This window comes from Epinephelus fuscoguttatus, linkage group LG3, assembly GCF_011397635.1.
Source record: "Epinephelus fuscoguttatus linkage group LG3, E.fuscoguttatus.final_Chr_v1".
NCBI lineage: Eukaryota > Metazoa > Chordata > Actinopteri > Perciformes > Serranidae > Epinephelus > Epinephelus fuscoguttatus.
In genome coordinates, this window is record NC_064754.1 from 42,627,394 (window position 1) to 42,766,884 (window position 139,491).

At 40.7% G+C, this 139,491-nt stretch overlaps 5 protein-coding genes and 4 non-coding genes across 11 annotated transcripts; 2 read left to right on the top strand and 7 right to left on the bottom strand.

The window, feature by feature from the left end:
• Window positions 1-5,939: 5,939 nt before the first annotated feature.
• LOC125886239 (C-type mannose receptor 2-like) lies at window positions 5,940-20,107 on the bottom strand. The gene is made up of 10 exons (XM_049572272.1): window positions 20,045-20,107; window positions 19,865-19,947; window positions 17,301-17,725; window positions 16,722-16,847; window positions 14,056-14,155; window positions 13,307-13,375; window positions 12,652-12,743; window positions 9,710-9,826; window positions 6,410-6,509; window positions 5,940-6,155 (listed from the first exon to the last, which is right to left on the bottom strand). The coding sequence occupies exons 2-10, from the start codon at window positions 19,926-19,928 to the stop codon at window positions 6,088-6,090; spliced, it is 1,161 nt and encodes a 386-aa protein (XP_049428229.1). The 5' UTR covers window positions 19,929-19,947; window positions 20,045-20,107; the 3' UTR covers window positions 5,940-6,087.
• A 1,748-nt stretch (window positions 20,108-21,855) lies between these two features.
• Window positions 21,856-42,387, bottom strand: LOC125886237 (ribosomal protein S6 kinase beta-2-like). The gene is made up of 16 exons (XM_049572269.1): window positions 42,070-42,387; window positions 40,718-40,772; window positions 37,562-37,599; window positions 37,349-37,463; window positions 36,912-36,980; window positions 36,518-36,665; window positions 35,797-35,854; window positions 33,955-34,055; window positions 33,287-33,377; window positions 32,897-32,987; window positions 32,020-32,127; window positions 27,276-27,338; window positions 26,572-26,649; window positions 26,174-26,281; window positions 25,577-25,689; window positions 21,856-24,647 (listed from the first exon to the last, which is right to left on the bottom strand). The coding sequence occupies exons 2-16, from the start codon at window positions 40,769-40,771 to the stop codon at window positions 24,470-24,472; spliced, it is 1,413 nt and encodes a 470-aa protein (XP_049428226.1). The 5' UTR covers window position 40,772; window positions 42,070-42,387; the 3' UTR covers window positions 21,856-24,469.
• Window positions 42,388-44,465: 2,078 nt separating this feature from the next.
• LOC125885555 (E3 ubiquitin-protein ligase DTX4-like) lies at window positions 44,466-87,632 on the top strand. Of its 3 annotated transcripts, XM_049571199.1 has the most exons (13): window positions 44,466-44,710; window positions 45,740-45,892; window positions 51,724-51,950; window positions 68,624-68,835; window positions 69,012-69,913; window positions 83,119-83,180; window positions 83,334-83,495; window positions 83,904-83,965; window positions 84,096-84,262; window positions 84,350-84,503; window positions 84,618-84,707; window positions 84,828-84,926; window positions 85,080-87,632. In XM_049571199.1, the coding sequence occupies exons 3-13, from the start codon at window positions 51,740-51,742 to the stop codon at window positions 85,209-85,211; spliced, it is 2,253 nt and encodes a 750-aa protein (XP_049427156.1). In that variant the 5' UTR covers window positions 44,466-44,710; window positions 45,740-45,892; window positions 51,724-51,739; the 3' UTR covers window positions 85,212-87,632. The 3 variants fall into 3 exon arrangements, with proteins under 3 accessions (XP_049427156.1, XP_049427155.1, XP_049427154.1); XM_049571198.1 differs by lacking the exons at window positions 44,466-44,710; window positions 45,740-45,892 and adding an exon at window positions 50,189-50,559; XM_049571197.1 differs by lacking the exons at window positions 44,466-44,710; window positions 45,740-45,892 and adding an exon at window positions 50,926-51,428.
• trnak-uuu (transfer RNA lysine (anticodon UUU)) lies at window positions 48,114-48,186 on the bottom strand. Its single transcript has one exon. It is a non-coding gene; the product is annotated as a tRNA-Lys (tRNA).
• Window positions 49,399-49,471, bottom strand: trnat-ugu (transfer RNA threonine (anticodon UGU)). Its single transcript has one exon. It is a non-coding gene; the product is annotated as a tRNA-Thr (tRNA).
• A 1,457-nt stretch (window positions 87,633-89,089) lies between the features above and the next one.
• On the top strand, window positions 89,090-89,177 carry trnay-gua (transfer RNA tyrosine (anticodon GUA)). Its single transcript is given in 2 exon segments — window positions 89,090-89,126; window positions 89,142-89,177. It is a non-coding gene; the product is annotated as a tRNA-Tyr (tRNA).
• A 358-nt stretch (window positions 89,178-89,535) lies between these two features.
• Window positions 89,536-89,607, bottom strand: trnae-cuc (transfer RNA glutamic acid (anticodon CUC)). The gene has a single exon. It is a non-coding gene; the product is annotated as a tRNA-Glu (tRNA).
• Window positions 89,608-90,514: 907 nt separating this feature from the next.
• si:ch211-89o9.6 (myoneurin) lies at window positions 90,515-116,142 on the bottom strand. Its single transcript, XM_049572933.1, has 8 exons — window positions 115,533-116,142; window positions 109,477-109,580; window positions 109,187-109,298; window positions 106,735-106,895; window positions 101,912-102,005; window positions 101,525-101,640; window positions 95,314-95,722; window positions 90,515-94,469 (listed from the first exon to the last, which is right to left on the bottom strand). Exons 1-8 carry the CDS (start codon window positions 115,825-115,827, stop codon window positions 93,802-93,804), a joined length of 1,959 nt encoding a protein of 652 aa, XP_049428890.1. The 5' UTR covers window positions 115,828-116,142; the 3' UTR covers window positions 90,515-93,801.
• A 10,099-nt stretch (window positions 116,143-126,241) lies between these two features.
• On the bottom strand, window positions 126,242-136,801 carry LOC125886611 (zinc finger protein 316-like). Its single transcript, XM_049572941.1, has 4 exons — window positions 136,336-136,801; window positions 132,095-132,171; window positions 131,510-131,624; window positions 126,242-130,604 (listed from the first exon to the last, which is right to left on the bottom strand). Exons 1-4 carry the CDS (start codon window positions 136,610-136,612, stop codon window positions 129,556-129,558), a joined length of 1,518 nt encoding a protein of 505 aa, XP_049428898.1. The 5' UTR covers window positions 136,613-136,801; the 3' UTR covers window positions 126,242-129,555.
• Between the last annotated feature and the right edge of the window lie 2,690 nt (window positions 136,802-139,491).

Below are 139,491 nucleotides of genomic sequence, written 5' to 3' on the forward strand. Positions count from 1 at the left end.
AGTCTGCATGTTGTACCAATGACATTTTCATTTATTGGAACTAAGGGGCCTCGTCCATGAAAAAGAGACCCAACCAAAAGTACATCTAAGTACATTGGCAGGGGTGTCCACACCTATACTTGGCCTTGTAGAATATGCCCCTCTCTCTTGTTTATTGAATACACTCAATTGAATACACTTCAATGGTATGAATGTCAATTAAACAGTACTGTGAGTGATTAAATTACAATGTTGGACATAATAGAGTATTATAATAATAATCTCCCTCTCCCTCGCCTCATCTGTCTGCTTCCATCATGATGTAAGCAGAGAGGTACCAAAGAGAGAGAGAGAGAGACTCAGGTGTGTCTAAATCTTTAATTGGATTTCTTGTAATCTCTGTTCTTCAGTGAAATGAAACAATTGGGTTTTGTTTCACCGCAGCTCTAGTAAGTGTTTCATGCCATTTAGGCAAAATGGAAACAACCATGTTTTGTGTGATTTTGGTCAGAGCTTAGTACGTGTGGGTGTGTACACATTATGTAGGCGTATGTGAGTGTTTTGAACATGTTAATGTGTGTGTGTTTGAGAGAAAGAGAGAGATGGTGTGTGGGGGGTGAGTGTGTTATCTTGCAAAGCAGACGTTTTGGAGCAGAGCTGAGACTATAAGGTCAGTGTGTGTGCTGTGTTTTAGCCCCAGGATGAAAAGCTAATAGCAGAGTAATGACAGAGAGGGAAACTGCAAACAGGAGATAAGGCAGACAGAAACAAAATGGCCAACGCTGAGAGGGCTGATTACAGAGCCAGCGAGCGAGCATAAGAGAGGAGAAGAAGCTAAAGAGAGAGAGAGAAATAGATGGAGAGGGAGGTGGGAGACAGAGGAGGATAAGCAGTGTAAATGGATGGATCTTCTGACCCCTGGACTCTTGTAAGTTAGCTACATTTAAAATATTTCCAGTGAAAAGGTGACCCTGTCTTTCCTGTGACCCGAAAAGCACAAAAATCACTTTTATGATGATGTAAAACTCCAAAGAAAGAGAAATATACCTGCCTTTCTGAAGCAGCATAGATGATTACCTGAATGACTTTGCTTTGGTGCTATCTTCATGCATCCAGCTGTACTTTTCCATTTCAGTTACCATTCAAATATTATGGCATCTGTCTTCCCACAATCGGAAAGGTATCTAGTCCCAAGTTTCCCAAGTCAGGGGGCATAACAGGATGCCTTTGATCTGTAGATGGGAGAGTCAGAGTCACATGAAACATATTAAAGGTTGTGCGTACACAGAGAGCCTTTGTATTGATGTTCAGGGATTAAAAATAAATGCAATTAAGACTAACAGGAAGACTGCTGACAAGAATTTTATCATGTGGAATATTATGAATCAACTGATGGCAACAGACCTCTGATTTTTTTTGTTTATGGTGTTTGTTCTCCCCCTTGTGGTGATTACATTACACTTAACAGGAATACGTTGGGACGAAGAAGCACACTTTTATTATTCAGCTGCAACAAGACTTGTGAAGTGCATATCCAAACTGGAGCTCCAAACTGAATTCATGTAAAGAAAATGAAAACACTTAGCAAAAGAGCTTTTAAATACACTGCCCATTCTGTCTTTTACAGAAGGACCTGATTACTAAGGGGAATTTAAGTCACATTTAAAGAATCGAGAACCGTGGTCAATGTGATTGCTTCTAAAATTTTACAGAAACCATTTAAGAAGATGCATGTTAATGCATCTTAAAATAAAACAAAATTGGATAATGTGTTCACTTGTAGTGTATGACAGTTGTATTTGTCTGTATTTGTTTTTTATTTATTATTATAATAATGTGTTTGCTGCCCTCTTGGCCAGGTCCCTCTTGAAATAGAGACTTTCTCTCAGTCTCAATGAGACTTTTTACTTTTAAATACAGGATCTATCTTCAGTTAAATTAAAATCATTTTCTCTCACGACTGTTTTTATGTTTTTGCACTTGTTTTAAATTGTTCTGTTATCACCATATTGCATAATTTTAGTGATAGAAATGGAAGCAAGTGTATGGGGATGGAGGCTGATGTAGGCCAAGAATACACAATCTCTATAGTATTTAGTATATTGTACAATTAAGAAGTTGGAAACAATTATTACAATGTTATACATACATACATACATACATACATACATTTTATGCTTGTCCTTATTTTCTGCCATCTCTCTCTCTCTCTCTCTCTCTCTCTCTCTATATATATATATATATATGTATATATGTGTGTGTGTGTGTGTGTGTCTGTAATTTTCTTTTTTCAGACCTCATTTTTGACAAGCGTGTGTTTTCATCGCACTGATGCTTGGCTTTTGTTCTAAAGGGATAGCACACCCAAAATTCAGCCATTATCGACTCACCCATAGGCTCTGGTGAAGTTTTAGAGTGCTCGCAACACTTGCGGAGATCCGAGGGGAAAACAGAGTTCAAATGACATTTTTCCAAACAACTTTGGAACTATGTCGGGCTTCAGGACACTTGGATCACTACGGGGCGAGCAGTATGGAGATATTTTGTGGTTTCAATTATGTGTTCTTGGATGTTTTAATCTGGGGTGCTGTCAGCCTGCATTTGGTGGAGTTGTGCTGCTATCCACTTCCCCCTGGGATCTCCGCAAGTGTTGTGAGGACTCTAAAACTTCACCAGAGCCTCCCTCGGCATATGGGTGAGTAGATATTGGCTGAATTTTCATTTTTGGGTGCACTATCCCTTTAAGTCTTCACTACGCTCTTACTCTGTGAGATTTCACTGAAGTCAATATCCTGAATAATATCCCAAACTAGAAAATAAGAGAAAATAGTTCCCTTTAAAGAAATTAATCAAATACTGACATATAGGCCTACTACATGTTTTTTGTTAAGTTTCTCACACCTCTAACAATCACAAAGGCCTTGCAACTCCCCATGAAGTTCTGGCGACCCCTGGTGGGGGTCAGGCTGGGAACTAGTGGCTTCGAGTCATGTACAATACTAAAAGAAATGTCTCAGAGGGTGAATATAATGTAGGTGTTCCAAAAGTGGTGCTTTTGAACATTAAAGCATGTAAAAATGTTAAAGTAGGAACCTAATATACAAGAATGAATCTGACAATGAGAATAATGGGTTCTCTTTGAGTATTTCTATTTTCTGCTGACTTCTACTCCACTCCATCTCAGAGGTGTACTTTTTACTCCACTACATTTATCTGATAGCTATACTAGTTACTCTGCAGATTCAGATTACCAATACATTACATAATCAAGACTTGACCGGTCCATGTGAGGAAATTTACAAGTTACATAGTAGTATGTAAAAAATATATATATAAAATATACAGTCAGGCAAATTAGTATTTAACACGGCAACATTTTTGTTCACTGAACATATTTCCAATGCAGGTATTCATATGGAATTTATACCAGGCTATTAACTCTATAAAACTACACAGATTTAGAAATCATAACAGTTCAATGCATTAAAAGTTTGTACAAGTAAGTGGAATAAGACACACAAAAAAGTATTGAACATGCTAACTGAAATGTATTCAATAACTGGTGGAGATACTTTTGTTTGCACTGCCAGCTTTTAAGATGCCTCCTGTATGAAGAAATTAATTTCTCACAGTGTTCAGATGGGATTTTGGTCCATTCTTGCACAGAGACAGTCTTTAAATCTAGACGATTACAGGGCCAGCTGGTGAATCCTGATCTTCAGCTTCTTCCACAAATGTTCTATTAGGTTTAAGTCTGCTCATTGACTGGGTCAGGGGGGTATATTTTGGATAGTTTTCATTCATTCATTTTTCTTTTGATAATTTAGATTCTGCTGGTACCATGAACACAGCTCCATACCATGATAAATCCACCTCCATACTACACTGTATGTGTGCTATTTTTAGGGTCAGATGCAGATCCATTTCTCGTCCAAACATGACAAGTCATACTATTTGGACCTTGCATTCTGGTGCTAAGAACAATAGTATTATAACCAGTTACATAATAAAACTCCTACATTATAAAACCTAAAACATTCCAGAAGCTGGGACACTCTAGGAGTAGTGACATGCCAGAAACATTCCAAGATTATTTTAAATGAGCAGGAACAACAGAGGATGCGTCTTTGTACTGAAACAGACAGTTTGGAAATGATACTGGATCAACTAAGAAGAGTCTGTGTGTATTAATGCAGAGCAGACTGGGAAGCAGATAAGAATCTTTTGATTAGTGTGTAAAAAAATTGATGTATAAAACTACATGATATATATATACAGTACAGGCCAAAAGTTTGGACACACCTTCTCATTCAATGCATTTTCTTTATTTTCATGACTATTTACATTGTAGATTCTCACTGAAGGCATCAAAACTATGAATGAACACATGTGGAGTTATGTACTTAACAAAAAAAGGTGAAATAACTGAAAACATGTTTTATATTCTAGTTTCTTCAAAATAGCCACCCTTTGCTCTGATTACTGCTTTGCACACTCTTGGCATTCTCTCCATGAGCTTCAAGAGGTAGTCACCTGAAATGGTTTCCACTTCACAGGTGTGCCTTATCAGGGTTAATTAGTGGAATTTCTTGCTTTATCAATGGGGTTGGGACCATCAGTTGTGTTGTGCAGAAGTCAGGTTAATACACAGCCGACAGCCCTATTGGACAACTGTTAAAATTCATATTATGGCAAGAACCAATCAGCTAACTAAAAAAAAACGAGTGGCCATCATTACTTTAAGAAATGAAGGTCAGTCAGTCCGGAAAATTGCAAAAACTTTAAATGTGTCCCCAAGTGGAGTCACAAAAACCATCAAGCGCTACAACCAAACTGGCACACATGAGGACCGACCCAGGAAAGGAAGACCAAGAGTCACCTCTGCTTCTGAGGATAAGTTCATCCAGTCACCAGCCTCAGAAATGGCAAGTTAACAGCAGCTCAGATCAGAGACCAGATGAATGCCACACAGAGTTCTAGCAGCAGACCCATCTCTAGAACAACTGTTAAGAGGAGACTGCGCGAATCAGGCCTTCATGGTCAAATAGCTGCTAGGAAACCACTGCTAAGGAGAGGCAACAAGCAGAAGAGATTTGTTTGGGCCAAGAAACACAAGGAATGGACATTAGACCAGTGGAAATCTGTGCTTTGGTCTGATGAGTCCAAATTTGAGATCTTTGGTTCCAACCGCCGTGTCTTTGTGAGACGCAGAAAAGGTGAACGGATGGATTCCACATGCCTGGTTCCCACTGTGAAGCATGGAGGAGGAGGTGTGATGGTGTGGGGGTGTTTTGCTGGTGACACTGTTGGGGATTTATTCAAAATTGAAGGCACACTGAACCAGCATGGCTACCACAGCATCCTGCAGCGACATGCCATCCCATCCGGTTTGCGTTTAGTTGGACGATCATTTCATTTTCAACAGGACAATGACCCCAAACACACCTCCAGGCTGTGTAAGGGCTATTTGACCAAGAAGGAGAGTGATGGAGTGCTGCGGCAGATGACCTGGCCTCCACAGTCACCGGACCTGAACCCAATCCAGATGGTTTGGGGTGAGCTGGACCGCAGAGTGAAGGCAAAGGGGCCAACAAGTGCTAAACACCTCTGGGAACTCCTTCAAGACTGTTGGAAAACCATTTCAGGTGACTACCTCTTGAAGCTCATGGAGAGAATGCCAAGAGTGTGCAAAGCAGTAATCAGAGCAAAGGGTGGCTATTTTGAAGAAACTAGAATATAAAACATGTTTTCAGTTATTTCACCTTTTTTGTTAAGTACATAACTCCACATGTGTTCATTCATAGTTTTGATGCCTTCAGTGAGAATCTACAATGTAAATAGTCATGAAAATAAAGAAAACGCATTGAATGAGAAGGTGTGTCCAAACTTTTGGCCTGTACTGTATATATATATATATATATATATGCATAATGAAAAATAACCAGCCTGGAACTCTGAGATGATAAATGACTGTTTAATTTGTTTGGAAAATTTGTACAAGAAAGATGCTTTTCAATTTTGGTAAGAATGCATTTTAAATGTGCACCTGACTGAAATGTTCCTTTAATTTGTCTGTCTTGTGCAGGATGCAGGTTTAAGTTGCATCTTTCAAACAACCTCATTCTTCACACAAAACGAAGGGAACGTTTGATCACAGTCGTAATTGCTCCAACCCTCTGTAAAGATAGAAAGAGAGGAATTTGCATACTGTAGTTACAAAATCTTAACATGTTGTCATGTTCTATACAAAAGTATACAAGGTTTTTTTTTTTTTTTTGCAAAAGTTACGCAGAAATGGCTCAGGTCATACTGCATTGGTTGAAAAGTATATGCATAATTCATAGATCTACTTCATGGTGGTGAAAATTGACTGAGAGCATATGTTTTGGTTGGTTCAAGAAACCATTAAGTATATAAGTGTGTTTCTTACCATTGTTCAGCGTTGAAAGGCATGGGTTGGAACTGTCTGTTGACATCTCAGTAAAAAATCCTGGATAAAACCAGGAGCCATCGAGCCACATCCATTGGTCCTGGAGTGATACGTATTACTATTATTAATGACAAGGCATGATGGATTTATCTTATTTCTAAGTGTGTTCGTGACACTATCACTAGAATATTTGTATTTTTTCACATTTGTTTTTGACTATGGAAAAATAAGATGATTCAGCTAAAAATCAGTGCAGTTGGGTGTTATGCTTGATACTACCAACAAATGGCACCAAAGTAAGGACTTCTACAATTCTAAACATGTTGGGTGCTGATTAAATCATTTTCATATATTAGGTGAAATAATGATGCTTTTTTGTCTTTTTGCTGAGAGTTAGATAAAAAGACTGATGCCCATCTCATGTCTGTGCCTCCATTACAGGGCTTGCACCAGGAGGCAATAAGCAATGCGGAGAACACAACCAAATGTTTCCAGGGGACAGCATAAAGTGATGCATAAGATAAGATTCTGTATTTTTATATTCTGTGTTTTGGTTTCTGTTTGAAGTAGTACTGACCAATCACGTTTGAACAGCAGGTAAGCAGTCCACGTGGAGAGGTGGAACGCATTGGCTGAAATGCAGTCTCAGCTTTTGTGTAACAAGGGGTTCTATATAAGCTAAAAAATGTATCTGCGTTCATATGCAGATATGTCGGTGCACAGTGGAGGAAGTCTTGGCTTGGATATCCTCTAGCTACACTAGATCAGCCTGAAATATTGATCCTCACCCCAGAGACTATTATATACTGTATATATATATATATCGTCATCAGACCAATAGCCGATGGGCCCAAGGTTGCTGCTCAATGGGCTGCCTGACCCCATATGTCAGGTCAAAGCCTAATCCCAACCATCCTTGCACATGCATTAAACAAATCAGGTTCCCTGTACAGATCAGGCAGCAACACTGCCAATTCAAAGGAATTGACTAAATACACACAATGAATTGGAAAACAGGTATGTTAGCTGGTTACTTTCAGAACTCATAATAGGGGACAGGGGAAAGTTAAACTAAAGGTAGGTTTTGAACAATGTAACATTGCTGGCTTTGTCTGTCTGTTAAAGTGATGTTTTGGGGGGTTTTTTTTACACAGGCATACTGTAGTTGCCTGTTTCGCACATGATCTGTAATGGCTGTATTCAGACATGAAAGGACCTTTAAAGAAAGATGATCACAATGATCCCACGATAAACGTACACCTAGTGAGTATTTTTGTTATAAAACTAAACTAAGAACTAAAACTACCGTAGGTGGAAAAAAAGATATTAGTTAGGTAAAATAAAAATTAAAAAACAGACTTAAGAGAAAACAAAAAACTGACTGAAACAATATTATGTACTTATAAAACTACAAAAAATTACAGGCAATGCTTTTAGCTTAAGTTTTAATCAATTTTGTCATATTTGTCAACAAAACAAGCACGAGGAGGCACTGGTACATGTTTATGAGTACTGGGATGTCTGCGTGACTGTGAGTCAATTGCCTTCACAGTGTTGTGTTTATATTGTAATACCTATTCTGAAATGTTTAAGTCTTGCCCCTGACGAATACTCCCCATAATATAATTAAAATCTAAAACTAATACTGAAGCTAATAGCAACTAAACAACAACTAAACATTTTTAACATTAAACTGAAACGAGGAGACACACTCTGGAAACGAACTGAAACTACAACGAACTTCTAACAAACATTAAAAACGAAGTAAATATAAAAAGAAATGAAAAATACAAAAATATAATAATCCTGCAATGTATAAGAGTGGAGGTACTGCTGGAAAGTTGAATAGTAGTAATGATATAAAGGAGAAGAGTATGTTCTATTCTCTTGCAGGCTGCAGGGTTTGGCTAGTTTGCCCTGCTTAGTGAGGTAATGTTGCCTTTTTCTTTTAGGGCATAGCATGCAAGGTCACAGATTTCTCACAGAAAACACTTGTTGGTCTGATGTAAAGATTTATTGAATTTTCTCTGGAAAAGGGCAAAAAACTACCAATGTTAAGAAATACACTCCAACTGATAGTATAATAATGTGACTCTTTACATAATTCATTCACTTAAAGGAGGGGATTTAGTATATTGAAACATTATGGATTGAATTATTAAAGGCACATAAGTGCTTCCCTTCTGTACAATGTTTCAGCAATGTTACAGTAATGTTAGCAGCAAAAGCCAATAAAAACACCAAACTGAGGAATAAAATGACAATAAACTCTTTATACTCTATAAACTGTTTTTACAGAGTATATTAAAGATATAACATGTTTCCATATTAAAATGTCTAAAAAAAAAAACACACAAAAAACTACATATAACAAAAATACAAACGCAGCACTTTTGTTTTGCCTCCTAATTCGCACAGGCTTAAATTAAAGCTCTAAGACATTTTCTATGCACATAAGAGACTTATTTTTCCCAACTTTTGATTGAAATTCTAAAAATCTGGACCCAGGCAAATAGACTTCATTTAAAAAATTTTAAATCTGTGTTAGTGAGCACTTCTCCTTATCCAAGATAATCCATCCACCTGACAGGTGTGGCATACCAAGATGCTGATTAAACAGCATCATTACTACACAGGTGTGCCTTAGGATGGTCACAGTAAGAGGCCACTCTATAATGTGCAGTTTGATCGCACAACACAATGACACAGATGTCATCCTGAGAGAGTGTGCCATTGGCATGCTGACTGCATGTCAACTGAATTTCATTTCACTACCATAAGCCATCTACAGTGTTGTTTCTTTTAATTTAGAAGTACATCCAACCGTCCTCACAACTGCAGACCACATGTGACCACACCAGCCCAATACCACTACATCAGTGTCTTCACCTGCAAGAACATCTGAGACCAGCCACCCGCACAGCTGATGCAACAATTGGTTTGCACAGCCGCAGAATTTCTGCGCCAACTGTCAGAAACTGTCTCAAGGAAGCTTATCTGCATGCTCATCATCCTCACCAGGGTCTTGTGTAAAGTTATTTTAAGCTTAGATTATTTATTACGACAGACAACAGGACTAGGCTACCCAACAAAGGAATTCGCCAAATAACATTAGCTACAGGGGCAGTATGGGTAGCCAGCTCATCTACCATGATCCCACACTACTTCACGTCATTAAAAGTCCTTCAGTTACTGTTTTGATTGAAACACCCCTAGCAGCAGAATTACATTCTGTGTGTTTAAACTCTGTAAATCAACAGCACAACACAAAAAAATGTATAATGTGCTTAGTTATCTCACCTCAAGGTAGAATCCACCTAGCCAGGATGGATTACCAGAAGTCTGCTGATAGAGGAAGGAGTACTCCTGAGGGCTGTGGACGGAAACCAGGCTGGCTTGGACACCAGCACAGTAAGCCTGGTGGAGAGAAAGAAGACAGAGAAGGATGAAGCATGGAAAGAGCAGGAGATGGAGACAAAGGAGGGAAACAAATGCCAAGGAAGAGGTAGTAACAATTATAGAGGGATAGAGGTTACAAATAGAATACAAAATAGACAAAAATGAATGAAGGAGAGTGAGAGATGCAAGAGGATAAGGAAAGAAAGTCTTTGTGGGAGGAAAACAGTGATACAGTGAGATAGTAAATTCAGTTTGACTGTGTGAGGTGTGTCTGTTGTTAGACTTAGAGATCCCTTCTCCAAATGTGTGATGACTTTAAACCTTCAATAATGAAATTTTTTAAACACTTAGGAGCAAAGGAAGCAAAAGGGGCTACAAATCCTGATCAGCTCATTTGAGGTGGATGAATATTAAAATTAAAGTAACACAATGGAGGATTGCGCTTTTTACCTCACGGGGTCCCCCTACAGACGAAAAACAGTATTGTCTGTTACAACTGTCGCAAAAATCTTTCTGGGCGTGCATTTGTTGACAAGCCAGCAATACCAGTGAACTTCCTGAAGCTGGCCGTGTAATGCGCGATCATCATGTCTTCAGAACAGGTAATGTAGCCTTATAGCATTTTGTACATACATGATTAGGCCAATTGCTTTATTTATTTATTCATTTTAGAAACTCAGAAATGAGTTGCTCTCTGCATGTCAGGGCTGACCTCCTCACAGCACGTGCGCACACACAAACACACAAACTCAACAGAGTGAAGTCAGACAACAGCAGAGAGGCCGCGGTGCACATGAAGGGAATATAACTTAAACATTACTCTAGTTGACAACAGTTTTGCTTGTTACTGTGAGTAAGTGCGATAAAACCTCTGCCAGCCAAGCCAATACTTTATCAATACATGTGATCAGCATGTAAAAAGCTATATTTCAATCTGCTCTGTCCGCAGTCTCTCATTCACCGCTATTATGATTTACGATCACGGTCGACACAAGCACATTGCGCTCGCGGTGCTAACAGCAAAGTGTTAAAGACAAACTAAAATGAAAGCTGTCTGTATGTAGGCTAACACTTTATCTTAAAATGTACCTGAGGCAGCCGACCTGCACACAATGAGTCTCCTCAGTAGAGGGTAACAGCCGTAACAGCGCCAGGTCACCATTGGTTGGGCATCCCTCCTCCTCTTTCATCTCTCGCCAGCGTGTGAAAGTCGGGCCAATATTAATCTTTGTTCGAGCTCTTGTTTTATCGCTCTCCCGTTTTTTTTTTCTTTGTCTCCTCAGACAACACCTTCACCTTCTTCCTTTTCTTTGTCGCTTCAGCCATGACAACCACGTCTAACTTTGGTTACCTTAGTTCGGTTACACTACTCTAAAGAGAGGAGGGGGATATGACGTATGCCGTAAAGCAGCCAAATTTTGTAGTCTTTTTTGTGTCCGGGTTCCTACCCAAAACTGCATAGTGCCAGTGCAAGTGAAACAGACGCTCTCAAGCAATGACAGAGGTGTCATCCAACCTATTGTGAGTTGATGTACCATCACAAGGATCTTGGATATATATTTTGAGGGCTCAAAAACTCCATTGTGTTGCTTTAAAGCTGAATGTCAGCACTTAAAATACAGCAAGGACTATGAGGGTTAAGTACAAAGTGTCAGATTCCACTTTTCAAAAGTGGCTTAAGTAATCCAGAATACCATGAATTGAGTCACCTAAAATCTTCCCTCATCTGTGGTGATCATCTGTGGTGTTCCCCAGGGATCAATTCTTGGTCCTCTGTTTCCTATTTACATGTTTCCTCTGGGTCAGAAAATTTGTAGATAAACTATTAACTTTCACAGTTATGTGGATGATACTGAATTTTATGTTCCAAGAAAGAAATTTCAAGAGACTAGACCATATCACTCCCTTGTAACACTACACTGGCTACCTGTTAGGTGTACAATTGATTTTCAACTTAAATTACTTTTAAAGTCCTACATGGCTTTGCTCCTACATACATTATAGATTTACTTACACCCTAAGAGCCTAGGTAGGACCTTCTTAACTGTTCCCACAGCCTGCCTCATTACAAAAGGAAACTGGACATTTTTCCTTAGAGGCCCCACAGCTGTGTAACTCCCTCATGAGTAACTTAGGCTAGCAAACTCAGGTTCTTCTTTTAATTTACTCCTAAAAACATACTTTTACAGGTAGGCTTTTCTTTAGTCAATCTGTTGTTTGTCTACTTTCTATCCCTCTTTTATCAATTTTATCATTTTTTTATTACACACCCTGTTTTATCTGTTCATAGCCTAGCCTAATATTTTATTTATGTTATTGCTATTTTTATCCTTGACCGTGTAAACTATTTTAACTTGTTCTGTAAAGCAGTTTGCAACTGTCCTTTGAAAAGTGCTATACGAATAAAGTTTATAATTATTTTCCAGTTATCTCAGTTCTTTAAAAAGAACAGAATGCTTGTGGTTACACTTGTAAAGTGTTTGTGATTATCCAGCTAAGGAAGCCTGTACCTTTGCAGGTTTAGGCCTAAGAATTTGTTACTCTGACAACAGTTCTACATAAAGTAAAGCCTTAAGCCTTCTGTGAAAAACTGAAAAGTCCAGGTCTGTATCATATCAAAAATGTAATCACGGTACAATAACTTCGGACTAAAAAGCCAAAACAACAAAACATGTCACTGTCCTACTTGTCATTGTGAATATCACAACAGCAAATAATGAGAAAATGTCCTTGCTCATGAGGTTGATTAAATTTGTATTTCTCTAACCTGTGACTGCATGTATATCTCTTTAAAAATAGATAATATAGACACACTGTAATGGCAGTTAAAATTGTATATTTACATCAGCGTCAGGCCAGGTCAGACTATTATAGTTGTAGTAGTAACAGCGGCCCTGGAACTCTGTCCAACCTTGAGGACACACCATGTCTGATGCTGTGAATGCCAAACAAAAAGAAAATTATTCATCTCATGTAATTTACAACAATCCTGTGGGTTCACATCCATATCATGACCTTTTCAGAAAATATACTGTCTTTCTTTTGCTTTTCTACTGCTGGTTACTACTTCCAGGTACATATGTTACACAGCAGTAACACAAAAATGTTCTCAAAGCAGAGAGAACTCGCATACTTCATTCATCGTTTGTGAATGAGAAAAATTCTCCATTAAAGCCAAAGACCAAAGACATGAAGTGATCACTTCTGTTGATCAGACACATATGAGTGGAGTGTCAAACCAAACACTTTCAGGCTGTTCTGATAACTACATAATTTTTAGAGCCTTCAATCATGTCAGTGCCATGATTCAGATAAAATGCCAAAAGAGATGGCAAAGTCCTTGTCAGAGTAATGACAAACAATGTGATCATAAAAAGCAATGTAGCATTAAGGATCATTTTAGCCTTTGTCTCATTTTGAACAGATATTTACGTTGTAACGTCATCATGAACCACCCTTAAATATTTTTCTGTGATGCAAAGAAATAAACTGACTTACGGACATTGGAGTTCTTCACACAGATGGAGGAGAGGCTACTATCGTAGCACTGAGAATTGCTCCATCCCGCTGTGGAAAGAGAAGATTAGAAAAATGCCATGAGAATAATGGAGCAGAGCGTTACAACTGTGCACATAAAAAACGCCTGCACTCACACAAGTGTCGCAAAACTTTGATTATTCAGTTTGAAAATGAAGTCTATTTGCCTGGGTCCAGACTTTAGAATCTGCCCACTTCACTGAGTTGGAGTTGGCTGCTTTGTCTGACATCATGACATGAAACAGCAGGTTCTTGGTTGAAATAAAAAAGCGACCAATGAGTGCCGCAGGGGCACAAATGATTTGCCTATCAGCGCCATGGATGGGACTAACGCCATTGTCAAGCAGTGCGCCAGAACCACTGAGTAGCAACAAGTATGTTGGCATGGCTGTGTGAACTTAAAATGATGATTAAGACAGGTCTCTAGTGATTGGTTAAGGAAAATCAAATCCCCCTCCCCAACAGAAATTGGTTAGAGTGGACACAATATCAGACTGAAGATGGAAATGGAGTGTAAGTTAACAATTTTGTCTGATATCAGGAAAGTAGTCCATGTATGTTTTGTGCTAAATCATTTTTAGAGAGTCACTATTTTTTTCTGCTTTCTACTGGCCATGGGTCATCAGGCAACTCACTGCTCTTGTCTGTAAAATCCACTTATACACACCTATATTAGGGGTCCCTGGACCTTCATGAGTGTGTTTTCTTACCATAAGTGTTGAGCACTAGGCAGGGGTTGCTGCTGTCTGGGGCTTCGCTGCTCCAGCTGTTATTGTAGAACCAGGAGCCATCAATCCACAACCACTGTTCCTGGAGGGAAATGATGAGTTCATCACCAGTGCTCTGTTGTACAGTGGTAGCTAATTTAAAATAACAATCAAAAATATGAAGGAACAAAAATCAAATAGTAACAACTTTCTGGTGTTAAAGTTCCAGTGTGTAGGATTTAGGGGGGTGTATTGGCAGAAATGGAGTATATGATATATCATCAATCATTAATCAATCATCATTTATTTGTCACATGGAAATTATACATAGTACAACTCCAGTGAAATGTGAACCCATCAGTTCCTTTAAGTTGTGTACTATTTTTCATTGTAACTTTCATTGTTGGCTGATGCTTCAAAATTGTCCCTGTTTCTGGATGGTTCTGGTAATCCATGGTTCCTGGCTGTGTAACGGTTAACTGCCCACAGATCCCAACCACAATATGACAGACAAGGGGACGCTTCTTCCTGAATACAGCAGTGTCACACCACAGTCATGTCTGCATGGTGAAATCTTATAGCAGTTATCCACATCTAGACTGGGAGCACCTCACATTCCCACCAACACACCAATCCTTTTGCACCGTGAAGCACACTTCTTCTCTCCCTCTCTAACCAGAGTCCTCTGCTCCATTGGATCAGCAATAGAAAAGGAGCCGCCTGGTTGAATGACACTGTGCAGGATTTAGCCAACTTTCAGTGGATCAAAGGATATTACACTTCCTGATAAACGCCTGTACAATGGCAAGCAGGATGCTAGATCAGCTGGTGCCCATTTGTCTTCATCTTTCCTTGATGTTTACTGATGTTTACATTTGAAAACATCTACCTGGCTAGCCAGCTAGCTAAAAGTCAGCAGAAAGAGTTCACAGTCCATGAGTGCATTTCCTTATCCTGATGATGACCTGCAGCCAGGCGCCACTATTGCCCAACACCAACCACAGAAAGCACCATGAAGGCTTGCAAAACAGACATAAAAGCTTGAATTTAGTACAATTTCAGCAGAGCTGACAGAGAGGCAGCTGGAAGAGTCCATGCCTCTGTCAATTTATAAGTATGTTTTCTAAAGTGTATAATCATCTGAAAATAAGAATTGTTGTGTTTTTGTTACCTTACAATGAGCCATTTATATCCACATGAGGAGCAGGATGCAAATTTGTGTTTCACAGGATAACAAAGGCCTGCCATACTCTGCTTTACTCCACCTCTGAGTGGCTCACACTGTCATTTTTACAGTAATACTAACCAATCTCACCCCTCTTGTCTAAGCCTAACCAATCCAACCAAGGTAGGCTATGAGTAGCCAGTCAGAGAAAGAGTAGGGGAAGTCATGCCTATCCTAGGAAACACAAATGCACAAGCAGGTCCTCGTCCACGGAGTCTGCCGTGTTAACTGCCATGTTTCTACAGTAGTCCAGAACAAACAAACACTGGCTCCAGATAGGGCCATTCACATTTTTGCATTGGCGACTCTTGTTAGTAGCCCCTCTGTGACAAGAGCTTTGGAAAAAACATCAATTTTTTTTTTTAACTCGAAACTGCTTTATTCAGTGTTTTTACCGGTTTAAATCACCTGGTCCCTTTGTTTCAGAGAGGAGGAGACCTCTGCAGATAATTCAGCCCCAGTAAAAACCCTCTTTATGCCTGGATTGGAAATTATCAGAGAAAAAGGTGAGCACATAATAGAAGGTGCTGGGCTATAACAGCCCGCCTGTAATGTGCCAAACAGGATAGGAGAACCCATGATTTGTAATGTAAAACTGAGACCTCTGCGGATAAATCTCACGGTAAAACTCTCCTAAACAATGAACACCAAAGAAATCCTACCTCCCAACCAGTACTACAAATGCACATAGGAAAAGGTTCTGCTGGTTGCTATTTGCAATCCTCACCACTCCACGCCACTAAATCCTACACGCAATTCCTTTAAGCCTCTCTTTGTTTCAAAACATCCTCACTTATCAAATGTCATTACCTCAGTCTGGAAAACACATCTCAAAACATGACGTTATTCTACACATTCCTTTGACCATTCAGGTTCCTCTCTTGTCTCTAATGCCTTTGTTTCTTTGTGGTGCCGCAGATCACTACCACCATTAGTCTGTGGGCCAGGCCAGAATTTGCTACGACCTAATATGGCAAAACGTCTTTGGTACCAGTTTGTTTGTAGGGTCCATATAAGAAACGTGACAACTGTTTTAAATGCACAGCTTTACTTATTTGTTGTCATCATTGTTTTTGACATTGTAACACTACAGTATCTGCACAGCAGGTTTGTGTGCAGTGTATTATCTTATTATACCAATACCTGCAAAAATTAACTCTCATACAAAATGACACATGTAAGACTATAAGATATAAAAGAATCTGGACAGGTTCTATGAATTCGTCCATTCTTGGCTATTATAGAATCATGACATGCTCCCATCAACGGTTGGTGTCATTAAAGGTTGACAATTTTGACTAAGCTTATCATGTTGAAATATCATCTACAGATACAGACTTTTTTTTAAATATCAAACTAGAATTTGCCACTATGGGTAGTAACAATTCTGGCCTACAAAACTAATAATTTTACATTATAAACATTATTATGATATGTTTCGTACCGGTAGATAGAAACCACCAAGCCAGGCCTCCTGATTTCCATTATTGTTGGTGAGTTGTTGGAGGAAACCATACTCCTGAGCACTGTGGACAGAGACCAGCATGGACTCAAGTATGGCACAGTTGGACTGGTGGAGGGGAAGAGGACAGAGGGATAAAAAGAGACACATTAAAGTCTTCCTGAAGTGCACACTGTCCTGCTTTATTAAGACACAGCATTTCCTGCATAGAAATTAAATGGTAAATGTAAGGGTACAACAGGCTATACACCTCTATAAAATTTAACAATCATGATCACATCATGCTGCTGAACACAGCCACATGTCTACCTGTATTGTTATTTAACAGAGGAGCTAATTGTTGTTTGACAGTGCATATTGCTCCACTTAGAGACTGCAGCCTGCTGCCTTCAGATGGTTGTAAAGGAAGTCTCCCAATTGAACAAAAGGCTAACATTGTAATGCAAAATACATAGTATTTGTCATAGAAGAAATGAATGCAGGGAATCAAACAAAGAGATCATTAACCTTGCGTTTTCTATCGCGAGTGTGTTTGGTGCTGTAGTGTCACTGAGTGTTTACCAGAGCCTGAGGCCAGGTCATCATCTCACTCTCAAAGTAGTAGCAACGTCCCTGGAACACCGTCCATCCCTCAGGACACATAATCTGGCTCAGTGTGTGAGAAGCCCCTGTAGTGGTGAATTCGGTAGTTTGTGTTGTTGGATATGGAGAAGTGAAACAACAAGGAGTTGATGTAATTGTAGTGAATGGTGTAGTTGATGTAGTGGTCCATTCGACAGTGGTAACAGGGCCATAAAGCCCCGTCACTGTATGTGTGGGTGGGTATGTAGTAGTGGTCCATTCGACAGTGGTAGTAGTGTCATAAAGCCCCGTCACTGTATGTGTGGGTGGGTATGTAGTAGTGGTGGTCCATTCGACAGTGGTAGATTCGTTCTGGGTTACTGGGACTGGAGATGTAGCAGTGACAGCCTCTACAGTGAGAGGCACTGTGAAGGAAAAAAAAAAAAAGCGTGTATTAATTTTAAAAAGACTATAATGTAAATCCCTCACACAAGATGTTTACATTCACATCAGCCACATATCAACATGTCTTTTGCCAATGTAAATGATATTAGCACAAAGCTAACATTAAGCAAACCTGAGGGAATAAAAGAAGTTTAGATTTCACAATGTACAAGTACAACAAGACAAGACATTAAGTTGGGACAACTGAGTTGCTGGATATTCATAATTTCATCAATGCAAAGTGGGGCTGGGGTGGTGAGGGGTAATTTCTGATAGTGATCTGATACTGACTGATCTGATATGAATAGGATCTCCTCAGTTACCTAAACTGACTCATCCACAGTGTTTTGTGGTTTACTACTTGATTTCATTTTCTTTGTGCATTAGATATGACAAGAGATAATTTGCTCATGCGCTCTTATGAAGGTGAGGCCATGTGACATCGTCGTCCATCAAATTTCTAGATACATGTCTAGAGGCTTAAATTGTACTGATCGCAGCTTGAGTACAGATCTTAAATCACTGCAGTGAGGTCACAACAAAAAAAAAATCAGCAAAACCACATCAGAATCAGTTTTCAGTCTGTTGAATGAAGGGCAAAACCAAACTAGAATTACTGCCTTACAGTTGTATGCCTCCAGGAACCAGCCAAGTTGCACTTACAGTTGATATCCATGTCTGTGAAAACATGGATGCTTCACACGCATCTTCTCCCAGCAGCACAGAAGATCTATACAATCAGCACAGTGTCAAGTTGGGTACCCAAGATTAGAGTTACCACTTTAATATTTGACTAAATGTCTCTCCTTCTGTTCCTGAGATATGACGCTGAGTAATGGCCAGAAAGACGTTTCTACAAGACACTGTGTTGTCACAGTGAAGTTGACCTTTGACCTTTTGGATATAAAATATTATCACTTCATTATTTAATCCAATCAGACATTTGTGTGAAATTTTGTAATAATTAGCCAATGAATTCTTGAGCTATTGCCAAAAAGCATGTTTTCTGTGGTCACATTGACTGTGACCTTTGACCTTCAACCATCAAATTCTATCACTTCACTGTTGAGTCCAAGCAAATGTTTGTGTCAAATTTGAAGAAATTCCCTGAGAGCCTTCTCAAGATATTGTGTTCACAAGAATGGGACAGATGGACGGACAACCCGGAAACATAATGCTTCGGATCACGACTATCGCTGGCGACACAAAAATCGGACTCACTTGTATATTATGTTTATATCAGTAAAAGAAATCAATAACTTGATGAATTGATATATATTAAAAAATTAAATAGAAATAAAACTTTAACCTAATCTTCTGTGGTAGCATTTTTTTGTTATCATCTTTTGGCTTTTCACTCTGATGTTTACAAGCTGCTTAGGTTTTGTAGTTTCGTAGGCGATGTTAACGTCTGTATGACAATGAGCCTATAAATGTTTATCTTAGATTGAGCAGTTTACATTTTTAAGGGTAGTCGCGGAACTTTCTTGTACAGAACGTCTTCCACCAACACAATACTGCATTGCACGTGGTCAGTAAGTCATTTGAGGGGTGGTTGCTATGGTTCCACCAAGAAGGGTGACCATCCTCAGTTCAGGACACCATTACTTCACTATATCTTCAGATAGCAAATAGTGGTTTGCTGTTTTATTAATGCTGTGAACACTGCAAAAACACACTTAAGAGCACCCTCTGCTGAACCACAAATCAAACTACTCAGGCTTTAAATATTCCATCAGGTCAAGAAGGGTCATTAGAGTTCAAATATTTTCACATTGAAACAAAAACCTAAATTTGGAATAAACAGTCCTGCTGCAGAGTTGGTTGAAAAGTATGTGTATTCATTACTACAGACTACATCTTTTACAGTACACACAGTGATTTGATGCATGTCAGTATAATAAATATTGATCAGTGCAGGTTTGAAATTACTGAACTGTAAATACTGCTGTGTGGAGATGTGAATTTGCAGGGGAAAATAAACCCTAATGTTCATTCAAATTCAAATGTTCTTGATAAGAATACTTTTGCCTCAGAATGCACTAGTTTACAGACCGAACTGTGTCAAACAAAGCAAGGGAAGTTTATGTGATGGGCAAATGTGAATTATTATTAGTTACCTGACGCAGCCCTGACAGAGATGACAACACCAAGAAGAACACAGAGGACAAGAGATGACTTCATGGTGGTGAAAGACGTGTTCCTGCCCGTGAAGAAAAATGTAATTACTCAGCAGTTAAAATTCACCTTTACTCTTATTATGATTATGATTTGGTGAAGGAGGCAGCAAAAAAGCTTACCTGGTTCTGGTGAATGAGAAGTGGTCTTCAACACTGAGATCCCAAACACTTCTGGGCTTTATAGCCCCGCATCACGTCAATGCATTTCAGTCTGACCTTTACTAAGCATGCGATAAACTAATCAGCAGGTCCATTTTCTGATCTCAATCTATCTGATCTCAATCTATCTGTGTTTGTTCAAGTGTTTCCAAGAAGCTGATGGAAACAAAGTGTATTACTGTTACCATGCTGTTTAAATGTTGTATTTTTCCTAGGAAGTTAGAGAGCCCAGGATGAAATCCTAACCCTGTGAAGCTTAGTGTACACTATGTTTGTGAATATAAGCAGAAATTACCAGGTGAGCACCATTGACTAAAAATGAGAGGTTTGCATGTAGTGTTTTAGGTGGATTTTTAGTTTCAAGACAATGGCATGTGACCTGGAGTAGTGCAGGTTGAGTCTGGTTGCTGGGAAATAAAAATAAATGGGTTGCTAATCAGTCAGTGAAGGTCACAAGTGAAATCAGGCAGCTTATCCTTGGAGGTTCACCTCATGGTATTTACTACATTTACTGTATTTACTGTAGATATGCCAGTAATTCACGTGTCTTGGAAAATACGTCATCAAATGTATCTTAACATGCCCCTGCCCATTTAAAGCCAAAATTGACATAATAACCTTGCTTTGAATTTAATTGTCAGAATAAAACCTTGAAAGGTGTCACTCTTCGTGAAGACCCCACGTACAGTTATGTGACTCTGCAGTTCCTTTTGACCAAGGAGCATTTCAGCATCCTTCAGTTCATCATTTTGGTTTTTCTGGCCTATGACATAACTGTTTTTGTTCAGTGTTACCATGCTCATCAGTGTTTAAATCTGCAAGCTGGTGTCTAGGCCATATTGGGCAGTGAAAACAAGCTGTAAATAAAGCACTGACATTTTAAATTTATATTTTGAACATGCAGCAGACAGTAAGCTATCCATTTCTTCAAGCCGTATCTGGTTCTTTAGCATCTAAATGGTTCACTCCAGCTAATCACTAACTTTGTTGTTAGGTCTGGTGCTGGGAATGTAAAATGAATGGGGCGGCTGTGGCTAATGAGGTAGAACAGGTCATCTAATCAGAAGATCGGTGGCTCAATCCCCAGCTCCTCCAGTCTTCATGTCAAAGTATTCTTCTAAACCACTGGATGGCCTTGCCCCATCTTATCTAACATGGTCAACATATATTTGCCTCCTAGGCACCTATGATCCTCTGATTCAAACCTCTTGCTGCTCGCCTAGGGCACCAAATGTGCTAGGACTGCCACTGTTAATAAGCAATGACATGCTAACATATTACACTTGATTACAGTGGCTGGTTTTAAATAGACATTTGCAGTTCTTCTGTTTGGTCAAATGAAAAAGGCAACAGGTAGGCCGATTTATCATTTCACCCACCCAATGGTGAATGTGTTAAATACAAAAATGTATTACTTCCATGTTGTGAGCTGAATTAAAAGCTGTATTAAAAGTAAATATGCTCAGATGGAGATCATAATTACAATGGTAGACTTTAACAAAGCAGTGGACAGATGATGCAGCTTTGCCCCACGTCATATTAAATTGACGTTGCTTTAAAATGACAGCTCCGAGACGAGGATGTCTCATTTTGTTAAATGCATGTGGCCTCAACTCCTCTCAACTCACACTCTTCCTGGACTCTTCTGCCCGCATCTCCTGTGGGTGGGACTAAGACGTGAGGAGAGGAGCCAAGGATGGGAATTGAGGAGGTACAAACTGGGAAATGGAAAAGACCTTTGGTCTCTTTGAAAACAAATAATAGTTTAGTCATAAAATACAGAATATTCTTTATTCTTCAGTGAAGACCATGACAGACAGGCAACATGTTGAAGTGTTGAAGCAAATGGATGATTTAGCCAACAAATATAAGCACATGTTAACGTCTTCAGCCATGTTAATCACAGGAACTCTTTTTACTCCAAACAATACTTGAACACTTCCATTACCACAAATTATATATACATCAATGGATTGAGAGCAATGATTGAAAGCTGTACAGTTCATATATTGTCTAAAGGGGAACAACGGCCAATTAAAAAATGTATTATTGTTCTGGAGGCTATATAACATGATGGATAAAATACTACAATCTGCTCTTGTACGTGCATATTGTGAGGGTGCGCCAGTAAACCAAGTAGTCATCGCAGTAAACAGTGACTGTCTGCCAGTGATGATATGAATGGAGTATAGAATTTCAACATCTGCAATTTAAATAAACGTGCAGTCACTTCAAATCTATTTTATGTTAACAAAAACAGTTAAAAGACAGGAAACTGTGTGACACCTTTCTGACTTCTTTCGTCTTCCAGTAGTTACCAAGTGCTGTCCACTGGAACACAGAAATCGCAGCTATCCTGTAGTTTCCAAGGTCAAGAATGACACACCAGTAAGGCCAAGTACCGACAAAGACCAAGTACCGTAATTCTGAAACTTTTTATAGCTTAATATGCTGTGCCTGGTGCTAGCCAGAATTCTCTGGTGAGTTGAATGTCCATCACAAAGTGCGCTAAAACCTGTCATGGCTTTCTCTGTTCTAGTGGACAGCACTTGCATATTTGCTTCACAAACAGTTTAAATGGCAAAAAAATAAACAATAAGGAAGAATGAGAACAGAAACATTAGGGCTTCAGCAGTGAAGCTGCTTGGATCCCTAAAATTGGCTGTTGTTTCCTTTTAACCACTAATATACTTTGTTAACCTAAAATAATTTGTAATATTTTGAATTGAAATCCCTGCTCAAGATAATTTCATCTCTGTGCCTTGAAGAGCTGCCTGTGTTTAAGACTCATGCATGCTTAATGCTTTATTTTTTATTGTACTGTATTGTAGAGAAATGCAGTGAGATGGGCCATAATTTGGTTGAATTTACCTCAATCTATGAATGATTTATTCTAAGCCAAAAAAAAAAAAAGCTAAAAGAATCTTGGCATCAAATGAACCTCATAACCTTCATGTGATCTAAGTGCTGAATTAGTGTTTGACTAAGCAGACCTGCAGTGACAGCATCACCCCCCGAAAGTTTGTCAGGCAATGACAATTACTCTGAAATATTTAGGACTTTTTTTTTTCAAATACTACTTGACTTAGATTTTATGTGTAAAAATACGTTTGTTCAGTAACCCAAAATACTTTTTATACATTATCATCTGTTTTTAGAGAGCAAAGCTTTTAACAGCCTGCTCTGACTGTACAGTATACTAATTATACGAATCTATGCACTTATGTGAACACATGGTAATATGTGGATTACTATACAGGGGCTATTTTGATGAACTGATGAAATACATTACAACCTTCTTATTTACCTAAATAAATAAATACATTATATCCCTCTTTTTAAGTGCACTCTGTTATAATGAGATTGGTCCATTTGTACAATATGAGGATAGGATGTGTTAAAAGCTTTGGCAGTAGTCATGAATATTCTCTGCAAAGAAAGCTGAGAGAAGTGAAAAACACTGATGAATGTCACCATATTTTACACAGAAATGTTCACTTAAGATCCAGTATGACATTAGTGAAAACATTATCTTCCATGTGCGATGCAGCATTTAATTCAGTAGATTTCTATATGGTATAGTTCCACCCCAAACACGATGGCTGAGGGTCAGTTTCACAGTTCGACCATGATGGAAAAGAATCAGGACTTCAGTCAAATGATCCTTCATCAGTTTTCTGATGAAAACGTAAGCCTGTGATAGCCGACCTCGTTGCACAAACTGAACTAATTAAAAGTTGACAAACTAATTAAATGAAAACAAAAAACAAAAAAACAACCTGATATCACAGCTTCCTTTTGCTGTAATTTTACTAGCATCTACAAACAAAATCAAACTGTTACCAATCAATCCATCAATGACCTGATCTTGACTCCTCACAGTAGATTCAGTGAAGCTGGTAAAGAATCATTGGTTCTGTTGCCCTCTTTCCAGTGATTTTCATATAAAATATTGATATTACGGCATTGTTTCTCATATCGGTGCCACAGTGTGAACTATTAGTGCAGAGATATGGAAGCTAGAAATCAAAGCTTTATGCACTTAAGTGACCATCTGAGATAGTTAAAAATAAAAGCATGAAATTCCATGTTGATCCAGTGAATCTGTGTAGATAGATATATGACAAACAGGAAGTCCTGAACCCTAAGCCCCAATACTACTGGATTTGTTTTCAAAGATGACTGTGGAAAGAGAAGTGCAAATGGAGAGCTTTCCATTTTTCATGGACCTCTAATATGTTCCACTTCAAGAAAGCATGATACAGGCAAAAACACTTCAGCTCTGTGCCCCAACACTCACTATATACTACGAAACTGAGTTCCAATAAACACAAGAATCTGACCAAAGGTCTTGCAGCCCAGGCTGGCTCTTTGAAGATTTCCTCCTCATCTCCGATGTCCCTTCTGCTTCTTGTTCCTTGCAGGCGTCCTGATCGGCTGACTGGCAGTTCCGTTTTCCAGAGGCACAGAAACTGGAGCTGCCGGTGGAGAGGTGGGAGAGAAAAGGTCCGGCTCTCTGTCAATACTGGACTTGAAAGGTCCAGCTGGGGAAAATTTGAGGGGACTGAAAGAAATCGACAAAGAAAAAGACTGAGAAGTTATAAGAAATATAAGACGGCTGGGAAGAAAGAAGAATAATAAAACTAGAATTACCACCTTGTGGAGGCGTACAAACACAAGGTGATAATTCTAGTTTTGTTTATATTCTTTCACCAGTCACGTTGCAATTATGGTTTACATCCATGTCTGTCCAGACTTACATGTAGGCATGACAGCTGACAATGCTTTAAATATGGATGTTTCAGAAGAGAACCTACATATTCAAAAATGTGGGTACTTGACACACATCTTCAACCCAGCAGTACAGAAGATCTATACAATCAGCACAGTCTCAAGTAGGAATGCACAATAATATCAGTATGTCATCGGTATCTGCCAATATCGGCTTTAAAATGAACAATTAGAGGGGCGTTAGTAGCGTAGTGGATAGAGCAGGCGCCCCATGTACAAGGCTGTTGCCGCAGCGGCCCGGGTTCGAGTCCAGCCTGTGGCCCTTTGCTGCATGTCATCCCCTCTCTCTCTGTCCCCCTTTCACACTTGGCTGTCCTATCCATTAAAGGGAAAAAAATGCCCAAAAACATATCTTTAAAAAAAAAAAAAGAACAATTAGAATCAGCCAGCATGTTTTTACTTATTTTGCACAATGAATGAATATTACATACTCTGAAAAACATTCTATTTCATGTCTCCATCTGCTGGTGGGCCATCATGATAAAAGTATGCATGTATAATATGATGTTAATTCCACTACAGAAGAGACTTGATGATCACTAAAATTAGGTGGGGAAAAGTAGATATTGATACTGGTATCAGTTATCGACTAAATAAGTTGTTACATATCGGCATATCTGATATTGGCAGCTGTTGCCAATGCAGAGGCATAAGGATTTATAATTTTTACTTATCTTATCAATGAGAACAGAAGTAAGTTACCTGATGGGTGTGCGTGGGCTGCTGTTGTGTCGGCGTACAGGTCGTGTTCGTGGTTCAAATGAGAAGCCTTCCTTTAGACTCTCTAAGACCGATGGAGCCACGTAGGTGAAACCCTGATGGAAAATGATCATTCCTTCTCAACTGTCACTTATATAGATGAATCATGTTACCATGTTACTGCCTTCCTCATAAAAACAGGTGTTCTTTTTTTAATACCATATTAAAATAGAGGACTGCAGTGCAGTTAAAGGGAAACACTTCCAATTTTCAACCAGCCCTGTGTCATCGCAGTGTGTGTGCATGAATGGTGTTTAGATTCCCCCTATGCTGCATCCATCCACAGTTTCCCACTCATTTGCTGCCAGACTTTGATGACACTCTTTGTGTCACCTGTCATAGCATAGACGGGATGCTCCGGGCACTCGCAGCACAGGGAGAGCCAAAGACCATTTATCTGTAAACACTGTAATTACACAAAGCTGGTTGAAATCAACAAAGTTTCCCTTTAAGTAGGAATTGAATAATTATTATCAATCAAATATTTGTTTCGAGTAGTCTATGGTTTCTAGTGCATCAATATAAAGAAGAGAATCTTACAGCAAAGGCGAGCTCTGCACTGTGGCTGAGTGTGGTATCGTCCGGACTGTCCACCGGTGTCTGTCTGGTAAATCTGGTGTCAAACTGGCTTACATCCTCATCTGACTGCTGCAGAGACCGATGGGAAAACAGAGGCAGCCAAAAAGGTTAAAGAGAAAAAAAGAGTGGGTAAGAAAGATGAAATTTATTAGGGTGTACATAAATATGGAGGTGTGTAAAAATGTAAGGTGAGCATGACAGAAATGTACTTCAGGTGGTAGCTGAGAAGAAAAGAAGTCATGAAAGAATGAGAGGTGAGTTGCTGAATTTACTCTACTTGCCCAGAATAAGAAGCATAATATTAACTTGACAAACTGTTCAATAACATAATAGGCACAAAATGACAACTGATGACCTACCAGTTGTGGCTTATATGGCGGCTCCACTCTCTTGTTCAGCAGGTCAGTCCAGTTGATATGCCTGAAGAACGGATGTTTCTGCAGTGGAACAAAATAACTCATTTATATATTCTCTATGTCCAGCAACATGTACATGAATCCCTAACACCAGGGAGCTGAGTCCATGTTTCTTTTGTTTACAAGCTCTGGTTTTGCTTATAACTGCGCAGCATTTCAATCACTTCATCCACATCCATTAATATTAGGGCAGCGTATCTATGACAACCATGTTATTGCTCTATGAATACAATGTGAAAATTGCTTTTATTGACACACACTAGTGGAGGTTGTTTTGAATCATTACATTCAATATATCTTAGGTTCCTGATTATATTTTAGCTTGTTCAGTTACAGTTCATGTTAACACCAGGTAGAAAGCTAATGTGGCCAATGGTGGTGGAGAGAGAGCAGGTCATTTACTAATCCCCAGCTCCTCCAGTCCAAAAGTCTGGCAAATTTTGAGTGTGAGTGTGTGAGGATGCCTCAAATGAGTAGCAGGTGGCCCCTTGTATGGTTGACTCAGCCACCAGTGTTTAAATGTGTGTGAATGGGTGAATGTAATATGTCGTAAAAAAGGGGTGTTTGAGTTGCCAGGAGAGCTCGAGAGGCGCTATACAAATCCAAGTCCACCCATATTGGAAAATGAGTGCGAGTGAAAACCGTACCTGAATGTCAGCACAGTCTGCTTTACTGGAGCCAAGCCGTTGGGCTGGATTCTTCTTCAATAGCTAGGAAAAACAAAGAGTTGTGCACATCACTTTAAAGATTGAAGATTGTGTGCTATAGTACGTTTTGAAATCCCTTGTTTAAATCTACCAAATAAAAATTAGTTTTCATAAAACTGTTTCTAATGAGCAGTCACACTAGGAAAAGATTAAGATTATAAATCAATGTTTAATTTTTAACTTTTTTTTTTTTAACTTTTTAATACTTAACTGAAACTTTACCCGATTTTAATTTGCATAGAGGGCTTTTCTTTTAATTCTAATGAAAACAATGTTTGCTATAATATTGTTAAAGGGGAACTAAACCCCCCTCTCTGGGGGGGCAATAGAGCGGCAGAGGAAGGGGACGGAGTGAAGATTGTCCCTCGCTGCGGGGAGAGAGGAGAGGGCTTCCCCGGAGGTCGGCCTCTTTCCTCTCCCCTCACTTAGACTTATTTTCATTGTGCTGATGGTGGCTTGGAAAACGGACCCTAACTGTGTCACACGGGCAGAAGGGAAGGTGGCCGGAGTCTTATTTTATCCTACTTGGTTCTATTTCTCCCTCTCTGGTAGCCTGGGCTCACCGTGCAGCAACCACCGCATCCATCCATCCATCTGTCCATCCACCCCTCCCTCCCTCGCGGCCCCGCACATATACCACAGAGGCTCGGCTTTCTCTCACCGCACAGCAGCCCTCCACATCCCTCCCTCGCTGCCCTGCACATGTATTCCCGAGCCTCAGTGCCTCTCCTTGACCAACTAACCTAAATACTATAAACACACTACTAACTGTAAACCTACACTAAAATACACTATGCTAACAATACAATTCCACAAATTACTAGCTATTCTCTCTGCTCTACTACTCTCTCTGCTCTGGTCCAACCTACTCGCTATCAGTTTGATAACTGCGGACAGAATGGTTTTATAGTAAGGGGAGGAGGAGTAAAGGGAGGAGGGCAGGCTTTAGCGTGGACGGTTAGTGACGTCATTCGCCTCGAAAAAGAATCATTCGCCTCCAATGTAATGTAATGTAAATTCAAATGTAGTAACCAGGTTTCAAGCTGTAGAGGGCACTCCATACCACATTTTTAAAATAAAATGTAGATTTTCAATAGTTTGCACTAAACTGTCAAGATTTTGAGCAGGATCAGTCAGTAACACTACTATACAACCAGAAACAATGATTATCAGCTGAAAAAATTGTTTTCTTCTCTTGTTCTCTACTCTTCAACATTTAAGGCCAAAAACTGGCAGACACACATACCATCTGTTCAGCTGCACAATAAAGATTTTATATATATATATATATATATATATATATATATATACACACACAGTGGTGGAAAAAAGTTTTCGGACACCCTTAAAATTTTACACAATCTCAAATATTCTCATGAAATATTTGTGGAAAAATCTTTTTTGTGTTTCAAAAGGTGTGGCTGCATTAGACAGATACAAACAAATACAAATTATATTTTCTTGTTTATTGTTTACTAGAAAAACTAACAAAACTAAATTCTTGACAGTTTCAATATGTCAGTTCTCAACATTGTCGGTATCAAAGTCAACAAATAACAGAGAATGTGTTCAAAACTGAACAAAAAATAAATTAACCATCACATCATCAAATTAATATTTAGTAGTCCTGCCATTGGCACGTAGTAGAGCTCTAATCCTGGCTGGCATGTTCCCCACGAGCCTTTCACACTGTTGAGGGGTAATCTTGTCCCATTCTTCTTGAATTACTGCTTTTAATTCTTCTAAATTCTTTGGTTTATGCTTTGAAACAGACCTTTTGATAATCCACCACAGATTTTCAATGGGGCTCATGTCCGGGATTGAGCTGGCCACTCTAAGACCTGGATACTGTGCTCCTGCAGCCAAGTTCTACTGGCCTTGGATGTGTGGCAAGGGGCCTTATCTTGTTGAAACATCCAGTTTTTACCTCGACGGAACAGTGCACACGCAGAAGGGAGCATGTGGGTTTCGAGAATGGTCCAATACTTGGTAGAGTTCAATGTGCCATCACAGACAGTGAGATGACCAACACCAGCAGCACTCATGCATCCCCAAACCATGATACTGCCTCCACCATGCTTGACAGTAGGTACTGTACATGCTGGAGATAATGCTTCGCCTGGCCTTCTGCGTACCCTCACATTAGTAGGAGGAAGATAAAGCTGGAAACTGGACTCATCTGACCACAAAATCTTCTTCCAATTCCTGGCTGTCCAGTTCTTGTGTGCCTGGGCCCAACGATGCCGGGCAAACCTCTGTCTCTCATTGAACAGGGGCTTCTTGATAGCCTTGTAGGACCTTAAGCCATGATCTAAAAGTCGGCCACGTACAGTGCGGGTGGAACACTGGACACCAGTTTGGTTTGACCACTGCTGCTGAAGCTCCTGTGATGTCATTCGGCGGTTTTGCCTGCACATGCGGATCAGGATGCGGCCATTTCTTGCTGAAGAAACCCTTGGACGCCCAGATCTTGGTTTGTCTTCCAAGCTGTTGGTTCATCTGTATTTCTGCAGAGTGTATCCAACTGCTGAAGGACTGCATCTGCACTTCCTGGCTATCTGGCGGCAGCTGTACCCTTCCTGGCTGAGAATCTTTATCTTCAGGCGTGTTTCCTGCGTTAGGTTCCTTGTTTTAGCCATTTTTGTGTCTGAAGAACTTTCAAATGTGCTGGCTTTATGTAGACACGAAGCTTGGCAACAAAAATTGTGTCTTTTAAACAACGACCTTCATCACTGGTACCAAATGACCCAATACTCAAAATTTCTTATGTATTTTTATGGAACCAATCAATTTTAAGTTTTTAATGGCTTTTTTGGGATTTATTTAGTATTTTGGCTGTGACTGTACTAAAAGAAATTGCACTTGAAGACCTAAGAATGATTCTTAATGCAATATTTCACAAATGCATGGGGTGTCCGAAAACTTTTTTCCACCACTGTACAGTACAGGCCAAAAGTTTGGACACACCTTCTCATTCAATGCGTTTTCTTTATTTTCATGACTATTTACATTGTAGATTCTCACTGAAGGCATCAAAACTATGAATGAACACATGTGGAGTTATGTACTTAACAAAAAAAGGTGAAATAACTGAAAACATGTTTTATATTCTAGTTTCTTCAAAATAGCCACCCTTTGCTCTGATTACTGCTTTGCACACTCTTGGCATTCTCTCCATGAGCTTCAAGAGGTAGTCACCTGAAATGGTTTCCACTTCACAGGTGTGCCTTATCAGGGTTAATTAGTGGAATTTCTTGCTTTATCAATGGGGTTGGGACCATCAGTTGTGTTGTGCAGAAGTCAGGTTAATACACAGCCGACAGCCCTATTGGACAACTGTTAAAATTCATATTATGGCAAGAACCAATCAGCTAACTAAAGAAAAGCGAGTGGCCATCATTACTTTAAGAAATGAAGGTCAGTCAGTCCGGAAAATTGCAAAAACTTTAAATGTGTCCCCAAGTGGAGTCGCAAAAACCATCAAGCGCTACAACGAAACTGGCACACATGAGGACCGACCCAGGAAAGGAAGACCAAGAGTCACCTCTGCTTCTGAGGATAAGTTCATCCGAGTCACCAGCCTCAGAAATGGCAAGTTAACAGCAGCTCAGATCAGAGACCAGATGAATGCCACACAGAGTTCTAGCAGCAGACCCATCTCTAGAACAACTGTTAAGAGGAGACTGCGCGAATCAGGCCTTCATGGTCAGATAGCTGCTAGGAAACCACTGCTAAGGAGAGGCAACAAGCAGAAGAGATTTGTTTGGGCCAAGAAACACAAGGAATGGACATTAGACCAGTGGAAATCTGTGCTTTGGTCTGATGAGTCCAAATTTGAGATCTTTGGTTCCAACCGCCGTGTCTTTGTGAGACGCAGAAAAGGTGAACGGATGGATTCCACATGCCTGGTTCCCACTGTGAAGCATGGAGGAGGAGGTGTGATGGTGTGGGGGTGTTTTGCTGGTGACACTGTTGGGGATGTATTCAAAATTGAAGGCACACTGAACCAGCATGGCTACCACAGCATCCTGCAGCGACATGCCATCCCATCCGGTTTGCGTTTAGTTGGACGATCATTTATTTTTCAACAGGACAATGACCCCAAACACACCTCCAGGCTGTGTAAGGGCTATTTGACCAAGAAGGAGAGTGATGGAGTGCTGCGGCAGATGACCTGGCCTCCACAGTCACCGAACCTGAACCCAATGGAGATGGTTTGGGGTGAGCTGGACCGCAGAGTGAAGGCAAAGGGGCCAACAAGTGCTAAACACCTCTGGGAACTCCTTCAAGACTGTTGGAAAACCATTTCAGGTGACTACCTCTTGAAGCTCATGGAGAGAATGCCAAGAGTGTGCAAAGCAGTAATCAGAGCAAAGGGTGGCTATTTTGAAGAAACTAGAATATAAAACATGTTTTCAGTTATTTCACCTTTTTTTGTTAAATACATAACTCCACATGTGTTCATTCATAGTTTTGATGCCTTCAGTGAGAATCTACAATGTAAATAGTCATGAAAATAAAGAAAACGCATTGAATGAGGAGGTGTGTCCAAACTTTTGGCCTGTACTGTATATTTATACATACACACATATATACATAACATTAAATCATTTGAAACCAGAAAAAAAAAAAATCTACATTTAGACATAATTTGTGTCTGTGTTTTTGTGTGTGTTTTACAGACCTTCTTGATGAGGTCCCTGGCATCGATGGTCAGGTATGGGGGCAGATTGAGTTTACACTTCAAGATCTTATCGATGGTCTTCTTCCTGTTTTCAGCTGTGAATGGAGGCTGGTGGAGAAACACAGGAGGGAGTCAGTAGTTGCTAAAGGAAATCAAAACTACTGGTTTCTCTCATTTGTTTTAGGGTCAGGTAATCGATCAAGTTATTTTGCCCCCAGTTCCCGATCTGAACCATTTAATATCAAGTATCTGCCGATACCAAGTCCCAGTCCGATACCTCTATTTTCCTAGATAACAGTGCTGCACAGTGCACAGTAGTGCAAGTTACAGGAAAATCAATCCAATGTGTATGCTTGACAGCTGAATAGCTCTATGATGCATTAAGACAGCGAGGGTCAATCAAAGAACTGCAATACAATAATCGGTGGTCAGATGTTGCATTCTGCCAAAAAGCATGCAGAGTGTACGCAAAACAAAATGTGTCAACATACATGTTGTAGCAATGAGGGTTTGTAGTGAAGTAGGCCTATTTCAGCAGTTTGCCCTAATTTACTTATTTATACTTATCTTATTTGGTAAGTGTTGTCTTCCCCTGGTTTTAGGGGAACAGTAAAGTGATGTAATTTTCTGAACTTAAGATACTGTGGTAGCTGAACTTCCACTGGCCTTCACCCACTTTGCCATTATGTCCTCATTTCTGATGATTACTTATCAAAAATCTCATAGTGTGAATATTTTGTAAAAGCACCGAAAGAAGAAAAAATATCATGATATTTGATTTTTTTCTATATCACCCATCCCTTATTGCAGCCCACCCCCATCTCCCATCACAGATTCCTCATAATATTTACTGTTCTCTTTCACAGAACTAACTTACTGATCCTGTCATCATATCGTACATCAGGGCCCCAAGGCTCCACCAGTCTACTGCTCTGTTGTGACCCGACCTGGTTAGGATCTCTGGAGCCCTGGAGGAGAAAGAGATACACAGAGAAAGGAGACACTCAGGAAGTTATCAGAGTAAAGAAAAATGTGTGAGGATGTGTGTGTGTGTGTGTGTGTGTGTGTGTGTGTGTGTGTGTGTGTGTGTGAGCAGGGCCAAATGACAGAATTACTGTTAATATTTTGAATGACTCAGAACATATTGATTAAAACAAACAGTAAAACAGTTTACAAAATGGCATTATACAACTTTGCATTTATGTTCCAGAGTTTATAAATGATGCTACAATCTCTTGTATCTTATCTTGAGTGTGGTGTTACCCACATGTACTCTATGGTGCCACAGAAGGTGTGGGTGACCGTTCCATCATGAATGGATTCCTTACAGAGGCCAAAGTCAGTAAGCTTGATGTGTCCTTCAAAACAGAGAAAAACATACTGAAGTCACACTGTCCATGATTCATGTGTAAGGCTGGCTTTATATTAGAAATAACAGGAAATGACACTGGAAACAGGAAACAATAAGAACCAGTGCTCACGTTGATTCAGGCTTTTAAGGTCATTTTTAATCAAATTGAAGTATTTAAAACTGGTATATTTTGAGGGAGATGAGATCAAAATTGCAGGTCATACTTCTGACCTTAAAAAAATAATCCTGAAAAAAAAAATGCAATATAAAAAAATTGCAGAGTTGACTCTGCAAGCTATATTTTAATTTCAGTAACTCTGGATGTTTTGGGGCCGTGTTTAAATTTGATTTTCACTCAAAACTTAATTTAGCTATGAGGTCACATTTTGCTTACTGAATATTTTACAAGTGATTTGATCGATCAGTTTGTGCCCCCAAAAAGTAACTGACTACACATGAATTCTGAATGCCAAAAACTGATGTAGTTATTTTAATTCTTCATTTTAAGACAGTAAATGTTTTACTTTCAACAACAAATTGAACTGAACTGTACTGATGACATTTATCCACATGTGATGTGTTACCTTGGTGATTAAGCATGATGTTTTCAGGTTTGAGGTCTCTGTAAATGATCCCGTTAGAGTGGAGGTGACCCAGGGCCAATGTGATCTCTCCGAGATAGAAACTACACACAGACATAAATTATTTGACTCAGTGATGAGCGACAGACTGATCTCACCTAAACCACAAAAGTAAGACAAACGAGGAATGAAGCAATTTATCATTAACATGCTTAAGAAAACCAAGAATTACCACCCCGCAGTTGTATGCCTCCGAACACTAGTCAAGTTTCTCTTACAGTTTATATCCATGTCTGTGAAAACATGGAAGCTTCACACACATCTTCCCCACAGCACAGTTTCAAGGTGAACAACTAAGGTTAGTGTCACCAATTAAGTATCTGACCAAATGTCGCCCCTTCTCTTCCTGAGATATGACGTTGAATAATGGCCATAAAAATGTTTTATGCAGAACATTATGATGTCACAGTGAAGATGACCTTTGACTTTTTGGATATAAAATGTCATCACTTCATTATTTTATCCTATTAGATATTTGTGTGACATTTTGTCATAATTAGCATATAAATGATTGAGTTATGGCCAAAACCATAATTTGTGAGGGCACACTGACCTTGACCTTTAACCTTCGACCGCAAAATTCTAATCAGCTTATCCTTGAGTCCAAGTGGGCATTTATGTCAAATTTTGAGAAATTCCCTTAAGGTGCTCTTGAGATATCATGTTCACGAGAATGAGACAGATGTTTGCCATGTTAAAGCAAATGCTGAATGAATATGCAAAAAGTAAGGGGAAACTGAATTAATGAAACAAAGGCAAGCTTTTTCTCACATCAAGATATTCACCTCTGCCAAGGGATTGTATGTTTTCAGTGCTGATTGTGCATCTGTAGGTTTGTCAGCAGGATTACAGAGAAACTACAGGCACAATTCTCATAAAACTTGGTGGAAGGGTGCGGCATGGGCCAAGGAAAACCAGTGGAATTTTGGAGCAGGTTGGAATCACAAGGCAGAACACAAATTATTTTTCACTTTCGTTAAACTTGCTATATGCGCACAGCCTTCCACTCAACCTTGGCGGAGGTCTGCACTCTCTGAGCTCTTTTCTAGTTTGATTTTGTGTCACTTCTTAACCTTTGTCTTGAATTTAATTTCTTTTAAATCAATTTAAATAGCCAATCATTGACTGGATTCACTGACATAACACTGTCGGCAATTCTTCCTAAATACCCCTATATCAATTTTCTTACTTTACTTATTTTCTTACTTTAATTTGTAAGTCATTTAACATATGAGTTTATGTGATCTGTATCCGCCAGCAGTGTCACATTCTTTGTCACCAATGACTTGTGCTCAGTTTCAGAGATTCAAGATCAGACAAACTGTTTTGGAATGTTGCAGAGAAAAGTTGCAGCGGTGAGCACTAGCTGGTCTGAGTTCGACTCAAGCCAGCTGATGGTATCACCTGCAACTCAGCTGGTCAAATCGCTGGCGGCTGGTTTTAGAACATAAAGCACTTAACCTGTTTCAACAGCCAATCAGCTTGTAATGAAGTCCGCTGGTCAAGTCAAAATGACTGTAGACAGGTGCTCCGTCCCCACTGAGTGCGCACAGTGTGCTGTGTCGGACAGTGGGTCACTGTTGCTGCTCGCTGTATGTGCTTATGCCACCCACCCCTCCGCCATCTGATGCTTGTTTTCTTTATGTTTATCACTGTTTCATCATACTCGCCTATATATTGCAAAAGCTCTTTGGCTGACTGGTGGGTACTACAAATGGACAGAGAAAGAGGTAACTCGTATACCCTTCACTACACCACTGCTTGTAATGCATCTATGGTCCTTACCAGGCAGTGTCCTCCATGAAGATGCCTTCCTTCTCAAGCTGCATGAACAGCTCCCCTCCTGGTGAGAAACATCAACACAGATGAGTTAATGGGGTTAGTGGCATTAGATAATATTCCTCCCAACCATTCCTTCATTTCTCCATTTATCAGTGCTGCATGATAAAAATCACACTTTCATAGTCATTGCAATATGAACATAGGCGATCAACACTGCAAGCACTGCCTGAAACACAATAGTTTTGTTTACAACCAGCATCAGGGTTTTACATCCACCAAGCGCCAAATGTAGTAGATTATACGTTGGGTAAGAAAATTTCAACGGGCTATCTGCAGAAATTGTACTGAAATAGTCATGTAATAAAAAACTATGCTAAACTGCATTTTGTGTCATTAATAATCACATTAAGTCATCACAAGCACAGCATAATCGTGATTTCAATTTTGAACAAAATAATCGTGATTATGATTTTTTCCATTATCGAGCAGATCACAGATTTTCCTCATATCATGCAGGCCTTTTATTCATGCCTCTTTTTCTTCCTCCACCTCCTCCCTTTCTATCCCTGCAAACAGCCCTGTGGCCATACAGGCAAACAATAAAAGGGTTCCCATAAGTGGTGTACACAGTGTATGCACTAATGTTGGTCCATATTAACTGTCTCTCCTCCTATGTTTTTACCCTCCACATCCATCAGTTCACCCTTCAGTGCCTCTGTCTTACCACTCAGACATTCCAGTATGAGGTAGAGTTTTCCCCCAGTCTGGAAGGCGTAGAGCAGATCCACGATGAACGGGTGCCTCACCGTCTCCAGGATCTCCCGCTCCGCACGTGTATGGGCTGTGTCTTTAGCATTACACACTATCTTTGCCTAAGGACAAGTGAACATGACAAGTGAGCACATACAGTGTTGAAAGAGGCATAGAAAGGGAAATATAAAGAGTTGGGGCAGGAAAGAGAGGACAACAAATAGAATGAAGTGAAGAAATGAGAGGCAGATAAAACATAGTATGGAAAGGATTGCATTAAGAACACGTGGACAAACAGAGACAACTTCATGTATTGTTTATCCTACAATTTGTGTCTTAGGAGGGAGCTGTGGACTGAGACAGAGTACCTTTTTCAGGACCTTCATGGCAAATATGTTCCCCGTCTGAGCTCCTTGAACCTTCCTCACCTGAAAAACCTGAAAAATAGGTATTTTGTTTTATGAATACCACAAAAAGTAGTAAGTGTTGTGAAAAGTATTTTAGGGGATACTTTGCTGCTTTCCAACCAGGTCTGAGTCACTGCAGTGTGGGGAGTGTGTGCAGATGAACTGTGTTAAGGTGCTGCCACCAGCCAGCCAGCAAAAATGTCATTCATTTACAATGAATATTACTTTACACTGTGTTCTGAAATTACTTTTCTGAGTAGTTATATGGAAAGCAAGGGGGTGTAAAAATTCAGAGACAGATCTCGCCTTAAAAAGGGCTCAAAATTGCGTGCGCGCACACACACACACACACACACACACACACACACACACACACACACACACACACACACACACACCTTGCCATAGGCTCCTTTTCCCAGCACCGTTAAAAGCTCAAAACAGTCAGGTCCAACTCTCTCACTGTCTCTGTTTACACTTTCACTGGTCAGCTCCACCTCCTCTGTCTGAACACTGGAACGAGCATGACACAGGAAAGAAGCCGTACTGTAAATACATTTGTGTACTATATCATCATTCGTGTTTTAGAGTGGATAGTAATTTTAACTTACTTCTCTGGTTCTGTCACAGTGAAATCACAGACATCATCCTAGATGGGGAACAGCAAACCAATTACAGCTGCACAACATGTTGTTGTTTTTTCTTAGCATGTCATCATTGCAATGTCAACTTGCATGATAAACACAAAGATAATTCTCTTAAGATTTTCTGAGTTAGATGAAAGAGAGTATCAATAGCAAACTACACTTCAAAATGTAACCATCACCTTTTTTTTTCTCATTTGTACTTTTTGTGTTTACTTTAATGTTCAATTTGTTTGATAAACAAATGTTAGAAATTATTTCATTTAATCTTTTATAATTCAACAGGGAATTTGCAGTATTTTAGCAGTACACTGAAAGCAGCAGTAAACTGAGTACACTAATATACATTTATTTATTACTGAAAGTAGTATTGTTATTGCCATATTCATCAAGGTTATCATATATCGCATGATTTTCTCATATCATGCAGCCCTAAAACTAAAGAGGTTAGAAAAGAGAGTCCTTTTTTTCTCACTTGTCATATACCTTAACCAAATGTCCCTTAAAGGACATTTTAACCCATAATTAGACAATACATGTTTGAGTGTTTAAGTGTTTAAGATATTAGCCGTAGAGATATCTAACTTCTCTCCAAAATAATGGAATTAGATGACACTCGGCTTGTGGTGCTTAAAGACCCAAAAAATACATCTGAAAAAAATCAACAGCAACAGTAACTGCTGTGAGCAGTTTAATGTAGAAACTATGTTCTGTCTAACAAACTACACCACGCAGAAAGAAGTATGCATCTACTGCTAGCTCACCTTACACCTAACACTACAGCTCAGCCGAGGAGGACGCCATTAGTGTCTGCATTTTGCACTGTCACAGGCACAAGGCTCTCGTCCATGAGTAGATACATGCTTCCTTTAGAGCAGTGATACGATTGGGAGGTGTATTTCAGTAGTAAGAAAATAGTTCCTACATGAAACTGCTCACAAGAACGTCTATTGATTATCTTGAGTAACCGGGTCATGATTTCTGTAAAGAGACATTGCTGTTGAGTTTTTCAAAAAACTCAAAAAAATTTTTTTGGCACTTTGAGCACCACAAGCTGAGTGCCATCTGGTTCCATTATACTGGAGAGAAGGCAGACATCTCTACAGCCGATATCTCCAACACTCTGCAACTCACACCAAAACAATCTAGATTGATAAACAGCACTACAGGGGTCCGTTTCAGAAAGGAGCTTCAACAAACTCTGAGCCTAACCCTGAACTCTGAGTTGAGTAACTCTGCGATGGGAAACTCTGGGTTACGGGTTTCAGAACAGGTGATTTCAATCGGTTCAATCAACACAGAGTTTGTTTACTCTGAGTTAAGGGCGTGCACCACGACTTTAAAAAGCCGTCATCAATGGAGCCCCGATACCACGATTCACCATGGCAACAAGCAACAAGAAAAGGTCTGCATTTTTTTTACTCTTCTGGAGTTGCATATTTTAATGCGCTCATACAACGAATTTGAAGCTGTTTTCAGGAAGAAGAGTAACACGGCTGCAGCAGCGAAGGAACGGGAGTCGGTGTGGGAGAAAATTCATGCTCGAGTCAATGCGTAAGTTTAAATTTATTTCATACATTTATGCAATCACAATAATATTAGGCTACAGATGCAAACAGATGGAATGGTGTTAAAGCGAAAATTTACTTCACTTAGATGCAATCCCAACTCATTATTTTTCAAGTGAAAATGGTCTAAAAACAAGTTACTTTTAGGTGTGATTTGTTTTGACTAAAAATGACATTTTGACTAGAAATAAGACAAATATTCTTGGTATGATTTTGAGTTTTTGCAGCATGATGCAGTCTGACATTTTGAGACAGTCAATCTACCTGCACATTAATGCTGTGAATGGACTTCCTATTCACATAGTCTCCTTCATTTTGTGAAGGAGCAATGATGGGAATGTGGGATCCATCAATGCACCCTATCACACCGGGAAATCCTAACAGAAATTAAAATGACTCATCCCAGTCTGAGGTTGCAGCACCATGTCATTAACTGAATATGATTTATAATCATAAATTTTAACTGATTTCTACATCATTCACCTGCAATCCTGTGGAACTTCTCTTTGATGACCCTCACAGGTTTATGTCCAGGGAACACAACAAAAGAGTTTAATAGACGTTTCAGAGCTAGGGCCACTTTTCTCACGGCTCTGCAGACAGTGGCCTTACTGATATTTTCTGCATCTCCAATATTATACAGAAAACTCCCGTTTGCAAAAAAAACCGAAGAGCAACACAAAGAATCTGGGTAGATGAAAGTGCATGTCCACGGTTGGTGACGTTGGTTATGTCACGACGGATGAGGTTATGGATATAAATGATGGACTGTGATGTGAAATGGTACCGTTCAAAAAGAAAATGTTCTGGAAATGATAATACGTCAATTCTGGGCCTGTGAATAATCTCCTGACGAATGCATAACTCCCTCCTCAGTAACACTGCCTCTTCGTCCACAGGGTCCTCCAAGAACGGACATGCCATGGTCGAAAAAAGTAGATTTAGAACTAGAACACACTTTAGGATCCGACTTTACCTTGAGGACAGATGATCAAACTCGCTGAAACCCGCGCGACACTAAACGAATGAATGAATGAATCACACTGCGTGTGTGGCGTAAGAGGGCGGAGACAGCTAGAAACTCAAGGTTCATTGAAGAAAACCTGCTCCCGACCAGGTTAGGTTCACAGAGTCAGTTGCCATAGTAACTGACACCGAGCTTCAGTTACCTCTCTTTCTGAAACGGTCTGGAATTACTCCGCTTTCTCTGGTTTAAGTTACCTCCCTTTCTGATACGGAAAACCCAGAGTTTCCCTCATTTCAGGGTTAAGAGACTCAGAGTTTTCACTAAACCTGCTTTTGAAACGGACACCTGGTAAGAGGAAAAATATTTATGTTTGATTTTGTGGTGAACTGTCCCTTTTAAAAACATAAAGTGATGTATTCCAATTAAACCTTGACTTTCATCAACAAATGGTGTTAATAATGCAGATTGTGTTCAAAACTTTTCTGAAGCCGAAACAATTTGCAATGACGCAAATCAATTACTTTCTCATTCTGTGTATGTCAGATAACTGATCAGCAGTAGTCTTATCAATGAGTGGGGAATACAGACCTCTGTATCACTGATGTCCTCAGTCTCCAGATCTATGTCAAACACTCCTGCCATCCTGTAACAGAGATTATGGTAAAACTGTCTGTGTTTCATTCAACCAGACGCTCATTATCAGTTTCATCCCAATGACAAACATAGCATTTCTGTACAACTATCAAACATGCACGTCTCCTGTGAGGAATAGGCGACAAATAAGCCTGTGACTCGTTCTACACTGATATTCATTCCCCACCCTGGGGTTCAACCACCCACCCTAAGTTTTAACCTGTAACCCTCTTGCTGTGAGGCAACAATGCTAACCACTGGACCACCATGCCGCCTCTACACTGATAGTTTCAACAAAAAGCAGATGTAATACAATACAAAATGCAACACCAAGTTTAAGGTATGCAGATGCAAAGCGTGCAATATTCAAGGACTAAATAACAAAGTAGAAAAGGAATGTATATCAAATGAAAAATACAACATATGTAAAAAGTTGAAACTAGATAATAGTATGGTGCAAAATATAACAAAAACATCTAACAGTAAGGTGCAAATAGGTGCAACCAATATATCCAATAATGCAATATGTTCAATAACCCAACTAAGTTACCAGAATGAATAATACATAAAGCATGGTTCCTTGTTTGTACAGTGTCAGATCTGAGGTGGTTGATGTGAGAGAGCCAGGGTGCACAGTTATGTTGTTTAACCACAGTTTACACACGACTGATCCAGTGATCCGAGAAATGTTTAAACACAACACATTAAATGAACTTACTGTAGCTGGCTAATGATACCAGCAGTGTTTCGTAACGTTAAACGTGTGGGTTACTCTGAATCCAGAATACTTGGCCCATCCAGAGCTGAACGTTAGCCTAGCCACCACATTGCTGTTGACTTGGCAAAATATGATGCCGCTACATCTTTCCAAACAAACCTTGACAGCCGTGTCCCTGTGTCCGAAATGCTGTGGCTTTAAGTGAGGGATGTCATTTATCTCAGGTTACACACGGTTAAGACCTCTCAGAATCAAATGCTTTGAGAAAGCTAGCTAGCTTAACTTCTCATGTTAGCATGCTGGCTAATCATATGGCAACCAAAACAACACGTGAGTGGAACCTACATGACAGCAAATGTTTCATGAAATAGACTGCTTTAAGGTTAACGTTTCCGCTACAATTAGACTAAACGTTTGTTACGTTAGGTTGCTTCATTTCCCTGCAAAATGCCAAACTGGTTAACAGTGGCTGACAGCTGTAAATGGGAACTAACATCACGTTGTCAGCTGGTTTGACAGGTAAAATTAGCACGCTAACAAAAATGCTAATACTAGCTAGCGTGTCACCCATATATACATTTGGCTTTACCTATAAACGCTCCTTCATCCGGTGGTTCCTTGTCTCAGTCCGCAGTCCAATCGTTTAAACCCTAGGCAGTTTCTATACACAAACAGCTGTGACCACCATTGTTCTTGTTACACTTTCGTCAGAGAAGCACAACACACTCAGCTGTTCAGGTTCCCTTCATTCTCCTCTGACCCGCATAAAGCGCTGAGATATTGGCTGCGTTCGAATATTTGAAAATATCCTTTCCTAGCCACTTCTCCTTGCCTGGGTGCAGTCCAGTTCTTTATATCCGTCCACTCCACTCAGGACGAGGTGACAGATTACCAAGGTGGAAACGGAATGTAACGAGTTCTGTCTGATATCAGGCAACGCTTTTTCTTGGCCTCGGTGGAAAACTTCATGAAGTAAAGGGAGGGAAGGAGAATTCATAAGGATCAAACTCTCCCTCCCACTTTATGTCAAAGACTTTTAACCCCAATTCCAAAGCTTGGGAAAGATCTGCTTTGCATCAACAACTGGCGGCCAGTTTGCCTTCTTAATAAAGATCACAAAATTCTACAACACAGATTTTTGCCAATAGCATAAACTCTGTTTTGGACCACATGATTGATCAAACTGGTTTTATGAGGCTCAGACATGTATCTAATAACATTAGGCTTGTACTATCTTTGCAGAATTGCAGCAATGTATTGTACTGTATTCACATGTTCACGTCACAATACACAGGTATAATATAATATACATAAAATATTGGTAAAAGCCACAACAAGCACGCACCACCATCTGAACAAGCATCAGCTAATGTAATCATAATTATAAATAAACTACTACCAGTTCTAGTATTTCAGTGTACTGCAGCTCTGCATTTGGTTTGTGCAAGTGGTGTTGTTGTACCCTGGCAGAAGCCATTGCCTGACTGCTGTGGGTATGTACAATCAATGTCAAACATTGTATCATGTCCCAGGTCCAGCCTGGGGGCCAATTGTGGCCTGCAGACCGATTGTTAAATGGTCCTCAGCTTGTCTTTGAAAATATACTATATGACTAACACAATAGTGATTAATCAAGCATGATCACTTTGCTTTTTTTTTTCATTTACTTTGCAATGGCAACAACAAGTAGGAACTCTGCAGGCGGAACAAATGTTTTCATGAACAGATGGTAAAAAAGCCAACAAACTAATACTCACCTGCACAATGTCACTGATATTAACATGTAGCCTATAAATCACAAGAGACACAAAATGACTTCAAAGAGATACAAAATGATCACACACAACATCCCCACAAAAAGACACAAAAAATTGCATTCCGACTACAAAGAGAAGCAAAACAACAACAAAAAGAACAAAACCACCACAAAGTCTGTGTGTCTTGGTCCAGAGTAGGAATGGTGGTGGGGCCTTGTCTGTGCCCAGGGGCCCATTTTCTCATACAGTAGTTCACCCATGGTGCTATCGTTGTGATTTTGACAGTTTTTGTAAAATGTGATGATAATTCTATTAAATATATCTACTCGCAATGTTACGCTACATTCCTGTCAGAACGGCAGGCTGTACACACCGTGTATTAGTGAGCGAACAGCCTGTAGGCCTACATTCTGTGCATTTTCCACTCACTAGCTTTGCGTAAAAGATAGCATGGTTAATGTTCTCATCAGCTGTTGATGGGAAACTTATTGTTATAACACCTTACTAATAATGCATGCAAAGGAAATATTAATGTCAATACATCATTTTGCACTGGAAATGAAATTGTGGATGTAGAATTTTGCAGTGTCAGTAATTGCCTAGAGTGGAAACAAATGTTTTGGGTAAAAAATGGCCTATTTATGTGTACTAATCAATCAAACATCACTAATGTCAGCTATTGTTGCTAAGTAACCTGCAGTTAACTAGCCACACATTCACCCAGCCACCAACAACAGTGCTAACAGGTGTATTCAGCTAATGTCTTTATTACATTATATTTGTTAGATAGCCAACACGAAGTCTGAGAAAAATGTCATCAATGTTGTGCTGCATGTGCAATTTAGGATACATATAGACAGTAAAAGCTTTAATAGTTTGTATATTTGCATAGTAGACTGTATGTCTATACTTGCTTTTGGTAAATAATATAAAATATAATAAATATAAACATTTGAATTTCAAGGTTTGAATTTATTTGCCCCCCAAAAAACATGTAGACTCATGGCTATGACCTTGATCTTCATCATATTATGAGTTAACGTCGTCAGTTAGTATGTAGTAACTCATATTACAAAGGTTACTTTTCCTCTGATTGGCTAGTATTCGTTGCTTGGTTAAAAAAAAAAAAAATGTCACGGTAAGCCAATCAGGGGCAGAGGAGGGCGGGACACGCTTTCACTCTCTTCGGAAAAACCAAACAGAAATTCGCGTACTAGACAGTTACTGTCTGGCCAATGATGTAATATCAACATTTGAATTCGGTTAGCTGTTCAGTTAGCACAGATACATTTTCCACTGTCAGGTGGCTTTACTCACAACGTGGAAAATTTTAGAATCCCACCTCTGACATGACCTCTGCTGTTGTGCACGGGACTTCTGAAGTAAGCTAGGCTATGTCTTGAAGTGCGGCGATGGAAATCACGTCACACGATAAAGAATCCTCCATTTTGGCGTTTCACTGAACTTCAGCAGGTGAGTGCAGAACATGAAACTGTTTACATTAGTGAAGGAAGAAGTGAGTGTGTTGTGGACTTTGGTGGAGTCTGCTACCTAACATGTTAAAGACCAATTAAACACCAACGAGCACGTTCATTGAACCTGAGTGTGGGGGATGGGTGGGGGCTTCTGTCCATCGCTATACCATATGAAACCTAGATATATTTTCTTCTATGTAACCCGCAAAACCACATATAGCTACAGTAAGGATGTACAAATTTATAATATAAGCGAATGTGTTTATGATAATGACTGCAAAACAGTGGAACTCTATGTTCTACAAGTGACTCAGAGAAAAAATATGAAAAGAGAAATGAAGAGGAACTAGGATCGATCCCAGAGGGACACCAGAAGAGTGGGGAGCTGTAGAGAAGGAAACTCCACCAACTGCCAAAGTAAAACCTCTACCAGAACTTATGTCAAAATTGCTTGGCATGGCTTTTTATTCAAGAGTAATATGGAATTTCAAGGAAACAGGAGAGATCAGCCCTACTTTGTAAAGTTGCTCATTTTTTTTTAATGTTAGTTAACAATATTATTTCAATCAGTATCAAATGTTTTTTGAGATTGAAATCAGCATGCTTTGGTAAAGTCGATGTCCATTTGATCCACCCTGGGGTTTATCATCATACCTGGTTTTTGGATGACAATTTTGCCTGCTACTGAAGTCCAACATGTCCAGTATGGTTCAACAGTTACTTTTAGCTGTACCATCTGTAGAGGGCATAAAACGTATAAGTATTGGGCACATGACATAAGTATTAAATTCTAAAACTGGGGGGAATAAAAACTATCACCAGGAATGCAGACCAGACCATAAATAGCAGCTTATTACCTGACTCCTCTTGAGATGCAAAGTTGGAAATGAGTATACGTGCTGCTGCTGAGACACACATGCACGTTGTGCCTCATTTAGCTTGGAAGACGGGAAAACTCTGCATGTTGTAACTACAGAACAGTGAGTATTATTTGATATGTCTTCATCTGACTACAACACTTTCTCAGGGTTTCAGCTGAGCCGTCATTTCTCAGTACTGTCAGTGAACTGATCTCTGGTACTGAGGACCACTACTGCTGAGGAGAGAGACCTGGGGCTGTGCTGCTGTATTGCCAGTGTGAACACACTTTTAATAGATGGGACAGGAACCATGCTTCAAGGTAAGAGAATATATTTTGCATTGTGGTAACTTTTTTTTACAGCAAATCTTGAGGTTCCTCTTTAACACCTAGAGCCCTATTATGTTAAAATGTTAAATTTTACTCTGACACAAGTATTTCAGGCAAGTTTACATGCCAGTCAAAGCAAATTTACACCATGTAACTAAGTCTGTCAGGCAGGAATTGTTCTTCATGTCATGCACAATTGCTTGTAGGAAGTACAATTGCCTTCCCTTAAGGCCACAGATTTCCCTGCGTGTTTATCACCTGTAGCTGCAGGTAAATGCAGTCTGCATCACCCACACAGCACCTTTCTGTGAGGCTTGCAGGACATCCTCAGGCTTTGGCCAGCACACTCTTCTTTTAATTAGGATACATCAGATTGTATTTTAGAGGTAAATATAAATATTTCTAATCAACATGTCATCAGGTCCCTCAAAAGAGCTGAGAAAAAAATATGTTCCCTCAATAGTCAGTATTAAACTGACTCCAGAATGCACTGCTTAGTGTTCACTGAACTCCTCCAACTTTATGTTGGTGTATTTGTCCACCCACAACCGTTAAAACAACAGATCAACAGATGCGTGCAGCTCATGAGAGTGGTGCCAAGGTAGGCCTGTTTGGTATCATCCGCGCCATGCAGGGTTTATGTTTCTGACGGCTATATAATATTTCAGAAGTCCAGCCACTACTGGACATATGTTTTAAATATCCATATCATAGCCACATTTAAATAGCAATAAAACACTGAACATTAAATTACTTGAAAATAAGCGAAATTGAAGCATGGTGCATTTAACAGAGTGACTAATCAGAGGTTTATTGGCAGAGACAAAGGAGGGAAAGGACTCGGTGCGCCGAGCTTCACCATTAATCGCCAAGCTCTCTGTCCACCATCTGGCTCGCCGTGGTGGATTGAAGAGATTCTCTTATCTGTTCTATGAGGAGACCCCAGGTGTTTTAGAGGTCTTCCTGGAGAACGTGATCCATGATGCTGTCATCTAACCACACCAAGCTCGCTAAGAGGAAGATCATGACTGCTGTGGATGTGGCGTATGCTTTTAAGAGACTTAACGTTTTGGTGGATAAATAGGTGCGTTGGAAATTGATATCCCAGAAGCTTGTCTGCATAATATAAGCTTATTTTTAAGTTGTCTTGGCAACATAGGTCAACATATCTTATTGGTCACACAATATTAGGCTATCTAATATGCTATTAATTTATTTATTTATTTTGCATATTTCCCTCTGGACATTTTGACCGTTGATATTTTAATCTGCCGGACAACTACGCATCAAAAAGCTGGCATATGCGGACTAATTTAAACCCTGATGTCATCTACATTTGTCTGATCAACTCGAGAAAAACATTGTCTGTTGAAGTTGCCTCATCACTATTACAGGTGTAAAGTATAAACCAGTGTTTTTCTGCTCTTGTCAACAGATCTTTGTTTAACTGTAGGCTACATCCAACATGTATAGTAAGTATAGTACAGTATTGTATGTTATCTTCTCTATCTCTGCGTATTCTCTGTGCCTTTACAGAACTCTTTAAGTAGTTATAATGAAATACAGATAGAAATACTAAGTGTAAGATAATGTTTACCAATCAAGCTCCTACATTTGAGTGCAAATTGCGACCCGCTGTTGATTCGTCATGTCTATTGTCATTCACATGTCTACCACGCTTAACGACCTACCAAGACATGCAGCATAATACAACCAGAGGAGATACAGAGCCCCTTTTTTCAGGGGAAGTCTGATAATATGAGGACACATGAAAGTGTGTTTTCATTAAATACAATATTGACAACCAGGCATTAAAAAAAACAGTGAAAGTAATTTCAGGCTCTTTTACCACTGATACTGTGTGGTTGTGGGTTTTGGGCAGCTGATTAATCATGGTGCTGACTGTTTACATTACCCACTGCAAAGCAGAGTCAAACAAGGAGACCACCAACAAGAAGCACACTGCTAACAGCACCCAAAAACACAACACCAACCATAGCTAATGCAGTAGACCTTTTTAACAGCAGACATTTGAACATGTCCCAGCTGGAAATGCAGTTTTTGCTCACAACATTTGTAAAGGCTCTAAAACATCCACACTAAATGGAATGCAGCTTTGATTCATGATTTTAACCATGGCTGTGCTTGTGAATAGTGTAATTAAAATAGAATTATAGAACAATGAAGGAAGACTGCTGATGCAAAAATTCTCCGCCCGAACAGGGACTTGAACCCTGGACCCTCAGATTAAAAGTCTGATGCTCTACCGACTGAGCTATCCGGGCTCTGACAGAGTGTCACATGACCACACTATATGTACTTTTCTCAGGCACTACTGTTGTATTGGCCATGTCTTAGTTCAGCCCGTTTGCCTGTTGAACAACAACAAAAAAAAAAACATCTCCAAGCCCAGTCTGCAATGACAGAAATCATTAAGCAGAGTAATGTAGGTAATGAAGGAAATGTATTTGTAGGATTTACATTTAGGTTTCTATGGTGAGAAACACCATAAAAGATAACTTTAAGACTTGCGGTGCTTTACCCTTGTCTAAAACTTCTCCTTTTCTATTAGCTTAACTAAATTATTTACAGCAGGCAGTAAGGAAATTGTTTGGTTAAATGGAATAACCCTAGTTCTGAACTGAGTGAGGTATCTTACTGAGGGTAGCCCCTTCTTACATGAGCAGTCACAAAAGCTTCACTACACTACTATAATAATCTGTACTTTTAAGTCTGAGGCCATGGTTCTGTGGACTGCCCCCTCTGGGTTGGGAGAGAGTTACTCCCCCAAGCAACGCAGTTCAGGTATCTGGGGGTCTTTTTTACCAGTGAGGGTAAAATGGAGCAAATAATGGACAGGTGGGCTAGTGTGGTGTCATCAGTGATGCGGGTGCTGTGACAGACTGTTGTGGTGAAGTGGGAGCTGAGCCAGAAGGCAAAGCTTTTGATTTGTGATGTCTGGAGTATCTTTGATGTACTGTAGCTCCTTGCATAATGAGGAAAAAATGGCTTTAATTGCTTCAGTAATATATTAGAACTGTCTTATTTGTTGCCACAACAAATTACATGTAATAAAACTGTTAAAATAAGTATTTCATTTCATCTACCTCCTAAAATGGAAGTAGTCTGAAATTAAGTCTTAATGAATTCTTGACAACAAATATTTTTGAATTTTTATGATGATAGTAAATCTGAACTAAATTTGAATCTTTGCTTCTGTAAAAAGCTGAAATGAAAAATATAGTGTTAATTCTACAGTGCTGTTGAGGTGTTTTTGAGCAAGTGTCATGTTGAATAAGTCGTTATCTGTAGCCAGCTATTAAATTTATGTTGTGTAATGTTTTTCTTGTTGAGATAGTTTTGTGTTTCTGCTTTGGAGGGTGTTCTTTACAGATTGATGTTTGTGAATGGTTTTAAAAACAAAACCTGGCCACGTTTTTACCACAATGTGTGGAGTAAATGCGCAGTAATATGTCCAACAAAGAAAAATGTTCACCAGGCCCCTGCGAGATTTGAACTCGCGACCCCTGGTTTACAAGACCAGTGCTCTAACCCCTGAGCTAAGGAGCCTGTGATGAAGAAAAGTGACGTCACAATCGAATTTATTGTTGACACGCGAGTGTTTGCTATTCCATAGTAGTGTTGGGATTTATTTTTGTCAACATTTTTCTAGTGTTAAAAAAGGGCCACGGAGTGCATGTTGGGGTACGTGCTGAGCAGTGACACAACATTGCCAAAACTGGATGAGCAAGTTATGACAATTTTTTTTTAATAATAATAAAAGAAAAAAGTCAAGCGACAAGCACACATGTACTTTATTAGCATTTATTGACGACACAATATTGAGTACGCGCCCTCTGCCTGCGCTGCATTTAACTGGCATAATGTCGGCTTTAACCTGCTTTAAAAATAATGTTAAGTTTCCCATGTATCCACCAGGTGGCAGCATGTGACCACCCTCAAGAAGGGCCTACACTGTTGACTTTAATCTTACTGACTGTGTAAGTGGGCAAAAATAAACTTTACTAAGCGTTATTAGGAAATAAGTATCATTATAGAAGCTTGACTTTAAAATTATGTTATAAGTGTAAAATAATGGCAGAAAAAAAGTTTTTAAAAGTCAAACAAAACTATGTCAAATAGGTCAAACCATGGCGTATTAAATAGCCGTCGGTGGTGTTGCACGGTGCGTGGATCAGCAGGGGGAGGCATGAAATGTTTAAAGAGACCGTCCTTCTATTGGTTGTCCTCCCCCCATCCCCGATGTTACAGGCGTGGTGACCAGCCGGAGCCGGCTGCTGTCCCCCCACTCTCCTCTACAGCCTCATACCAAGTTTTCCCATGGTAAGGTAGAGATGGACGCGAATGGATAGCATCAGGATAAACATGGCAGAGTTTATTTCAACGAATCATGGATGTACCATTTTCCTACCCTTAATCCTTTAGAGGGAATCTAGTTCCTCTCTGTTTGGACTTTGCATCTTATTATAAAGACAAGTAAGGGGGATTTATTTTGTAGAAGGAGAGGAAATAAAGAGCCATGGTGGAGCCGAGAGAACGAAAGGGGAGATTTAATTCATCAAGAGGTCTGTGACGATCCTGGATTTTGTTCCAAGTGTCCTGGACTAGAGAGAGGACGCAGAAGTTCATATCAACAGGTGAATGTTTGATTCATGTCCTGCTCTTTCTGTGCAGTCGTGGAAAGGGCTCTGCATGAGTAAACAGATAAATAAACTTGTGCATATATACTAAACAAGTACTCAAATACAGCGCCAGTACCATCAGTACAAACACTGAAGTAAAAAGTGGAAATAAGAGAAACGTGACATTAGTTCAGTCGCTGCAAATGACTAATAATAACACACATAAACATCGCCGTGGACCCAAATATATTGGTACAGTTTACCAGTGACATTTTGTTAACGGTATATATCCCCAGTGTTGTGTTGTGTTCCTGGGATGCAGACCAGTTGAACCTGTTCTGATCTGACCCGGGTTGCAGAGTGGTTACTACTGAGGTTGCGCTGTTGGAAGCCACTACTTTTTCAACATTTCGGTAACGTTACGCTACGCCTCAAACTACAGGAGAAAAACACACACTAGCTGTTGCTATCTACACTCTGACGAGGCTGGTTCTGTCGGGATTTATATGTAGACATCTGACTCACGCTCTACGAGGAATAACAAAGCTTTATTTTTTAAAAAACGTAATTTTTCCCCACACCGAGGCGATTTCTTCCTCCGAGGCGAGAATCCCACAAAAGGCCGTCGCTGGAAATCAACGACTCGTCGGAGAGGCTATCGGTGTGTCTGGAGCCAGGACTAGCAGAGACAAACGACACTTTAGGCCGCTTCATTGTCGGTTTGTTTCGCGGCTGGTGTAACGTTAACGTCGTATTACGGTGTTATAACAAGGACAGCCGAGCGAGGACCGTGATTTCCCTCTCCGCTTGGCCATGCGAGGAGCTCGGGTCTTCACTGAAGAATGTTTCGCCTTCCCCCGGCGTTAGCTCTGCCGCGGCTCCATGTAAGATATAAACCTGGCTTTGTTTTAGCTGTGGGGTTATATTCGGCCTGTATGAATTTATCACGAGGGAGAAAACCACCCTTTCATCCAGAAAGGGACATATTAGAAATGATATCGGAATAAACAGGCTGTTGTGTGCATATGGCACCTTGTTTGCAGTGTTGTTGGCCTCTGCCTTGAGCACACGGGCTTTATTTTGGCAAACAAATTTCTCACTCATCTCCGAGGGGCTTGGCGATACTTCTAGCTAACAAAGAGTGTTTTCCTGGTATCTCATCGTTCATTTCTCCACCAGGGCCAACAGTAACAACATGCTCCTGGCCTCTGCCGTGGTGGTGTGGGAATGGCTGAACGAGCACGGCCGGTGGCGGCCCTACAGCCCCGCCGTCTCCCACCAGATAGAGGCTGCTATCCGGAGCAGCGACCCTCGCGGAGGGAGCGTGGTCCTCGGCCAGGTGGACAGCCGGCTCTCGCCGTACATCATAGATCTCCAGTCCATGCACCAGTTCCGACAAGACACAGGTAAGACAAGGGAGGTGCTGGGAGCTAAAGAGGAAGAGGTTGCACTGTGCAAGCGTGTCATCTTTGGGGCTTTTAAGTGGAGGTCCAGGACCATAAACTCCCCTTATAATAGAAGACAGTGCCAGTACTAGCTTAAAATGGTATTATGGCACCATGGGGTGTTGTGTATTACTGTACAATCTGCTTCTGTGGCATCTGTGTTGTTTGCTGCTTCATGGTCATGACTTTCCTTAACACCTTAATGGATAATTGGTATTTGTTTTAACATGGACCCTATTTTCCCATGGTTGTGTGTCCAAGTGACTAATAAGATCAATGATTTTTGCTATCGGTCCAATATTGAGCAAGAGCGCTGCAGCCTGCAACGCGAAACAGGCTGCAATATTACCTTGACCTCGTCGCAGATGTGCCCTGTCAAGTTATGTCCAACAGAAGTGCACATTTCTGCTACTGACAGGCTCAGATTGTTATTCTAAGTGTCTGACAGCATTATGGGAAGCATTCCTATGAGATAGACCATTTTGTTAAAGAATGAAATTGGTAGAGGGAAATCTACCAGACTCAATATAAATAAATAGTAATTTTATCATCGTAAAACACACTTAATTCAGAGTCAACAAAACTCACAAAAGCCTGCTTGGTTTGTATTTTCACTGTTCCAATAAATCACTAGCTCTGGATTGTTTAAAATAAAAATGTCATTAAACCAGTTAGATGTAAAAATCTGCTGGCTCCATACACTCTAAAATGTATGTTTATTTGAATGGAGTCTGGTGGATTTGACAATGGTGATTTTAGGGCTGTTTCAAGATAAACAAAAAGGATCTTACTTTTTTAAGGTCTATCTCTGTATGGATCCTTTCCAAAGTGGTGAGACACTTGCAATAATCTGAGCCTGTCACTGAAAAATACAAGCATTTGTAGTGGATGTAAATAGAGGGTGCGAACATGCCCCAGCTGGTTACACTGCAGCCAATGCAGCCCTCCCGCTCAGCACTGGACCAAGTTCAAAAACTGTTGTTCTCATTAGTCACTTAAACACAAAAATACGGTAAAACAGGGTCCAGGCTGAAATACTGCAGATATGCTTAAAATAATCGTTGACCCAAAAACAAGCCACTACGCATCTACACTGTGTGGTACAACATGGGTTGAAATTCAACATTGTGATGGTGTGGAGCAGCTGCAAATGACCATCGCACCACTGAGTAAGCGGCATTCTTTAGCCGTTATGCACAAGCACTACACACACATGCAGACACACAGCCACACAGCAGCTGTACACTCCTGACCTGAAGAAAACGAAAGAGACCTTGATTCTGTGGAAAGAATGGAATATTTCAAGGCCTGATGAGCAGAGAGTTCACTTTAGTTGTTCTCCTCTGTAGCCCCCCCTTCTTTCCTCCATCTCTCTCTCTCTCTCTCCCTCTCCCTGGGGTCTCTCACCCTCTCCCCTTTCCTCTCCCTCTCTTGTACAAGTTTTAAGTTTCGTCAATAGGCAAAAGTCCCAAGGGCCTTTCGGTATTGGCTGTGACATGGGAGAGACAGAAAGATAGTAGTGTGTGTGTGTGTGTGTGTGTGTGTGTGTGTGTGTGTGTATGTGTGTGCAGTGGGGGGTTGCAGAAGGAGTGGGAGTGGTTGTTGCAGAGTGAGTGAGATAATTGAGGAGTCTGTATTCTCCCTCTGTCTTTGGCTCCTCCACCATTGTTGGATTTTGTCAAACAGATGTGAGTTGCTCCACTGTGGCTACGAGACACACATGGGAGGTGAAAGTGAGAGTTTCGAGAAGCAGAACAGACCTCAGAGGCAGAAGAGAGGGGTTGTTAGGTTTGGGGTCGCTTGTTGTTTCAAGTTCAGTAAATTGGAAGATGATGAGAAGGAGGAAAGATGAAGAAAGCAGTTTTAATAGTGATTTCTAGGTTGGCAAAATACTGGGACTCTGACACTCCAATATTAGATCTTGTATTTTTCCTAGCTGCTTTTAATTTGCAAGGCACAATGTACAAAACATCCACGTAAAAAGGTTCTCCTTTGTTTTAGCCATCACTGACCGTTTGTTTTTGTTATGAAACTTGTTGCTAATTTACAGACTGTAGTGCTTAAGTTACTGTGGACTTTTGCATGCATGTCTGTATGAGTTAAGACATGCACACAGGAAACATGGGGGAGAGAGCGGTATGACACACCAAAATATGCCATTAGCAATAGATAATTTCGTCAACGTTTTGCTATCTGGGTTCCCCAAAAAATAATGCTGTGTATTTACGGTATGATTTATACAGTTTTTCAACATGTAATTACGTGGATTATTTAGCCATGGACAGATTATCAAATTATTTTGATTAGTTTGAATTTATGATTTGCACAATATGAAAATGCATAGACTGTATGAAATAATAGGCATAGCCACTGTGACTGAAGCATTTTGAATCCTCGAGTTTGGCATTTTAACTATCACCATCTTGGGGTAACACCTTGCAGACAGTCTGTCACTCAGAGTGGCTCTGCCCTTAATTATGTGTAACTTAAGCCTTAATAAAATATAAATGGGTGAGTTATAAAAAATTTCAACCCCTGCACAGTTGTCATGAAGGGGCAAATTAGCCATAGACATCCAAACTGTTATTTTTCCCATGCCAATCTGTAAACTTTATTTGCTTGTGCTTATTCATTTGTGCAATAAAGTTTGGCATTGTAATAGGGGTTCTGTGGGGACTGACTCACATTTGGAGCCAGCCTCAAGTGGCCGTTTCAGGAACTGCAGTTTTTTTTAGTGCTTTAGCGTTGTTTTCATTATTCTGCTGCAGAGGTTGCTGCCTGGCAAAAGGCCTATGGTCAGAGTTATTGCAGCACCCACAAAATGTTATTTTCAGTTAAAAAACTAACACAGATGTTAGCTGCATTAGTTGTTTTTAGTCATGACAGTTCCATAAAGTGGGACCCTAACTCATAGTGAATCTAGTTTTCTCAGATATGAGAGGGACAGATGGGGACAGGCGAGTTAAGTGATTCACCTGAACAGTTCGGTCTGTCCGTATCTGCCTGTGAGCTGACACTGCATAGTTAGCTGCTGGGAGATATCATTCTTATACACCAGGAGCAGATTATTATTATAAATATCAAAGTAAATGTCTGTGCTGTACTTACTGAAGATTCTAGTACTGCTAGTCCATAGCTGTATGGGATAGCCAATACTTTTAGATATGCATAACGATGACAGCCTTAAAAGTGGTGCTGGTTGCTTAACTTCCCTGCACATAAGGACCTGAAAAAGAGACACACAAAATATTGATGTAAATATAGAATTGCCCCCAAGCTTGAAATATGTTTGGCTGTATTGCCCAGTCACTTCCCTAAAACTGAAACTTGACTTCTGTACTCGCTGTAGGCAGATGTGTTTTAAGGGACTCTGTTTTTGTGTTCAACAAAAAAAAAAAAAAAAAACAGAGTGGTGAGACTGAAATATTGCTGAGCACATCATATCAGTTTCAGTTTCTAAAATCTCCTAGTTAAACGTTTATGTATATGATAAAAGGGTTTTAAGCCTCTCAGCTGACAGTGTTGGATCAGGATTTCCAGTATTTAGGCTTGTGTCAAAAGTGAGAAGGTTATTTAGTGTCTCTGAAAGTTCAACATTTCATATTTTATGCTGCTCATCTACTTAGCTCCTCTTTTCAGGTTATAGCCACTTGTTGCACACAGGGCTTGTAGACATGATCATGCAGTGTTCATGGGTTTTGCATGTAGGCTTGTCACAGTAATTACTTTTGTTGAATGATATGTTGTCCCAGAAAAAATTGCATTTCAGATTCTATCTATTTTATGCCACCAATCTAATGATAATATAGTAGCATAATAATGCAAGTACAACCCTTGAAAGAGCAATGAACTTTTAATTCTTAAGAATATTCAGACATTGAAATTGAAATGTGAAAAATATTCAACATAATTTAAAAAAGTAATTAACACCTGATAACATATACAAGAAAGTACATATAAAACTACTGTAACCTTTATAGGGTTTTTGAGAAAAAAAAGGGATTCCCCTAGACAAGCTCAGCGAAACTATGGGAACACAGCAGTTTCCTTCAAAATCCAGCCGGTGTGCTACAGTCAGTTCCTGGGAATGGATTTACAGGGTGGAGGATGAAATTGTTGGAGGGTAAAACTACAAACGATGGACTTTTTGGCTCGTTGCCAGGGGTTGGCAAGCTAAGGACTATCAGGACTGTGCCTCTTCAACTTCAACGGTGCAGCTGCAGGCTACTGGTAAGCTACGCTGTGTCGTCCTTGAAGTGTGGTATTATTAAAAAAAAATTATTATTAAAAAAGGGGGACACTCAAGTAATGGTGGGGAAGACCCTGCTATTTATTCTGGCGCCATGTTGGCTAAAATGTTGTTTACATTCTTGCGTAAACAAATACACATTCAAACCCAACAGGCAATATCGGGGTTAGCAAAACGATTGAGGTCATGTCCATATATATCGTATGATAAATCGATAGCGTAATTATCGTGACAGGAAGCAAGCAGGTGGGACAGTGAAGTCTTTGAGAAGGACAACAGATTTCGAGCACATTTTGACACAGCAGCAAGATGTACAAGTCTGTTTTTACAGTCATATATTAAAGGTAATTTCCAACGCCTGCCATCCATACCCCTCCCTGTGTCCTTATGAACTCTCCCATCACGCTGGTTCTCCCAGCACTGTCGGTTGTGGTTGGAGGAGAGCTGGTTTCCAGAATCATGGATGAAAGCCGCACAGACACTCCCTGCAACACAGATAGCACAAGCAATAAGCTGACAACATGCAATGTTAAGGAAACCCCTCAGCATGGTTTCTCTATGATAGCTTTGCGACAAGTGGGAGCCCATGTTCCCAGAGACCTTCACTGCTACTAGAGTTTATTGGTGCAGCTTTCCTGCATCGCACTTCCCAAAGATGACCTGTCAGAAAAGATTGTCAGTAGTGTGGCAATGGTCTTATTTCTTGGATTGTTTGACCTTCTGTGGGTGTCGCTCTTTTATGTGGCTGTTGAGTCATTGCTGCTTTCATTGTTCATGCTTACAACTCAGTTCTTTTTCATCCCAAACAAACAAGAAATATAAGACATATTGCTTCCTGTGTACCAGAGGGTGTGACAGCTTTGAAGAACTATTTTGAAAAACTGCTTTGTGGTATCAGTTTGCAAGAAAGTAGATAAAAAGAAGCATATTCATGCAAAAATGTCATATCATTACCTTCAACTTAACAGCTATTTGTGATCTCATGCTTTTTTTCTCACACACAGATTTCCTGTTTATGGAAACATGAACAAGACTTACTCTGATCACATACATGCTAAGGGTACATACAGTTGTTTCTGAAAGGGAGAGAAAACACAGGGCTCCCTGTAGACTGAGAAGGAGACTGGAATCTAGATTAACTTTGTGTTCCTTTCAGCTTTAGAGCCCCACTTATACATGTGTATGTTTTCACTCGCAGTTCTGTGGTCAGTACAGCAGAAAGTGTATTTGATATGTGTATATGTGTATATATATATGTATGATACACAGTATATTTATATATATTAAAAAAAAAACACATTAAGCATAGCGTTGTTTCCTTATCTCGTATGAATATTTAACTGACTGAATTCCAAGTGATAGAGCAGGTGTCCTGGTAGCAACATATGCATTTTACCAGTCCAAGTAAATTATGATAAATTGAATAAATACAACATATTAAATTTATCTTTTTAGTTTAGCATGAAGCAGGAGTTGGGAAGGAGGTGCTTGTCTTTAAAATTGATGTTAAACAGGAAAGTGTCACACCGTTAGCAGCAGCCTCCACCTCTTTGTTCATGGCACTTTTAAAGACTGACTTGCCATCAGTTTCTTTGAGGGGCGTTTTTCAAACTCTGAGGGCATCTTTTTTCCTGCTCCTGCAGCATGTTGCTCCTCTCGTTCCAGCTGGTCCTGCTGAAGGAGACTCATTCCCAGACCCCCACAATGCCCAGGGGAGTTAGGGTCATGGGGGGTGGGGGGGGTGGGGGGGTACTCCCTAGAGACGCAGGCAAGGGGGTGGTTTGTGGTCACAAGAGAGCAGGAGGAAGTGAAACCAAACACTGACTACATTTATATGCAGCACAACAAATGAGGTTAGTGGGACAAGTTGGGTTAGGGAAGGAAATTACAGAACAAGTTTACATGTGCCGCAGTAACTTACTGTAAAACCTGCACCAGCTAATTGCTGACGCTGTCTGTCTGCTGGTAGCTGTTAAGCCTTTATGCCGAAAACAGCTGCCTCTAAACAGGCCTGATGAGCGCAGCAAGAATCAAACAGTGAAGTTAGCCTATTTAGACATTAAAAAAAAGAAAATGGGTATTGTAGAAAAACATATGGCCTCCAAGTGAAGTGGTTTGACCACGGGTATTGTATTGCCACTAGTGATGAAGATGTTGGACATAAGGCTAAGATGTATCTATTTTTTAGACCTTCCTCGCATTCCACTGGTACATGATGGTATTTATGTAAAAAAAAAAAAAAAAAAAAAACATTTAAAGCAGGCTGCTGGTGATGAAAGTCACTGAAGTTTAAATGTCAAGAAAGGAACACGCATTTAATTAAAATTCACTGCATTAATACAGCAGCAAACCATTATTTGCTATGTAAATATATAGTGGAGTAATGGCGGCCTGAGCAGAGAATGAAATCATGCTCCTTCTATATGTGTAGTAATCTGAGCTTCTCTGTTCTTTGTCGTGGGAGCTGGTCCAGCCGTGTGTGCATATGAGTGCATGTGCGTCCCTGTGTCTGTATCCCATTGGCGAGCTAATCGCCATCGCTCTGCACTGCGCTCATGTGGTGGCTGCTGCCTATAGTGCTATCACGACCCACAGCGATGGAATAATGTGCATATTGAGTTTTTAACATGTGATAATGCAGTTGGCTATATTAACTGATACTGAATTAATCAACTGATATCCTCCTAAATCCCATACGCTGGACCTTTAACAGTCCACTTTGGGTTGAACCTGCTGCTTGCAGCTATTTCTCATAGAGAATTTTTGTTACTGTAGTTTGGCATTATTTCACACATATAACAGGGACGATTTGAATTTACATTAAGTATTGCACTTGCAAAACCAGTATTTCCTGAAGGCAGTGTTGGATGCATTTTGGCTTTGACTGTTAAGGTTAGGGTCTCTCCTTCTTTTGTCTTGAAGCCTCTGCCTTATGTCGCCGCCTGATCTATCTCTCACTATCTCTTTCTCTTTTCTCCTCCATCACCCTTTTCTCTTGCACATTCTATGAAGCTGAAAATGTACTCTGAACTCCACACTCAGGGGATTGGACTCTTTGAAGGTGAGACAAAGTAGAGACAAAGACAGAGAGAGAGCTGAAGGGAGTAGGCGACACGACAAAGTCGGAAGGGAAAGGGGTGAAAAAAGTGCGGAGAGGGCATTAGAAAGTTAAACAGCAAGGAAGAATATTACTGGAGGGAGATAAAATAAGACAAGATGTTGAGAGAATGAGACAGCCTGAAAGTCAAGATATAGAAAGGAGTAGAGGACTGGAAGAATGGAGGAAGATAAAAGTGACTTTGGAAAAAAGATGACAAGAGCTGACAGAGGAATTGAAAGGGGAAAATTAAAGAATAAAGGCTTGTGTGAGGACTTTCATTTAGACAAGTTGGATTTCTTGAAACCGGAAAAATAATGAGTTGACAATGGGCAATTTTGCTTGAGATACTGCATATAAAGATGAGTTTTAGTCTTAATAAAAATGAAAAAATGCATGCAGTCACCTATTTTGCTAATTATTAATATAATTAGTAAGGCAAATACATTAAACCTTATGAACATGCTATTTCTTGATCAGAAAAACTAACTTAGCTTTAAGTTAGTGGACTGTATTCTGCCTATTCAGTCTGTTTTCTGCAGGGACACATCATAAATCACAAAAAATAGGGGGAAGGAAACCCAGAGAAAGGAAGATGAAAGAGGTAGAGGGTTCAGAGGGCAGCCCTTTCTCTCTATGTTGTTGTTGTGAAACTCTGCGTGTTGGGTTACTGTTACTGAGTACTCTGGGGGATATCACTCACTGGCTTCTTCGCAACACACACACACACACACACACACACACACACACACACAAGCAGTAGACTTATATGAAATCAAATAGTTATGCCTCAGAATTTCTTAGACTGAGTTCCTTTAAGCTCTCCAAACTCTAACCTAAACTTAGCCTAACTAATGATGACTGATGACTCTCATGTGATTGGGTTTAGGGGGCGTACAGGGAGGCCAGAGAGAAGAAATGGAAAGACAGAAGCAGTGATGGTTGTGGGTTATTTTGTTTTGGCCGTCATTTTCATTCAACACTGAAGCTGCGTTAATGGTTGCAAGAAGCAGTAAAAGGTTTTTCCAAACAGAAATTGGCCCATCTGAATGGCCACTCCACCCAATTTTACATACGGAGTTCAGTTTACTTGCCAAGGCGACAAACCAGTTTGTGAAAACAGTGAGATAATGTCTTCTGTGGCAGTGGAGGGTGCTTTACAACACCGATGATGTCATCAGAAACTATGGAATTGCTTTATGGGAAATGTAGGATCCAGTATTGTTGTTCTTTAATGTTGTTGACGTCACTTTATTTTTTACAAAGCACCAGTTCAGGCACTGCTTCAGTCACCAGTACCGTTTCATAGGTATCATTTTAGCACTGTTACCAGGCAAAAAACAAACGAATTGGACCATTCTTAAAATGAATTTATAAATTAAAAATATTGTCTGATGTAAGATCCCCGACTTCATGGAAATGCAATAATGAATTGATGGAATATCTTTTTAAGTGTAGTCTTTTTTTTTTTTTTTGAGTGGATTTGCAAAAACCTGAACAGCTGTTTGATCCATGCTTATTGCTTTTTTCTTTTTCTTTTTCTTTTTCTTTTTTTTTTTACCTGTGCTTTTCATAATGGATATAGTTAGGTAGGAAGCTATGTAGGGAGATGACGTTCCCATTCTTATTCTTGTCTGAGCTCTGATTGGTCAACAGTTTCCCCAACCAACAGATCATCATACATATATATATATGAGATATGGCTGGTGATTTAGAGGCCTTGAACCAGCCATGAAGAAAGGCTAATGTATGCAAAAGGAAAATAAACTGTATACTTAACACAGTGATCAATTCATCAGCTTTTGACAGACTCAACTTTGAGAGTTGATTTTTATGCCTCTGTGCCAGCATACACCATGGCCAGAGTCGCTATACTTAGGTTGGCCATCTGTTCATCCCATTCTCATGGATGCAGTATCTCAGTCACACCTCAAGGGAATCTCTTCAAGTTTGGCACAAACGTTCACTTGGACTTAACCATGAACTGATTAGGTGTGGGGGGTCATAGGTCAAATGTCAAGGTCACTGTGACCTCTTCTGTCTCTTTCTTGTGAATGCAATATCTCAAGAATAATTTTGAATTTCTTAAAAATTTGGCACAAACGTCCACTTGGGCCCAACTGATTAGAATTTGGTGGTCAAGGTCACTGTGACCTTTCTTACGTCTCATTCTTGCGAATGCAATGTCTCAAGAAGATCTTGAATGAATTTCCTCAAATTTGACAAGTGTCGTCTTGCACTAAAGGAGGAACTGATAAGAATTTGGTGGGTGAAGGTCAAAGTTCAAGGACACCTTGCCCTCACAAAGCATGTTCCTGGCCGTAACTCAAGAATTAATTTGCTAATTATGGGGAGACATTTGGTCAGATGCTGAATTGGTGACACTAATCTTGGGTGTCCATCTCAAAACTGTGCTGATGGTATAGATCTTCTGTGCTGCTGGGTTTAAGATATGTGTGAAACATTCATGTTTTCACAGACATGGATGTAAACTGTAACTGCAACCTGACTGGTTCACAGAGACACACAACCACAAGGTGGTAATTCTAGGGGTTGTTTTCGCATGTCCAAGAAGATGATTTATTCACCTCAAACCCACTGATGGAAGCATACCTTAACTCCACCACAAAAGTTACTGCAAAATTGTCCTGACAGTTGTTTTGAAATATAGCTGTGCAGAAGTTGATTGAAGATCAGAGAATATGGTTTCCATTCATGTAGGGAAGAAACAAAAGAGGGGGGAGCAAACACCAAGTCAAAAACATTTAAATATATTGATGAAGTGTTAGAAAGAGAAGACAAAAGGAGAGAGAAGAAAAAAATAAAGGTGATAGCAACAGAAGAGATGATATCAGACAGAACGAGGGTGAGATATCAAGATAAACAAATCAAAAGTGGGAAACAAGTTATGAACAGAGGGGGTGGGAAAGTGATAAAAAAGGAAAGTAAATAATAGGAAGTTAGGTGAGTGTCTGAAAGAAAAAGAAAGTTACAATTGCTGGAAGATTGTGTCTTGGTGCCTCCAGGCCAGCTTGACCTTTCAGATAATTTGCAAGTGAATCTTCTCTGTTTCAGTCTCTGTGTTCTTCTCTTATCTCACGCTTCTACTTCGTCTTTTAACTCTCTCTTCCTCCTCACTCCGATCCTCTCCTTATCTCTGAGAAAATGATCCCACTGCTTTCAGTTCATCTTCCTCTGGACTCCTCTGTCTTTGAGTTTCTGTTCTCTGTTTGAGCCGTTTTATCTCAGCATCAGCTTCATTTTTCTGTTGTGGGTGTGAACTTTTGCTGCAAATTCTTCTTATGTTCTTTTCAGAGGTGCCATTTTCATTTCAGGTTTTAACCTTAATAGAGACTCGCATACTATATGAGTTTTGTCATTTCCTCAATCATCCGTCATCTCTCTTCTGCTCGAGGGTACTCAGGCCAGTTTGAGGGCGATGAGTAGAGAAGGGGAGCTAGAATTCAAGGAATATTTTAGAGAAGTGCTTTGAATTATCGTCGGGAAAATAGCAGCAATTTAATTTGGTTTTCCTTGGGCAGGGTTCAGGCTAGGACAGAAATCATTCTAGGTTCAATCTGGAAACCGTCATTTTCAATAACTGTCTTCATTGTTGTGCATGCTAGCCTTTTTCCCTCTTAAAAACAAAGGAGTGGGATTTAAGTGTTCACTATTGCACAGATATTTTAATGTTTGCTTTTGCACTACAGCATTGTACATAATGTGTCTGGTGTCTTGTACCTTTGTAATAAATGGCAAAAAAATGACAGGTCTTTTACAATCTGTTAGAAAGGGTTCTTTGTCTGCTTTGCTCAAATGAGAGTTACTAATAGAGGAGAAATTTGTTTTGAGCATGTGGCTTTGTATTATACTTTGCCCCTTTAGATACACAGATTTCCCATGTTTACTTTTGCTTTTAGCTCCTCACCACACACATAACAATAATTTCTTCACCCTCCAGATGTGTACAGTTCATTCTGTGGAAGTGTGTATGTACTTGGTTTTGTTAAATTACTTCAAACCATTTTCTGTTTTCTTTTCAGTAGGCAGGCTCATTATTTAAAACACACACAGTCTGAGGAGTGTATAAATCCAGTGTGGCCACACCCAGACATGCTGCACTAGATTCCAACTGTGACTGACAAATGAAAGCAGCAACGGGCCTTGCGTTGATCCAACTCTGACAGATGAAACATGTAAAAGGGGTGTGGAACTATGAGGGAGCAGTGGCATTAAGGCTTTTACTGTATTACTGTAAACAAGACATGGACATACATGCACATTATTTTTTCGTATGTACCATATAGTCCTACAGCTGTAACTTTAACAGCCTTTAATACCTGCTTTTATCTCCTAAGTCTTGGATAATTTGTAGACATGGGGCACACCCAAGCACAGCTACATCACATCAGCATGTGATTACACAAACACACACACCCAGTCTCATGTGCTCACTAGCTCAGAGGGGAAACACCACCTAAATCAAGAATTCTAATATGTTATTTTCATGGCTGAGGAAAATTCAATCAATAATTAGGAACATGAGCGACTCTGTCTCAAAGCCAGAAACCAGACAAGTCTCAAAGATGTGATATCATAGGGTAAAAAGGCTGGAGACAATGACTGGGAGACTGATTTTGTGGACCCACAGAATGTTTGTTTTCTTTGTTTATACCCAAATGAGCTTTATTTTATTGCAGTTTTCTCAGTTCTGAAGCAGAAAACATACCCATATACTCAGAACATTCCACCTGGTTGCTCTCAGTTTTATCTAGATTATCTTTAACCATTCATTGTCATTAGAGCACCTCCAGACTTTATATCATATGACAGAATACATTTGAGTTTTAGCACTCTAGCTTTTGGATTTGAGAGGGAGTTGTTTATGTTTACGTATATTTTTGGATGATCTTAGACCATAGGAATAACGTATGAGTTTCGAAAATAGGCATGGTTCTTCTTTAAAAGTAGCACAGTTGAGGATGAAATGCGAGAAGAGTCTTTTGGTTTTATAATGGTTCCTCTGAATTGATACCCATGTTAAAAAAAAATCAGGGTTCCCAAGATCATGAAATTCCTGGAAAAGTTATGAAATTAGAAAAACTTTTTCCAGGCCTTAGAATGGATTGGAATGAATACAATGTTTTGGGAAAAAAAAGAAAGAAAAGAATATACATAGTTTTGGCTATTATTTAAAATATGTTCATAAAAACCCCAAAACGTGTCTAATACTAAAATGGATCTTCGGTTTTCTATCAGTCTGTGTCTTTCAGTCTGTGTCCCCTCTCTAAATCTTATCAGCTGATCTGATCAGAGCTGATCAGATCAGATCGATGGATGAGAGGAGCAGCTGTTTCGGAGTTAAAGCAAACTTTCAAAAGTAAAATCAAAATGTGGCAGGTGATGTTTTAATCGTGCCGGGTCTCCACAAATAAATGACTCTGTGGGAAACTGTGTGTTGAGTTTTTTGAATGTATTTTTTGGCACCTTGAGCACCATAAGCCGCATGCCAGCTAGTTTTATTATATTGGAGAGGAGGCTGACATCTCCACGGTTGATATCTCCAACACTCAACAACTCACACCAGAGAAATTTTAAGGGTAAGAGGAAAAATACGTAGTTTTGATGTGGGGGTTAACTGTCCCCTTATAAGCATAACTAGCATATGAACTCCAGGTAGCGTTTTACTTTCTGTCAACTAAAAAGATAAAGCACTAGCTAGGTCAAGTTTCAGTTTCAGGTCAGTTTGCAACCTTATCGTGCATCATCGCATGCTAAACCGTCAAATAGTCTTTTCTAAGTCTGTAATCTCAGTATCGAATGCTGTTAATTGTCTGGTGAATTTATGCTAACATAGCGCTAGCTAACACAGTCCCACACTTCATACATATACACAACATCCTGATCCCCAGTGTTGGTGCCATGTTCAGAGACAAGGCCAGGTTGTCCTCTTTGTGATAAGACTTTGGCCTGATTAGAGTCCAGTACAGATAAAGTTTCACTACACACAAAATACACAGATTCTATTTGACATTCAGGACACACAACTTCCTTTCCCATAAAGGTTCTTGCTTACATTATTACTTTTATCATTGGCATAATAAAGAGGTTATGAAAGAGAACCTGTGTGGTTTGTCCTGTTGGAGTGGACATCTTTACTGCAGTAGGTGGTGGTTTGCAGCTGAGAAAAAGTGTGCACATGACAGCTAGGGCTGTCAACGAATATTCTAAATTCGAATTTAAATTCGAATTTGAAAAATAATGGACCTTCGAATGTGAAAATTGATATTCGATTGTGGAGAGAGAGAAAAAAACACCACCGCAGCTGTCCTCTTTGCAAGTGGGCGTTGGCATCAGACGTGCATTTATCCATGCTGGTCGACAAGCGGTTCTGCTCCCAGCTGTTGTCTCTGTCACCCTGCTTGACACATTCGCTCGTGGCTCACGCAGAAAATAGACCAGACGCTGAAACAATCGCTGCAGGGCGCGAGCCGGTCACGGTCCGGTGCTTCAAGGCTATTCGCAGCACTTCCGCGAGTGGTGTGGTCACGGGTCAGAGAGGGGGGGCGAGCGAGAGGTCCGCGGTCGTTTATAACGTAATGTTATAAATAATTGTTTTACGTGTTTTAATGTGTAGGTATGTACATGTTTTCAAAGACGTTTATGTTGAAATAAAAATACCTACAGGTAGTTATGTTTCATATACAAGTATGTTTCCTTGTATTAGTTTGCCCTTTTGTGGACATAATGCGGAAAAAAAAATATTCAAATGGTTCGAACCTATGAGTTATTTTTAGAAGGAATATTCGAACGTCATTTTTGAGCAATTTTGACAGCCCTAATGACAGCAGGTTTTGATTATTAATAATCATCCAAATACGGTGTTTTTACTCTGTTATCAGAGTCTGATGTCTTTCACATTCTGCAAATTAATACTTTTTGTCATCAGGTCTTTGCATATTAGCAATTATGTGTAAAAATTGTATGTAATAATGCTTTTGGGAATCTTTGACCAACCATCCCCTCCAACAGACAGCAGTGCAGCTTGGCCTCAGTCTGCTTATTCTGTGAATGAACTTGTTAGCTCTGCAGTTTGAGAGAGCATTACATTTCACGTGGTAATCAGCAGGTCAAGTGCTCCCTGCCGTGCTGGATTCATTCAACACAGAGAGAGAGAGAGAGAGAGAGAGAGAGAGAGAAGGGCGGGTCGTATACTTTCACAAACACTCTTTCTGTTTTTGTCTCGCATCTATTTTAAAGGCTCTTTGTGTATCCATCTGTCTCTTGCTGTAATACATAGTCTTCCAAAGAGATCAATCGGCACCTTCTTTGTAGGTATTGCTACAGCAAATTAAACTATTGTATAAAATGAACTATAGACACAATAAGCAATACAGTGGGTGATATCTCAGTTTGATTATTGTGAGTAAATGCAGCCCCCTTCCATTCAACCCCCTCCTTTTGATGTCTGTCTGATGCCACTCTGCCAATATCACCTCTTTGTACTACTCTCTCACTCACTCTCAAATACACACACACACACACACACACACACACACACATATGCCTTCATCTCCTTGTCCTGGCATTGACTGAATAGGCTGTTACCCCTGGAGACTGATGTAGTTTCTGGTTGGTTGGTTTAGGGACCCTCCTCCCACCCCTCTGTCCCTGTGGGAGACAGAAACATTGTTGTGCTCTCGTTATTTGTTTATGTTTTTAATTATTTATTTCAATTGTGCTCAGATGATTTATCATCACATTTGTTAGTGAACTATTGGACTGAAAGTACATGAGTATATATGTGTATATGAATGTGACATAAAGGGCAAGTGGATGAGGTGCTCTTGAGAAATTTGAACTCACTGCCCTGCAGGGCCCAGAATCACAAGGCTGGCACACCATTTCCGTTGTGAAATTATTTGGGTGGTTATGTTTACCCTTTCATCCAAGTATTTTAATGAAAGTCATGCATCTAGTGAAAAAAGACTACATTATGGCTCTATAATCATTAGTTGTCTAGCGCCTTATTTTAGATCCTTCCCATGTCTCCATTATTCCTGCAGGCGGGCTGTTTATGTAAGGGTAATAGAAACTAGGGCTGTATCTAACCAAAGAAAATCTTGGTCAACTGAAATTGGACCTAATCCTCAACCAGTCAGTTGACTAATTTGCCACAGTGCAGTGAGTGCACTCTATCTAGTGTTGTGTGCCCACTAAAGCATTTTTTTTTCTGTCACTGAGCTTGATGTTAACACGTAAACTCAGTGTTGAGGCAAGTGGAATGCCTCGAGTAAAAAAATAAATGTGATCTCAAATGTAATGTTATCCGAAAGTAAACAGTGCACTGTGAGGCTTCACCACCTGAACTGTGTGTGTGTCTGTATCACCACTTAACACTGAATGGGACTGGTGAGAAAAATCTGGCATACTGGACACTAACTCTGGGGTTGACGATACAACGCAAGGTTACTGACATTAGATATCTCTGTAATACTGCCTGCGAGACAGAGACTAATTATTTCTAGCCCAGAAGCTAACATTAGCCATTGTGCTGCTCCAACAAGGACCCCGAACTGCTGTGTTTCTTATATATAGACACACACACATACACAGGTCATCCAAAACATTAGAACAAGAAAACACCGTTGCTGTTCATGCCACCCCCCCTCATGGCAACAGCACTCTCCAATGGCAGTGCTCCCCCCAGCAGGACAATGTGCCATGCCAGTGCATGCTCACTAATGGCCCGATGAACGTGACGAAGAGCTTAAGGCATCAACCTGACCTCCAAATTCCCCAGTTACCAAACTGATTGAGCATCCAGGGGATGTGACGATACCCCAGTGGTCCTGTGTCCGTGCTTTGACAGGTCAGAGGCCTCACCATTGATTGGACTTGGCCCTGACCTGTTGAGGCATTAATACAGGACCTCAGGGAGGTTTCCTGTGGTGTCCAGGGCATTTGTGGCGGATATTTTGAGCACTGTGGGTTGTGAGGTGGGGTACCAGCATGTCTCTTGGATGCTCCATCAGATTGGAATCTGGGGAATGTAGAGGCCAGGTCGATCCCTTTAAGCTTTTGAGTATTGCATTTTAACATTATGATCAATGGGACGCATAAGATTGTATACATGCTCACAACAATGTAGGCCACTTGGGTAAGCTACGCTGTAGGTACGGCATCAAATCAGCAGTTGCAAAGGGTGTTGGTTAACTATTGAAGAAACTTATTGGAACAAAGAAATTATCTAAAGCACATTTTTTATTTTTCTTCTTTTTGTTTCAGGAACCATCCGTCCGGTGCGGAGGAGTTTTTATGATCCAGCCTCGGCCCCAGGTCAGGGCTGGCAGTGGGAGTGGGAAAATGATGCGGGTACGTGGACGGCCTACGACATGGAGGTGGCCATCGCAATTGAGAGCGCCCACAATCAGCAGCCCTGCCTCGACCTGACACCACTCGGCTTCTGCTACCTCATTGATTTTCAGAACATGACACAGGTGCTTTTAAATTCAATGACAAACTCCACTTGAAACTTCCTCCATACCTTTAATTCTTCAGCTACATGAGTGATATTTAGTTATCACAGCTGCAGCATTCCTCTGCTGTGATGACCCCATATTTAGGATTCATCAGAAATGCCATTAAACTAATGTTTGATTCTGTTCTCCTGCAGGTGAACAGACAGAGCCAGAGGTTTCGGAGGATCCAGAGACGTGCTGACATGGCCTACCCTCTAGTGTCCGGTCCTCTTCCAATACCCAAAGGAGGTGGTGTAGGAGGAAGTGGTGGCCTAACAGGGGCGCTGCTGGGTGTTGGGGTGTCGGGGGCCAGCATGGGGGTTGGAAGCTCTGTCTACCCCAATGGGGGCTTGCCGGCTACTGGACTGGGCCAGCCTTGTTCGTGCCAGCAGTGCATGCTGGTCCTTAGTGTGAAGACCAATACAGGAGGACCAGGGGGAGGAGGTGTAGGGATACAGACTCTAGGTAGACGCTCACTAACCTTGCAGCGGCCCAAGAACTCAGCACCCATTGCCTCTAAACCTCTGAGCCCGTCTAAATCAGCCACTCTGGGACGAGGACAGCAGCAGAATTCCAACTCCAACTCTAACTACTATCAGACCCTGCCACACGGCCTCGCCATCTCCAGAAACATCGCCTCTCCAAGAAGGAACGCCCAGCTCTTTGCTCAGTCGCTGGCTGCTCTCACTGCTGGCACCTCCTCTCTGGGTATCTCCTCGTCTTCCAACAGACCACCTCCACCATCCCTCCCGCCTCCTCAGCCTCCATCATCCAACCCAAATCTGAACCCTCCGTCCATTCCAGCCAAGCACTCCTCATCATCAGCCAACGATTCAGTGCCAACCGCCACATTAGTTACCCCTGCCAACAGCGTGACCACGCCGCCTTCTCCTGTGCCATCTCCATCGCCGGTGGTGATGAAGCCACAGCGCACGCCATCGTCAGCAGCGACAGTGTGCCATGCCCCGTTGCCACAGAGATCAAGCTTAGCCGGGCTGAGCAGACCAGCATTACAGAGGATTGCAATGGCCCAGTCCAGAGCACTCATAGCATCAGGGTGAGTAAATAAAACATACACACAATAAAAGCACTGACACCAATAGCTTTATTAAAGACCTTTTGTAGTTATTTACATGGCGTGAGGAAGATGAAGGTGATGAATGTGATGATGGTGCACTCCAGGGCTTATAAGCTACCATATTTTTATCTTTACTGCAATATGAATTTCAACAATAAACATCTCAAGGAGCAGCAGGCTCAAAATAGCCAAGACTCATAAAGCTCCTGCTCTGCTCTGTTTCTAAATTCAGATATGGAGTCAACAACAGTTGGTCTGAATCTAAATGTAGACCATCATTTTGTGGCACCTTTTTTTGTTTGACAGATCAGAACAAGATGCAAATAATAGCATACTGGAGTGACCGAATGTTGTTCTTATTGTTATTAGCTGTCACAGTTGAAAATAATTGAATGGCATGGTCAGGGCTTATAAAATTTCAGGCACTGAAACAGAGCATTTATTTGCACCCCATATTGTCATTGCAAAATTCAAAGCATGTCTCATACTGGATATTCTCCCATATCATGCAGTCCTGTTTCAGTCACAAACATTTATTAAGCCTGCACAGACATGCAATGAGAAATGCATGTTCAAACACGCAAAAACACTCTTGCACAGCAGGGTATACAGCATCAATGTGTACACACATAAACACACGTGTACATAAAACCTTTGTAACTCCCATCAAAAGGTGTTATGCTTGTTATTTTTGTAATGAGTCACGTATTTGTTCCACTGCATTGACTGTGAAGGGTGTGATTTCAGAGGTGTGACTCTTCAGATTCACATTTTTTCCTGTTCCGTGTTTGTTCCGGTTGTATTTTTGGCGTTTCTGACCTGTTTGTTGTTAAAATACTAATTTCTTTAATTAAATACTTGGTGTGATGAGCAGAGGCACAAAAGAAGAATTTTAAAATGAGATCCAGTAGTACCTACCCTCCATTTATGTGTCTTGTGTCAGCAGCACTAGCAGGGAGTGAATTGTCATGACCTTAAAAATTGAAACCCTTCTTCAAGCGCATGTGAAGTGATAATAAATGACACATTTAGAATTCAAAGAATCTCCAGGACAAAATGGAAACATGGGCAAACTGAAGTTATGAAATGTTTAGCTGACCTTGTAACTGTTTACTTGGAATTGGCATTGATGTCTGAATGTGTGCGTGCGTGCATGCATGTATGTGTGCGTGTGTGCTTGTGAAAAGGCAGCCAAGCCTTCTGCATGTTGTCCATCTGTGAAGGGGCATCTGTGGAGCAGAGGGGGAGGGAGGGAGGGATTGTGTGAGAGGACAGGCAAGTGAGTGTGAAGGCCATGGGTCAGCAGCACCTCCCTCTCTATAAAGCCACTTTATGCATATAAGGGAATGCATGGTGCAAAGGCCTGAGCAGAGAGCAGCTCAGACTTCCACATAACCGTCTCAAATTGGAATCTTGTGAAGAAAAGTACTAAACTGGAAACAAAAATCCATTAACGCATTTAACCAACATACATTGTTGACCAGCTGCAGATGACAGTGAATTGGGGGAGGGTAAATAAACTGTATGAAAATGATCACAAGCTTTACATGTGCAAACACGCCAGATTTGGAGTAAACTGCCAGCCTTACCAGCACTCTTCCCACACTGCTGTCCTCTCAGCCTGAACATGCTCTCTGGCTCTTTCCACCCAACAACTCTTGAACCCTGGCATCCTTCCCAATTATTCTCTAGCCCTTAACCTCCTCCTCTTCTTCCCTGTCATCTCTACTTCATCATAACATTTTTTCTCTGAGCTAAGACTTTCCAAGACATCGCCTAACTCCCACTGTGTTACTGTTGCCTTGCATGTCCAAGCTAAAATACATTTGTAGCCATCTTGCAGTTGTCCTTTTTGCAGTCATTTTAGTTGATCACAATGTTAGTGGCTCTGTTTCAAGAATTTACTCAGCCAGTTAAAATTTGTATCAAGTTGGTTTCTGAAGTGACCAGAGATAATTGCCAAGGTTTATTAAGAAAAAAAAAAAGAATATGTACAGCAAACCATAATCAAACCAGTCATAGCAATGTCTGTCTGTTAGTCCACCACTTTGGTCCAGACTGAACTTTACATTTGTCCAATACTTTCTGACCAAATATCTGCAAAGCTAATGGCATTGCCAAGAGCTAGTGCAAATTAGCCAATGCCAGTATGATAATGCACTAAACTAAAAAGGCAAATGTGGTAAACATATTTTTGTGTTGCCATGCTAGCATCAGGATTTAATGACTGTGTATGATATATTTTCAAGCAAGATTTACATTTAGACAACACCATTTATATCGATATAGGGTCAAGTTGCATGAGTTAAGGCATACCAGTGTGCATCTCTCCTCTCCCACACTCTCTGCACAGCTTCGCCCCACTCTATGCTACGTGACAGTCAGATGCTAGTTTTCTGTTGGGACGTAGTGTTGTTGTGTTGCATGCAGGAGCAGCTACTGAGTAAAGTGGGACACCTGGTAAAAGTTGAAAACTGATGTTTGGCTTAATATCAAACTGATTTGAACATTTTCACATTGGCCGACCAAAGGTGGGGCTAGAAACGCTACTGTCCATTGATTGGTCAAGAGAGAATTGACACTCTGCTATTTTATTTGATATTCCATGGATTGCAACAGACAGTAAACACTGCAGCCTATTCTTTAAGAGTGTCTGTAGTGGAAATGTTGAACAGATCTAGGGTTTATGTACATGTCCGGACAGGTCACGCACCAGTTCTACTATACCAACAGTGTTAAGTGGAAACATGGCTTAAGTCTCATGATACTGCTAGCATCACAGTGGACTCTAAAATACAACCCAGGAAGTGCTGTCCTGGTTGTACTTGCTGTTGTCATACTTCAAAGTCATACAGAGGAGGGGAAAGTGTTGCTCATTCACCCACAGAGGCTGATTTTAATCATCTTCCAGCCACAACTCAGCTTCCTCAAAAAGATTCTTGAGTACTGCAGTTGCACAGTAACACTAGATGTCATAGTCACACTTTCCAACTTTCCATGATGTCATGCATCAGTGATTAAAGCTTTTTCGAGGAAACGTTCCCATCTTCGGTTTAAACAGCAGGTATGAGTTTCCCCTTACCACTGTTCAGGAAGTGATGCATTTTCAGTTTTAGTTTAGCACCAGAGAGCAAAAAATGGGATTCCCACAGATAATCACTTTCCAGCTGAAAGTAAGGTCAGATGGTTTTGAGATGGAGATTTTTTTGGTCGTCCCCCACTCCTCTACCCTGTCCTCTGTTCCCTGCCCCCTCCTCTCCTTCCCGGACTCCTCTCCTCCCTCCTCTCCCGTCGCGTCTCAGCAGTCTGGGCCCCTCAGAGCCTCATTGTTGGTCTCCACAGTAACCTTTGTTGGATTACCCAAGCCTGGGCCGCATTAGCAGCACAATGCTGAGCCTCTGCTAGTTTTCTCTTCTTTCCACTCTTTTCTCCTTCCCCCTCTCTATGCTCAGACCTTTCTATATTCTTTTCCTGCCATTGCTTTAATTTCCTTTACTCCTCTGTTTTTCTTCTTTTAATTATCTTTTTCATGAGTTCACTCCTTTTTATGTGTCTGCCTCCCCTTGACTTTTAGCAGCCTGTAGAGTTTTGGGCTCTTTTAAATATAACTCCCAGTTAGTAAAGATTCTTAGATGCCCATCATAGCATTTATTGAGGAAGGGGAATTTTATTGGTGTGGGTGGATGTGGTGGAATTCCCGTCATATAGATGACAGATGACTGATCTAGTGGCATATTCACTTTGGGAATATTTTTTCAGGTGGGGGAGAGGTAGACAATGGTACAGGTCCAGTCAGCATTGTTTCAACCCCCAGACAATCACAATTCAGACAAGGGGAGGGGTGTGTAGATACATTAATATGTGTGTGTGTGTGGGGGGGGGGGGCCGTCTCAGACTCAGACAGCTCCTAAGACAAGGGCTTATGGGAATGGGCTGGGGGGCTACAAGACAAAGAAACGAGTCAGCAAACTGTCAAAGATTGATCACACAGTGGTGCAAGAAATCAGGCCAACACCAGAGAGAGAGAGAGAGAGAGAGAGAGAGAGAGAGAGCGAGAGAGGTGATACACACACGCACACACACACACACACACACGATACCCGGCTGTGAAGGCATTTAACAAGTGCACACATACACACACACACATTGTCCTTCTCTCTCACACACAGTAAAAGTAAATATTGACAATCCTAACGGGAGATGCAGTGAAGAATGTGTGCTCTCTCTATCTCCAGTGGGGGATTATAGGGACGACACAAAGGGAATGAATGAGTGTGTGTGTTTGTTGGGGGTGTTGAGGAGAGGGGGGCTGCACAGACAGCGTACTGAGGAAAAGCAAATTAAGCAGGAAGAGGAGTGAGAAAGAGAGAAGTCTGACTTTATTTGGAAGAGATAAGAAGAGAGGAGCAGAAATGAGCAGTGAGAATGAGCCAGCACCTGTTGTTTAGATTACCAGTACATTGCAGACTACACCTCTCTGAAGTCTTAATCATGTGTGGCCCATAGAGGGAGCTGTAACCATAGACAGGGGAAAAATCAAATCTATATCAGATATTTGGGGAAATGTGGAGGAAGAAACCTTGGGCAAAAGTGATACCCTTAAGTGATTGAGAAAAATAAAAAAGAAAGATGAGAAAGTTTGACTTTGACAAATAGTTCCAGGCTAACTGTCTCTGCTGTCTGGTGTCTTTGATTTGTGGGGCTGGTGAAAAAATTAAAACTTGGCAGACAGGTTTGTGTGCTCTCTGCAGGCCAGTGTCTGTTTAGTAAATGAGGTACAGAAGAGTCACCCAGTAACACCACTGTACAATCACCAGTGAGTGTTTTTGAAGTCCCAATAAATTTAACACAGTGATGTGTCTTCTCTATAGCCAGTCGGGTCACATCAATTAAATGAGGTGCACTCTACCAGTTAAACTTTCCTTGATATCATATCAATAATTAAAACCCACACTACACACTACGCTAAGCTAGCTCAATGCAGTATGATTACTAACATCATTACCAGACCAGAAATAGAAGATCCTTTAATAACCAACAGTTCTGAGGTTTGGAGCCACTTCGGCTTTGCTGTGAATTATGAGTGCAATGGCGATAGAGTGGTAGATTTAAAAAAAAAGCATGGTGTGTTGCATCTGCTGCCTGACAGCGGGGTTAAGTACATTAGTGAGAATACTTGAGACGTGTCAAGTTAGTTACATTGACATCACCCAGGTATGTTAATAAATGGAACTCAACGAAAACAAGGAGCAACACAAGATACAAGTTAATGTTGTCCCCACAGCATTAGGCAGCCAGTCCCAACTGATTCAGACAGGGCAAAAGAAACTGGTGTGATGATTGGTACAATTATAACCGTGGTTATCGTTAACCTGACTTCGCTAACATGCTGAATGTAATTGAGACCCGTTACAATATTCCTTTATGAACACATTTCAGCCAGACTGTAATTCCTGCTTTGTACAACAAAAAAACAAAACAAAACAACAAAAGCCCAAATTACGATGCTGTGTCATATTGAACAGAACCATGAACTTTGTGACCCTAGTGCAGTTACATCCAAGCCATAAGGAGTAAAAGGATTTTTCCATGAAAAAAATAACTTCTTCTTCTAACCGCTTCATCCTCTTGAGGGTCGCGGGGGGGCTGGAGCCTATCCCAGCTACATCGGGCGAGAGGCACGGTACACCCTGGACAGGTCGCCAGACTATCGCAGGGCTGACACATAGAGACAAACAACCATTCACGCTCACATTCACACCTATGGACAATTTAGAGTTATCAATTAACCTAGTCCCCAATCTGCATGTCTTTGGACTGTGGGAGGAAGCCGGAGTGCCTGGAGAGAACCCACGCTGACACGGGGAGAACATGCAAACTCCACACAGAAGGGCTCCCACGCCCGGGATCGAACCGGCAACCCTCTTGCTGTGAGGCGACAGTGCTAACCACCACACCACCGTGCCGCCCAAAAAATAACTTCTAAATATGTAATTTTGATAAACAGAGATGAGTTGTTAGGGGTTTAATCAAAAACCGTTGTATGCATGCATGTTTTAATATACAAATTTCTAACAGTTGTTAATTATCACAAACTTGATCATTTCCCTTTGAATTAGTTGACTGGGCAGCAAGTTAGATGGTGTTCTTTGTACGCTTTGAAATTCCTTATTTTTATCGAAATAGTAGGAAATAAAAAATGGGAAAACATGCAAGATAACCTCGAGGAGCGATGACCAAGAGTAGACAGACAGCTTGACCTAACAGTCATCTGTGTTGTTTTGTGTCAGTGGCTGACTGTTGGTCTGTCCTGATTCCTCCCAGCCTGCCTGTCTGCATCATGAACTTACACCCAGGATGGTGTTTCTCAGTATGTTTTGAATATGGTAATGTTTGATGAGTTTTACTCAGTCAGGTTAGTTTGAATACTTACAACAGCTTCAAAAGATGCCAGAAACATTTAGATAATTTCATAATGAACATTTCTGAACATCCACAACCACTTCTTAACTGTTGATTGTTTTATTTGTCGAGGTACAATTGCACGTCCCAAGTTTATTGACAGAAGAAACTCCAGCTTGCATTTTAAAGGTAGTATTATTATATGCCACATAGTCATCCCACAACAGCAAACCTGTCCACTTTCTCTCACATCAAATTATTTTTCATTAAAGCAGAGGAAGTTTCCTTGACACACCATTAGCAAGTGTGTGAGTTACAGTGTGTGTCATTAAGAATGTGTATGAAGCTGTGGGTGCAGCTTTGTGTGCGTGTGACAATATGTGTGTGAGAATGTGTGGGAGTGTGTTATTGTCTGGTGTCTAAATCAGTCCAGCTGATGTCCATCTGGGGACGGAGGAGTGTGTGAGACAAAGCTGGGGGAATGTGTGATCTGGTGAGAAGCGGACAGAGGGTAGGAGGGTGGGTCTGAGGTCGCAGGGGTCAAGAGACTGGAGTCCCATTCAGGCCCTCCCCCACCAGACAGAGACGGGATCCTCCTTTTCTTCTTCTTCTCGGGCAGCTCGCTTTTCCTTCTGAATCTAAATCTGGTTTATTGCCAAGTAGGTTTTCATATAAAAGGAATATGCTTTTGCAATTTGGCGATAAAGAAGAAACAAACAGTAAATGTAGACTAAATATACTTTTAAAAATGTCTTACATGTAACTGTTTAGAATAAAGAACTTGACAGTAATGTTAAATGGGTAAAAATATATTCATCATTATTCATCATCCATCACAGCTGCCAGGCTTTTGTCTTCTTCCCAAATACTTCTTTTTCTCTTCTCTTCTTCTTCTTTTTTTTGGATTATGTGCTGCTGGTTCCAGAGGTACTTTCTACCCAATGTAAATTGACATTTCAAGTTTTCTTTTAGTTATAACCACAATGATCCTCAATAGAGAGACAAACTATTTGAGTTTGTTTTAATTCAATTTATTTTTAATTTTTTTCAACTTGATTTCTGAGAAATCATGTTTTGTCTGTCATTTTCTGCTGATGGTGATATCAAATTTAATAATAATTTTAATAATCTTTAGCTTCTGCTCACTAATATTGATGCATGCAACATCATTTTAAAATAGGCAATCACATGCTACTCACCGAAATGCTCCTCAGGACATCTCCCCTTACGTTTCTACTAGGCTTGTACTTTTGACTTTTTGACATTTTGGTACTAGTGCTGATTCAATACATGATTTAGCTGCGTGGTAGATGTGTGCCTACTTAAGTTTCAGTACTATTACCGGAACCAGACTTTTTTTTCAGTGCCTCACTTCAAGAAATTATTATATTACACAGTGTTTTCTACAAAATGACTTTCCCTCAGCAAGTAGGGGCTACATCATGTATACGCTGATACTACTATATACAGTATATACTTAAAGTGTATGCTAACATTGGAAAACAGGTATTTAAGGTAATTATTTATTTCACAAATCAAAAGTCACTGTGATAACTTACACACTTAATGGGACAACTGTGTTAACAAAGGAGCTGTGTGTGTGTGTGTGTGTGTGTGTGTGTGTGTGTGTGTGTGTGTGTGTGTCATCACCACATCAGTGGGGTAGCTGGAAAGTGTGTTAATGAGCTACATGAAGCTAATCCAGGATCAGACTTGACTCAGCACTCCCATCTCTCTTCCTTACCTCATACTGTAAAGCCTTCCCTGCTAACGCAGCAGCCGATTAAATATTAATAGCTCCAGTGTGTGTGTGTGTGTGTGTGTGTGTGTGAGAGAGAGAGAGAGAGAGAGAGTGTGTGAGAGAGAGAGAGTGTGTGTGTGAGAGTGCGTGCATGTGTGATCACTGTGATTGTTACTCATTGACTTGATCCAGCACAGATCTGTTATAGGTGTTTCCCTTCCATCACCAGCAGCTGGCCTCAGTAATAATGATAATAATAGTAATAGTAGTATAATGATATATATATATTCAGATATTCTAAAAATGCCCACCTGCCACCCCCCACACACATACACACAAACACAAAATTTCCACAACAAGCAACCATGCACTGCTGTCCCAAATAATTATTACCAAATGTAATCATAAATAAACTCAAGACTTAACAGAACCATCTGTTCTAGTATTACAGTGCTCTGCAGTTCTGCATGTGGTTTGTTGAAGTGGTGTTGTCCTATTAGTAGTAGAGCATGACTCACATGGGTTTTCAACTAACGTTAATCTCTTTATTGGGTTATATGTGTCAGATAGCTCACGTCAAGTCTAAGTACAGTGTCAGTTATTAATGTTGCTCTGCAAGTGTAATTTATTTAGACAGTAATAGCTTTCATTTGTTGCATATTTTCTGAATAGTGCTGTTTGCATAAGGTAAATATACTATATATATATATAGTAGGAAATTCATATTTGGACATCTTTTCAGGATTTGGGGGGGTGGGGGGGCAGACCCCCTGGCAGATTTGTTACCTCTGTGGCTACAGCCTGTTTGTAACAGAGGATTCTGTATGTGTGTCTTATGTTGTCACATATAAACCTTCATGACAAATATAAGATCTTAAACTACTTTGACTGCATACGACAGCAAAGCGCCGGCATTACAGAGTGGGGCTCAGACTAATCTGACGTATCAAACGTAGATGGAAATTTGATGTGATTAAGATGTGATGGTGGCCACATATGAACACATGGATAGTTGGTTTCTGATACCAGTCCCATCTAGATAGTATTATTTTTACGTTTTGTAAAGTTACGTGTGACGTTTGTACCCATACAACACTGTTATGTGAGAGGCAAGTTTTGCTTTTCTGAACAAATTAATCGTAACTGCTGTCATATGCCTGCTATCAATGGAAGATCACTTTGTTGTGCTGGATTCCTGTGGGATCGTAGGATAGTCACTTTGTCAGGCCATGGAGTGGGAGAGGAAAAATCAAGCTGCGCAAGTGGACAGGGGTCAGGAGAAGATATTTTTTCTTTACAGAATGATATGTAGAGTAGGCCTGTTTAGTATCACATGCACAACATAAATGCAACAGAAACCACAGGAAATCATAGGTGATCAACTCCATTGTAATTATTAGGTGCCATCCTGGGATCCAGCATCTGGATTATTATACATATATGATGGTGATCTACTCTGCTACTACTGTGTGTCATAGCTATAGGCAGGAAAGGAACATCTGTGCAACAGTTTTCTATTAATGACATTACAATGCTGTGATGTGCTGTCACTTGAATTTGAAGTGTGTTTTGGCAGCTCACAGCAGACCGATATCACCTGGTGACATCTGCTTATTTGTATTCATGCAGATTAAATTAGTGATTTCTCTTGTTTACTCCTCACTCTGTATGTCTGCTGTTCATCTACTCACACTTCCTGCTTCACTTTTCCTCTCTGAAGCCTGTGAAATAACACCTCATTTTACACACAAACTCATTCTCTCACACACTCTCCCTCATCCACACTAATGCAGACTTACACACACATCCCAGTCATTCACTTGCGTGTCGTCATTTGTCACTGAGTGGGGTTACGTGAAAGCAGCTTAGCGCACTGACAGAAAGCCTGTTAAAGCTAAACCAGCAACAGGAAACAACAGATCATCTCCGCACTCCGTCCTTCTGTCTGTCATGCAGCCTACACTAGTTTGTTAGTGTGAGTGATTGTGTTTGCATTTGGGTGATAAGAAGGGCTTTATTACTGCCCCTTTGATGGCTCAGCTGGAGGACTGTAGGGGAAATGCTGGTATCTTTAGGTGGCTGGTTTAAACCTGACTCCAAGGAGATGCTGTTATATATGGACCTCTTCAAAACTTTTTTCTGTGTAGGAGTGTTCTTCTTGAATCTCAGCTTCCGTCACTCAATAGATATAGAGTTGATCTTTACATTTACTTACATGGCAACACTGACACATCCAATTTGGCTTGTCAGATTTGAGTTAACAGCAGTCTGTCATCAGACACTCAGGGCCTGAACACAGCCTGCAGACTTACTTAATGTCTGTAGCCCTTTTTACACAGAGATCGTGCTATAGAGCTGCTACAAGTCCCTTCTTTATGCCATCTTTGCATTTTTACATAGAACCAAATAACAGCGGCATCAATCCGCTCCAGTGTGTGAGTTTACATAATATGTTGGCATCATTTAATCAAAATTGGCGTGACAGGCATGACATGTAACACAGTGGCAGCGTCCTCTCGTGTGACATTTAACATGCGTGTTGGCTGCACTTTATAAACAGTAACAATAATATTAACATCACAATAACAATCATTTATCGTTGCTATTATATAGTGGCTGATCTTGTCCTCTGCTGGGAGGGTAACAAGCTCCTCTCATTGTTTTTCCAATGTGCGGACATTTTGGCACCTGTTCTTCCTTGATGAGTTAGCCACTAACTGCTAGATGCTGCTTTTTAGATCTACTTTGGAGTCTCGCACACATGTAGGGTTGGGACTCGTTAGGATTTTAACGATTCCGATTCCTTACCGATTCCTCTTACCAATTCCTACATTATATTCATTATACTTGCTATACTTAAACAAGTATATAATAAACACAAATGCAATCATACAAATACAAAAACTTGATTCTAACTGTTGCACAGTACAATTAGATGAAAATACACATTTGTGTGTGGTGTGTATTTCAGATTTAGAGCTTGTATCATCTCCCTGAGAATATATAACAACAAAAAGTGATTCTCTGATTTCTACAGTAACACTATTACCCCAAATTAACCACAGCAATATAATAAAAAATACTTATATGCATTCATGCTTGGGCACTGTTATTTACGTGACAACACCTGAACAGAACACACACAGACACACATTGTTTGTTTCTACCACTCCCCTCGCTGGAAGCCTCGGACCGCCAGCCACTAGCCTCCGCCTTGATTAAACGCTGAAAACAAAATAAAAGAGGGAGACAGGTTTTTCCTATTTTATCTTATTTTGTTATATTTCTCCCTCTCCCCTCGCTGGAAGCCTTGGACCTCCTGCCTCCTGCTCCCGTCTCAAACACGGAGGTCTCCCTCTCCGCTGAGCACCCACGGCGCACGCCAGGCCTGTTAAATAGCCTGTAACCATAACAACTGTGTGACACAAACTCAGTGCTTTAGTGATTAGATAATGTCGGACTTGGTCGGGTTCGGAAAGAAATATGCGGCCCGTGCCGCACTCTAATGGAAATGCACGTGACATTTTTTTATTTTTTTACAATCTAGGAACCGTTTGCAGAAACCGTTACTCCAAATGTGATGGACCTGGTTCCAAAAAAGAACCGGATCCGGATCCCAACCCTACATACATAGTATGTTGTCGAAACGTCACACCCATCTGCCCGTGGTCCCATTTCAGCACTGTTACTACCTTTTGTGGTTTCTTAAGTGCAAGATAACTCTGTCCCACCAATCTGCTATAGTACCGTATATATAGAACAGTGAGGCGGCAGAATGTTGTGATATTCCTGCCTTGAACAGGCGTTGTAAGAGGGGCTTTTGTATAACACTTTAAATATCTAGAAGAGCAGCATGATTAAATCATTTGATACCCGTTTAGGTTAGTGGAGCACTAAATGGGAAGTTAAATGTTCAGCCAGCAGAAGTTAGCCACTTGGCCAGCAAAGTTTCTAGTGCACCTGCTTTAAGACCCCAAGATATGGAAGTTGCTTGTTTTTCCAGTGTTCAACCCAGGAGGTTGAACTTTTCTGGTGTCATGCATTACTGAGAAACTTTCATAGGAATGAACAGGGCCACTGTAGCCAGTTCTCGTTATACATCCATGCCCCCCCACGCCCACACACACCCATATACAGTAGATACACATACTCACACTCCCAGGCCATGTTGCACGTGTGTGCATGTTTTGTTCTACGGCCTGAGAAGCTTCCAGCTCTATAAGGGGCGTCTATAATGGAGTAACCTGCCACTGACCCCAGATTAATGACTGTGTTGGCACATACAGCTGTCAGCTGAGTAGTTTATTATCACCTGACCTCAGAGTTTCAGTGAAATATATATATACATATATGTATGTATGTGTATGTATATATATGTATGTATATGTATGTATACATATATATGTGTGTGTGTGTGTGTGTGTGTGTGTGTGTGTGTGTGTGTGTGAGATACGTATGTGTTGATAATGTAGAGATGATGATGAGCTTTGTGACAAGGCAGGTAATCCCCAGCAAGCAGCTGTATGACGTCCATCTCTGTGAGATCACTGAGAAGATGGAAACTCAGCGGATTAGCTCTCATAAACACAAACAGACGGCCGGGCGTAGTCATACATACGCTTTCCAGCCACCAAACATCCCAGTGCACTAGGAGAGAGAGAGAGACTAGGAGATACAAACAGAGGAAAAGGATACATCATAGAGAGAGGAGAGAAACACAGGGGGAGAACTGAGTCACTTTGTGTCTTTGACTTTTTTGTTATTCCTAAATTTTTGCCGCTTTTGCAAACCTTTGACAGGATACTAATTTATTAAGTTGATATCATTTACTTGTCATCTTTTTTGTGAAACTTGGCTGCACAGTTGTGACCTCAGAGTGTAAAAATGACAGTCATCAGTTTTTCAAAGTGAGTATCTGTCTGGTTGAGCGTATGGAAACATCAAAGTATTTTCCAGCTTTTCTGATCTGACAGTCACTTTAGGCCTGTGAGGAAGTGTTGAAAAACACAAAAAACAAAACACTTTGTATTTTTTCCTGCAGAGTACCCACCGTCCCAGTGAAGAACCTCAATGGATCCAGTCCTGTTCACCCTGCACTGGCAGGTAAATTGCACACACTTCCTAGCCATGGGCTGCTTCTGGTGATAGATAGAAAAAGTTGAAATTTTGATTCATTCCTTTGGGGAATTTCAGAAGAAGCCAGAGAGAAAGATTTTTTTTCTGTTCTAACCAGATTCAATTTCTACTGTTTTTCAGGGATCACAGGTATTTTGATGAGTGCTGCTGCTCTGCCCGTGTGTCTGACTAGACCTCCAAAACTTGTGCTGCACCCTCCGCCTGTCAGCAAGAGCGACATCAAACCTGTGCCAGGCTTTGGCCACTGCTGCAGGAAAACCACCAAGAAACAGGCTCGCAAGGGTAAGCACTCAAGTCAAGATGCAGAAATACATCACATATGCTTTGGCACGGGGAAGATCACTGCTCATCCCAAACACATTTTCTATTGTCCAGGGGATGATGGGACACCATTAGTCTCCAGCCCTGCTTTTTAGCCAGTGCAAAACTGATGTGACAGTCCTAACCTTAACCCTAACTCTAACAGAAAAACATGAGCCACTGCCATCGATGGCAGTCAATGGGGCCAGTGTTGGCTGATATAAATATTCAGTCAATAACTTGGTGCATTTCTAGTTTCTAATGAGCGAGATATTCATGCAGTCAGCTTTAGAAAGTATTCACCAACAGGTGTCACACACAGGTTAACAGGTTGAACCTTGTCTTGTCTTTAATCAAACTCATTCTGTTACCTCTCCTTCCTGTCTGCAGGTAAAACTCCAGAGGAGGTGGTAAAGAAGTACCTGCAGAAAGTAAAAAGTCCACCAGAGGAGGTATGAGCACTATTTGTATTTATATCTTTCATAGTATTGAATCAGTTGACACATGGTGTTGGTTTCACATGAAACTAAATACAGTAAGGTGTTCTTGATGGCTTTCTTTCACTTTCTTTGCCTCTGTTAGGACTGCACCATCTGTATGGAGCCGTTGGGGGGGCCGTCTGGATATAAGGGTCCAGGGGTGGGGCCTGTGTCTCGAGCAGAGTCAGTTGGGCGACTAGCACAGTGTGGACACCAGTACCATTTCCAGTGTCTGGTGGCCATGTATAATAATGGCAACAAGGACGGCAGGTAGGTTAGGCACACAAAGACCATCACTCTTCATTGTCTCTCAGCTGCTTTGCAAATGATCTCATCAATTTTCTCCTGTCTGTGCAGCCTTCAGTGTCCCACCTGTAAAACCATCTACGGTGTAAAGACAGGCAACCAACCAGCAGGGAAGATGGAGTACCACGTCATCCCTCACTCTCTACCAGGGCATCCTGACTGCAAAACCATACGCATCATCTACAACATACCACCAGGCATTCAGGTACTCAGAAAGATTGGTTTGACAGAAGTGTTGGTTATATTCCCATATTAGGTATGACATGGTCAGAGTTAGCACAAGTGCCTACTAACATCAGTCCCCTCCTTCTCCTTTCAGGGACCAGAGCATCCGAACCCAGGGAAGCCCTTCACTGCCAGAGGCTTTCCCCGACACTGCTACCTCCCAGACAGCGAGAGAGGACGCAAGGTAAACACAATCCACCATCCTGTTACAGACACCCATCAGCCTATGTAGATACATTCTGAATATTAAGTTATTTGTTTAAAATAAACCCTTTGTCCTTACCTGTACCATAACATTCATTAGGTACTGAGACTGCTCCTGGTAGCGTGGGACCGCAGGTTGATCTTCTCAGTTGGGACTTCGAGCACTACTGGAGAGTCTGACACCGTCATCTGGAACGAGGTACATACAGAATGACATTAAACTGTAACTCAAGAATGAATTTGAGAGACCCTAGTTGTGATTAGGCCTGTCACAATAATTCTGTTATCAACATATTGTATGATATATGGACATGGGAAACAAATGAAAAAACTTTGTTTCCCCCCCTTCAAGGTCCACCATAAGACAGAGTTCGGCTCCAACCTGACGGGCCATGGCTTCCCCGACCCCGGACATCTCGACAACGTCCTGGAAGAGCTCCGAGCTCAGGGCATCACAGAGGATGACGGACTGATGGAAAAGTGAAAGGACAAGCGAACAGGGCAGCGGAGAAGGAGGAAACATCCATGTGAGAGCAGTGAAGAGTGGAAGGGAGAATGAGGAGTAAAGGAAGAGACAGTGAAATTAACAGAAGCAGGAGTAGGAAAAGAGGAGGTCCTGGACTGAGACACACTCTGTCTGCCAGCACTTACTGGGGCGCGGGGGGACATTTTGGGTTATAGAGGACATTGATATTGTTTTGCGAAGGGAACCACTCTTCAGTCACTGCTGGTTTCTCCTGTCAATGCAAGTCTGTTCAAAATTCATAGTTTTCAAGCAAGCACATCAGCAGAAGGGGGAGGTTTGAGGAAGCTGCAGCACAGTCAGAAAAGCAACTCAGAAAGAGGCTGAGGCTGAGAAACCAGCAGAAAGAATGATGGCACTCAAGGTTTTAGCTACTACACAGCTAGGTACTAAATGTCAACAAGTGAGAATGAATAGGTACTAATATTTAGGACAAGAACAAGTTCACTTTACTGAGAGAGAGAATAACCAGGACAAGAAGGTAAAATGTTGGAGCAGTTTCATGAAAACTGGGAGAGAAAGGACAAAGAGAAAGAAGTTGGAGCGATGGGGGAGGGGACAGGAGGAGGGAACGCAGGAACAATGTAGCAGAAAGAGACAAAGATGGTGTATGAATGTAGCGTAGGATAGGAGTAGAGTAAAATTAACTTGTACGGTACTTAACAGGTACTTTGGCTAACACTATAAACACAAGGAAACCAAGAGTGATGAAGGGAAGGACAGCCGGACTGTGTGCTCGCTTTGTTCAACACACCTGCTCGTTTGTGGTTGAAGTGCTGTTGCTCCCTCTCGTGGTGGTGCTGATGAACTACACCTCAGCCTGCAAGCTTCTGGAACACACCAGAACGTTACTATGAGTTATCCACCTGTGTTACTTCTTATCATTATCACTATAATCCTCAGTTAATGTCATTCCATACTTTACCTCCTACTTTTGACTTGATGGGTTTTATATGACCGAGGCTCTGTACGTTTATGATTGTGTGTGAAATGACAAAAGACCAAACTAAGGCCTGCTCTTCTGGGCCTATTTGGAGTCTTACTATTGAGTCACTGTGGTACACGTTAACCTTAGATACACAGGTACCAGTATTTACTTATAATTTTTATTTGTGTCCCCTTTGGTGGTTCACATGGTTTCAGTGGATGTAAACGCTGTTGTATCCTGTCAGCAGTGCGGCACCTAGGTGAGGATTTGATTATAGAGCTTAACGATGATGAGCATTTTCCTAGAACTAAGTGCTGAGGATTTACTTCAAGGCCTAAGTGTTTAGTTCTAGTTGAATGAGCTTCACTGTCAGAGCTTAAACTCAAGACAAATGAAGCAAAAGGCCGGTGCCAGGCTCACAGCCAGAAAGCCGCTCAGACTGGGCAGAGGGTTGGAGGGTGGAGAGGACAAAGAGTGGACCTGAAGCAGAGATCATGGCCTGGTCAAACACATGGTAAAAAACAAACTCAGTATTCAAATAAATTCAAGTTGGTCCGTCTGAAAGTTTGTTGAGGATACAGGGATTGATATTATCCCTAGTAGACAGGGAAAACACAGTTAAAAAGGCATCTATTAAAGGTCCCATATTTATGTAAATGTAAATTCGCCTCACATGTGTCATCAGAGATAGTTAATGCAGACTGTTTCCTCATTTTTACTTGAGAAGTTAAATTGCAGGTCCCTAAAACCAGGACACACATTACAACTGGGCTTTCTCCTGATTGGCTGGCATCACAAAAAAATAGTCCATCCAGTTTGCAATCTGAACCAGAAGGCAGTAGAGCTGCAGTGATTAATAGATTTGTTGATTGGAAAGAAATTCATCGGCAACCATTTTCACAACTTTTTGACATTTCATAGACTGAACGATTAATCAGTTAACCGTGAAAATAAACGGCAGATTAATCGATGATAAAAATGATTGTTCCAGCCCGAGAAGTCATTTTGCTGATTTACTTCATTTAAATCCGATGAGCCGCTGTGTCGGCCAGTCAGTAATGTGAGTTCTCTCTGTGAGGGTGTAACAGCTCCTGTGAGAAGCTGAATTAATTCAGTAAATATTGCTGTAGCTTTTTAGCAGCTTTTTTAGGACAAAACATCACATCAAGCCTTTTTTGTACGTGCGCCAGAGGAGCAATGTGTTTTGAAAAGGCCAGATTCTAAAGGATACTTAATTTGGGAACTTTAATCTATGACTTGCGATTGAGTTGGAGATCACTAACTTCATTATTACCTCAACAACTCCCCTTATCTCTACCTCTCCTGACTGATAACACACTGCCCAGTCTCTGAGTTGGGTCTGTATGTGACCCCTTATCATAATGTTATGAGACCTGTGTGTGTGTGTGTGTGTGTGTGTGTGTGTGTGTGTGTGTGTGTGTGTGTGTGTGTGTAAAAGAAAGAATCTGTGTACTGTGTATACTACCAACATGCTCCCAGTTTAGGGTATTATTTGGGTACTCCAGGGGAATCCCATCATCCTTTAACTCTAGTGATGACAGATGGTGGAAGGCACTCCCTTTCTTCTTTACATTATTTTAATATGAAATTTAGTTACTCCTTTGCTTTTTAATAGCATTTCTTTTGACACTATCATAGAGTAAACTGCCTTTTTATTTTGTATGTTTATGTTGTATTAATTATGCTCCTTTTCATTGTTACTGTTGGTTTACAGAGACAGTATTGTTGAATACTCTGTCTTTTTGTTTTCATTGTATACAGACGTTAAGCTGATTTGCAACATCTTTTCTTTGGAAAAGAGATTTGATGGTAGACTTTTATTTGAGTGTAAAATGTAATGAATTTTAATGGCAAAACCCTTGTACACTTGCTCTTCTGTGAGGTCAAGAGTTATTTTATTTTCTACATATCATCTGTCCTGCCTCTGTTCTGCACTGAGCCTTTATCTGCCTACCAGACTCCTCGATGACCCTGGAAGGTTTCGTAGCAGATTTGTGGATGTAGATTTTGGTCTTATGTCCAGCCCTCTTTTAGCAGCAGAATGGTACGAGTGCAGGTGGCATGATGAAAATGATTATTTTAAACATTGTAAAATGTAATAAAATCGCATTTCCTCTGGTGTTGTTGCAGATTTCTTGCTCTGTTGGCCCAAACACTGCACAATGACTTGGGAAAACCTTGATTCTATATGATCAGTAAGTCACTTGATTGTTAATTTTACCTTGTCTTTCTCCTTATTCTTTTTTTAAATTCCAAACAGTGAATAAGAAATTGAAATAAATATTTCTTAACATACTGAACTGGATGAGCTGAGTCTGATTTGTACCTGATCTGGTTATTCCAGGGTTAAAAAGTGTTGCGTTAAACCTTGAACCTCAAGTGTTTTGGGAAAAGCATAATTGTTGATATGGAGGTTTTGATGTGTGTTGTGCAGTGTCTGAAGCCATGTGAGCAATGTAGCAAACAGCTATGGCTAGTAACTCACCATTTCAGTTTTGTCCCTGCTTTAAATGTGGATTTCTTTCCCATCACCGGGTCTCATCCCCACTGAAGGCACAGCTCCTCCAGATGTCAGTGGATGAGGGCCTTCTGTGACTTTGTCTCATTGTTTATGAGGGGTGGGGTGGGAAAAAGGTGACACAGGTGCTGGTATGGAGAGATATCATAAACAGCAAAGTGTATATATTGCAAAATAATTGCTGAAGTATGGATGATTAATACAAGAACAAAAAATAAAGAATGAATGACACTTCAGCGTGTTCTGTTTCCTAGTAGCTGTCTGAATGCTGTGAATATGGACAGAGTTTTGTGAAGTGAAACCCTTAATAAAGTTCTGAACAGTATGAGTTCTATTTTTATCACTTGTATAGGCGCGTCTAGTGCGCATCACCCTTCGATAGCTCAGTTGGTAGAGCGGAGGACTGTAGGTGATTGACACAGTGATCCTTAGGTCGCTGGTTCGAATCCGGCTCGAAGGAGGTGTCTTTTGATATTAACGTCGAGACTACGTACTCAACCAAAAAGATTAAGATAAAGAGTCACTAAATAAGTGACGGTAGTTATACCGCCTCTCTAACGCTTTTAAAAGCTTCTCGGATCAGTAATATGTTTATCACAATAACAATAAGAAACATGCTCTGCATTACAGAACATTTGTCAGTCCCTGCTTTCAGTCGGCAGTTTACATTTGCCTAGCTGTACCTGACGTCAGCTCATATAGGATGAGTGTCTTCATAAAATCTTCATTTTACCCTCAAATTCTTGACTTGTTATGAATGACGTAGGGGTTTGAGATGGCGTGCTACAACAAGGGCTCGAATAGCCCCAGAAAAGTAGTTCCCTGACCGGGAATCGAACCCGGGCCGCGGCGGTGAGAGCGCCGAATCCTAACCACTAGACCACCAGGGAAAGCTGTTTAGGGAAGGAAACACAGAGAATATATTCTTAGTGTTGTTGTGATCAAGACTTGGATGTAGTAGGCAGAGGCTGCAGCTCTGTGGGTGCTTGATGTGACCATATTTTTAATTTGATATGGGCTGCTATGAATAATGTGCCCAAGGAAGCGCTGCCTTAGAGATGGAGCGTTCAAAAAGCTCACTGGGACAAATTTAAACACAGGAGGAAAAAATGGAGTTGAAAAAGAAGAGGATGAGGAGGAGAAAAAGGAAAAACACAAAGAGGAAAGAAAAAGGGGGAAAAAAGAAGAGGAGGAAGAAGAGAAAAAAAGGGACAGGAGGAGGAGGAAGAAGAAGAGGAGGGTGTGGAGGAAGAGGAGGAGGAAGAAGAAGAGGAAGAAGAAGACGAGGAGGAGGTGGAAAAAAGCAAGAGGCGGAAGAGGAGAAGGTAAAAGAGGAAGAGAAAAAGAGGTAGAGGAGGAGGAGGAGGAGGAGGAGGAAGAAGAAAAGTAAGAGAAAGCAGAAGAGGACAAAGAGAGGGAGGAGGAAGAAGAGGAGGAAGAAGGAGAAGAAGAGGATGAGGAAGGGGAGGAGAAGGAAAAAAGAGCAAGAGGCAGAAGAGGAAGAAAAACAGGAAGAGAGAAAAGAGGTGGAGGAGGAAGAAGAAAAGTAATAGGAAGCAGAAGAGGACAAAGAAAGGGAGGAGGAAGAAGAGGAGGAAGAAAGGGAAAGAGAGGAGGAAGAGAAGAAGGAAGAAGATGAACAGGTTTTCAGAAACTGAGCTAGTTTCATGTAACATGTTTAAACAATTGGGAAAGAATATAACAGTAAACAATATATTTTATTATACATTTTTAGATATTTTTAAAATGCAAAAACTTATTGTACACAATAATGTTTTTCAATTTACGCCCTGAACACCATTTTCCATTTTCAGATGTAATGCAGTGATGACTGACGTATACTGACAGGGTCAGTTTGCTGTCGAGCGCTGTGTGTGAGTCTGGAATGATAAGGCTGGAATCCTGGGAACGTATTGATCGCCAGCCAATGTTCAACACACAGATCATGTCACTTTGTTTATTTTATTGCTGTTAGCATTACTGATAGAAGACATCTCAACAGTGTACGCAACTCAGCTCAACTAAAAAGGGTGAGGACTGAAATAATGTCATTGTGCCTCACAAAACAATAATTGCACGTATTAACAAAACATATTTGATGTGTTCACAGTACAAAATAATTGGTTCCCAAACCTGGGCATCGACAAAGTCTCGCAGTGGTGGGACGTACAAGGACAGCAAAAAACGAGGACAAACATTGAAGTAGCGCCTTGATGGCATCACTGTCAGATTTATTTTGACCATGTCATGTAACTACAGTTAACAACTGCGTAATAACTCTCACACCTGTAGAGATATTAATGCTGGTGTCTCTTGAAAGTAAGACCACAAAAACCCTAAAAGCTACTTCCTGGTATCTTTTGTCTGGAACTAGAGGGGCAGGAATGTGTCAGGCTGGAAGGGACTGGAACAACCAGGCTGGTCTCATTTGTTTACAGTGATTAAACCAAATTAATACAGAAAACACACTTATTTTCAGGATCATTTCAAGAATCACATGGACGAAGTTTTGCCTTGGGCTGGCGCCATTAAAACCCTTTATCCTCACAGTATAAAATCATGTATGTAAAATTAAAATATGTATTTGATCTTTGCGTTTAAATGTGCTGAACAGTTGTATCCCCTTTTATCAAAATGTGCAGTAAGATTGTATTCAATTAAACATTTTATTAAACTAACATTGTCTGTTTCCAGTGGGGAGGTTAACTGGCAGTGGCACAACATTTTTGGGAACAAGTAAAAGGAAGACCAGATATTACTACCAACAAGTTCCCAAAGCACATCATAGACTGCTGGATCTTTTAAATGTGCTCTCTCTCACATCCAGGCAGCCCTCAGTCTCACTTTATTTCTGTAGAGCATGAAAATCAATTTGCAGACACTTGAAAAATCAAATGAATCACAGTGAACATCATGTCTGATTGTTGTTGTACAGGTCAGCTGTTGCGTGGTACTACAGTGCTGAGCCTCATCTCCATCTGCACCTTAAACTGCATTAAAGGTCCAGTGTGTAGGATTTAGGGAGATATACTGGGAAAATGTTAACAGCATGTAGTTTCTTTAGTGTATAAACACCTGAAATAAAAATCACTGGGTCTCATTCATGAAATGTTAGTAAATCTGTAAGTAGGTTTTCACATAAAAAACCTTGGTTCTAAAAAGTAACACTGAATTCACGAATGCCATGGAAAACTTGTATGTGTATGCAAATCAATTGTAAACTGACAGCACGCTCCCTCTAGTCAGTAAATAGCATACATCCCAGCCCATAAATAGCCAGTGACCACCATGTATGGAGGTGATGATTACTATCCTGTTGACCTGCGAACATGGAGCCAACAAAGAAAGAGAGAGAGGAAGAAAAACTTTTCCGACAAGTGAAGTTATTTTGGATAAAGTGGGGTTGAGAGACACATTTTATTTTTTTTGTTAGTAGTAGTATGACAGGGATAGGTAGATCAAAGGCCTGGAAGGAGGTAACAGATGTCCTCTGTTGTAAGACCCATCCAAAAATTTAAAAGAAAACAGTTCGATATGAAACATAATGCAAAAAAAACGCATTATTACACGCACACACAAAAAAATCCAACAGCTACAGGAGGCTCTTCCCAGTCACAGCTGCAGATGAGTGCATTGCTTGCATCATCAGAGAGACATCTCTGTCAGGGGAGAGAGCGACGTGCCTCCACTGTAGCAGTCAACACCAGACTTTAGTGTTAAATTAACAGTTCTCTCTCCTAAATGCCAAATTACATGTAAATGTTCTTCTGCGAACAGTTTACACACAAATTCATTCTGCCCAAGTTTCATGAATGAGACCCAATGTGTTTTTGTCATCATAGAATATGCTGTTTATATCTACACAGGGAGCAGGTCTATGTTTATGGAGATCACCATGTTGCCCCACCATGTTTCTACAGTGGCACAGAAGACACAAACCAGTGTCTCTAGATAGGGCCATTTGTGTTATCCCGTTTTCGCGTCACCTACCATAGTTAGAAGCCCATCTGCAATGAGCAGTGTCAGAAAAACACTAATTCATTATGTGAAACTGATTTATTTAGTGTTTTTACCTGTTTAAATCACCAGGTCTGTTTGTTTTGGAGAGGAGGAGACCTCTGTGGATAATTCAGCTCCCAGTAAAAAACTCCTGAACAATGAACGGTGAAGGAATTCTAACCAAAAGAAGTTGCAGCTGGTTGCAGTCTGCATTCCTCACCAGCCCTTTAACAGAGATCACACTTCAGGGCAGCTACCAAGTCCCCTCTTTATGCCACCTTTTTTTACACAGAACCAACAATGTCAGCATTGTGCTGCTCCAGAGTGATTTTACACGGCGTGATGGGCGTGACATGTAACACAACAGCCTCAGCCTCTGGCCTAGTATGACAAAAACAATAATTTACCATCCCTGTTATATAGCAGCTGATCTCATCCTCTGCTGGGAGGGTAAGGACCTCCTGGACTTCATTGTTTTCCAAATTTGCGGACATTTCCAGCCGCTGTTTTTCTTCTTTGAGTTAGCTGCTAACTGCTTTTAGCTGCTTTTTAAATATCCCAGCAGTGCGTCATACACATAACATGTTCTCATAACTTCCCACCTGTCCCGTACATGGTCTATAACTGCAATAAATAACAGCATGAAATTCTGGCCTTGAACAGGCCAGGTGTTAAAGGAGCTGCCGCTACTCTCCACTAAATCCCACTAAATCCTACACACCTGACCTTTAAATGAAAGCAGTGACTGCCTGGAACAATACATTCAAAACTTCAAAAAAAAACAACTTAACTTTAGTAATCGTCCAGTAGAAATGTAAAGGACACATGATTTGTAACTAATGAAAAACACTGGTTTGGTCTTTTAACTGAGAGCTAATGGTCGTACAGTGTTTCATCATATATCAAAGATACAAAACATGTGGAAAGATAAAATACAGAATTAGTAAATATAGTAACTGTTCCACACTTCGTATTGTTGTTGTATCCCTATTTAAGAATGAAGAAATGGCAACGATGTGCCTCTGTGTGTGTGAATGAAACACTACTATCATTAACAGTCCTGTCCCCCACCGTCTCCTCTGTCATCAGCCCAGTCCCAGCCCTCCTCTGGCTTGCGGTCCGCAGCCTGTGGCAGATTGCTGGTGCGTCCTCAGGTTGCAGATCCAAGCGAACCTCTTCCCACACTGGTCACAGCTGAAGGGTTTCTCCCCGGTGTGCACTCTCTGGTGCTTCTTAAGGTTCCCGGCCTCTGAGAAGCGTTTTCCACAGGTGTCGCAGCGGAAGGGTTTCTCCCCTGTGTGGACTCTTTCATGGGACTCCAGATTGGACAGGCCGGAGAAAGCCTTGCCACAGGTTCTGCAGATGTAGCTCTTTCTGCGGCGCTCGCTGGGTATGATGCTTGTAGCTTGGCTTTCATTGTGACGAGCCTGAAGGCTGGCTCGATGCTGTGCGGCAAGTGCAACGCTGCGAAACGCTGCTGTGGATCCCCTGACAGAGGGAGTCACAGTGGAGCTCATAGTCCTGCTGGTTGAGCTGATACTAGAGAGAGTTGTTTTATCACCACTGTGAGTGTTACTGACAGCAGCTGTGGTGGAGGACAGTGTGGAGGTCTGTACGGAGGGAATGCTGTGGTGCTGCTGCAGCAGCTGAGCCTGTGCGTTTCTTATCATGACTGGTTTTCTGCTCCATGGAGGATGAGAAAATGGAGCCTGCATCCTCAGAGGCATAGACCCAGATGGCTCCGCTGACAGGGCTGGGAGTAGAAAACAACAGAGCATCAGCACACAGTCTTTACCTCATTTGGAGCCAGAGTTTACGTGGCAGCGACAGTAGCAGTATTGAGCTCGCCGACCTACATTCACAAGGTGCGCCACTGATTGTGTGCACTTGATTGGCAAACAGTCCCCCAATCCCAAATGGATCCCTTACAGACTCGTTGACTCAAGCCCTAAGCCCTTACAGATGTGGGACCAATTCCTTTTCTCCCCCTTAGCCCTTGTCTTAGCCCTTCCCCTTGGTTTTGCGCGTTCACGTGAGGGGAAGTGGTGTCCGAATTCTCCATCAGGTTAGCTCTTTACCTGACGGAGAATTGGGACACCACTTCCTAAGGGATCCATTTGGGATTGGGGTCCATCATGACATCACAACCCCTTTTTATAGAATCATATTACTAATTAAAACCAAGTTTATCAGAAAAATTAATACATAAACAAAAAACAGTGCTTTAAGTACTTCCTAAAATGACAGATACCAGCTTGGGGAAAAATTGACACGTACTTTGATTTTTTTAGGTTGGCCCATGTACAAGGCCTTACGGTGGGAAATTGACAGTATAGGATTTCCCTGATTATCAGTCCCTGCTCCCATTTACACAGGACCCCATGCAGGAAATGTTCCTGAACCTTTCAGGGATAGACTGCATGTGTGAAGGGAGTTCCAGTGAGGATGTGATCTGAGGAAGCATCAAATTTTAAGTAATTAGAAATGTTTCAGTTTCTCACCCTTGAAAGTCCCCAATTATTTCTGCACAACAAACCAAGAACCACAAAAACAGCGACACAGTAAGCCTCTACAAAGGAAAGGAAACGATGTCTTACCTTGTGACACAGATGGCTGGATCTGAATGGAGGAGCAACTCTGCCCTCCACTCATCCTCACTGCTGAGGAAACTGAGCCTTGTGGTGCCTGAAGCACAGGTTGAGGTTGTGCTTCAGTTTCTACAATAATAACTCCATCCTGGTCACACTCTGCTGAGTCGTCAGTGGTGAAAGGACATGAAGGGCCACCGCGGGCTGATACAGACTCATTATCAGGGGCCCAGCGGTTGAAGAATGTCTCCAGTTCAAACAGAGAGTATTCAGAGTTGAGAGGGTTGTTGGTACTGGATCTCTGCTGTTGTTGTGTTTTGGGGTTGGCTGGTGTGTTGGTGTCTGGTAATCTCAGCTGGACTGCCACTACACTGCTGGGGTCTAGGGATATCACAGGCGTCGACTGGGGTGCTGCAGACTGGAGGGGAGGAGGGGCGGGGAGCGTGAGCAGGAGAGAGGTGCATTAAGACCAGATGTTAACTTTAATCTAATCAGGGTACAGCACTGCATCCAAACAAACAGGCGGACATTTTGGGAATCATGTTTTTTCACTTTCTTTCAGATATTTAGATGCAAAAAACAGATACTCTGTCACTGTCTGAAGAAAGAAAAACGAGGCAAGCGCACACACCCCCTTCTATATCCGTGAAGCTGAGGTGGAGCAGGTGAACAGTTTTAGGTTCCCGGGAATCAGCATCACAGAGAACTTGTCATGGTCATTGTAAATCTCCATCCTGGTAGAAAGCTCACAAACAGCTGTATTTCTTATGGATACTTGAGAAGGCAAAAATGTACACGTGGGTCAGCAGCGGGTGAGAACAAAAATCTATTTTTAATTTTTCAGAACAAAACAAATAAAAAATATGTGCAGTAAGTAACTGTGTAATATTTTGGCATCTAGATCACTATTATCAAGCTGCCATTCCTTTTATTTTGAAAGTCAATCACACAAGTCGAATCCTTGACTCCATCGTCACCAACGTGGAGGATTCCAGAGATAAAACTTTGCAGCCCCAGGATGAGCTATCAGCCTACATCAAGGTTTTATGGTACTGGAAGGAGCGTGCTAAAATGTTTTCTAAGCTGGCAGTGATTGCGCAGAATGTGAAGAATGAAGAACCCAGCTTAATGTGATAAAAGTAGCCTGTGTGCTACAGTCACTCACATTACATCACATAATCATAATCATCAGTGCAGGTTGGGACGCAGGACTTTAGTAATGGGTGTGGACAGGTGCAGCTTTGACTTAGACATAATGACAGGTAACTGGTCAGTTCTAATACTGAGCTTTATGGGTATGGGTGGGTGTGGCTTTTCAAAAATGAGCCCATGCAGGACTCTGTAGAGAGGTATCTCTCTGCTCTCAAACATACTAAATAAGTGACATAGAAGTTTTTGTCAGGCTGGTTTTCCCTTCTGCACTATCCTCATTCCCACTAAACCAAAGTCTCCCTAGGTATACACTATATGTATATAAGGCTTATATCAGTAACTGTATACATTGTTTTATTTTATTTCATTTTATTCACAATTTGAATACTAGTCTAAATGTTCTGAGTGTGCATGGTGTGAAAGGGTTCGGAGGTGCCGACAGGTGTATATTTTCCCTTTGGACAGAATTAGGCTCACTGAACATCTCACCCTACCAGAAAGACAGTAAGTGTATTTTTTTCAAAATGTTGAAGTATTCCCATATGCTGTAATACTTTGACAGTGGGATGGGATTTATGAGGTGGGAACCTAGTGATACACACATCTATTGGTCTACAGGTCCTTAGGCAGGCATTTTGAACTTGACTGAATTTAGTGTACGTCTGCATATGGTCTAACAAAGGCTGTTATAGCCCTGTGCTGTGTCTCAAATCGCGTACTTCTACGTTAGTACACTTCCATGTCGTATACTATGTGCACTATGTACTCATTGGCTTAGTGCGCGAATTTCGATAGGGTAGTGTTTGCTCAAACCAAACACGGCTGTTGTGCACTTACCGGAAATAACGACCGCATATTAGCTAGTTAGCAAACTAGCATTAGCATTCACGCTACTGTTTGCAGTAGCAAATCATTACAGATTGCTAAATTAAATTAACCCAATAAACATACTGCTGGCTTATACCCGACAACAGTATATGGTGCTTGGTGCAAAAACACATGTACAACGACAATGCAGCGATGTTCACGGTCGCACAGTCCTCGGCCGCCATTTCCTCAAAAGTGGTCCCTCCCCTTCGGCTACGTAGCCAAGATGGCGACCATTGAGGGCGAGAAGTGTCCATAGTTCCACACTCAACTTCTTGACTGTTTTGAGTGCACCATCCGGGTACTCACAGTGCACTGCATTTTTCCGTACTTCTCAGTGTGAGTGCACTTATGCACTCAAAATATTGTAGTGTAAGTGTAAAAAAGTGTAAGTACAGAAGTATGCGATTTGAGACACAGCACTAGTTTATGACACCGTTTGTTCTTAAAGAGACAGTTCACCCCATGATAAAAAATACATATCCCTCCTACTTGTAGTGCTATTTATCAAGCTTGATTGTTCTGGTGTGAGTTGCAGAGTGCTGGAGATATCAGCAGTAGAGATGTTTCCAAACCACACCAACCGACCATGTCACTGAGCAGAAGGAAGCGTGCATCTACTGCTAGCTCACCTAGCACCACTGAGCTAGCTAACGTTACAGTTCAGCTGAGGAGGATGCCATTAATGTTTACATATCGCACTGTCACAAGCATGAGCCTCTCATCCATGAGTAGATGCACACTTCCTTCTGCGCAGTGATATGATTTACTGGTTTAGTTGAAAGAAAATAGTTCCTACATGACACTGCTCACAACAAGGTCTGTGGATTAAACTGAGTAACCGGGTCATGATTTCTGGAAAAAGACACTGCTGTTGAGTTTTTCAAATGTAATATTTTGGCGCTTTGAGCACCACAAACTGAGTGCCATCTAGTTCCATTATGATGGAAAGAAGGCAGACATTTCTACAGCCTTTTTTTTTTTTAGCACTACAGGTAAAAGGAAAAACATGTCATTTTGATTTTGGGGTGAACTGTCCCTTTTTAAATGTTCTGGACATCTTTATCACTGAATGACTAACATTTAATCTGCACAAACAGACATCACCTATTAAAGTCTTTAACAACCCTAGACACAATTTAAAAATATATTTTATAAATCTAGTGAGTGGTACATTACAGCCCACAATACTGGCTGAAGGTTTGCCCTGGGGTAGGCAGTGTAGCTTGTGGAGGGGTAGGCCTAAGAAAAGCATGTGTGTGCTTCAGAAATTTGGAGCAATCTAACTCTACATGGAGGCATATAGACCTTCAGGGTATCAGTAAATATAGATATTGTGAATTAGAACAATGTACTGTATGAGTTATATATTTCATGAGAATATTGTGTCACAATTTTGTAATGTATGATTTATAATGAAAACACAAATTTGCATGTTGAGTTTTTATAAAGTTTTAATGATTTACATTGCAAACTGTGGACACTGAGCAGGATTTTACAAAATTGTGACACAATAGAAAAAGCTAGGGTTACATTTACATTACATGTTTATGCTACAATGTCTTGTATTTTTACATAATAATCACACTTTAAAAAGACACATTCCTCAAGAGGAGGATTATTCTTTTAGATTTAAAAAAGAAAAAAATATATATATATTGGCGTTTCTCTATTATGAGGACAAACAAAATGCATTTCCACGGTAAGAACATGATATTCACATATACTTCTGGCTGAACATTTCTCTGAACAGAGTTCAAACTCACCACTCTGTCCTGTACTGACAGATATAACTCATTATCTTAGTGACTGGGTTGTTGTTGGTGTTTGGCTTGTTTTGTAGGTTTGTATCTATGACAACCATCAAGTAATTCAAATACAGCCATGGCCCTTAACCCTTAAATTACACTGAACAAGTGTTAGTGAGCACCTCTCATTTTCCAAGATACTGACATCCATCCACCTGACAGGTGGACATTATTACACAAGTGTGCCTTGGGATGGTCACAATAAAAGGATACTCTAAAATGTGCAGTTTGATCACTCAATACAATGCCACAGACGTCGCAAGTTTTGAGGGAGCGTGTCATTGGCATGCTGACCACAGGAATGTCTTCCAGAGCTGTTGCCTGAGAACTGAATGTTCATTTCACCATCATAAGACATATTCAATGCTGTTTCCCTGAATTTGGCAGTACATCCAACCAACCTCAAAACCACAGGCCACCGCGCTATGGCTCAGGAGGCAGAGTGGGTCATCCACTAATTGGAAGATCGGTGGTTTGCTCGCCAGCTTCTCCAGTCCGCATGTCAAAGCATCCTTGGCCAAACTGCTCCCAGTGGCTGTTCCACTGGTATTTGAGTGTGTGTAAATGGAGTAGCAGGTGGCACCTTATACGGTAGCCATGGCCACCAGCGTAAAAGCGCTTTGAGTGGTTGGAAGACTAGGAAGTCAGTATACAAGTGCAGGTCCATCCACAACTACATGTAGCCACAGCAGCTCAGGACTTCCACATCCAGCATCTTCACCTGCAAGATCGTCTGAGACCAGCTACCTTAACAGCTGAGAGGAACAATTGGTTGGCACAAACCATAAGAAACTGTCTTAGGGAAGCTCATCTGCATGCTCATCTTCCTCACCAGGGTCTTGATCTGACAGCAGTTGGTTATTGTAACCCACTTGTGCAGTTGTGAGGTTGGTTGGATGTACTGCCAATCAGTTGGAAATGACACTAGAAATGTCTAATGGTAGTGAGATGAGCAATCAGGTCACAGGCAACACCTTTGGTGAACATACCTGCAGTCAGCATGTCAATGGCACGCTCCCTTAAAACTCAGACTGCACATTTTAAAGTGGTCTCTTATTGTGACCATCCAAAGGCAAATCTGTGCAATTGCTATGTCACACCTGCGAGGTGGATGGGTTATCTTGGAAAAGGAGAAGGGCTCACTAACATTGATTTTTACAAATTTGTGACCAAAATTTGCGAGACATATATCTATCAAGTGCATGAAAACAGTCGTAGACCTTAAACCTGTGGAATATGGAAGCAAACACAAAAAAAGGTTGTGTTTCAATTTTTGTTCTGTACTTTAAATTCTTGAGTAATGGAACACGCCTTTTTTTGAGCTCCACTTCAGAGAGGTCCTTGTCTTTATCTGCAGCAGGTCTTTATTTCTAATTTCCCAGGTTTTATCAGTATATTATTATATATATCATATACATCAACAGGGTCATCATGTCATTCTCAGTTTCTCTTTCCTGACACAAAAACGATTTGATTCACAAATGATTTCCAATTGCTACAACTTGAAATATAGAGATATTTGTTATTTGCCACTGTAAAAAGATGGTTGCTCCATAAACTGCAGAGTTTTGACTGACGTCTGAGGCAAGAAGATAAATTCCCTTTATGATATTCTGGGTCTGGCACAGAGAGTTAGATGTGGTCAGTATCTTACTGTTGTCTGTGAATTTCAATAGTGATTGATTTTGAAATATGAGGATTGTTATTTATGACTCTTTAGGGGATTCTGAGACATAATAACAGAGCGTGTTTAGGTCTTTTCTAAAATATCGCTGACTGCCAGCCTATGTTTGTGGGTGGTGTCTCTTTTGGTGTTTTTTCAGGTTGCTAGGGTCTGAGAACCTCTCAGGACAGAGTGAGCACTGGTACGGTCTCTCCCCAGTGTGGATGTTCCTGTGGATCTTCAGGTTCCAGAACTGGGAAAATTTTTTGCCACAGATGCTGCAGCCATATGGCCTCTCTCCTGTGTGAGTCCTGAGGTGGGACTCTAAATTTGCTGGGGAGCTGAACCCTTTACCGCAGAACCTACAGATGCAAACCCTCTTTTTGGGGATTTTCTGCTGCATATCGGCACTGCTATAACTGCCCTGACCTTGACTTTGACCTGGCTCCAGGAACTGTTGGGTCCCCTGTATCTGACCTAAAACATGAGTGGGGCTGGACTCCTCTGAAAGATCGATAACAGGAGCCTGCGGCTGAAAGGACACAGAGGTGTGGAAGCCTCTAGAGCTTTCAACAGCCAGTCCTCTCCCAGAGCTACCAGGCTCTGCTCCAATGACTGTGGTGGGCAGGAATGAGAGGGGGGCGCAATGTGAGGATGGCCCTGGGAGGCTGTCGTCATGACAAAAACTATCCCCCCCATTAGTCCACAGCGAAGAACGGCCATAGCTGACCTCTGAGAAGCCACGCCCAGACTCCTGCAGGTCAGACAGCTGATTGGTGGAAGTCTGTGTGATTTCATCAAATGGTAGAACTGCTCTGTAGTCATCGGTGCTCGACTCCACCAACCCTGGATACAAAGAGAAAGAGAGGTTTTCTCTGTCAGACTGTGTATCTGCTGAACAGGATTAAATAAACAGGTCTGCAGTGGTATTTGGCTAGGTGGTGTGTGTCAAGTGGCATCCACAGGAATGCCAGGACCCAAGGTTTCACGGCAGAATGTTGTTGCATTGATACGAGATGGGGTCCACAGATCCAACAGGGTGATGTCAGAGAATCATCTTATCAATACCTCATTGTGTGATCACTGCTTCACATGTGAGGTGGATACGTCCACTCACCCTCTTGTATGCTGAGGCCTGTCTGGCTCTGAGTTCCCGTAGCCGGCTCTACCTCCTCTACCTTCACCAGCACCACATCTGGCTCCTCCTCTTTCTGCATACACAACAAGGAGAGGAAATGTCTGATGTCACTGCATGGCAGACACACAACATATGATACAGAATGTGTACAGTGTGAGATGCACTGAAAACAAGCAACTACTGTAGTCTGTCACTAGTAGAATGATAGTTGTCTACAGTGGTCATACACATTATACACAACAACATGATGAGCAGTGAAGGGCGGGAAAGGTGTTCAGAGGAACCATATATTATTCCTTTGCAATATTCAGTGTTTTCGTCAATCATTTAATTTTTCTTCTGGTGTTGTCCAGCAAAAAGTTCACTGTTGTATACTAAGAAGATTTGAGTTTAAGGTCCAATGTGTGGGATTTAGGGGGATACATAGGCAGAAATGGAATATAATATCATAAGCGTGTTTTCTTTGGTGAATCACCTGAAAAAAAGAGTCAGTGTGTTTTCGTTACCATTAAATCAGCCATTTATATCTACATAGGGAGTGGGTCCTTGTTTTTGGAGATCACCATGTTGCAGCCCAGAACAGACAAACCAAACACTGGCTCTAAACAGGGCCATTCACATTTTCACATCGGCCACCGTAGTTAGCAGCCTCTCCATGCTAAGCAGAGCCAAAACAAAAAACATTTACTATCTAAAATGAATAAAATTATTCAGGGTTTTTAGCCATTTTAATAATTGGGCCATTTGTTTTGAAGAGAAGAGACCTCTGCAGATTACTGGGCCCCTCTTAAAAACCTCCCAAACATCTGGATCTCAAGTTATCAGAGGAAAAAAAGGTGAGCACACATTAGCAGGATCTAGGCTCACAGCCTATCTCCCACATACCAAACAGCATCAGAGAAACACATATTTTGTAATGTGAGACTGCTTTATTCAGTGTTTTTACTAGTTTTTACTGTTACCACAACTAAAATACACACTGTGCTTTCAAATGCACATTTTGTCAAATATAAATCCCGTTTGTTGCTTTTTATATACACCTATGTTTCCACCTACTTGTGCATAACAGTTCATTTTACCTGCCTTTGCTACAATGTTTATAGCTTAATGTCTAATTTTTCCTTAATTCTTTCATCCTGTTTGTGCAAGTACATTGAGAGCAACTTGAAACGGACGTTTTAGAAATTCTTCACTTTGCATCCACTATGCTCTGCTGAATTACTGATCAATCTTTTATCATAGCAGCAATGAAAATCTGATTTCATCGATTCAAAGTTCTGCCATCTTAATTCTTAAAAACATGAATTGTGAAATAAGACTTTCCACAGGTTTAAGAAGCGCATTTTATTCCATAAAAGAAATGTTGCATACAAAATGTAAAATATTTCATATATAAAACACATGAAACGTCTGACATTTAGAATGACAATGCTCTAAAACATCTACTGGGAGTACATGGATACCGTTCTCAGACCTGTACTGGTCAAGACTAAAATCCAACACATTTACTTTTTATTTATTCCAACCATACAACCAATGAAAACAACACAATGTGTAACATACAGATCAGCAGACTACCCACATTTTAGGCCCACTCAAAGGCAGTTTTGGATTTCACCTTAGGGTGGGCCTAGCCTCTTAAACGAGAACGCAAGGTATCCTGTTCAAAGCACAAGAAAAACTGTCAGTGCCGGAAACAGACAGATTTTACTGGGGGACTCCAACAGTCAGAGAGATAAGCTGCAAGGAGGCTCTGTGGGTTCTTCCCCAGATAGTTTTTTACATAGTTCAGCTGCCAAATACACAATTTTCAAGCAATTTGAAAGACAAAATATCTTGAGGTAAGACCACAGTAAGGCCTTCATACCTTTATTCCCACTAACTCAAGTTATCAATACCTAAAAAGTATTTATTCATGCTCTGCTTATAAGTACAGTCATGCATCTTTATGCAGTTACCAGGTTATTCATCTGTGCATAATAATGTAAGCATCACAGATCCTTTAACCTGCTGTGCTCTGCTGACGGTGCATTCAACAAACAGAAAACACAATTAGAAATGATCAACAAAATCATACACATACAATGATTATCTCTTAATGACTATTTATTTTATGTCAAATACAATGTATACACTCTTCACAACAATTCTATTAACTGCTGCAATGATTTCAACATTTCAAAAATTTGTTGCAGCCAGTCAGCCTAACCCATTGTCCCTTTTGTCTTTTGTTTCACCTGCAAAACAGCTGAACTGTCATCACTGGACTCACTGGACTGTCTTATGTGTTTACCTCAAATTAGTGCAGAAAACCTTTTTCTGGCATGCCTCCAGTGATGAAGAATCCAAAAACAGCACACACTGTTGATGAATCTAAGTCATTGTAGATGTCATTTAACAACAGCAGAACTGTATCAACATACATTTACACACTCGGCTGATGCAGTATAATCCAAATTTCATCAGTGCATCCCAAACACAATGCATTACCACGCAGTCAGCCCTTTCTGATTGGGACTATAAGTGAAAACTTTCACTTTCAGTCCCAATCAGACAAAACTGAAGGCAAAGTAGAGCACTGTCATTGGGAAGCACTGATGAGATTTGGATTATACTGCATCAGCCGAGTTTGTAAATGTATGTTGATACAGTTCTGCTGTTGTTAAATGACATCTACAATGACTTAGATTCATCAACAATATATTTTTAGATTCTTCATTTACTGGAAGCATGTGAGCAAAACGTTTCCTTTGGGAATTCGACACGACACAAGGTGAGAAACTGATGTACAAACGGTTAATTGGGGAGTAAGTTATTCCTCTTAGGTCTTTTTTTCTTTTTCTCTATAAATGACACAGGAAAGGGACGTGGTCCAGGTAAAATTAGAATGAATAGGACCAAAAGTAATTGGCTAGGACACAGGCTGAAAGGTGTAATAACCTACTGCCGTGGGTCGGCAGCCCACTCACTGGTGTATTGTATCAACCCCAATTGTCAAGCAGCACATCAAGAACTCCAAACACGTGGTTGGTTTGAGTCTGCACATGAGATTTGTTGAGTTTTTTAGATGCTTTTACGAAATGAGGCCCAGGAGGAGGCAGAGTATCCACTCCAGCAGAAAGGATGGTAAATGTGTGTGCAGTTTATGATACTACACATTTAAAATATACGCCAATCAGCTACAACATTAAAACCAATGACAGATGACGTCAATAACATTGATTATCTCGTAAAAATGCAATGTTCTGCAGGGCTATAGCACTCTCCAGTGCCATGCCGCATGGCAAAAACTGTTCAGGATCGACCCAGATGACCATGACAAAGAGCTCAAGGTGTTGACCTGCACTCCAAGTTTGCCAAAACCCAATCTGATCAAGCATTTGTGGGACATGCTGGTACCCCAACAGGACTCAAAGGAGCTGCCACCAACACACAAATGCCAGACACCACAGGACACCCCCCTTGAGGTCCTGTGTCCATGCTGCAACAGGTCAGAGCCAAGTCTAAGCCAAGGAGTTCTCATCTGGGATCAAGGGTACCTCTGGGGTACCCGAATGTCCCATGAACGGTCAATCGGATTGGGATCTGGAGAAGGTAGAGGCCAAGTTGACGCCTTGAGCTCTTTGTCACATTCCTCAAGCCATTCCTGAACAGATTTGCTGTATGTCATGGCGCATTGCCCTGCCACATAAGTGCCAGGACCCAAGATTTTCCAGCAAAACATTTTGTAAGGACTGTAACAAGATGATTGATGCTATACACCTGTCAGTGGTTTAAATGTTGTAGCTGATCAGTGTACATGCTACTAAAAATGTGCCCCAACTTTTCAATCTGAAAGCTTTACTTGATCATGTTGTTGTGCAAAGAAACACTTTGAAGAAGACTGACAAATTAACCACAACTACGTTCAACTTGTCCAAAAGCTGCTACACTTAAGCACATGCTTAAGGATTAGTAACATGTTTTTCTTATTTCTCTCAGAGTCACATTTGAAAACTGTTTTCATTAAGAAATGTGTTTACAAAGTTCTTAAGAAGGTCCTGTACACAAATTATGTTCTTTTTTTTTTTAGCAGTCTTTCTTTACTGCCAGCATAGAGTCTTTGCTGGATGATTACAACCTATGGTGGACTTTCAGTAAGAGATAGTTCAGGTCTGTTCCTGGTTCCAGGTCTCCTCTTCAGTAGCAATTTCAGGGTGGCTCTTTTGCTGGTGAGTTTTCAGGTTCCTTATCCAGGCAAATCCTCGGCCACACATCCCACAGCTGTATGGTTTCTCTCCAGTGTGAACTCTCTGGTGTTTCCTCAGGTTTCCAGCCTCTGAGAACATCTTCCCACATGTGGAGCAGCTGAAAGGCTTCTCCCCTGTGTGGACGCGTTGGTGAATCTCCACCTTCTTGGGACGGTTAAAAGCCTTACCGCAGTAGCTGCAAACAAACAGTCTTTCCTTGGCGCTGGTTCGATGGGGCACTTTGCCGCTGTCACTGAAGGGCTGGGACATGGGGAAAGTAGTGCCGTAACGAAGCCAGCCGTTAATGCTGGAAGAGGTTGATGGGAAATCAGCCGCCGCCATCGAGTACGAACAAGACGGTGTCACTTCTTCCACTTCAACCCCAGAGTGCTCATCCAAAAACTCCTCAACCAATGCATTAGCGCTTTTATTGTTGTCACACAACACGTCAAACTGTGAGTCATTGCTGCCGTCATCAATATACTGGTGTGAGTTTATTGTTTCCTGCAGTGAGTCTCTGACCTCAACAGAGGCACTGAGTTCACATTTAAGGAGAGGAGAGGAGTCACTGACCTCCACTCCTCTGCTGCTGCTGTTGCTGCTGCTGCTTCCGGTACGCCTTGTCCTGCTGCTCTGGATCTGGGACCGGGACTGACTGGTGGTGGACTGGGTGTCTTGCTGTTCAATGGTGGGTCTCTGTCCTGCAGGTCCACGAGGGACACACTCCACCACTCCTTTAGACAGACCATGTGGGGCAAAGAATAAAGAAATATTTAACAGTTAATACTTTGGTCTTTTGATACAGACTAAATTTCTTACACACAAAATATTCATGCCTCATATGGCACTGGTCTGCAACTAACAAGATTTTTAATGATTAATCAGTTAATCATCATTATTCAATCATGGATATTTATCACCACTCATTTACAGATCACGTGATTAATTCATCATTAAGAACATTTCAAAAGCACTAATTCAACAGTACTGCTGATCTCACTTTTTCTTCCTTCCAGAAACAGTTTTCACCCACTTATTGTTTTCAGTCACGCCCATTTAGTGATAACAATAGCGAACCGCCCCTATATCAAAACATCCGTTTACAAACTCCTACACAACTCAGACAGTATAATGCAAGTCTCATTTATACAGTTGTATAATAAGTACTTCCCAAACACATTAATTTTCAGTAAAACCTTATTAAAACACATCTAACTATAAGTAGTGCATCTTTGACATACCTGAGCATGCGGGTGCGTGCGTATGAGCTCTGCTCAACCCATGTACATTCCCAGGTGTGCTAATTGGCCATGGATAAGATTGTTTGTACTGACGTGTTTTAAATTTTAAGGTTTTAGTTAGGACTGTACCCAAATATTCGGATATTCAAATATTCGTTTCTATGGGTAGGTATACGTTATGAAAATTTGTTATTTGTGTTGTTGTTTTTTTAATTTTTTTTTTTTAACAGGCTGTGGATCAATGCCAAGTTTTACCTCTTTATCACTATTCCCTCTAACTTGTAGCTGTTTTTTCATTATCTTTTGAATTTAATATGAATTATGGAACCGTTTTTGTCAATGTTTTGTACAATAAATTATTGTTTAAAGTTTCAACAAGTTTCTTTGGAGTGCGTGACACAAGTGTGTTTTGAAAAAGACCGCGGACTGTCACCTGCTCAACGCATCAGTACCTTCGGATGCCATGACAGTAATAGCCAATAGCCACCGATTTAACAGACGATCACTGCTGCCCGACCCGTAGGTCCATTTGCGGGTCCCGTGGGTTACGGGTCGACCCTCGCATCACTACTCAGCTCAGTCTATAAAGACTGTACACAACAGTAAGGCTATAGACATTATATTCTATTCAGGCTGGCAGAACCAGCAGCGCATCGGCTCTACAGTGCACGGCACTGCTGATTAACCATTTTATTGCAACACAGAGTGTCTGCCAGCAACCAGTTACTTGCAGAGGCTTCCTATAACTTGTTTCAACGGTTCCGATTTAATCAGAAGACAAATTAAACAGGATGACTAGTCAATGTGAAAATCAATGGTATTCGGGACAGCCCTATTTTTAGTAAAAATGCATGTGTACTGAGCAGACAGGTGGATAAATGAGACTTATACTGTCGGAGTTGTGTGACAGTTTGTGAATGGATGTTTTGATATTGTTTGCTATTATTAAACGTGGTCCCTGTTTACTTCAAGTCATGGAGAGCGTTCGCTTTTTTTTGGATTCTCAGTTTAATGTGGAGGCATACAAGGAAAATTTTCGTTCAGGAAGTCTATGTAACAAGGTGAGTAATATTTATACAAATGGTCATTTTGTATGTCAAGTATTCCCTTAATTTACCACCTACGAAACTTAACACTTCCTGTGTTTCATATTAAAAGCATATCAATAACTCAAGGGACATAATCTCTCAACTTCACAGCTTTTAAAATATTACCCTAACTGTTATTTCCCTGTTTTTATTGTTGTCATTAATTGCATGTTTGCTGAAACATGTTGTAATGTTATTGTAGCTGCCTCTGAAGGGGTGAGAGCCGCCGCTCTGAAGACATCAGAGTGGCAGAAAGAGATTGTGGGGATAAGCAGCATGCAGATCAGCATATTTTCACATCAAACTCTATGAATGAAGGATTTATTTCAATCAAATCATATTGGTGATTGTTGGAGCAGTTGACCAACTAACTAGCTGACTAACAAGACTAACAGAAGTGGTTTTGGTGAGTTTTACGATGAGTTAACAAGGCGGTTAAGCTAACGTCAGTCCTAGTTTGGTAAGCGCACACACTTTGAAAGACACTTTATGGCCCCACTGACATGTGTCATCACCATTACAAGTAACAACAACCATCATTTTCTTTTGTACTTGTCAAACCACAGCAAACAATTCAATTTTCTTTCAATTCACTCTGTTCCTATGGCTATATGCTTTCAGTCTTACAGCACAGCACAGCACAACACACGCAGGCTGAGTAGTACTTGCTGTTACTACTACTAATACTGTACTCACCATCATCTCCTATGAGTGGCACATCTTCCTCTGTCTCTTGGGACATGTTTGCCTCCACCTTCTCCTGCTTCACCAGCACTGCCTCTGGCTCCACCAGCTCCACGTCTGGAGACTTCACAACAAGGCAGTTTTGTCACTGTTTCAGCAAAGACCAGTTTCATATTCATGCAGCTACAGTACATGCGCTCAACCTGTCCCATCCCTGTGTGTTGTTCCCTGAGCACTGACTTTTAACATCCATTCGAGTCCATACATATCATAGCCACCTTGACTCCCTTTGGGGTGCTTACCTTACTCTGGATGCTGTCAGAGTGTATCTGCTCACTGTTTCCTTCACCTGCAGCTGCTCTACTAGACCACAAGGCCACATCCATCCGTCGCTCAAACACGCCACCTACACAAAAACATGAATAACACCTGTTAAGAAACACTGACAGTGTACATTTCAATGGTCAATTCAATTCAATTCAATTCAATTTTATTTATAAAGCCCAATATCACAAATCACAATTTGCCTCACAGGGCTTTACAGCATACAACATTCCTCTGTCCTTATGACCCTCACAGCGGATAAGGAAAAACTCCCCAAAAAAAACCTTTAACGGGGAAAAAAACGGTAGAAACCTCAGGAAGAGCAACTGAGGAGGGATCCCTCTTCCAGGACGGACAGACGTGCAATAGATGTCATACAGAACAGATCAGCATAACAAATTAACAGTAATCCGTATGACACAATGAGACAGAGAGAGAGATGCAGGTAATGACAGTAGCTTACAACATTATTGAAAGTAATAATATTATAGTTATAGTCAGTACTGATAGTGTCACTACAGTGAAAGCAGAGATGAGGAGATACACTATAGAATGTGTGTGTTGACAATCACAGCATCATAATGGTGAATGGTGAACAGTGTGTAATAGTGATCCACAGCAGGAACAGGACAGCAGCTCACATTCCCACTGTCACACAAGTCATTATTCACTGTAAAGCACATGCTTTCTCTTCTTCTCTCACCAGCGCCCTCTGCTCTGTCACATAGAAAAAGAGCCTCCTGATTGAATGGTGCTGTCAAGGGTATATCCAAGTTTCGGTAAATCACAAGATGTCACAGTTCCTGATATCCTGCCCGAAACTGATGCAGCATGGAGGTCTAACAGTTTGTTTTCCTATGTCTGTACAATGACTAGCAGGATGCTAATTCAGCTGGTGCTTCTTCATCTTCTCCATCTTTTCCTGTTTTCTGATTTTTACATTTGAAAACATCAATCTGGTTAGCTTGCAGCTAGCTAGCAGAGGTAGCAGGAGGAGATTTTTCAGACTGGTGAGATGATTTCTTCATCCTGATGAGTGACTCACAGCCACACGCCACCACCGTCCAAAGCCAACCACACAAAGCACCACTAACACTTGCAAAATGGACATAAGAGCCCAAATTTAGCTCAAATTTAGCAGAGCTGACAGAGAGGCAGCTGGGGACGTCTGCACCTACGTTAAAAATACAACAGCATACTGTTGCTAATCAATATTTTATGTTAACCAATCAATCAATCAAATGGGCAAGAGAAAAAAACCAAGAGGGGTGACAGCTGTCATAATGAGACAGAAAATACAATGCATATCAATTTAGACGTATAAAGTACAGTGAATGTGCAAACTATAGAACAGTAACATTATACACTGTATTATACATACAGATATTTTCAATACAAATGCACATACTAAAACATCAGAGAGAGAGAGAGAGAGAGAGAGAGAATTCATGAATCTAAACCTGCTGTTTCACTAATGTCAAACATGTTCTGTTTTTGATTTTATCTTGACTATAATAACAACTATAAACCTTATAACAGTCTGCATCTCTAAAGCAAGTGTGACATTTATCTTTATGCTGAACTGGGCTTATCAGCAGTGAGGCAGCACTGATGTCTGAATCATGCAACTTCATAGCCCAGAAGCATATGATGTAGCATACAGTCAGTGCTCGGACTAATTCAACCCACAGCTTGACACTGTCAGAAAACTGCAATACTCTCCTCAGACAACACGCAGAGCCATGACAGGCAAAACCACACAGTACACCTGACCACTAACTGAAAACTACTGGGGTGATAACGTCTATTTAATGCAGCAAATTCATTAGATAGCATCAAAGTCCTGGGTGTTAAAAGATCTCAGTGTCTGGGGTAAACAAATATTCTAATTTAGAATCAGAGTGACTGCACAACGTGTTGATTATATGAAGCAGAGCCTCGCACCTTCTTTTAGCCATGACACAGCTGCCAACTGTGATCACAGTTTCTAAAACTATAAACAAACTGCAGTAGGGGCAGTTGTTGTTCATGCGTTTCCAGTTTGAACAAGACAATGAGGGAAAATGAGACCAAGCCTACATTTGTTAGAGGAATACCTTTTGTATATCAATTCGTCATGCTGTGTTGCGTTGAATTTGTGAGGAAAACTTTGATTTTTTTCCCCCACATAGTTCCATGTAAAATGGCAAAACATCAAAACAAAACATCACTAAAACCCTACTACTACTAACCCTAAACCTGAGGTGCCATAACTACACTCTCTTAAAAGCCAGTCTAATACTAAGGATTTTTTTTTAGTGGAAATGCATGTGATTGGAAAGTACTGAGCATAAGACTGAATAAATAAGACTTGGATTTATGTGAGTTTGATGTGAGGTTTTGATATAGTTTTGCCATTGTTAAACACACTGCCCAATTAACAAATAAATCAAAATGTTTACCATTTCCTGTGAAGGCGTGCAACAAAAAAAAGTTTTCTTCCTAATTCAAGGTAACACAGTGTAACTAACTATTCATAAATGGTCATTTTGTGGGTAAAGTATTCCTTTAAGAGGAAGCAGGAGAGCAGCATCAAATTATTGTTATTAACTTGCTCTGATGATCTCAGTGTTGGTCACAACAACCTGAAACCACCGTCATGGCTCATTCCATATCAACATATCAAGTTACAGGTTTGGGTGGAGAACAGAAAAGAAAGCTGTATTTCACCAAAAAGTACTCCTGGTCATGCAAACAAACAGTGGCAATATCTAAGTCAGAATATCCACTTCTGAACTTTAATAACTCTTGTCTGTCCCCAACTCAGACAATTCTAACAGGTCAGCTTTTCCATCAGTGTAGGCAGTGCTCTGTAATGTCACCATCATATCAAACTGCTTAATGATTAAATTAATTATGATTTCAGTCTTTATTATACTGTTGGCTATGTTATAGTCCATTTTGCAATAATCTGCCATAGGGCTGCAATTAACAATTATTTTCATTCTCTATCAGTCTACAGATTATTTTCACAATTAATGGTTTAGTCTGTAAAATGGCAAAAAAAAAAAAAAATCGGAAGATGTTCGTCATGATTTCCCAGAGTCCAAAGTGTCGTCGTCAAATTGCCTCTTTGTCCCACCAACAGTCCAAAACCCAAAGACTCTTCAATTACCATCATAACTGTCAAATAAAAGCAACTTCTCACATTTATGACGCTGGAACTGGCAAAACTTTGACATTTTTGTTTTTTAAAAAAATGACAAACAATTATCAATTATCATAATAGTTGGCAATTATTTTTTTCAAATTACTTATTGGTGAGTCAACTAATCATTACTGCTCTAATATGGCCAAACCTGTTTCAGGCAGGATAAGCCCAGACTTGCTGTATTGTTTTCTCATGCTAAAGTTGATTATGTTAGATAATACCTCATATAAGTTTGGAATAGATAAATAATAACTGTATACTTATCTAAAGAACTAAGATAAATATTCTGACTAACTTTCAAATATCCTGAACACAATGAAAAAGAGACTCAACAGGTATCACACGGAGATAAAAACCTCATTAAGTTTAAATATCCATATATTAAAGCTATAGTTGGTAATCCGGTTCAGAAACACTTCTTGTTATACTGGGTGAAATGGTCCTTCCATCCTGAGAGTAGTCAATACATAATGTGTTGAGAAAAAGGAACGAAAAAAATCAGACCTCTGTGGCAGCTGCAGGCCTGTAAAAACGAATGGAAAGAACCAATCAGATGCCTTCATGTCTCATCCTGCCCGAGCCCCCCTCTGTCCCTCCCTCCCTCCTCCCTGCGCGCACTCATCACATGTCACTGTTGCCGGAAATATTCAGCACACTTCTCAGCAGAAATACCGAGTTAGCAGGAGTTTGCTGAGCAATGGCAGAGAAAATGCAGCCAAAAGTACCACTTCCAGCGTTAGTTGTAACGGCTCGCCCTACTAAACAGGCTGAGAAAAGAAAGTCGGAGGCAGAAAAGACTGCGACTAAAAAGGCTTTGGATAAAGCGAGAGGACAAACCAGATATCAACATCGGTGCAGCTTTTGAACAGTGGAGACAACTGAGGGAGCTGAAGGGCCTGAAAAGTGATGCAGAGGTTGCTGTCTTTCTGTTGGACAGGTATTTATTTGTTCGCTTCGGGGGGGATTTGTTATTTTACTCGGCTCTCCTCTGCCCTGCTGAATCCTACTGCAGGATGCACGTTCAAGTTCGTGTGGGGCCGTGGCTTTGGACGGAGCACTGACAGGAAGGGGAGGAGGGGGTGGAGCTTAGAGGAGATGCTGCTTTCAAATCTTGCTAGCTCTCCAACATTACCAACTATAGCTTTAAGTAAAACCACTGAATGCAATATGTCATTTGTGTATCAGGTCACTGTGACGTATAGTCAGGTGTATACAAGCCACATTTTGGTTAAATTTAAAGTATAACAGCTGATCAAACTAGTTTACAACACCTGTCACCTTTCACCCAAACACATTCTGATAATAGATAGTAAGGGACTGTTCCTTATTTATCAGAGGAGGGGGGGTGGCTGGGTTGTGACTTTTTGTTTTTACCCTTGCCAAAGCCACAAATATTTTTCCTTGAGCCTCCCTGAGTGACTGGCAGAACATGCATGACCCTCCCTCCACCATAAATTAGTCAGTAAATTATAGAGGTTGGGGAAAAATCGATACAGCATTGTATTCCAATAATTTGTGTGGCAATATTGTATTGTCACACAGTGCCAAGTATTGATTTTTTGATAATATAAATCATTAACTTCACAAAATACACATGAAACTTCAGGTAGCCCACTAGAGTAACAGAATCAATTGCTTTTTCAGTCCACTAGATAGGCCTACATTTTGCTGCTGTAAAAAAATGGCTGAAGTGAGATGAAGAGACTGAAAATTTTTATCTTACTCATATTGCAACATATTTAAAATTGTAATAACACTGTATCGTGACTGCACGATATTGGATTTTTTTTGCCAATATCAGATATGCTACTATGTAACAACTTATTTGGCCAATAACTGATACCGATATTGACATATCCACTTTTTCCCCACCTAATTTGAGTGATCATCAAGTCTCTTCTGTAGTGGAATTAACATCATATTATGCATGCATACTCTTATCGTGATGGCCCAACAGCAGATGGAGACATGAAAAACAATGCTTTTCGGTGTCTGTAATATTCATTTATTGTGCAAAAAAAGCATGTTGGCCGATTGCAATAGTTCATTTTTAGAGCCAATATCACCAAATGACAATATTAGCATGCATCCCTACTCTCAAGTATTGTGATGATACTGTATCATGGACCCTCTGGTGATTCCTACCCCTAATAAATTAGTCGTAATTTTTCACTTGTTTTGTACATGCTGTTTAGTTAGTGCAAACTGTTTATTTTTGGAAAACATTTTAGATGTAAAATAAAATTATTCTAATGACATATCACTACTTTAAGCTCAGTTCTAGCTATGTTTTTTCGGACGGCAGCATTCGTTGCACATGATGTGTCCAAGGACCATTTGAAAATTGATAATCCAACTACAATTTCTGTTTTTACAGTTACTAGCTATGATTAATGGTAAAAGGTTGGTGATTTTTTTTTAAGCAAACATGTCTTTCAAACCTGTAAGTTTGGAAGGCCTTCCCCATACCAAAACAAAATCATAAGTCCTTCCCTAGTATTTAAAAATGATTTGACATGCTCTCCTTTTCGCACCCCCTGATAAGTAACGAACACTCCCTCATCAGTATGAATTCAAATTTTTTTAATGAAATTAGGTTGTTACTATTTTTCTTTTTCTCATGTGAATGCTGAATTTAGGCCCTAATATTACAGTATGTTTGCTCAGCATTTATGTGTTTGAACTTGTCAAAATACAAGTCTAGACCTCTCTCACTCTCTCTCACACACACACACACACACACACACATACATATACCAGCTGTACAAAGAAAATGCAGTGTATTTGAATAAAAAAAGATTGACATGGGTGATCCACTCTGCTGCACCGTAATTGTCATCTTACCGGTGGAAGGCGAGCAGTCCCGGAGCCTGTCGCTGGTGTTGATCTGCACCCTCGATCGGCTGCTGTTCATGGCGCTCTCTCTGAGCCTCCTCTCGGCGTTTCCCCGGGCCATCTTCAGCTCCAGCAGATGCAGCTTTCTCTTAAGGGCTTTGTTCTCTCTCTGGCACTGCGACATCTGCAAACTCACCACCGCATAGTCGTCGTCCACCAGCTTACAGATCTCCGCCACAGCTGCATTAGCGAGGACCTCCATGATGGAGGCCAGCTGGGTCTGAAAGGCCAGACGGCTGGACATTCTTCCTACGGTCGGTGGCTCGCTGGCTGCTCCGTCGTTCAGAAAATACCGTTTACCTCCTCTTGCAGGGTTAGGAGATGTTGGAGGTTTGGTCAGACCATTACAGCTGTAGTGGAAAGCCTACGTATTTCAATGCTGAGCAGGTAAAAGGAGGCTAAGCTACAGTAGCTTCTCCTCTGTCTGTCTGCCTCCTACCGCAAACACATGGCGTCATTTCCGGTTACAGTTCTTGAGTTCGTTTTTGTGTTTTTTGGTTTTTCAGGTAAACTAATGCCGTCATTAAAGACTTATGTTACTTTTTATTACTTAAGAAAGTATGATTTAAAATTATAATGTAATTTCCCATGAACTTACGTTAAAATGTGTAACGTTATTTAAAATCTGCCTGTAAATACATGCACAGCTGTTTTGCTGCCCCCTGGTGGTTGACTGTTATTGTGTGAAGTCACGACTAAATTCTACACTGGTGAGGTAACTCAACTTGGTAACACTTTGCAGTTGGTTCCTAAAAGCTGTGAGATCAAGTCTCCGATGCAGATTATACATTGCTCCTCCATTTTGCTGTGTGGGTTATAAACACGATTTCAAAGCTATTTCAAGGATTAATAATATTTTTGGCCCAGAAAGTTCTACTGATGGATCCTCATGGGTTTGTTATTTGTCTTCCTCCCCTTCTTCCTTTTCCTCCTTCTCATCCTCCCCTTCTTCTTTTCATTGTATCTTCCTTCCTCCCTTTCTAAACTCTTCTCCATAGGTTTGTTAAGTTTAGCTAACAGGCTTTACACAGTTTGTTTACCTGTAAAAGTAATGACAGCACAGTGTTTGACAGTGACTGTACCTACCAGCAGTTCAGTAAAAGCTTCTGCTGAGGTACGGTAACACAAACCACAAACCACACGCAGATCTGCAGCACACTGTAATACCAGAACCAGCAGTAATAATAATAATGATAATTAGTCTAGTTTATATTATATTATAATTACATTTGCTTATGTTTTTTTTTTTTGGACAGCAGTAGGGTTGTCTGTTGTAACACAGCAATATTGTTTTGTTATTTTTTTTTATCAATATACTGGAGGGTGGGGGAGGGTACATATTTGAACATTAGAGATGTCTACCTCTATATATTATAATTATTGCCTTGTACTGCAGTGTTTTCATTCTTAATTTCGTTGTACATGTATAATGACAATAAAGTACTATTCTATTCAATTCTATTCTATTATCATAGTTTTGTAAGATCCTCTCTCCACCATTTGTGTGACTGTCAGAAGCCTCTGTGATCTACAGATCAGTTTGGATAACTATAAGAAGAATGGGAGATGTGCATGCTGCAGCAGCATGTTTAACCCATATACTGTTTGTTTGTGTGCCACCAAACAAACAAACAAACAAGTAAATCATCCATATAGTGCCTGGCTAGTAATCCTAAATCTCTTTAACAAAATATACACATCATCTCAAGTAAAGCCAATACAACACACTCTGTGCAAATTGTGGCTATAGCTAAGTGCTTTTATTCTGAAAGTGTCAGACTGATTATTAGTGTGTGTGTCCCTTAATCATTATATGGGCCATGATGAGGAGAAGGACATTAAAGCCTTAAGAAACTAAGAATTATTTTATACCATAAAACCTTTACAAACACAAACACTAAGCAAGTACAACTTAAGCATTAAATGTTAGATACAAAAAGCCATTAAAAGTCAATACAAGACATATGAAAGTCATCCATGGAAGAAGTCGGTCCTTTATTTAAGTAAATGTAGCAATACCACACACTCCATTATGCCGTCACATTTTATTTGCTTAATGTACTTTAAGTATCAAGAATAACTCCTTGGTCCCTGTAAGTGTTGTGTTATTGTATAGACCTGTTATTTGATTATAATCTCAGTGTATAAGCAGCGTTTTAATGTTGCAGCAGGTTAAAGTATAAGTACTTGATGTACTGTTGGATAAAGTAATACATTACAGTGTATCTCTCATGATATGATTGCAGGTTTTGCATGTAAAATCATAATCTGCAAAGTAACTACAGCCGTCAGATAAATGTAGTGGAGTAAAACCTTCAGTATTTTACATTTAAATGTAGCAAAATAGAAGTACACTGTAGCATGAAATTAAAATACTCAAGTAAAGTGCAAGTAGCTCAAAATTGTACTGAGGTACTATACTTGAGTAAATGTGCACAGACACATTCCTCCACTGCCTCAGACCCTCTTCAACACCTCCAAAACATGCTCAGCTAAATATACTTTTATCACTTTGATACTTTATCATGACTTTTTATAATTCTATGATAACTGCTTGTGGTTTTAAAATGATAACATGCCTCTGAAGTCCAGTATTACAGCATTGCAATACTTCAGTTTGGGGTCTCAGAGACATCAGCTGTAAAACAATACAATGGATGCTCATCTCCTCTGTATCTGTGTTGGAGTTGACAGTACTGTTTAGACAGCACTACCCCCTACAAACATAGGTGTAGCTTCTGGGGCTGACATGGGGGGTCGAGTCTAATATTAGCCAATTGTTTTGGCGGTGAACCTTGTGAGCTGTAAAGGAGCCAAATTTTGTACTGTTACCTTTTTGTCAGGTTAACTCTGTCCTGATTTCAACCTTTGTTCAAAATCTTTGGGGAGTTTATAAACTATACATTCCTGGGAAGTTTAGAGTGTGACAAACCCCAAAACCAATGTTTCCATTTTTTTTCCAAAGTCACTGTGGTGGCCATCTTGGACTTTCAAAATGGTAACCACCCATTACCTGTTTTTAGATGGAGTTTAGGAGTTAACTGCAAATTTTTCAGGCCAAATAAACAAATGGGACCATTTCCAATACATTAAAAGCAGAATTTGATAAATAATTGTTTTATCTAGAATTTGTCTCTTATTACTTCACTTGACAAACTAGCTACGCAGCTGGATTCAGAAAAACAACTGCAAAGATAACCTGAGTGGCAAGTGTTAACCACTGGTTGACATATTTACCTAATGTTAAACACAATAAGTCATTTAGCAGTTGTCAGTTAAGAACTTTCTTGACAGCTAACACATAGGCACGAACAGACAGCGTCATTCAGCCAGGAGACTCTTCTTATTGATCTGACAGAGCAGAAGACTCTTGTGAGAGAAAGGGAGGAGGTGTGTGCTTAATGGTAAATAAGGACTGGTGTGACAATATGAATGTGAGGTGCTGTCCTGTTCCTGTTTGCCCTGCGCCACAGACAGAATAGAGACTCTGGATCACGGCCATACAGCATTGCCTGTGTACAGGAGGAGTGACCATATGGCTACCTTGCTGAGGTTGAGATATGTAAACATGCTTCAACACATCCCCCAGTGACGTGAGAGATGGAGCCAATCAGAGGATAGAGCACATTCCAGGGCACCTCTGTTGATGCCATCAACTAATACATTCACTGTAAAAAGAAATCTTAATTTCACATTATATGACTCTAAATTTTTACAGTGGTTTTCTGTTCTCTAAAAATAGTCTAGAAAACTGTAAAATTACAGACATCTGTATATTAACAATCCGCCTGTTATTTTAAGTATTATGCCACTAATGACAAACTACATTCATTTCTCTCTTCTTTTTTTACAGAAAAAATACTATATTAATTATACATTATCTTTTCTGTTTTCTTAAATTACATACAAATTTATGTAAAATAACAGTAATTATGTGTAATTAAATATGTAGCTTGGTATATAAACGGTTATGTCCATACTAATAATCTTTATACTTTTCTCTGTAATTTTAAGGTAAATCTTATTATTTTTATATTTATGTGTCATTTTACATTCAGCCTGTAATTAAATAGCCTATGTAGCTTGTTATTTAAAGGTTTATGTCTTTACTAACAACGGTTTTCTCTAAGGTAAAGATTAGTGTTATATTTATATGTACTTTTACATTCAAACTCTGTAATTTAATGTGTAACTTGTCATATAAAGTTTTATATCCATACAACATTTCATGTAACCCTTAAGGAGGAAATGTCATTGTCATATTTATTTACACACACACACACACACACATAAATATATAAATATATATATAAATAAATTGGCTAGCAAATTCACAGCCAATTAAAGTCAAAGTCAAAGTCAAACTTCATTTATAAAGCACATTTAAAAACAACCTCAGTTAAGTCAATTAAGGTCAACTGATAATGGCCATATAAGGAGTGCATCCAAGAAAAGGAGAGGGACACACACAGAGAGACACAGAGACAGAGCAAGAGAGAGTAAATTAGGAAATAATGGCATGCCCTTTCATCGAGGATCCTGTTGATGAGGAGGTCCACATTGTCCAGAGGGCCTTCCAACCACCACCAGCCCCAAGGGTCTTCCAGGACAGGACCAACCCACTGATACAGACGGACTTCTATCGGTGGGAGAGGTACCGGTTCAGCAGGCAGAGCATAGTGTATTTATGCAGTTTGTTGGAACCACACATTATAAAGGTCACGCGCCGCAGCCAGTCTCTGACCACTGTGCAGTCAGTCTGTGTTGCACTGAGGTTCTTTGCTAGCGGTACATTCCTGTATAGCGTTGGTGATGCTGAGAGGCTAAGTAAGGCAACTGTTTGCAGAGAGGTAAAAAGGGTGTATTTTCTATTCATTTTGATTATTTCTAGCATCACCATGCATAGGGCTTGAGATGATCACATTAACATATGGTTATCTTTTACATTTTTGAATTAACCATGACACAAAGCAACCACATTACAGGTAAGAGCAGTCTACCTCACCTTGAAACAGTTTCTCAACATCTTTTTCACCTTCCCTGGACAATCATGATACCCAAAGGATCAAGGAGGTATTCTATGCAATTGCAGGTACTGTATGTGAAATTCAAATGCATGTGATGGAAAATAGAAAGTGGCCCACTGGGATTTACAATCAATTATGTGATAAATGCGATGATTGACATAAAATAGTTTGATTTACAGTTTGGGCCCTAGGCCTTTTTAGGGTTATTTTTACTGCCTTTACTTTTAAGCTCATATCACAGTCATTATAAAGGCCACATATACATGCTATATCTTGTTTTGTTTTGTTTTGTTTTGTTTTGTTTTGTTTTGTTTTGTTTTTTCAGGACAATCTGGGCTATTTTATATTAATTTTTATATCAATGGGGAAAAAAATCTGTGTTACTAAATTCTTAAAATTTTTACACATATCTCAGCATAGCAAGTTGGAAGTTGACATATTCTGCCATATATGAAGAAGGGAGGCTCTCTGGAATCTGGCAATATAAGAACCATGATGCTGGGACATTCTGTCACTTCACACTTCACAAACATGTGGTTTGTGCCAGGCAGACATGATTGCCAGTATTTTTTCCATTGCTGCAAGAAATTCCACTGACTCATTCACAAGTCAAAAATGTGTTTTATGTGAAAGAAACATGCAATATTTACATCTGAGATAATAGAAAAATAGTAATAATATTATTCCTCACTATATGAAGTGACTGATAACCAATCTGTATAATGGATAGCAAAGAAATTTGTCAGGTTTTATTTTGTAGACAATTGATCTGTATTTATAGCGGGATGGGATGGCAGCACAGTGATGTGTTTGGTATCATATTGGTGTTATATTTGATGTATCTGAGTGGAACAGAATGTTTGATAAATGATAGAGTGTGTGGTGAAATTGTATCTGTCATATAGACACTCCTCCGGGGAGACATCCAAACGGGGTCTAATCACCTTCTCCATACGCAACAGCCCCTGAATAAATTGTACCTCAACATCCACCACTTCATTCACAAAAGGACACGCCATGTCTCTCCTTCCTGCTACATGCTCAGCAGGCGATCAACCTCAGGCTTAGATGAAGCAATCCTGCAGTTGTCACGGAGTATGTTGCCATAGGAAATGACTCAGGGTTACACTGAACTTGCTTTGTGAAACGGAAAACTCAGAGTTTCCCTCATCTCAGGCTCAACATACTCAAGAGTTTTTATTAGTCCTGCTTTCTGAAATAGGGCCCAGGAGTCTCCCTAGGAGGATAACAGGATCACTGTTCTGTTTACAGGCGCATCCTCCTCAGTGCCTACCAGAGTTCATTTGTTTCCATTGTTGACTACTTTATCCCAGACTAGCTTTCTTATTTAATTTCCCAACACTGACAAATAATGCAGAATCTTAGGGCAAACACTTCCAAATTGAAACAGAGGCAGATCAGGGAGACTTCGATGCTGCACCGCTTGGGGCTTCATTTAGCTGTGGTGGCTGTGTCGGGGGAAGTCACACCTAAACATGGTGGGACAGCACAGGTATTCTACTCTGTTACTGTGCTGAAACAAATCTTCAGCCTACAGCCAAATAATGGGCCTTAAATGAAAGGCAAGTGTACTAAACAGGGGTGTAAATCCTGGGGGGGAAAGGGGGGACATGACCTCCTCTAAAGTAAAGCTGTCCCCCCCTAGAATAATTTGAGACACAATTAATAATTTTTGAACAATGCAGTAGTATTTATTAAAAACACAATGTAAGCGGTGCTCATTATAATCGCGCAAGAATGTGCTATTTAAATCTTAAAAGATTTAGTCCCCCCCTCCCATTCCTAGTAGTGGTATATCCCACACTCTTTCCAACGGGCAGGGCTACTTGGCAGCAGTAGCAGCGTGTGGTTGGACCCGCTGCCCACATCGCGCATTGCAGGGTAAGATGTTCACTCACACAGACACAGTTTAACTTACACAAGTTACAACACATCCCATTTACTGTTACAACAAGCCCCAGGCCCAGGCTGATAATATAAACTGTCTGCAACATTTCTCCTGCATTGTTCAAAAGCCTACTCAATTACCAGTGCTGCTGAGCTAAAAGCTAATGATTAAGCTCAGAGTTTAGTGATAGTCAGAGAGGACAGGAGAGAAAGAAGAGGGAGAGGACGGGACAAGAGCAGTCAGTGGCGGAGCAATGGGTACCTGTCTGCAGGCTCTCCACCTGTCAATGAGACAAACATGAAAGACGTGCAGTTTACTGACGAGGAGCGGCCATAACGCACGGTTGTGATGGAGCGGCTCGTAGCTAATGGGTACCTGTCTGTAGGCTCTCCATCTGTCAGTGAGACAAACATGAAAGACGTGCAGTCTAACCAACGAAAAGCGGCAGATCTCACAGCACACTGTTTATAAACCAGTATACCAGTTTAATTGCAGGAAATGTTTAGTTGTTAAGCCATTTCTCATAAGTATAGACATTCACTCTGCCTGTTGGAGAGATAGAGAGAAGATTAAAGCGTCGAATTGCGGTAAAAGATGCTGTATAAAAGACAGGCTACAACTTTTTTTCCTTGCCCCCCCTGGAATTATTCTCCAAAATTTTACTGTTTATTGTCCCCCCCAACTATGAAATGGGATTTTTGCCCCTGAGTACACTGATTTTTGTTTAGCAACAGGATAGACTGATGTATACACATATTTTTTAATCTGTTGTGTATAAATGGAATGATTCTGAACTGCCAGTTAGAGAGCAGAAGATGATATTCTTCATTTAGAACATGCAAGGGGTCACCAGAAAGGCTGTTAGCAAGTCTGAGCACGCTTTTTTGGTGGCTGCCTGAAAGAAATGTGCCACAGGTTGGCCGATAATCTTAGCGCAAATTTGAAGTTTCACAGATAGGCAGCTGAACCAGGCTGTACTTTATTACAACATGCCAGTCTTTTCAGAAAGTCTATTGAATGAGACCCTCTGAGATAGTCCAACATCTGAGTTCCAAAACTCACTCAACCTCAGTTGGCAAAATTTGTATATTTGGTATTTCTTGTAAACAGAGGTAAGTGTGAGTCAGTCAAGTCAAGTCTGTGCTGCTAATTAAGATCTGAGTCTGAGGATGTAATGTGATGTTCTCCATGGTGTGCTTTTATGGGTATGTGCCATTTGAGTGATTGTTTGTCTAATTTGTGTGTGAACTTCTTGAGTGGAGAGTAAACTGACAATGTAGTTGTATCACACCGTATTGTATTGTATCGTATCATATCGTATCGTATCGTATCTATGGTATCTATAATATCTATCATATCGTATGCAATGACAAATGGATTTACACATGTATAGCGCCTTTGTAGTTCCCCGAATACTCAAAGCACTTTTACGCTATATGTCACATTCACCCATTCACACACACTTTCATACATTGGTGGATGAGGCTACCATACAAGATGTCACCTGCTTGTCAGTTTAACGTTCACATGCACTCACAACAATAGCACGGATGAGGCTTATATCTTGCCCAAAGATAATTTGACTGGAAGAACAGGGGATTGAACCACCAATCGTCCGATTAGTGGAAGAGCCTCCTGGGCCACAGATATCTGACACAAAGTTCAAAGATAAAGTTGTAACTTCTTCTGTGTCACATAGTGACATTTGAGAACAGCAAGTGTGTATCCAAACAGTGTCACCATAGAAACATCACTACACCTGGTGGAAGCTTGTTGTGAAAAATTGCTTGGATTTTTTTTTAGTTGCAGACATCTCTTTATGTCTGAATATGAACTGTAGAGGTGTGGACCAGAGTCTAATGACTTGGACTCGAGTCAGGCTCTAGTAACAAATTTGATTACTTTAGACTCGACTTGACAAATTCAAAAAAGACTTGTGCATTAACATGGATTTTAACACCAGTGACTCAAGACTTCACTTGAACTTGAGCCTTTTAACTTGAAAATACTTGATACCTTCCCCCAAATCCAAAGATTAAAAAGTATGTTACTTAAAAGGTGTGCCAAGAATCAACTCATTTCCCTTCATCTCCTGAATCTATTAATTTAAAAACTAATAATTTTCAACAAATCAACGCTTAATTTAACTTCAGTCATGAGCACTCTCATCATAGATTTAGATGAAAACTCCCAGCAAGCATTTTTTGGTTTGAAAAACGTCTAATAGCCGTCTACATGAAGACCTGACGTCTAGGCAAAATCACAGCTGAATCTGGGCTGTCAGTGAAAATTTGGTAGACATCTAACCATACCCAAAGTGTAGACGTCATCAATTATATGGCTATGTAGAGACCATGTCCAAAAAAGGGAGATAAACATATTTAAATTACTGTTGACTCTCCATATGTGATCGAATATCATACCGCACGCCATCTGCAATGGCGAAAATTACATTTAATCAATTTCAAAATTAAATTGGCTAGATTTGGGTTACATGTAGCTAGACTAAATCGGAGCTAAATATAGCCAATACGTTTAAATCAGGACTATTGCTTGCTGGGCTTTGGGCTGATGGCTCCACCTTTAAAATGCTCCCTACATTAGAAATGTGGCATACTAAGCCAAAACAGGGAGCACAAAGCAGCGTCCAGTCAAGTTGTAAGAGAGGACCATGAAGAGCTAATGTTAGGTCACAGAGCGAGAGGTGGAAAAAAATGATACCAAAGATTATTTTGTTTGTGTTCAAAAACTACATGGTGGTTGACAAAAAACAAATTGATGCAAAATGTGGAGGTTGAAAATAACAGTTGCAACAACTTCCAACTTTGACATTTTAAGTTGCACAAAGAACAGTAAGTCAAGGCTAATATGAGCGAGCTAATGCTTTGCCAATCTAACTTTTTAACAAACTTGTTATTACAAATAGGCTAAGTGCAAATTTTAAAAAGCATTCACGATTTTTTAAAAATCTAATGTATCATTATTTCATTGTTTAAATGGTATTATATTTGGTGAAGAGCACATTATGACTTGTTTTGAACTCGAAACTCAAAGTTTAAGACTTGGGACTTGACTTTGGACTTGTCAATCTTGACTCTGGACTTGAACTGGGACTTCAGTGCAAAGACTGGAGACTTACTTGTGACTTGCAAAACAAGGACTTGGTCCCACCTCTGATGGACAGTAAATCAGGGAGGGAAAGAAGTGAAAAGAGGGAGAACTGATGTCTGTCTGTTGGTCAAATTTTAACTAAATATGAAATAAAGAATATTTATTGCTTTTAGAATGTTAGCCAGATTGATGTAGACACGAAAACGCACAATATAACAGATAATTGCTGGTGTAATGAGGACATCTAATATTTAGAATGAAACCAGTAGACCTGACTGAACTAAAAACAGACACGTCCCACAGTTGACCATCATTGTATCTTTATTTTTGATAGTTTCTAGACAATTTGCCAGACTTTAGAACAAGCACTACTTTAAGACTTGTTCACAGATTGCAATTCTGATGTTTAAGTGTATCTGTGTGTGTGTAACAAAATGGGGAAATCCGCTGTTCATTAGATTAAAGCTATTCATTTCATTATGTTCTGTCACCTTTAGACAAGTCAAATTCACACATACCTCCTTTGTCAACTGTAGGACAGATAACAGCCCCTCATATGAACTTTTGGAATATATCTGAAATCATAACAAAAGAGAGGAGTCTAGAGGATAGAGAAGTTGCAGTCCTTTTATAAATGAGATCACACTACAGAAATGATGCCAACAACACAGCCAAGTTCATTGCAAACCTTTTTCATGTTTAATGATACCCATACATTTTTAAACACCGGAACATGTCATGAAAGAGTACTAAAAGGCAAAATTTTTGTTAGCTGTGCAACCTACAGCTAGTGCCAATTACATCCAAACACCTACACATACAAACACGACTCTCTGATATATATGTTTTTACTTTACACCTTTTTACAGACCTTTGTTCTTTGATTTTTAATTGAGAACAAAGAATGATTGACATTAAAACGACTGTTACACCTCAGGGTTCAACCTGTGAAACATTAAGGAACACTGCAGGCCTGCATCCACTGGGCTGTGTATCTAAAAAATAAGAAATGAAATATTCTGTTGTCACTGCCCAATTCTGTAAACAAAGCTTGAGGTCAAACTTCTGGATAACAGCATATGACATGTTCCCCTCTAATTTTAAGAAATGAGGACATAATAAAATACACTGAAAATCAGTGTGACAGCAGTCCAGCTACCAGAAGAAAATGTTGGCATTGTACATTTCTGCAATCCATGAATACATTACATTTGTACATTTCATACAGGTCCTATCAGCATTTCTACAGAGGCTCAGTTTACAAGCTGACTTTGTCATCTGGAGGTGGAGGGGATGATACTGGCATGACACCTAGGCGAGACACCACTGTTCGAGACTTTATTGAGAAATCACTGCTTTCCCTGCCGAGATTGTGCCCCTCAAACCAGGTTATTTAAGCCAAAACATGATCTTTTCCTAACCATAACTAAGTGTTTTTGTGGCTAAACCTAACCAAATGTTAACTGCAGTGTCATTAAATGTTAAGTTTCAATGTATCATCAACCTAAATAACCTAAAGTGCACATGTAACGTATCTGTGGCTTACAGTAACGTACAATACCAACAGTTTTTCTGGCCATTGTGTCGGACTGATATACTCATGAACACGGTCATACAGGAGAAGGCGCAGGCCTGCACTACACAATTTATTCAACAACTGCCAACATTTACCATTCAACACCAGGCTGCCTTGAGAAGGCCACTCATTAAAGATACTTTAACAATATGAGGAACAGAGTGGACTATGTGCGACAAATATATCAAGAAATAGGCGACAAATGGTGTATCAGCACTGCCTCCAATTTCTGCCCATGGCTTAAAGAATAGTTATACAAACATTTAAAGTGCTTTAAAGGAAGAGTATGACATTTTTGCAGAATGTACTTAGTTGTCGTCTTACCCACAGTCAGAAAAGAAGATGATATGGTCATTTTTTAGCGGACAGTAAAGAGACAGGTCCAGGATGTGGTCAGCCTAGCTTAGCACAAAGCCTAGAGGCAGGTGGAAGCAGTTGTTGCTAGCTAGCTTCGTCTTAACTTCAAAAACAATTCCTGACAGTAAATTAAAGCAGTAAAGCTGCCTTATTTTTTATGTTGTATCTTATTAGCAAGCAAGTCACCAATACATCTCAAGCTGACAGTAAAGAAAGTTCTTAAGGGTGTGGTCAAACATGAGTGAAATTAACACAGGCTAAAATTTGCCTATCTTCAATTCAATGCAAACGGGGCGAATAATTGCTAATTGGTTGTCGGTGAAGATTCTCACTCATCCAGGTTAAGGCCCATTTATGCTCAACTTTAAATACGGATCCGGATCTGGACGGAGCCTTCTGTCCGTGCTCCGCGTTCATTTCGTCCGTATTTCTGCACGTTTTCATAAAGCTTACGGATACGGGCCAAACGGAGCAGTACCACCGGGCACCGTGCGGGCAGTGTTGCTGTCACTACCCGATACGTAGCTCTAGTGAGACACGAAGAAGAAATAACAATTCAATTTCTCTCATCGGCAGTACTAGAGAAAAGAATTCTTAACATCCATGCCAACGTAAAGGGCGCATGGAAGTATGTGGGCAGTGACGGTAACATCGTTTGAAATGGACGTATACATTTTTGTACGTAAAGGGAGCATAAATGAGCCTTAATGGTAATCTTAAGTGCTATATCGTAGGCAACTGGACTTGCTTGCATTTCTTGAGGACGTTTCACCTCTCATCCAAGAAGCTGAACTGAAAAAGCTTCTTCACGTGTTCATGAGTTCAATTTTGACCTGCGAAGTCACAGCCTCAAACAATAGCACATAAGTATGTGTGGAGAAGACATTGATAGCAAGTTAGCTTTCCATGCACGTCACAACCAGGACCGCCCACATTCAGCACGAATATAGCCTCAGCAGGTGATGGACACTTGCCTGCATTCGCTTACTTGTAACCGTACATGTAGAATGGCAACCATATACCCTATAACAGCTTATAATAGCTTGTTTGAATTACGTACCTTGACCAAGGATGCAGGGACAGCTGACACAGTGTGTTGTTGTTGTTGTTTTCATATTCTCTACTGTTCATTGTTTCATAGTTGACTACATAAAATACAACATGCCACTAAGACGGCTTTGGAGTTGGTTCTGCCTCAGTCAATCTGCCTCCAGATAAAAAAAACCTACTGAGGACATCTCAGCATCCTTTAATATCAACACTATGCAGTGTGAGAAACTGAATCTAGTTGTGCCATCAGTTCTGCAAAAACAACAAAAGTTGGAAGTGTCTGGAAATGTGAGTCTGGCTTTTGAACTCACAGAAGGATAAGGCAAGAATAGTTATTTGTCAATAACGTGCTAAACGCCTAATGAATTTTAAATGTATTTTAGGTCAATTTTATAAGTCACCTCATTACATAAATACTGTCGAGCTGTCAGGTGCTCAAAATATGGGTCTGTTCATCCTGTTTCACTTGGAGGTCAGTGGACAGTGCAGGTACACTGTGTACCATCACCATCAGTCATGATACAGGATAATCCAGGACCCTCTCCTCCGGTATCAGCCCATGTGTATTAGCTATGTAAACACAAACAAGACCATTTAATTGACAATTGATGGATTAAGTGTTATCAACACTGTCTCAGGCACTCTTTGACAGTCCACTCTGAGATCCTCTCTCAGATTAAAACGAGTGGGAAAAGGTTGAAAGGGCCTTAGGGGAATTCTGCCTCAAAAAGAGAATTCACATATCACTGCTATGATCTAGGACAAATATCAACTGTACGTGCCATGATATCACAGGATACAGCCTTGCTTTTTTTCTCGTGCTTACATAAGATGCTAGAATTCATATGTAAAGGATGTAAAGGATTTCAATCATTCATCCTTCAGAGCCCAGACTGTACAAGGATCACTTCCAGATGTCATCCACCTCCTCCAGCAGTCAGTCTACAGGCCACACTGGGACTGCTGCCGGTGTCTGCGAACGCTACACATTTGACTGAAGGACTGTCCACATCGTGAGCAGCTGTAAGGCTTCTCCTGCGTGTGGACTGTGCGATGCCTCTTCAGGTGGCTGGATGAGATGAAACTCTTTCCACACAGTGTACATCGATAGCGCCTCTCCCCAGTGTGGATGAGGAGGTGGACCCGCAGGTTATTGGGCTGGGCAAAGCCCTTTCCACAGTGGGGGCAGGTGTAGGGCCTCTCCCCTGTGTGCACCCTTTGGTGCAGCTCCAGGGCGGCTGCACTGGGGAAGACACGCCCGCACACAGCGCACACCATGGGCTCTTTAGCAGCAGCAGAGCTGCTCCTGTAAGGCCGCCTCTGGCTGGTCGTGGTGGCAGAAGGTGCTGTAGGGGGAGGGGGTGGAGGAGGTGGTGGAGGTGGTGCAGCCACGACCGCAGCAGCAGCCGCTGCGGCAGCAGCCATGTCGAAGGAGGCAGCGAAAGCAGCCATTTCATGAGCACCACCTGTGAAGAGCATGGTCGGAGGGCCATCTAGACTGTCTCCTCCTCCCTGCGTGGGGAAGGAGGCAGAGGGGTGGCCAGTTTCAGTGTTCCCTAAACCCAGCTGTGCTACTGCATACGCTGCACCAAGATGGCTGACTCTCTCCTGCATCCAGGCCAAGTCCAGGCCCAGACTGTTGAGACGTTCAGGACTGGGCTCATCTGAGGCTACTGGGGCTGACAGCTGAGAGGGATGAAGTTCATCTTCTGTGGTATTGTCTGTCTGTATCTCTGGTTTCAGAGCACCATCCGTTAGGCTCCCTCCAAGGTCCCTGCGAGCAGCCTCAGGGGTGGTGACCACCCCACTGCTGACTGTCAAACTGTTGCCAAGAGGCATTGTAGCTTTACGTTTCGCTCGAGGCCTGCAGGTCAGGTCCATTGTGGCATCAGTGGGGGACGAGGAGGTCTGAGTGGTGGAGGAGGTGATGTTGGTGACACTGGTGTCAAGAACAATATCGCTGGGAGGGGGTTCCTCACTGGGCTCCATGGCTAAAGATAGACAGATAGGCACAGGAGGAACAGAGTGAGTGGAGTTTAGAAAAACATTACTGCTGTTTTGCTCTTCATACAGTTGGTTTTTATAAAGCAAAGAGAGAGCTGATGAGGATTGTCAGGAAGAGTATGAATTTAGGGGGAAAACGATAAATAAATCACATTTGGGGACAAATCTAGGTCAGACCATCCTAAGATATTCTACCCAGTGCTTATCAATTTTCCTGCCCCAGAAAATGTCATTTTCTGAGAATAAAAAAAAAAATATATATATATATATATATATAAAAAAACAACTTTGATCCCTGTTTATCAGTTGTATTTTCTGAAGAAGTTCAGAATGTTTTGTCAAATAAATGTCTCTTGTGACTAATGCTCCTTTTCGACAGTTATGGGCTGGCTAGGCTTGGCTTGGTTTGGGCCATGAGCCCAGCGCAGCAGGGATCTGCATTGCCATTACAACAAGGCGACCTGCTTGAGTGTGTCTTTAACTGATGACAGCTTGTCTTGAGTGAAGATGTTTAAAAGCAGCAGGCAAAAATCCTGGTATGTTCGCTGCATGTGATTTTGCAAAGCAGGGCAGGTAAAAGAAGTTTACCTGTTGGAGGTGAGCTGTTTGCAGAGGTGCAGAAAGAGCCTGTTGTCTGCAGTGCGTCTAAACTGATAATGCAAACGCAAATTGGTGCGGCATGGCTTGACTCGGTGTGGCCAACAGTGACAGTGGAAAAGGCCCATAAGGTGTATTAATGGAGAGAAACTGACCAGTCTACCGAAGCCAGGACGTAGTGTTAAACTTTTATCAGCTATCCTCTAGTTTATCTTCACACTCTGCATTGTTTGTATTAAAACCATAAGAACAATCAACGGAAAATCGATTTAAGAATGTCCAGAGCCACACTCACCGGTAGACAGGCCACACTCTGCCCTGATGGTGACCTCCACCTTGAGGTCCGGGTTGCAGTCATCTCTCTCAATTTTCTCCTGCTTCACCAGAGGCAACATGTTGGTCTCCTCCTGCTGTGATACAGTGAAAAGCAGCTGGAACATCATGTTCATTATTCATTGATCACATAGCTCAGGACAAAACTAGAACTCAACCCTATGACCTTGTTCATACACGTGGGCTGCCTGAAATCCATGATGTCACAGCAGACAAGAGAGTCAAGTTACAAATGCTCCACTACACATTGTGTCATGAAAGATAATGAGGGCAGCAGAGACAATGCAAGAACTTTTTAACCTCCAGTTAGAAGAATACCCAACAGACATCATCCGCAGCGCACTTCCTGCTGGGAATGTCAGGATTCAGTCCATGTAATGATGATATCTCTGAGCTGATCTTTAACATCATCAACATTTTAGCGGTTTGATGAACACAACACCACAGAGGTTCTTTCAGAGGGCAGAAGAGATGCCTTACACATAACCCTGAAATAGCTTTTAGATGTTCACAAGAATTAAAAGCCGCTCTGCTGATAAATCTTTACCTTTGAAATGTGATGGAAGGGTTTGTCTTCAGCGGCGACAGGAAGAGGTGGCACCACAGGCTGATGTTCGTCAGCTCCTGAAAACATAGCACGGAACACTGAGCAAGTACTGTCCGCTGGTTTTTGTGCCTTTTGAACTTGTGGCATTTTAACTAAGTATATACAATTTTGACTATTTTGACGTTATCCGATATGCCAATATGTGACCACTCATTTGGCCTATAACTGATACCAATATTGATATACAGTATATATATATACTTTTTTCCCCCCACTTAATTTTAGCGAGCATCAAGTCTCTTCTGTAGTGGAATTAACATCATATTATGCATGCATACTCTAATCATGATGGCCCACCAGCAGATGGAGACATGAAATAGAATGCTTTTCAATGTATGTAATATTCATTCATTGTGCAAAATAAGAAAAAAGCATTTTGGCCAATTCTGATCATTCATTTTAAAGCCCATATTGGCCAATACAGATAACGTACCGATATTATTGTGCATCCCTTATTTTGGCTAAATGTCATAATTATATATGTACAACCTGTCTCTTAAAAGTCATTTCTTAGCTTCTGAATGAGCTCCTATAGCTTCAGACTTAACAGTCTGCCCTTGGGAGGGAAAATATCGTGATACAGTATGATAATATACACACAATACTAGCATGCACACAACCATCAGTTGGTAGGAGCAAAGAAAGCATCCATTTATCTTAGTTTGTGTTTATATATAGAAGCAGAGAAGGGATTTCTGGTGCAACTTAACCGACCTCCAAGGTGCATGAAGAAGGAAACAAATCCGAAAAGGTCAAAACTCCAGCAAGCCTTGTATTATACAGACCCTCTCAAGGTCTCTGATTACCCTGATGAAGACCACAAGCCAGACCATGTTAGTTTTAAGACTAGCATGCACTGAATGAACAATCTAGACAGGTAATCAGTCTACTGGTAATTTGAATCAAAATCAGCTTATTTGTATGCATTCAGACTGTACAAAGAAACCAGAGTACCTGGAATGAAATTCCAGAACAGGTCCTTCTTGCTCTGAATGTTTAACAGCAAACCCAAGTATAAGGGGACTCTACTATCCAGAATGTTGACGTAGCAGCACTGTAATCTGTGTCAGCACCAGTGAGGCAGATGAGGCAGTCAGAGATCAGAAAAGAAAGTACAACCAGGACGCTGGAGTTTGCCATAAAGATGATTCTGTATTGATTAATCTCTTGTTCCTGTGAGGGGTAATGCTGACATGTTGGCCTACGATGGACAGATGGACAGACAGACAGGTAAATAGATAGTCTTTGCTGATAACTGGTCTTCTTTCTGGAAACACCCCGACCTGTTGACTGCATATAGCATTCATTAGAATAGATGGCGTTGCTATTTTATCCATGAATATAGTGTTTTTAAGTTTGACATTAGGGGCATATTACTTGGCAGGTTCTACTAGAACATGTTCACATGCTTTAATGTTCAAAAAAATACATCTGTTTTTTTTTCTCATACAGTCTGCATGAATATACCTGTGATCACCCTCTGTCTGAAACACTCCATTTTTCTATTTGTATAGGCCGTTTCACTGGAATTAGGCTGAAAACACACCGACACTGCCACGGTGCGGCGCGTCACATGGCGCCCTAGCACACACTGGACGCGTAGTGCTGCAGCTTGTCAACAGACGACCATGCAAAGTTATTATAACTACAGAAAGATCTGTACTTCCTCCACCTCTGTGTTAGCTTAAAGACGTGGATATCCACTAATTACAGTTGATTTCTCACCTTAAGAGCTGATCTCCAGAGCTATGACTCACCGACAATATCTTTTCAGGCATTGTCTTTGTAATGATGGGATTGTGGGTTGATTAACTTGAGATATTTCTCAACCTCAACAACGTGTCTTTTCTCACCCATTCTTTGTCACACATGAGACAGAGTTCTGTTTGCATCAGTGGTGATAAGAGGAGTCAAACTGCCATAGGAGCAGTGAAAAAGAGCTGCCACAGGAGCTGGTATGTACAAGTAGAGTGGGGGAAAAATGCATTTAATTCTGGGGGTGTCAAGACTGGAAACAGGACAGTGGTGCAAGGAGCGCCGAAGTGCGTCTTGCCGCTGCCAGTGTGGGACTGTACATTGATAATAACAGGGGCCTGGTGGCTTAGTGGGTAGAACAGGCATCCCATATACAAAGGCAATGTCGATTCCAGCCTGTGGCCCTCTGCTGCATCTCTCTCTCTCTCTCTCTCTCTCTCTCTCTCTCTCTCTCTCTCAGACTGTCCTATCTAATAAAAGCAAAAACTTTCACAGCAGTTATACAGCGCCTACACCAGCTTTATTCTTTTTAAAGTCAAGGACATCTGACTTTTCACAATATGGCACCTTTAAAGGGGAACACCACATAAATAAAGAATCCCAAATTGTTACTTCCATGGCCTGGGAAAGTTCAATCAGTATTTGTGAACATGAACTACTCTCTCTCAAAGCCACAAACCAGAGAAGTAAGTCTCAAACTTGTGATGTGTGGAGTTGTTCATGTTTCCTTACAGTATTTGGACTGTCTTAGACTATAAGAATAACAACTACAACATGTATTCATTTTGAAAGTCCGCTTAGCTGCCCTTTAATGTGGGTTTTGCTTTCCTACCTGATTTTGAGGCTGGCTTTAAGAGGGTCATCTGATCAAACTGTAGTTTAACAACATTTATCATTTCAATTTTGTGCCTATATATTATGTGGCAGGTGGCACAGAGGAAAAAATGAGGTGCACCAATTAGTGACACCTTTGATATACTGTAGGGTTACCTGTGTGAGGAATGCAGGCTGTAGTGTTGGTTCAAGCTGATGGGATGAGACAGGTGCACATCTCATCCCACGCTGGTGTGTTGGGAAGACTGGGCAGTGAAATGCAGAAAACACTGGTGGGCCTAAAGCTCTTCTCTGTGTGCAGGAATTTCCGCTAATGAGTTTGAATGTTTTTAACATGTATTGTTTTCATGCATTTCAGGCCTGCTACCTGCTCAGTTGAAGGTGGCGGATAGTTAGGAGCAAATTAGATATTTTAAAATTAGCCATGTAGTTTTTTAACATTTCATCCATATGCATTTTAATATTTTGCAATAAAGTTTTTTGTAAGAGTATTCATTCGTGTCTCTGCAGAGCATCAGTGGTCCATTAGCTGATCTTGCCGTGGGACTGTTTTCGTTGTTTGGTTTGTTTGGTTAGGTCTTTTTTTCTTGTCTAGTCTGCCCTAACAAGTGAGCTGGTAATGGGCAAAAAGATATGGGTATTGCCCTACAGGTGGACTGATTTTCTTTCTTCAGTTTTTGTTTGTTTGTTTTTGTTTTATTTCATCTGCCTGCTTCCAACACTAATTACCAACTCGCTCAGACAGTCAGGGCAGTTTTATGGTGTGCTGTGGTTGACTGTTTGCAGTGAAAATAATCACGTGTGGAAACTTTGGAAATGTGTTAGCTCTTCGAGTGCAAGATGTATAGATTACAGTGTGCACTGGTGTGACAGTGGAACTTAACCCCTGCCCTGTCAGTGATAGCTTTGGGTCAGTCTTCGGGAGGGTAAAGTGGGAGAATATAGATTGCAAAGTTGAACCTCTGTGATAAGACTACTGTTTATCCGTTGCCTCATTTCCTGTCATTTGTTATGCTCGAGACCTGTAGTGGGTGTAACAATTACATAATCCTAAATTAATGTGTTTAATCCAAATACTACAAGACAAACTGAGGCCAGGTACTCCAGCAGAGCAGGGGTTAAGAGGAGCCGAGCAGCAGACAGGCATGTAGACATCTCCAAACCTGGACAAATTAGACCAAAACTATCTAACACTAGAGGTCTGTCAGAAGACAGCATGTTTGTAACTGACCTGAACTGACACAGATGTAGTCTAGATCATGCCTTCAGTCTAACTCAACTCAAAAGCAAAGTTTTCCTCCAGTATAAGAGTCATAACCTTCCACATGGTGCATGGACATGTGACATACATGTGTGCCTGTATGATCCTGAGGTCCACATTGAGCAGCAGACTATGGACACACACTGACAGCCACTACAAGCTACAGCGTGGACTCATGTTAATCAGAAACTGAAAGATGAGCTCATCAATAAGCCCATTAGGCTCCTGCATGTATGTATGAGGACACGTATGACTCCCTCAGCCGTCATGTGGCAGTGATGGTGCAGCAGGCCAGCTGCAGCCCAGCCTCCTGCCTTCTCCATCTATTTACCTTCGGGTGGCCTAAAATGAACGGCGTGCATTTCCTCCCGCTGACTCCGTCTCCTCATCTTCCTCTCGTAGCTCCGCAGCTTCACGTCGATTTCTCGCAGTTTCTGCCGCAGGGCATCGTTCTCCTTCTCGCTCTTCTCTCGCTCCTGGTCCATCTGAGAGCGCAGCGCCGCGTAGCCATCGTCCACCAGTTTGCAGATCTCCGCCACTGCCGAATTGGCCAGTATCTCTATAATCGAGGCGATTTGCGCTTGAAAGCCAACACAGTCCGCCATCATCGCCAGGTCTGTGTGTCTGCTCCTGCTCGGACAGATGCGCGCGGCGGACGGCTGTTGCTGCTGCTGCGGTGCACGGGCGTGACCAGACCCACTCTGTGATATGTGACTGAAGAGTGTTTCATTCACCTCGTCTGCCTTCTTTTATGAGCTCCTGAATGTTGTGGCTCTTTGAGGTGCGAGAGTCGCTTCCTGATGACGTCAGTTTGTTGTTCAGCATCACTTCACAGGCAGTTCTGTCTGTCTCAGCTGTCTGAGCTAATATGGACAAGAGGAAGTGGAAATCTCTTCAGTCTGACACAATGTGATGATTAAGAAGCCTCGTGCTGCTGCATTCATGTTTTACACTGTACACTGAGGTGCATGTGAAGGCGTTTGATAAATCTCAACAGACCTACTGTGCATCTGAAGCTTTAGTGTTCAGTCTATTATTATGGTGTCATTACTACAGAGAAAAACTAACTGTACAACTTTTCATTAACACATACTCTTATTTAAACGTATATAAAACATAATTTCTCTCACAAATAGGTACTGCTTCTACATACAGTATAATACTGACGTACTACAATAAGAATAAAGTGGAATAAGGAGGGTGTGTGTGTGTGTGTGTGTGTGTTGCAAAAAAAGAGACAAAAAATAAATAAGTAATAAAATAAATAAAAAAATAAAATAGCTCAGATTTGGTTGTGGGGGATTTTTCTGATGGAAGCCTAGGCCCATAGACCGTTGGAAATTTGAAAATCCCACGATAGTTTCTGTTTTACAGTTTCTGGCTATGATAAATGATGTAATTTTGTGCATTTTTTTAGACTGCATGTTTGCTTTAATAATCAACAGTAAAATAAATAAAAAAAAATACAACCACTTAAAGTTGTATGCCCCTCCCCTAAGGCAAAATAAAAAATGTCTCCCCAATAAATAACAAACATTCTGTAATTATCTGACAGCTATTTAAGGTGATATGTGTTCACTTTGAACAAATTCTTCCCAGAATATAACCTTCCTGTCATCTGTAACTAGAGATTTTATTAATTTCAGGAGTTCAGATTTAAAAACTGTCAATAAATGTGCAAAGGACATAATCCAGAGGGCAACAGTTAACACACCCTGCTTCTGTATTACTATCATTTTTTAAATAACACGTGACATGATTTAGTTTAATTATTTAATATAAATAGTATAAATAAATAATACAATATGGGCAGCACAGTGGTGTGGTGGTTAGCACTCTCGCCCCACAGCAAGAGGGTTGCCGGTTCGATCCCAGGCGTGGGAGCCCTTCTGTGTGGAGTTTGCATGTTCTCCCCGTGTCAGCGTGGGTTCTCTCCAGGCACTCCGGCTTCCTCCCACAGTCCAAAGACATGCAGACTGGGGACTAGGTTAATTGATAACTCTAAATTGCTGGGAAGGTCCCTGGGCAAGAATCAATGCATGTGAATGGTACTACACATGGCTGGTGGACTTAATGGTCATAAATTACTTGTGATCATTTTTCATATTGTATCCTCTGAGAGAGAAACTGCTGAAAAAGAAGTTAACTATGTTGGGGATGGTAAAACTTAAATTACCACCTTGCAATGTGTATCTACGAACTAGTCAAGTTGCACTTAGAGTTTACATTCATGTCTCTTCAAGCTCATGTGGTGTTTTGTTTTTAAGTGGTTTTGCAGAATATTATGATGTCACAGTGAAGTTGACCTTTGACCTTTTGGATAAAAAATGTTATCGATTCATCGTTTTTGCCCTATTAGACCAGGGGTCGGCAACCTTTACTATCAATAAAGCTATTTTGGCAAAAAAAATAAAATAAATAAATAAAAAAAATCTGCCTGTAGCCGCAAAACATATTTGAACCTCATAAAAAAAGTGAAACAGCCTTTTTTGTCAAATTCAGCTGATCAACATTACTAACAGATCTAAATGAGCATCCCTTAATATGTTTTAGCACAAGGTGGCTATTCTGCAGTGGGCTATTTATGATAATTTGGTGCTTAAAATTTGCAGCGATGAAAGCAAACAAATTTGTCGACACAATCCTTTATTTTCCCCTGATTCTTTTCCTTTTTGGGATTTGGAATCCACAGCTCGCCTAGCTAGGGAGACTCAAGATTTCTGTAGCCATCACTAGTGATGTTTTTAGAGGAAAAGGCGCCAGGCCACAGATGTATGATGCACATTTAAGTTGACAAACTGTTCAAACATTTTTAAAATTGGTATATAGGCTTCACATTTTTACAGTTGAAGAATGTAAGAATCATTTTAGGCATACAACAAATTAGGATGTAAAAAAAACACACACACACAAAAATACAGTTATTAGTTTCCATATAATGTTCTGTCAAAGCCACAGGGAGTTACTTGAGAGGGGCTAAAGAGCTGAGTGAGTCTGGAGCCACAGGTTGCAAAGGGAGCATTACAGCACTGAGGGATTACAGCACCCTACATACCGATACACCATTATTTTATCCTGTTAAAACAATACTCACAACTTGGATGAATTTTTATTAAAAACCCTTTTGATTCATCTGATCTGAGGACTGTTATGGACTAAAGGAATATAAATAACTTACAGGGTAATCAAGGAATGTACACATAATTTGAGGTAGTCAACAACCTGGTTTTACACATCTGAAGAACTTCTATAAAAAAAAAAAGAAAGAACTGCTTGGCAACCACACCAGGCCTCTAATTGAGACAGGCATATATCTATCAGAATGTGTAGCCACATCAGGCTAGTCAAAGGGACTGCGCATTCAATTGAGGTTTCAGAGTAATTATGTATTTAATGGTTTCAGGAGTTATTTACAAAGACCTGAATAAAATAAGTGTGCCTTTTGCACTTGTTTAATTCACACATGTATTTATTTTGATTGCATATA

What these genes read in the sequence shown, in the direction of transcription:
- LOC125886237 (XM_049572269.1), bottom strand. Translation starts at nt 40,771, where the DNA reads ATGGCAGGAGTGTTTGACATAGATCTGGAGACTGAGGACATCAGTGAT. An exon ending in TTCATGGAGGACACTGCCTG is followed by an intron (nt 34,056 to 35,796) that starts GTAAGGACCATA and finishes GTCTGTGTGTAG; the next exon opens with TTTCTATCTCGGAGAGATCA. An exon ending in GTGCAGAGCTCGCCTTTGCT is followed by an intron (nt 25,690 to 26,173) that starts GTAAGATTCTCT and finishes ATTTTCCATCAG; the next exon opens with GGTTTCACCTACGTGGCTCC.
- si:ch211-89o9.6 (XM_049572933.1), bottom strand. Translation starts at nt 115,827, where the DNA reads ATGTCCAGCCGTCTGGCCTTTCAGACCCAGCTGGCCTCCATCATGGAG. An exon ending in GCAGCAGCAGAGGAGTGGAG is followed by an intron (nt 102,006 to 106,734) that starts GTCAGTGACTCC and finishes TTGTGTATGCAG; the next exon opens with AAAGAGGAGGAGCCAGATGT. An exon ending in AGGCCTCAGCATACAAGAGG is followed by an intron (nt 101,641 to 101,911) that starts GTGAGTGGACGT and finishes CTTTGTATCCAG; the next exon opens with GGTTGGTGGAGTCGAGCACC.
- LOC125886239 (XM_049572272.1), bottom strand. Translation starts at nt 19,928, where the DNA reads ATGAAGTCATCTCTTGTCCTCTGTGTTCTTCTTGGTGTTGTCATCTCT. An exon ending in CTCTGTCAGGGCTGCGTCAG is followed by an intron (nt 17,726 to 19,864) that starts GTAACTAATAAT and finishes TTTCCTTCACAG; the next exon opens with TGCCTCTCACTGTAGAGGCT. An exon ending in TGACCTGGCCTCAGGCTCTG is followed by an intron (nt 16,848 to 17,300) that starts GTAAACACTCAG and finishes CCCCTCCACCAG; the next exon opens with TCCAACTGTGCCATACTTGA.
- LOC125885555 (XM_049571197.1), top strand. An exon ending in TGTTCACCCTGCACTGGCAG is followed by an intron (nt 83,181 to 83,333) that starts GTAAATTGCACA and finishes ACTGTTTTTCAG; the next exon opens with GGATCACAGGTATTTTGATG. An exon ending in ACATACCACCAGGCATTCAG is followed by an intron (nt 84,504 to 84,617) that starts GTACTCAGAAAG and finishes TTCTCCTTTCAG; the next exon opens with GGACCAGAGCATCCGAACCC.
- LOC125886611 (XM_049572941.1), bottom strand. Translation starts at nt 136,612, where the DNA reads ATGATGGCGGACTGTGTTGGCTTTCAAGCGCAAATCGCCTCGATTATA. An exon ending in CCTTCCATCACATTTCAAAG is followed by an intron (nt 131,625 to 132,094) that starts GTAAAGATTTAT and finishes ACTGTATCACAG; the next exon opens with CAGGAGGAGACCAACATGTT. An exon ending in AGAGTGTGGCCTGTCTACCG is followed by an intron (nt 130,605 to 131,509) that starts GTGAGTGTGGCT and finishes GTCTATCTTTAG; the next exon opens with CCATGGAGCCCAGTGAGGAA.